The sequence below is a fragment of the Meles meles genome, chromosome 4 (genome assembly GCF_922984935.1).
Source record: "Meles meles chromosome 4, mMelMel3.1 paternal haplotype, whole genome shotgun sequence".
NCBI lineage: Eukaryota > Metazoa > Chordata > Mammalia > Carnivora > Mustelidae > Meles > Meles meles.
In genome coordinates this window covers 30,823,775-30,965,223 of record NC_060069.1, presented here as the reverse complement: position 1 = coordinate 30,965,223, position 141,449 = coordinate 30,823,775, and the positions used below count along the sequence as shown (strand labels likewise).

General features: G+C 46.5%; 4 protein-coding genes across 12 annotated transcripts; 2 read left to right on the top strand and 2 right to left on the bottom strand.

Moving 5' to 3' along the window:
* Positions 1–33,733: 33,733 nt before the first annotated feature.
* Positions 33,734–79,819, top strand: WDR48 (WD repeat domain 48). Of its 3 annotated transcripts, XM_046002370.1 has the most exons (21): positions 33,742–33,801; positions 36,723–36,778; positions 47,647–47,787; positions 49,978–50,056; positions 50,891–50,973; positions 51,087–51,216; positions 51,288–51,401; positions 53,281–53,369; positions 53,762–53,863; positions 58,434–58,658; positions 60,342–60,416; positions 61,528–61,630; positions 62,671–62,768; positions 66,709–66,816; positions 67,144–67,240; positions 69,656–69,751; positions 72,013–72,118; positions 73,084–73,171; positions 75,526–75,602; positions 76,937–77,129; positions 77,787–79,819. In XM_046002370.1, the coding sequence occupies exons 1-21, from the start codon at positions 33,747–33,749 to the stop codon at positions 77,880–77,882; spliced, it is 2,211 nt and encodes a 736-aa protein (XP_045858326.1). In that variant the 5' UTR covers positions 33,742–33,746; the 3' UTR covers positions 77,883–79,819. The 3 variants fall into 3 exon arrangements, with proteins under 3 accessions (XP_045858325.1, XP_045858326.1, XP_045858324.1); XM_046002368.1 differs by lacking the exon at positions 51,288–51,401; XM_046002369.1 differs by lacking the exons at positions 36,723–36,778; positions 51,288–51,401 and having other exon boundaries at positions 33,734–33,801.
* Positions 79,820–90,690, bottom strand: GORASP1 (golgi reassembly stacking protein 1). 3 transcript variants are annotated; one of them, XM_046002373.1, is made up of 9 exons: positions 90,517–90,688; positions 86,797–86,877; positions 86,050–86,253; positions 84,553–84,639; positions 84,283–84,413; positions 83,763–84,030; positions 82,816–82,966; positions 82,209–82,358; positions 79,820–81,985 (listed from the first exon to the last, which is right to left on the bottom strand). In XM_046002373.1, exons 1-9 carry the CDS (start codon positions 90,577–90,579, stop codon positions 81,732–81,734), a joined length of 1,389 nt encoding a protein of 462 aa, XP_045858329.1. In that variant the 5' UTR covers positions 90,580–90,688; the 3' UTR covers positions 79,820–81,731. The 3 variants fall into 3 exon arrangements, with proteins under 3 accessions (XP_045858329.1, XP_045858330.1, XP_045858331.1); XM_046002374.1 differs by lacking the exon at positions 90,517–90,688 and having other exon boundaries at positions 86,801–86,877; XM_046002375.1 differs by lacking the exons at positions 86,050–86,253; positions 86,797–86,877 and having other exon boundaries at positions 90,517–90,690.
* Positions 90,691–90,712: 22 nt separating this feature from the next.
* TTC21A (tetratricopeptide repeat domain 21A) lies at positions 90,713–129,511 on the top strand. 5 transcript variants are annotated; one of them, XR_006818026.1, is made up of 30 exons: positions 90,713–90,903; positions 92,147–92,276; positions 93,045–93,155; positions 94,199–94,365; positions 95,692–95,814; positions 97,830–97,987; positions 101,575–101,659; positions 103,293–103,391; positions 104,358–104,550; positions 106,998–107,095; positions 107,255–107,455; positions 108,168–108,297; positions 109,985–110,142; positions 110,375–110,590; positions 114,418–114,656; positions 115,725–115,797; positions 115,901–116,011; positions 116,367–116,505; positions 116,674–116,777; positions 117,973–118,161; positions 119,270–119,380; positions 120,039–120,120; positions 120,984–121,134; positions 121,369–121,530; positions 121,680–121,860; positions 121,967–122,191; positions 122,670–122,790; positions 122,907–122,984; positions 123,099–123,181; positions 123,775–124,631. XR_006818026.1 is itself a non-coding variant. In XM_046002366.1 (30 exons), exons 1-29 carry the CDS (start codon positions 90,877–90,879, stop codon positions 123,174–123,176), a joined length of 3,930 nt encoding a protein of 1,309 aa, XP_045858322.1. In that variant the 5' UTR covers positions 90,713–90,876; the 3' UTR covers positions 123,177–123,181; positions 123,775–124,631. The 5 variants fall into 5 exon arrangements, 4 of the variants coding, with proteins under 4 accessions (XP_045858322.1, XP_045858320.1, XP_045858323.1 ...); XM_046002366.1 differs by having other exon boundaries at positions 122,907–122,974; XM_046002364.1 differs by lacking the exons at positions 123,099–123,181; positions 123,775–124,631 and adding an exon at positions 129,083–129,511 and having other exon boundaries at positions 122,907–122,974.
* On the bottom strand, positions 126,387–138,291 carry CSRNP1 (cysteine and serine rich nuclear protein 1). The gene is made up of 5 exons (XM_046002371.1): positions 138,137–138,291; positions 131,712–131,965; positions 129,519–129,778; positions 128,678–128,992; positions 126,387–128,594 (listed from the first exon to the last, which is right to left on the bottom strand). The coding sequence occupies exons 2-5, from the start codon at positions 131,923–131,925 to the stop codon at positions 127,614–127,616; spliced, it is 1,770 nt and encodes a 589-aa protein (XP_045858327.1). The 5' UTR covers positions 131,926–131,965; positions 138,137–138,291; the 3' UTR covers positions 126,387–127,613.
* Between the last annotated feature and the right edge of the window lie 3,158 nt (positions 138,292–141,449).

Genomic DNA, 141,449 nt, shown 5'->3' with positions numbered 1-141,449 from the left:
ATCAGCCTGGTGTGGGCTTTGAACTTGAGACCTTATCTTTGAGAAAACTGAAGCATTCAGAAGAGAATTCCCCAAAATCCTACAATTATATCTGTTCACCTATTGGTATCTGCATCCATATTCATTGCCTGCCTTCCTGTAGCAAATTGCAAAAAACGGCCACAAATGCTTCCCTTTCCTGAATCCATATCATTGCAATGTCATTGTGCAGCTTCTTTTATCAGGAAGTAGAATCTATTTCTCTTAACTTTTGAATCTGGGCTTGGCCATATGGCTTGCTTTAGCCAGAAGGGCATTAGTCGATGTGATGCAAATATAGGCTTGAGAAATATTTGCGTATTGGGGTTTGCCTTCCCTTGCTGATCTTGGAAATCTGAGACTACCATGTGAACAAATTCAAGTAAGCCTCCCGGCAGAGTGGTAGCCATGTGGAAAACAACCGAGGCACTCCAGTTGACAGCCAACTGCCAGATATATGAGTGGCACATGAGTGCCGAACAATGACCCAACTTCTAGCCAAGCTACCAGTGGACCCACAGCAAGCCCAGGAAAGATCAGTCAAGCTAGCCCAGACAAAAAGAACCACTCCACTGATTTGCTAATCCACTAAGCTTCGGGGTGGTTTGCTATGCTACAAAATCTAACCAATTAACAGGTAATCCCTGTTACCTTGGGTGAAATCTCCATGACCTTGTAAAACCAGGCCCTCTACTAGTACCATCTGTCTCATCACCTCTTGTAAATTTAGAGACATATTGTCATCATTTCTCTCTTCTCTTTTCTGCATCAAAAATGTTTCCCACCTTAAGGAATCATTCCTACCAGCTTACAAACATGCTATTTCCCCCATACTAAAAAATAAATCAAAACCTTCTCTTGACCCCACTTCCCCTCCAAATTTCTGCCCCAATTCTCTACTTCCTTTTCACTCTAAGCCTCCACAAAATGGTTGTCTATTCTTGCTGTCTCCAGTTCTTTTCTTCCTGTCCCCTCTGAATCCCATTCTAACCAGGCTTTTGCCTTTATCCCTATAACAAAACTTCTCAACTCAAGGTCACCTCTGAAGCCCGCGCTGTTAAACCTGATGACTGGTTTTCAGCCATTTAGTAACATAGGACACAGCTGACCATTCTCTCCTTTTATTTTTTTTTTTTTTTTTTTTTTTTTAAAGATTTTATTTATTTATTTGACAGAGAGAGAGATCACAAGTAGGCAGAGAGGGAGGCAGAGAGAGAGGAAAGCAGGCTGCTTGCTGAGCAGAGAGCCCGATGTGGGGCTCGATCCCAGGATCCTGGGATCATGACCTGAGCTGAAGACAGAGGCTTTAACCCTCTGAGCCACCCAGGCGCCCCCATTCTCTCCTTTTATATATACTTTCTTCCCTTGGTTTCTAGGTGACCTGGTTCTCCTCTGGCAGCTCCTTCTGAGTCTTCAATTTGAGGTCCTCCTAGTCTTCCCAACACCTTTACATGTTAGTGCCTGGGAAATCCATCTTGGGCCCCTTCTCTTCTTGACTACCCCTGGTGACCTCATCTATCAACGTGACTTTAACTATCATCTATCTATTGATAACGATAGAGAGTTGTTTATATCTCCAGTTTATATCTCTAGCCTATGCCACTCTCCTAATCTCTAAGCTTTTTTTTTCAACTGCCTATTTAATATCTCCACTGGGATGTTAAACTTAACATATCCAAAACTAAACTGCTAAGATTTTCTCACGCTTGAACCATAGCCTTCCCCACCAGCTGATGGAAACTCAATCCTTCCAGTAACTAAGAAACTTAGAATCATCCTTTGTTTCTCTCGCATCACATATCCAATGTATCGGATAAATGTTGGGTCTGCCTTCAAAGCCAACCAGATCTGGACATTTTCTTTGCCTCGATGTCAATTTAAGTAACCATCAGCACCCGCTTCCCTTACTGCAAGGACCTCCTAACTGACCTCCCCACTTTCACCCTTGTCACGCAATTTAAAAAAGAGATACACTGGGGTACCTGTGTGGCTCAATTGGTTAAGTGTCAGCTTCAGCACAGGTCATGATCCCAGGGTCCTGGGATCGGGCCCTAGACAGGACTCCCTGCTCAGTGGGGAGTCTGCTTCTCCCTCTCCCTCTGCTGCTCCCACTGCTTGTGTGTGCTCACACGCTCTCGCTCTCTCTCTGTCAAATAAGTAAATAAAATCTTCCCAAAAAATAAAATTAAAAAAGAGATACACTAAATATCTATAAATTAGGGATGAGTGGAAGGATTTTCATAAAATCCCCTCTGAAAAGGGAACGATTCTTAGCTTTAACAACCTCCTACTATAGCAGGGGAATTCTCTGTTTTGTAAACATGGATTTTCCCCCTCCCACAGAATTGACTCATTTAATAAATATTTTATTTACATGTACCACTTTTTAAGAAATGTAACTACAGCATTAAAGGAAGGAAAAACAGCCTGTTACATCAGCAGCTGAATTTCTCACAAAGCCCAGAGAGCAACTTCTATGAGCCAGATCAACATCTTCATGATTCTAGTCTATGATAACTGATGCAGTCATCATAGGAACACCTCACTCCTCTTGGGGGAAGGAGCTAGGCCAGTGATCTGGAACCAGATCTGTAATTTCCACTAACCAACAAAGGGCACATCTAAAATGTTCTCATGCCTAGTGGGCTCTATAAGCTCTTGCAGGGTAAAATTAAGAAATTCTCCAGGGAAAAAGAATTGGTCCTGGCAAAAGTTCACTTTAAGCAAATCCACTTAAATAGGAAGAAACATTTTACATCAAACAACAGGGGAGTATAGATTAGAGGTTAATCTCAAAAAGAACTAAAAATTATGATAGTAAATTTATTTTATATTTAGCCACATTTTGATTATAACTCAACTATGGACTAATTCTTTGAACAGAAAAATGAATCAAATCATGTTTGGGGCATACTTTTTTCTGAAAGAAGAAATTATTAAGATAGCAAAATATGGCATCCATCACATTTCATTGGATCTTCACAGTGAAGTTTTAAAGAAAGTAAATTTTGCAAAATAGTCAAGGGCTTTATCACTTTTTACCACTTTACTCTTAATTTTTGAATTTCTATTCATCCCTTTCTGAAGTCTCCATTATGCCATCATCATTGTTGATTTTCTCTTTTTCAGTTGTGACCAGATAAACTCTGCCAGACCCTCATTTCTTGGAGGCTTCAGTAATAATAATTACTGAATCAGTCCTCCACCAACACTTCCATTATCTTAGTGAAGTCTTTTGCAAGACTGGCAATTTCACTTTGCAATTGTTTGACATAGTAATAATCACAGTGAAAACATCCGACATTAATGCTGGGTGGGAGTAGATGTCAGTGTTAAGCCAGAGGGAGATGTGAAGGGGGACTGGCTTTATAAGGATTTGTTTGTTAGTGAACATTTCATGTTGGGAGGACCTTTGCTTCCCAACATGTAATTATGGGTACTCCAATAATAAACACTCTGATAATGCTGTTTCCTTTGCACTCAAAACCAGGAATTAGCACTGCAGTTTCTGGGTGAAAGGACTCCAGTGGGAGAAATGTGAGGAGTCCACTGGGGGTAAAGGTGGTCGTTTAGAACCTAAATGATGCTGGCCGAGGTCCCTCCAGGGTCTAGCTTCCAGACCCAGTGTGTTCCAGCCCTGGGGCTGTGGTCAACAACTACAGTTAAAATCCGGGGGCAAGGGAACGGGGCACAAAAATATCTTTGTGAACACTGCCACCTACTGAAAGTAAGCTGTATTTCCAATTTGACTGTTGTGGACACTATAAAGGACTCTAGGGGGCAAAGTATTGCGGTCTATGCCTTACATAGATTAGCTGAGGTCTGGCAAAGCTTAAAACCCCTTCCTCCTAATGGGAGTCTGTTGAGAGATTCTGTGTTTGTGTCTGGTTTGATATGGACTGGGTTGGATCTGGCTATACAAGTCTTCAAGGCTTGTATAGTAATAGGGAAATTCATTCTTGGAATATGGCTCATTCTTTCATACCTGACTTCGCACATGTTCTTTATACCACTGGACGACTCAGCAAACTGTCCTCCTTCAAGATCAAGTTCAAACGTTTCCTCTGCAAAGACTTTCTCAACTCTTCCAAAGTTGTTCTCCCTTTCCTCTGGGCTTCAAACAAGTTTTACTCAGTTCTGTTACAACACTTACCCCATGTAACCTAATTAGATAATCCACCTCCTCCTCTACACTCAAGTTTTTGAGAACAGCTGTCATGATTTAATTTTATTAGCATGCATTCTACTACCTAGCACATTGAAGACACTCACTTAACATTTATTAAATGGATAAATAAATACCGTGATCATATCAAAGAGTCCAAGGTTACATCAGCCTCCTGAACTCGGTATTTTTAAATGAGGTAAAATTCACAAAACATAAAATTCAGTACTTAAGTCATTTTGAAGTATACAATCAATGGTTTTTAGTATATTCAGAAGGTTGCATACTAGGTATAGCCATCCTATGGGTATGAAGTGGTAACATACTGTGATTTTGATTCGCATTTCTTTAATGACTAATGATGTTAAGCATCTTTTCATGTGCTTGTTGACTATTTGCACGTTAGGGCTCAGGATATATCACCCCGAATTCTGTCATTTGGCGTACTGATTATTTTGAATTAAACTGGAGAAACAGCCAGTGCAAGACAGACACTCTGACCCACCTTTGCCCCTCTGAAAGCGGGAGATAAATCTCCCATGTAATAGGGACCCTCTCCCTATGCCAGAAGGGTAAGAAGTATCCTTATTGCTAGAAACTGGGAATTTAGTGTCAAAAGGGTGTATAAACAAACCTTGTTTCTTCTTCATCATTTAACTACCTTTAGTCCAAACCCCTTTGCTAGTCAATTCTTCAGAAATTTGTTATTTCTTTGTCTAAAAGGTATAAAATCTTCCTATTTTGTCACTTCTTTGAGTCTCATACCTTTATGGGGTTCTGGTACATTCATATGTAATTAAACTTGTTTTCTCCTATTAATCTTTTTATTATAGGGGGATCTCAGCCAAGAACCTGGAAGGGTCCAGAGAAAACTATTTTTCCTCGCCTACATGTATATCTTCTTAAAAGAAATGTCTATTGGGTTATCTCTTTTTTGTTCAGATGTAAGAATTCTTTCTAAGTTCTGGATATGAGGTCCTTATCAGATCTTATGATTTGAAAATATCTTCCCCATTCTGTGAGTTGCCTTTTCACTTTCTTGATAGTACCCTTTGATGTACAAAAGTTTTAATTTTGATGAAGTTCAATTTATCTAATTTTTCCTTTTGTTGCTTGTGTTTTGGGTGTCATATTTAAGAAACCATTACCTTACCCAAGGTCATGAAGGTTTATGCCGGTATTAGCTCCTAAGAGTTTTACAGTTTCAGTCCTTACATTTAGGTCTTCAATCCATTTTTTTTAAAGACTTTATTTATTTATTTGACAGACAGAGTTTACAAGGTCTTCAATCCATTTTGAGTTAATTTTTGTATATGGTATGAGTTAAGGGGTCCAACTTCATTCTTTAGCATGTGGCTATCCAGTTGTCCCAGTACCATTTTTTGAAAAGGTGTTTTCTTTCCTTCAATGAATCGTTTTGCATCCTTGTTAAAAATCAATTGACCAGAGATATGTGGGTTTATCTGTGAACTTTCAATTCTATTCCATTCATCTACCTAGTTATGCTAGTACCACAATATTTTTATTACTGTAGTTTATAGTAAGCTTTGAAATCTCTCCAAAGATTCTTAACCAATAGGGTATGAAGAAGTCTAACTGAGATACAAAGACTACGAAATCATGAACTTGTAAGTTTATTTTGTCCATAATATGCCCCATGGCCAGTGCTATAATAAAATCTCTTTACTCACAGATGTTTTGTATGAGTGGAATATGTTTATGAAGTAAAAAGAGAGCTGAGTTTCAGCACAAAGGCAAAAGATATCATGAAAACTTGGAAGGAAATGAGAGGTCTTTTAGTCTGTGAATGGATGAAAAAAACAACAGTATATCAAAAACCGAGTATTATTTAGTACTAAAAAGAAATGAGCTATCAAGACATGAAAAAAGACAGAGGAACCTCAAATGCACACTACTAAGTGAAATAAGACAATCTGAAAAGGCTAAACATGGTATTATTCCAACACTATGATGTTCTGGAAAACGCAAAACTATGAGGACAGTAAAAAGACCAGTGGTTGCCAGGGGTTAGGGGTGAAGGAGAAAATGAGTAAGTTCAGCACTGAAACTATGTGATGTGACACTGTAGTGGTGGCTTCGTGACATTATATATTCATTAAAACCCATAGAAGGTATAACATCAAGAGTGAACCCAAATGTTAACTCTGGACTTTGGGTGATAATGACGTCAGTATAGGTTCATCGACTGTAACAAACATACCACTCTGGTTTGGTATGTTGATAGTGGGAGAGGCTATGCATGTGTGGCAGCAGAAGGAATTTAGGGAATCTTTGTACCTTCCACTTAATTTTGCTATGAACATAAAATTGATCTAAAAAATAAAGTATATTTAAAACTTTAAAAAGATTTGGGGGGGTGGTTCTAGGTAGACTAACCATGTCTGCAACAGGCACCACCCTGAAATTAGGAAGACTGAGTATTTATTTGCTGAGTGCTAAGATGCCCAGTGCTCTTCCTCCACAGTGTTCCAGAACACTGGTAGCCAAACCTGTATATACTTTTGTGAGATTGTAATTTTTAATAGCAAATATATACATTTGGTCTTTGTCCCATTCCTGGCACAGAGTTCTTTTATCTTAAAAGATAAAGAGTGACAGGAACATCTTTTGCCATAATATTTGATCTTTTGTCCTTGGTTCCTAAAATAGCTCAAGAGTGATAAAGGTTTTGTCATTTGTAACAAGCCCCTTTCAACCACAGCTGAGTTAACATTAATGAAGTAATTTTTGTAAAGTCCCTAGATAGACTCAGGATGGGGGACTGGTTGCCAGGAGCACCAACCATGTGATTAGAGAGTTTGTACTAATAATCTCACCCTTTGACCTCCCAAAGAGGACAGGGACTATATTAAGTTAATCACTAAAGGCCAATGATTCAATCAGTTGAACCTACATAATGAAGCCTCCATAAAGACGTAGAAGGACAGGGTTCAGAGAGCTTCCAGGGTGTCACCAACCTGAAGGTCCTGGAAAGGTTTTGCACCTGGAGAGAGCATGGAAACTCCACACTTTTCCCCCCATACCTTGCCCTATGCCTCTCTCTCTCTCTCTCTTTAACATTTATTTATTTGTTTTATCAACATATAATGTATTATTTGCTTCAGGTACAGGTCTGTGAATCATCAGTCTTACACAATTCACAGGACTCACCATAGTACATACCTTCCCCAAAGTCCCTAACCCAGCCAGCCCATCCCCCAACCCACCCCCTCCCAGCAACCCTCAGTTTGTTTCCTGAGATTAAGAAGAGACTCTTATGGTTTGTCTCCCTCCCTGGTCCCATCTTGTTTCATTTTTGCCCTCCCCTCCCCCCACGACCCCACTCCCGCTATCCTGCCTCTCAAATTCCTCGTATCAGAGAGATCATATGATAATTGTCTTTCTCCGATTGACTTATTTCACTCAGCATAATACCCCCTACATCTCTTTTCTGACTGTATCCTTTTAATAAATGGATGATAGCAGGTAAACTTTCTTAAGTTCTGTGAAATGCCCTAGCAAACTAATCAAACATGAGGAAAGGATCGTAGGAACCTTCAATTCATAGCTTGTCAGAAGCACAGGTAACAGCCTGAACTTGTGACTGGTGTCCAAAATAGGGGAAGCCTGGTGGGAATGAACCCTCAACCTGTGAGACCTTATGCTGTCTCCAGGTAGATAGCATCAGAATTGAATTACATCATAGGATACCCAATCAGGTCCACCAGAGTGTTGAAGAAGAATTGCTTGATTTGGGAAAAAGTCCACACATTTTAGTGACCAAAATTGACAACAGTATAGGAAAAAAAAAAAAAAAAAGGAGTATCAAGCTTCCATAACAAAATACCAGTTTAGGTGGCTTATAAACAACATAAATTTATTTCTTACAGTTGTGGAAGCTAGAGATCAGAGTACCAGCATGGTTAGACTCTGGTGAGCACCCTCTTCCAGGTCACAGGCGTTTTAATGTATTCTCACATGGCAGAAGGAACAGCAAAGTTCTATTGGGCCTCTTTTATAAAGGTTTTAATCTCATTTATGAGAGCTCTGCCCTTGTGACCTAATCACCTCCCAAAGACCCTAGCTCCTAATACCATCACATGGGGCATTAAGAATTCAACATTTGAATTTGGGAGGACAAAGACATTCAGACTACAGTAAGGAGTATTTTTCTTTTACAACCTTCTAAGCGGAGATTGAAAGGGCCTTCTGTGGGGAATCTGACCAACACAGGAAAAAAGACCTAATGATACTGACATTAAAGTTTCCTTGACAAATGACCCAGCCAGATAATCCTCCAGTGAAGCCCACATTTGATATGGTCAATTGGGGAATTCCTGCTCTACCACTACATAACCAACCAAGAATATCAGGCATCTAGGGAGAATTTTTAACATGAAAGATGGAGACTAGCAAGCTTACTGATAAAGGCAAACTAGAGGAAACAGAGATTCTCCAAGGACAAGAAAACAGAAAAAAAAAAGTCATCACTATCCTCAGAATACTAGGAAAAGATGTTACAGGCATGGAACAAGATAAAGACACTATTTTTTTTCAAGGTGTTTTTTTTTTTTTTAATTCCAGTTAGTTAACACACAGTGTAATATTAGCTGCAGGTGTATGACACGGCAGTTCAACACTTCCATACATCACCCAGTGCTCATCATGACAAGTGCACTCCTTAATCCCTATCACCTTAATCCCCATCATTTGAAGCATTCCCCACCCACATGCCCTCTGGTAACCATCTATTTGTTCTCTATAGTTAAGAGTCTGTTCCTTGGGGGAGCACCTGGGTAGCTCAGTCAGTTAAGTGTCTGCCTTAGGCTCAGGTCATGATCCCAGGGTCCTGGGATTGAGCCCCATGTCGGGTTCCCAGCTCAGTGGAGAGTCTCCTTGAACCCCTCTCTCTGCTCCTTTCCCCCCACTTATGTGTGCACTCTCTCTCTCTCAAATAAATAAATAAAATCTTTTTTTTAAAAGGAGTCTGTTCCTTGATTTTCCTCTTCTCTCCATTTGTTTTGTTTCTCTATTTGTTTCCTCTTTTTCCATTTGTTTTGTTTCTTAAATTCCACATGAGTGAAATCATATGGTATTTCTCTTTCTCTGACCAACTTATTTCATTTAGTGTAATACCCTCTAGCTCCAACCACATCATTGCAAATGGCAAGATTTCACTCTTTTTGATGGCTGAGTAATATTCCATTGTATATACATACATACACACACACACACATACATACACACACCACATGTTCTTTATCCATTCATCAGTCAATGGACATTTTGGGCTCTTTCCATAATTTTGGTTATTGTAGATAATGCTGTTATGAACACCAGGAAGCATGAATCCTTTGAATTAGTATTTTTGTATAAAGACACTATTTTAAAAAGGAACTTTCAGAAGACTGTAATGCTATTACAAGAAATTATGAAAAATTCAAAAGGGGCACCTGGGTGGCTCAGTCGATTGGGCATCTGCCTTCGGCTCAGATCATGATCCTAGGGTCCTGGGATCGAGCCCCACTTTGGGCTTCCCTGCTCAGCAGAGAGCCTGCTTCTCCCTCTCTCTCTGCTGCTCCCCTACTTTGTGCTCTCTCTCTGTCAAATAAATAGATAAAATATTTAAATAAACAAATAAATAAAAATTCAATAGAAGAAATGGAAAATAAATCAGACACAGAAAAAAAGAGACCAGGAATCAGAGGACAAGCTCAGAAGGCCCAACATCTGAATAATAGTTCCAGAAAGAAAAAAGATTTAAGTGAGAAAATCATCAAAGCAGAGATTCAAGGAAATTTCACAGGACAGAAAGTAAAAGGAAAACTTTTTCCCTACTCAAAACATTTCTGACACCAAATGTGTAGGCTTTTTCCCCCACCAAGCTATTTTGACACTACCTACTTAGAGTTAGCACAGACCCTATGAGCTCAGGACTGAATCCCACAAGACTTCCCCCCAATTCAGCCACCAATCACAAGTCATAAGTCTGATTTGGTTACAGACTGGAGGTTCCTACAGCTCTCTCCTCAGGTTTGATAGTTTGCTATAATGGCTCACAGAACTTAGGGAAACACTTTACTCAATATCACCCATGTATTATAAAGCATATAAATAAACAGCCAGATGAAGAGGTACATAGGGCAAAGTCTGGAAGTGTCCCAAGCACAGGAGCTTCTGTTTCCATGAAGTCTGAGGGGCACCACCCTCCCAGCTTCACCAAACAAGGAGCTCTCCAAACCCTTTCATTTAGGGTTTTTATGGATGTTCCATTATGTGGACATGATTAATTAAATAATTGGCCAATGATGTTTAACTCAATTTCTAGTCCCTCCTTCCCTTCCCCCACTCCTGTCAGGAAGTGAAGCTAAAAATTCCAACCCTCTAATCACATGGTTACTTCCTCTGGTAACCAGCCTCCAACCTTCAAGAGTCACTTCCTTAACATAAACTCAGGTATGGTTGAAAGGGAGGTTTTATAATTAATAAAAGATTCTCCTCTCACTCCTACCAGGATTTCCTAACAGGAAATTCCAAGGGTTTTAAAAGCTTTATGCCAGGAATCAGAAATGAAGACAAAATATGTATTTTATTTCATCACAACATCACACAAAGAGATGCATTTCCAAATTGAAAGGACCCAGGAAATGCCAGCATAGTGGGCTCACACCAACACATAGCACTGTGAAATTTCAGAACACTGGGAACAAAGAGAAAACACTAAAAGTTCCCTGAGGGTAAAACACGAGGATCAGGAGTCACAGTGGCTTTTGATTTATCAATGGCAATATAGGCAGTTAAAAGACTATGGAGAATAACGCATTCAAAATAATGATGGAAAGATAATTTCCAAGTTATTATAAATTCAGCCAAATTCTCAATGTAGTATGAAGGTAGCATATTTTTGGATATGCAAGGTCTAGGAAAATGTGTTTCCCATGCATCATTTCAAAGAAAGCTATTGTGGGATATACTCCACCAAAACAAGAAAAGGAAGCCTTGGGATATATGAAACAAAGACCTGGTTACCTTTGGAGAGAAGTGAAGGCAGATCCCAGGATAACAGCTGAGCACTGGATGCAGAGGGAAACCAGGCCATATTGGAGCAGTCAGAAGGATCCAGAAACAATTCCATTTTAAAAGATTAAATTGTTGGAATACTTGTTGCATTTGAATATATGTAAACCAGTCATTCTCAAAGTGAAGTCCAGTGATCCTAGGAGGTCCTCAAGACCCTGTCAGGGAATTTGCAAGGTCAAACTATTTTCACAGTATGAGTATACAGTGTATACAGTGGAGTTTCCAGAGGCCACTTAACACACAACATATATATGACAGATTGAATGCAGAAGTACAAATGAGAAGCAGGCTGTCTACTAATAAGCCCAACATTAAAGAGACTTGAAAGTATATAAAGCAATACCTCTCTTTTTATTAAGTTTATTTTGTTTTGAAAAATATAGTTACATTTCATAAAAAGTGTTATGTTTCTATGAAATAGATTAATGTTTTTGAACGTATATATAAATATTTTTTCAGTGTATATTTATATATAAATATGGTTTCTAATATGGCACATGTCACTGGGTATGACCTATATTAATGAAAACTTTTTGGGATCCTCCATAATATTATGGGGATCCTGAGACTAAAAAGTTTGAGAATTGCTGATTTTCACAGCTATTAGAGTGTTTGAATTACACTAGTGTCAAGTAGACCTAAGCAAACAACCATAAAACTCTAGAGAAAAGAGATAATCAAACAGAAAAGGAAGGTATCCAGAGCATACCACATGGCTCAGCTGAGAAAAGCATTCACATGTAAACTGATATTGTCTAATCGAAAGTATGATGTAAGCATGTTAGGGGCTGGGGACAGGATCAGGGAGCTTAAAAAGGGGCAAAAAATAGCTAACTCTGTATCTCCCACAGCAGAAAATCAATAGATAATGGCATAATAAACTGGGGATTCTAAGTTTTTATTTGAGAGGTGGAAGATGGTAATATGCTGATTTTCAGCGGAAGAAGGGAACATAAGAGAATCACAGGAATGGGAATGCTGAGGCAGGTTAGGTGTGATCTGAAGACTAAACCACTGTTTGAGAACCACTAGTATATATAGCAAGCAACAAAGGTAAAGTCAAGAGAATGTTTTGTGGTTCTGCTCTGTCACTTATTCACCTAACCAAGGCACTTGGTCTCAATTTCCTGTTAAATTAGAGGGCTGCCCTTAACAGTCGCTAAGATTACAATGAAGTCTAAAAATTATTGTATGTTCTACCAAAAATATTCTGAACAGCAAAGGCAGGCCAGTCAGATTGATCTAGACAAGGAAACTCTTTTATCTTTAACACAGAAATAAAAACATTTTGGAGAAGAAAATAATATTTGATTTGATCTTTGAGAAATACAAATTAAATAATCTATAATTCTATTCATTGAATAAAATTAGCATTCTGGATACAGTTCCATTACATGCAAATGCCATGGTGTTTTTAATCTAGGCTCCTTGTCAACAGCTTCTCTGCTTTGTAAATTCTATTTAAGATTCTGTTTTCTCTTCCTGAACTCTATGTGGCTAGAAAAAAGGAATTATGCTTAAGTAATAAGTGATGATACTCACCTATTACTTTTGCTTATGTTCATTTCTATAGTTTCTACTGCAATTATGTTTCTTTACGGAGGATAGCTAAAAATGTACCTGCAGCAAGAGCTTGTAAGTGCAAGGTAAATGCTTGATTAGCTGCAATTAGGGGCTCATGAAAATAAATACCAGGTGATAGTTTGCACTTTTCATCAGTGTATTAACAGAGGTGAGAAGGGGTATACTTTTTTTCTTTTTAAAAATAACCAAATGAAGAAAAGTCATCAATAATGTTCACTTAAAGGAAACCACCTTTAATAGATTGTATCATTTGAGAACATAGTGTATTCCAGGGGGCACCTGGGTGGCTCAGTCGGTCAAGCGTCTTGACTGTTGATTTCAGTTCAGGTTACGATCGCAGGATGGTGAGATCGAGCCTGTGTTGGGCTCCACACTTAGTACAGAATCTGCTTGGGATTATCTCTCGCCTTCTCCCTCTGCCCCTTCCCTGATCACACATACACTAGTGCACACGTGCTCTTTCTCTCTAAATAATAAATAATTAAAATCTTTTTTTTAAATAATAGTGTTTTCCAACCCTTTTTCTTGGCAGATCTAGTAAACAGAGTGGTCCAGAGACAGATTTCAGTGGCACATTTTAGAAGTACACATACACTGTACATACAGAAAAGTTTGTACATGCCATAGTTGGTCTATGGAGGAGACCTGACCCCTGCCAGAGATGATGCCCAGAACAGAGGAAGAGGAAGAAATTTCCTGGCTTCCTCCATTATTTTCCTTTCTGGTTTCCAGTAGTGCTAAACCCAGCCAGAAGCCAATGGACATGAGGGTCTGGAAAGTGCAGCCGGAGGGGACAAGGGAATCAGAGAAGGGTCTGGGTGAGGCATAAACAAGAGCCACATCAGCACAGTCCACCCCTTTTGCTACTCAGCATTCATTCCCATCTTCCCACCCATACTTAACTCTCTAAAACAACTTCATGCTTCTACCTAACAAAACTGCAGCGTAAGTGCCTAGCATTAAGATTTTGATTTCTGAGGCATCCATTTTGGAAAGACACCCATCTTGAATATACATTTTGCCAGTTGTATAGAAACACTCAGATATGGAATTAGGAAAACAATCAGATGCGGAACTGAGCCATCACTACCCATGAAGTTTCCTCTTTCAGAAAGCCCTGGGTAACCTAGACAACTGAGCACTTGAATGCCCCACTTCTCCCTTCTCATGCCCTAATTCTCACTTTTAAATTTTAAATTAGCCAGTGAGGAGTGAACCCATGAAACCTGAGACACTCCACCCCTGGGCTCTAATAAAGGCAGAGCCCGAGGTCCTTTCTCTCTCTCCCTTTACCTTTGACCTCACTGTATGTCCCCCCAGCATGCTGTATATCCTCTAGGACTTGTGAGTAATAAATCATGTTCCTCAAATTTCTCTGATGGCTTCTTGCTGAAATGCATCCTGAAATCTTAATAAAAATCACAAGGGCTAATCTGGCCAAACACTGGCCCTGGTGGGGAAATGTCTGTGGGGGCTTGCTAAAAGTAATACAAGCCTGGACAAGTGCCTCAGGCATTCCTACCCAACAGCATCACTATGAATAGCCTGAGACCAACACAACAAAATGTCAGTCAGAAGATGTATCTTACAAATGAAGATGTTCTCACCCTTTCCCCAGCAAGGGGAAATATAATTCCATCTACCACATTGTCCATATCAAGTCTAGGATCTCCAAGTGATATGCAGCACTGACGGGTCTCAGTGTGACTCCTCATAACCTGGTTTCCATTTAATTAAATTATAAAGTTAAGCACTGCCAAAACTCTATGCAAAATGACAGAGAAAGAAAGGAGGTGTTGAATTACTCGTTAAAATACACATAATATAGCAGCCTTAGTTCTCAACTTCATAACTGATCATAAAGCCATTACAGATATTTATCATATCCTTCTCCATCTACCTACTCCATGTTACTCTTGACTTCATTCAGACCTTGGCTGCTTGGAATTCCTCTTGGTGAGGGGACACCAACCTGCATTCTTTACGGGCTTTAGTCCTTAATCATCCTGTCTTTTGGGGTTGCTATTAACCCTTTCCCCCACACTGACCTTTCCTATTGAACATGCAAGTATTAAGAAGCATCCCAATGAGGGGAACCTGGGTGGCTGAGTTGGTTAAGTGTCCAACACTTAGCTCAGGTCTTGATCTCATGTTGTGAGTTCAAGCCCTGTGTTGGGTTCCATACTGGGCCTGGATAGAAAGAAAGAAGAAAGAAGAAAGAAGAAAGAAGAAAGAAGAAAGAAGAAAGAAGAAAGAAGGAAGAAGGAAGAAGGAAGAAGGAAGAAGGAAGAAGGAAGAAGGAAGAAGAAGAAGAAGAAGAAGAAGAAGAAGAAGAAGAAGAAGAAGCAGCAGCAGCAGCAGCAGCAGCAGCAGCAGCATCCCAGTGAATCCCAATTCCAGACATAGTCTTATCTGTCTCCACTGTGTAGAAATACCTCCACATCAATGGAACCATTGTTGTGTATTCTAGTGGGATCATTCTACTTTTGGTAATTAAGACTTCCAGATGAGAAGAGCTAAGGTTACAGAAATGAGAAGCCAAACTTTTACAAGTGTGTTATTAGTTGTGAGAAGCTCCTCCCAAATAGTGTGCTCTTGTCATGAAAAAAAGGCAACATGTATTAACTGTTGGTCCAAATCATAACCCATAAAATAACACTCCAATTTGGTATGGTGCTGTCTCCAAGCTGGTACCATAACCAAGTCTTCAGCAGACCATTCCAATATTTTTGTAAGACTAGCTGCGTCTGGATTTTGAGACACATGATAAGACTAGTTGAATCTCTTTGCTGCATATGCTTCTGGTAAAATGAGTTCCTTGGTTGAAAGCAATGTTGAACGTAATACCTTGATGGTGAAAAGGAATGCCATAAGTCCATGGACAAGTGTGATTGCAGAAGCCAATGGACAGAGAGAAATAACCCATATTCAGAGAACAATCAGTGAGGACAAATTAGTTCCTACTTAATGATGGAAGGGCTCCAATGTAACTGACCTACCACACCGGGTGGGGCTGGCTGGTCCCTCAAGGGAATGACGCCATATGAGGTGTTCAGCACTGCTGTTAGCATATTGTGCACTCAACAGTACCAACAGCCAGATCAGTCGTAGTGTGAAAAGGTCCATGTTGTTAAACTAAGGTATGGTCTGCCTTTCTGATGTCATGGCCACTTTATTCATGGACCCTGAGTGAACAACAGGGTGGTTGACAAAAAGAACTCACTCATATCAACAGGATAGTTATCCACTTCATTGTTGTGAGGCTCCCTTAACATGGATGCCTTTTGGTTGGTATTTACATTGGATACAAATATGTTTATACTCTCTGCCTCTCCTTAATCAGGTTCCCCAAAACAGAGCCTGAGACAGAGGTTCATATATCTGTGATTTATTTTTCAAGCACTCTCAGGAGAATCTGATAAGGAAATGAGAGAAGCAGGGTAGGAAAGGGAAAAGAAATAAGCAAGAATGTGGTTTCAGGAGAAGTCTAGCTTCATTCTGATTCCACAGGGAGGTCTGGAGGGTAAACAATTACCACAGAACACGTCCCATCTTGAGCCAAGGGCTTTTACATTTCCACCATAGTCAGTCATTGACTATAGGCTGCCAGGACAAAGCAGCAGCATCATTCCCAGGCACCTCTGGGCAAATAACCTTGGTTGTGCAAAGATAATCCTCCTGAGAAAGCTGCAAGTATGAGGCATTGCCTGAGCATCCACTCAGCTCGAGAGATGCATACAAATTAAACATTAAAAGGATCCCATTTCAGGGCACCTGGCTGGCTCTGTTGGTAGAGCATGTGACTCTTCCTCTCTGGGTTGTGAGCTTGAACCCCACATTGAGCATGGAGCCTGCTTAAAAAAACAAATGATCCCATAACTAGTGGTCTTTATTCCCTTGTATAGATCCAGATTTCTATCTGGCATCATTTTCCTCCTGCCTGAAGGACATCCTTCAATATTTCCTGTTGTGTGTGATGCCATAGTGATTTAATTCTTTCAGACTTTGTTAAGTCTAACAACATCTTTCATCTATTTCACCTTCATTTTTGAAAGATATTCTTATTGGGTATAGAATCCTAATTTGACAGTGTTTTTTTTTTTCTTTTAGCACTTTAAAGATATTGCTCTATTATCTTCTCACTTGCATTGTTCCCTACAAGAAATATGAAATCATCCTCACTCTTGTTCCTCTATATATAGCATGCTATTTTTCTCTGGCTATTTTTAAGATGCTCTATTTATCACTGGTTTTAAGCAATTTGATTATGATGGGCCTCTATGTTTTCTTCATGCTTCTTATGCTTGAGTATTTGTGAGATTTCATATATATACATCTGTATGTAAGTATTTATACTTTCTATCAAGTTTGGGAAATTTTCTTTTTTTTCCTTTTTAGATTTATTTTTTTGACAGAGAGAGAGAGAGAGAGAACACAAGCAGGGGGAGTGGCAGAGGGAAAGAGAGAAGACCCCCCCATTGAGCAGAGATCCTGGTGTGGGGCTCCATCCCAGGACCCTGGAATCATGACCTGAGCTGAAGGCAGACATCCTTAACTGACTGAGCCATCCAAGGGCCCAAGTTTAGGAAATTTTCAATCATTATTTATTTAAATATTGTATCTCTCTTTCCTTCTCTCTCTGGAGACTCCAACTATACTTGCATTAGGCTGCTTGAAGTTGTCTTACAGTTCACTTATTAATTTTCATCTCTGAAAGCTCTGAGTGTATTTTAAACATCTTCCATGTCTCTACTTAACTTTTTGAATATATGTATATTGTCACGACATTTTTTGGTTTAAAGTAGGCTCCATGACCAGCATGGAGCCCACCATGGGCTTTGAACTCACAACCCTGAGATCAAGATCTGAGTGAGATCAAGAGTCAGACACTTAAATGACTGAGCCACCCAGGCTCCCTCATGGTTGTAACTTTTAATATCTTTGTCTGCTAACTCTTCTGTGTCCATTTTGTGTGGTTTCAACTGAATAATTTGTCTCCTTGTTATGGGTCATATTTCCTACTTCTTTGTGTTGCCTGGCAGTTATTTATTGGATAGAAGGTGTAAAATTTACTTGTCAGGAATGGACATTAGTGTTTGAATAAACATTCCTGAGCTTTGTTCTGGGACACTATTAAGTTACTTAAAAGTGCATTTATCCTTTTGGGTCTTGCTCTGATGATTTTCTAGGTGGGACTTCCACAGTGCTCATTCTAGGGCTAATTATTTTCCATTACAGAGGTAAGACACTTCTGTGTACTTTACCCAGTGCCCTGTGAATCTTGAGGTTTCCCAGTCTGGCTGGTGGGCAGGAACTATTCCTGGTTCTGTGTGAGCACTGTGCATTGCATTGTTACCTCTCATAATTTTGGTGCTGCTTTCCCTGTCCTCATGTTGTTTCCTATTTTTTTCTTTCTTTCTTTCTTTCTTTCTTTCTTTCTTTCTTTCTTTCCTTCTTTCTTTTTTTAAGATTTACTTATTTGAGAGAGAGAGAGAGAGAGAAAGAGTATGAGCAGGGGGCAGAGGCAGAGGGACAGGGACAAGCAGACTCTCCACTGAGCAGGGAGCCCAACACAGGGCTCAATCCCAGGATCCTGAGATTATGACCTGAACTGAAGTCAGTTGCTTAACCAACTGAGCCACCCAGGCACTCATCTCAAGTTGTTTCCTTACATGCATTCGCTGATCCATATTCTGCTGAATATTTGAGAGCACTCTACAGGTCTCTGGGTTTCTCTCCATTGCAGTTCTCTACTCTTTGGTAACCCATTCTGAGAACTCCAGCTTTCTTGTTCTCCTCCAGGCTTTCAGCTCCTCCTCAACTCATGGAGTCTGCTGGGCTCTGCCAGGGTTTCCCTTCCCCCACCAAGGCCTGGCAGGGCTCACCTCAAGGTGGGGCTCACCTTGTTTCTTGTCAGAAATCACTAGTCCTTTGTTGTTTGATATTGAGTGTCTTGAAAAATCCTGTTTTACATGTTTTGTCTGCTTTTTGGTTGCTCGGGGGGAAGGGTACTTCCAATTCCTGTTACTCCATATTGAGCTGAATTGGAAATCCATTCTATTGTTATTTTTATTAGTTCCTTACATTATCCAACTGGTTTATTCTTTTCCTAACCTTTTGAGCAGAATGTTTAATTCACATAATGTCACTCTTACTTATAACGATATTCCTTTTCATCACAGCTTTAACCAGAACTCATAAATTTGGCCATAGAGGGTTTTTCTTTTTAATTTTTTAATTAACATATAATGTATTATTGGCCCCAGGAGTATAGATCTGTGAATTGTCAGGCTGACACACTTCACAACACTCACCATACCACATACCCTCCCTAATGTCCATAACCCAACAACCCTCTTCCTACCCACCTCCCCTGGGCAACTTTCAGTTTGTTTTGTGAGATTAAGAGTTTCTTATGGTTTGTCTCCCTCCCGATCCCATCTTGTTTCATTTATTCCTTTCCTACCCTCCAAAGCCCCCACATTGCCTCTCAACTTCCTCATATCAGGGAGATCATATGATAATTGTCTTTCTCTGATTGACTTATTTTGCTAAGCATAATACTCCCTAGTTCCATCCACGTCATCACGAATGGCAAGATTTCATTTCTTTTGATGGCTGCATAGTATTCCATTGTGTATATATACCACACCTTCTTTATCCATTCATCTGTTGATGGACATCTAGGTTCTTTCCATAGTTTGGCTATTGTAGACATTGCTGCTATAAACATTCGGGTGCACGTGCCCCTTCGGATTACTACGTTTGTATCTTTAGGGTAAATACCCAGTAGTGCAATTGCTGGGTCATAGGGTAATTCTATTTTCAACATTTTGAGGAACCTCCATGCTGTTTTCCAGAGTGGTCGCACCAGCTTGCATTCCCACCAACAGTGTAGGAGGGTTCCCCTTTCTCCGCATCCTCGCCAGCATCTGTCATTTCCTGACTTGTTAATTTTAGCCATTCTGACTGGTGTGAGGTGATATCTCATTGTGGTTTTGATTTGTATTTCCCTGATGCCGAGTGATGTGGAGCAGTTTTTCATGTGTCTGTTGGCCATCTGGATGTCTTCTTTGCAGAAATGTCTGTTCATGTCCTCTGCCCATTTCTTGATTGGATTGTTTGTTCTTTGGGTGTTGAGTTTGCTAAGTTCCTTATAGATTTTGGATACTAGCCCTTTATCTGATATGTTGTTTGCAAATATCTTCTCCCATTCTGTCAGTTGTCTTTTAGTTTTGTTAACTGTTTCCTTTGCTGTGCAGAAGCTTTTGATCTTGATGAAGTCCCAATAGTTCATTTTTGCCCTTGCTTCTAGAAGGTTTTTCTTATTGGTGCTTTCATTTTCTCTATAGACAATTTTTTTAAATTCCCAAATGATGGGAGTATTTATTGTTGGATTATTATACCATTGTTTTTTCTAACACTAACTAGAATTTCTAATATTATTCTAACATAATTAACATTAACTAATGTAGTTTTCTCACATTGTGATTAAAGGCTGTGGGGATTTACCCCATAGTGGTTAGCATCTGCATTCTTGAGTCAAAGAGCTGAGTTTTAAATCCCTGCTCTGTCTTTCCTGGCTATATGACCTTGGGCAGAGAATTTAACCTAAGGCTCAATTTCTTCATTTGTAAAACTGAAGTAATAATCATACCTATCTCAGGTGGTTGTCCTGAGGGTTAAATTAAGACAATACATGTAAATCATTTAGCACATAGTAAATACTCAACAAATCTTAGTTAAAATTTCTATTTGGGGAAACTTTGGGGAATTTTTTGGTCAACTTTTGCTGTTCAATTGGCACTTGCAAGTAATGAAAAAGGGTATTCTCTGTACGTATAAAGTTCAATACAGTAATACACGCTCTTGATCCCAGCTCCATACCCCCTTGGTTCCCTCTGAGTTTGCCTGCAGCTGTAAGGGACAATGTGCTGACAGTCCCCTCAAAAACCTATACATCTCTTCTTCTCTGCTTGAAGATGACCAGCAATGTTTGGGACTTAAAACCCTCAGAGATAATTCTCAGCCAGTGAAGGAAAGAGGAAAGTGGATAAATATTACAGCCTTGCTGTCCCTGGAGAAGTCATATCTAAGACACATTCTATATGTTCTTCAAAGGATCTCCCAGAGGAACTGAGCTTCGGTTACCCACAAGTGAAACCTGCTCATAATGCATCCTGGACAGGGCTTTCTTCCTTCCTGGCTCACTGTCCCTGCCCTTATTCTTTTGCTTCCTGAGATTACCACCTAAATAATCTATCTGCACAAGACCTCACCTCAGAATCTGTTTTCTGGGGGAACACAGACTAACACAGATATATATTTATTAGATTATCCTAGTAATTGTACAGTTCCTATCCGCTAAGCATGGTTCTCAAATCTCATTTCATATTATAATCAACTGGAAATAAATACATCAAAATTTCTAGGTACTGTCAAATAAGAAACATCCAGATTTAGTAAGGAGAGACTACTGAAAAGAACTAACGCAAAGGGGTGAGTGGAACTGCTGCTGCAAGGAGAAACTCTGACATAAGATCTCGAAGGGTAGATGGGAGTTTTTCCTTATAGAGAAGAGTAAACAAAACTAGAAGGAACTAGGTGTGGAGAAGTGGGGTGAAAGAGTGAGCTAATGAAAGAGTAGATCACAGAATGTTTTCCCCTGAGCAGGAATTCTCTGCCTTTAGCACTCGTGGTTCTTGATCATGCTGCTTCAGAGAATGAAGAGGTAGACCAGAAGAGTGGTGGGCAGCAAAGCAAGTTTACTGAGTGATAGTACAAAGCTCCCGGAGAGGGACAGATCCAAGAGGGTTGCCCTCAGAGTTTCTAAGTTTAGGGGGTTTTATGAGCTGTTTTGTGGAACTATCTTAAGCAATCAGGGTGTGTTGTGTCATACCAAACAGTACTTTCATCATGTTATCTACCTATTAGGTTAACGTCAACGTGCTGAGGGGTCTTTTTTGCTGACACCTGGGAGCTTATGTCTTAACTGCCCCTTGCCTGTGATAGTGACAAATGTTTTGTGGGTAATTGTCTTATTCTAGGGCGTTTTGCAGAAGTCATTTCTGCGAAGGCTGCAAAGCAGAATGTCAGTGTGGTCCTGTCTAAGGTGCAAAACAGGATGTTAGTGCTGTTTTATTTTAGCTATCCTGACTCCATATTTTCTTGTTGGGGACCCTGGCCTGGACTACCTCACTGTCCAACTAACTCCTTAGAAGGTGAGATTGTTAAGAAGGAGTTATGTGTTGGTTCATGCTGGGGGCAGGTCAAAGTTCAGGGACTTGGAAGTAGGAGAGAATCTTAACCAAATTTGGTTAGCCAGCATTTTGTTCTGATTGGTCAGTAGAAACAAGAAGTTCAGCTAATCATTTATGAGGCCATGGGTGGGAACTTAGGGGGTCTGTGCCTAGTCTTGCCATAGGTAAATAAGGGGGCATATGTGAGTCTTACCTAAGTCATATGGGAAAGGATGGTTCTTTGAAGTAATTCTTTTCCAGAACACAAAAGGGGTGTGTGTGTGTGTGTGTGTGTGTGTGTGTGTGTGTGTGTGTGTATTTCTAAACTGTCACTATTTTTCAGGAGCTCAGGTAAAATTCAACACTGTCGGGATGGAGCTTAGACAACAATAGTTTCTAGAAGCATGACTCCCCAAGATAAGGTATAAATTACAATAAAAGACTTGAGAGACCCATCAACTAATCCAAATGTGTAGACCTTATTCAGGTCCTAATTCAAATAAAACTGTTTTTTTTTAAAATGACATTTATAAAACAATGAGAGATTTGAACACTGAATCCTTGATGAAGTTAAAGAACTGCTGTTTATTTTTCAGGTATGATAACGATATTGTGCTTATGTGTGGAGGCCAAGAAAATTAAGTCCATCCCACCTCAGTTTTAGCATTAGCACAAGTACAGCTATCTTAGCTTTGGCAGTCATCTCGGGCCCAAGGGCTGAACTTTCCCCTACTTTACTTTAGTTCCAAGGACCCCCACCCTGCTTTAGTAACAGGAATACCTAACCCCGTAAACACGTCCAGGAAAAACCGCTATACCTAACCCTGTAAACACTTCCAAGAAAGTACCGAACCCTGGAAACAGCACGGCAACCGCTAATCAGCTTACTGCAGAAAAGTCAGAAACTTCTCCTCCTCCCCCGACCAAGCCTCTTATAATGACCCATAAAAACCCCTGCCTTAACTAGCGTCGGGGTCCAAGTCCCTACTCTGCTTCGTCGGGTATACTTGGGCCCAAGCTTAAGCATGTCACCTCAGGGTCCAAGTCCTTACTCCAATGTGTGGGGTATACTGGGGCCCAAGCTTAAGCTTGTCAAATAAACCATGTGATTGCATCGGTGTTGGCTTCTTGGTGGTCTCTCAGATGCGAAAACTTGGACATAACATATGAATTTTTTATTTTAAAAAAGTGATGATGGTATTGTGGTTATGTTTTTAAAAGATTCCTTACATTTTAGAGCTCTCACTGGACAAAATGTTTATATATTAAAAGATATGATTTCTGGGATTGCTTTAGCATAGGAAGGGGGAAAGTGGGTAGAGAATTAGCTGGCCATGGGATTGCTTTAGCATAGAAGGGGGAAAGTGGGTAGAGAATTAGCTGGCCATGATTTGGTAAAATTGCCAGCCCTGAGGTGGTGCGTACCCTGGATTCATTAGGCCAGTCTGTTTACTTTTGCATAGGTTTGAAAAAAAAAAAAAAAAAAGCTTTTCTAAAGAAACCCCTTAATTATTCTTAATTTGCAATCCATGTTGAAAAACTGCTTTTCATAGCTTTATTTTTTGTCTGCTCAACAATCAAAACCTGAAAGAGGTTTGTTAAGTGTTCCCCTCCCCCAATTATTACATTTTTATCCATTTCTCCTTGTATTTCCTGTGATGCTGGATTTATAGATGTCATTGCTTTATCATTTGTCACATGGAGGTTTATGAAAGATTGCCTTGGAAAAATAATACATGCTCATGGCAAAAGTAAAAAAATATACATAGCAAGCAATATTTAAAAGAGTATAACGAAAAACAGATTTTTTCACCTCAAATTCCCAACTTTCAGCCCCTCTCCTGTGTGTCAGCCACAATTACCAACTTCTCTGTCTCCCCTGAAGAATGAAGATATATATATAGAACATATATATGATATATATTATATATATAATATATATACACATATGTACATATATATGTGTGTATACCTGAATATCTTTTTTTTAATATAATTGGGGCCCCAGTGTTTTACACTCTGTTAGACTCCTTCCATTTATCACTTAAATCTTGTACAGAAAATAGCTACAGTGGAAACTGTGCGCCTCAGCACACACTGCAGCCTAAATGAATCAGTTTCTGAGAGCTATTTTACAACTCTGTAAATTACAGATAACAATGCAAAGTAATTCCTGTCTGTCGACAAGCAAATCAATTCCGGCCAGGGCAGGGACAAGCTCCCCCACCAGTGGAAAAACCAGTTTTGCCCCCGTTTTGCTCATTTATTTCAACATTCCTTTACTCCACAGAAATTTGTCCTTCTTTGATTTCTCCTATGAGCCAGTAGTGACATCTGCCTTGTTCCTTCGTTACGAGCAAATTAAATCTGCAGCATGTGTTCATTTTATACCTGCATGAGAGTCTTTTTATTTTTTTTTTGAGAATTATTCTTTAATGGTGTTTAGCCAATTGGTTGAACATATAACTCATGGGATGTGTGGAAAACCCAACTTTATTTTTATCTCTCATTGTCCCTGTGTGAGTAACTGTATGTATCAGTAACTCATTTAATCTGTTCCAGTCATTTGCTTCAACAAGGCTTTGGTAAATATGCTTTTACTTCTGTTTTTAAGTCAAATTTAATTACACTTGTAGGATGATTTCCTAAAAGGACTAAATCACTCTCCGAAGAAATTATACCAATTTATTTTCCCACTAAGAGTGTATAAAAATGATGGTTTTTCATATTCTCTGACCACAGCACATTATCAAACCTTTAGATCTTTTCCAGTCTGGTAGGTGAAAAATGGAATCTTAACTTAAACATATATTTTTTTCATTATGGATTAGATTGGCATATTTTCATACAATATAAACTATCAGTTTTCTTTATCTGTAAGCTATTTATGTCCTTTGCCCATTTTTTTCTATTATTTTGATATTGTTAATAATAATAGATTGGCCCTCTGTCACGGGTGTTGCAAACATCTTTTCCTACAATGGAGCTGGGGCTACAGTGAAGAGACCGGGCTGGGCAAGCATAGTACAACTCAGAGGGTTTAGAACGTACCTGCCCCGCGTCTAGAAAGGCTATGTCTCTCAAACCTCCTGCCCTCCAGATGTGACCGAGTCCTCACCTTCTCATTCACAGTCCCTCAGCAATGAAAATCTAATTGAAATGCAAGAAAAAGGGTGCATTGAAAAGTCACCATGGAAACTGCCCCTCCCACAGCATTTACCATTCAAGGGCTTCTACAGGCATTCATGTAACAACAAATTAGCCAAGAAAGATTTCCAGACTCACAACCCTAATTTTGAATGCAGTTTGAAGGTGCTTAGAGGCAAGAAGAATGCCTGTGGTTTCCATAGGGAGATTACTAGGAAAAGAATTGTCTCCAGCTCCAGCTTCTGTGGAGGATAATTTGTTGAGACATTAGACTGTATTTTGTTTTTGCTGCAATTTTCCACCCTCCCCTACCTTCTGCTGATGGTTGCCAGTTCACAGTGCTTAGTGGGCCTTAAGCCTAAAGACTACTTCTGGTCTGCCTTTAGTGAAAGTCTGGACTCACTGAAGAGGTTAAACGAGGTGGGAAAGCATGTGCAGAGGAAAAATCCATTCTCTTTGGAGGGCAGAGAAGTCAATGAAATCAGGAGGACAGGTTCTGCTAGGGGCGACGACCTATGGCCACTGTTGAAAGCATCCAGGATGGTGATTGCAGGGGAGAAAATCTGCCACCCCAAAATGTGTCTCTTTGGCATGTGAATTATTTTTGGCTGATTTGTTTTTGAGAAACAAAATGCTCAGGAAGAAGCTTTGACTGTCCCCCTGACTGCCTAAAAGAATTTAGACAGAGGACCTGCTCCAGGAAGGGAGCATTCACCATAGATAACTACAGCATAATATGAATTGCGGTGGTAGACAGGGAGCAAGGTAGCAAAGTCTGTTTGCGTAAATTCCTCTCTATGTCCATTGTTTCTGGATGGTCCAGCAAATATCTGATTACCAAATGTTTATCTTTTTCATCTTCCTGTGATTTATCTTTCTTCCTCACGAAGTCCCAGTCCACCAATCCCTTCTCCTTAGCTCTAGATAAGCCTCAATTGCCTGACTGACTGTGGCTCTCATATCCTTATGAGACCACCTATGTATGTATATAACTAAATATGTATGTAACTAGGTATGTAACTAAATTTAATTTTTTTCCTGTTAATCTGCCTCATGTCAATTGAATTCAGCCAGCCAAAAGAACCTTGAAGGGTAAATGAAAATTTTTCCTCTGAACAGTGACAGAAATTGATCAAAGATGGCTAATGGCTAGTGATCTTAGGGAGGCAGGGACTGAGGCTCTGAGAATTCCAACTGTAACAAAAAAAATCCCAGTCCTGGTGCAGGAAAAGACCAGAGGCCTCGTCACTTTCAAATGGCACTGGGCATCTCAGCCCTAACCACCCTGGCCTGGGACTCTTGATGCTTCCTGTTACCTATGGGTTACTCCCAAAGTCTATGGGTGACTTATCATGGGTCAGGATGGCTAGGGAAATCTAAGCAATGACTGAGGTAGGCTTTACCATCATTTTGACTGGCTGAGGGTTCAAAATTATACTTCATATAATTTTAATAATCTCATATGATATTTACATACCAAAGTTTATAGAGTAATATTCATACTCAAAGTACTTTTTAGGACTAGCATTTTGGGAAGCTTCAGCCAGTCAGCTATGGTACAAAAGCCCCACCACAAAAAAAGTACATTTCTTTTTTTTTTTTTTAAATACATTTCTGATGTAGTTTTAATTTTGTTCTTCCACTTAGTAATTGCTTATAAATGCATAACTTTTGCTATATTTTCTTGAATTTTTCTAATCAGTTATGGCTTTTTTATAGGAACATAGATTTCCTAAAAAGGTACTTTGGTCATGACATTTTCACAGTAGGAAATCCATTCTAAGTTTCGATTTTGTCACCTTACAACCAGTGAAGGCCAAAATCAGGGATAATATTGATGGTTCTCTACTGCCCTCCAGTGGGAAGCTGGATGGAGGTGGTAACATTTTTGGAGTGAAAGAGACTGGTATGTATTTCTACATAGGCATGTAAAAATATAGATAGAAAGAAATAAAAAGAACCAAAGGCTATTTTTCTCCCAGTATGTTCAGAAATAAGTGAACTGTGGAATGATGAGTCATTTAGTACCATGCCTTCTAAGGCCACATTTAAACCCAAGGAGTTACTGACAAGACATAAAATAGCACACAGGTTTTTTTTTTTTGGTTTTTTTTTTTAGCACACAGTTTTTGATGTAAACATCTTAAACATTCTGAGTCTCTATATTTACTTATATAAAATTGATTTACTTATACATACTTATGCGGTTATGATGATGTACTCTTACAAATCAAACATTCTTCTTAGTAGAGAATCATTAAAGAGTTAAAGAAAATTTATACAGCTTCTCAATTTCTCCATGTTTCTGATTGATATCATGGCAGATTTACATTAACAAGTTTATTTAGCACATCTGTGTGAGGCTTAAAATTTGACACTTTTTAAATTATTTTTAAGGATTTTATTTCTTTCTTTGAGAGAGAGTGAGCACATTGGTGCGGGGGGGGGGGGGGGGGGGGGGTTGTGTAGCAAAGGAGGAGGGAGAAGCAGACTCCCTGCTGAGCAGGAAGCCTGAAGCGGGACTGGAGCCCAGGATCAGGAACCATGATCTGGGCTGAAGGCATAAACACTCAACTGAATGAACAGCCCAGGCACCCCAATCTGATACTTTTTAAAATTCATCTTTCAAATATCCAAATTAATGCATCAGGTACTACAAATAGTAGTAGTTGCAAACCAAGGCTCTATAGGGTTTTATGTTTGTAAATGAATTTTCAAAACTTATTAATTCATCTTAGACAATTAAAACAAAAAGCATGACAACACTTATGTCTCCTCCTGGTGATGGAAAATCTGGGGTATGGTACAAAGACATACATGGTTACCTTTACTTTGTTCAATAAATGGTTTGATCTTTGAGCCAGAAAACATGAATTTAAGCATGGACAACCTTCGTTTCACGGATCTTTTTCCAGGCTATTGAGAACAAGAGAGGAAGTAAGTCCAAAAGTTATGAAATTTCAAATTGGTCTGAAAACTTTAAAAGGTGATAGAGCCTACATTACATAAAACTTCTGAGACAATCTACCCTAGGAAAATATAGCACTCTGGCAATATTCCCTGAGCAAGATGATTATTAAAAATGATACCTAAAATATATTGAATATTTCCTGCATACCAGCTACTATGCTAAGATTATCTCATTTACCTTCATAAGAACCACAATATATGTGTAACTGGAAGGACCAACCTCCAGAGAAAGATTAAATAAGAACACATTTCATTTATTTGGAAGTAGAAGTCTTCTATAACTCTAATTTATATTTACTGCATTTTTATTTAATATGTGTGTGGATTTTTTTTTTTCAGAATTCTAAAGGCAAGTGTCTCCAAATCTAAGAACAATATAATAGGTGTCAAGCCTCCTTACTTTTTTTTTTTTTTTGCGTTCTTACATTTTGAATAAAGATGCCAATCTGCCCATGCAGGAAGTGCTATGAGACTGATGAAGGAATTCTGCCAGGATAAGCCTCCTGGCAGTTACACCAGAGAAGACAAAGAATGAAAGAGCGATTGCAGAGGCTGAGGGTGAGAATATCTTTGCAGAGCTAAGAAGAGGCTGTGACATTTCCTCTCCTTATGGAGGAGGGAGGATTGTACCAGTTATCTATTATTCTGTAACAAATCACCCCTAAAGGAAGGTACCTAAACAATAAGCACTTACTATCTCACATAGTTTCTATAGATCTGGAATTTGAGATCAGGTTAGCTGAATGTGCGGGCTCAGTCTCTCATGAAACTGCAGTTCAAGATGTCATCTCATTGAGCAAACTGAGGTCACATGCCTACACTCTCACTGTAAGAAGGCTAGAAAAAGTGAGTAACCGTCTTTCTCACTTTCTGTAAGCAGTGCTCATCACCACTGAGACACACTGTAGGTAATTCCCCAAACACAGAAAAAGAACTAAAATGGTGCACAGCAAAAAATAAAACCACCAAAAATGTCTAATTCAAAGTCATCCCTTTGGCTGCCTAAAACTGGTACAACCACTGCTTTCAATGCTTATACTTCAAAAAAACTTGCCACTGAAAATGTTGCAAATATCCTTCATCCAGTCAAAGATGCACTCACTCTATCACCCTCCAAGAAAGTCAGCCAACGTTTCATCAGTTACCACGTCCACCCATCCATTTCTAAGTCTAAAACCTCTAGTTGATATCTAATCCTTTGCAATTTATAGGCTGAATAATCAAGTTTATGAACAATAGCACATCCTAATACAATAGTGAAATAGAGGGCAAAGAAAGAAAATAAAAATTAAAACACATAAAAGCGCACATGATACTCATCAGGATAGGAGATACAAGTAAAGATGCCAGCTCTCATTTCTTCCCCTGGTGATGAGGACTGCACCATCCTTAGTGACTTCCTTTCTCCATCAGCCATTATGTGTTCCCTTTACCTTCAGTCGGTACCTTCATTGCTAAGGGATCTGTGTATTTGATAGAACTATCTGTTTAAAGGTGTAACTGCTGGGATGCCTGGGTGGCTCAGTGGGTTAAGCCTCTACCTTCAGCTCAGGTCATGATTTCAAGATCCTGGGATTGAGCCCCGCATCAGGCTCTCTGCTCAGCAGGAAGCTTACCCCGCACCCCCACCCCCGCCTGCCTCTACCTACTTGTGATCTCTCTGTCAAATAAATAAATAAAATCTTTTAAAATAAATAAATAATAAAGTATAACTGCAAACCTATTTCTGCTTGATGATCAGGGTGAATCACTCTAGCCAGTATCATAACCTTGTTCTTTTCCTTTTCCTTCTCTTGCCTATCCAATGACTCAAGACACACAAAATGGTTAGATAGCAGTCTTATCCCCAAATCAATGGAACCACTGCTCAGCATGTGTTGGAAGAATTCCTTTCTTTGGTAACAGACCTCTGAACCAGCAAAACCCAGAATCTCTGAGACTGGCAGTTAAGAAAAAATTAATAGCCCTTTGTTCCTAAATCCATTACTTTTGTATATGGAAGCCTGGTAGTTTTAAAATATATCCCCAAATTCTTTGACCGTTCTCCATTAAGAAAAGGAGTCTCTGGTTGCTGGAGGGGAGTGGGGGTAATGGGATGGGATAACCGAGTGATGGACAATGGGGAGGATATGCATTGTAATGAGCAGTGGGTATTATATAAGACTGATGAATCACAGTTCTGTACCCCCAAAGCAAATAATGCATTATATGTCAATTAACTCAATTTAAAGAAACTTTTTTAAAAAAAGAAAGAAAAGGAGTTTCCTTTGACATAACCATCCTTAGTAACTAAGTCCCAATGAACCAATGTGATTTTGAAGTGCCCCTGCTGGACTTCCATTGTTGGTTTAGAAAGGCATTACAGTTTCCATCTGGATTTCTCTCTCTGAGGATGTTTTGCCCTTGGAACCCAGCTACCACGTTGAGGAACCAAATAGCACCGTGAAAAGGCCACAAGTAGGTGTTCTGACTGCAGTCTAAGCATCAGTCCCCAGACACGTGAAAAAGTGAAACTTCAGATGATTTTAGCCCCCAATTTTTTGGCTGCCCCAGCTGGCACCAAGTGGACAGTAGAACAGAGATAAACTTTCCTCACTGCATCCTGCAGAAGTTATGGATTTGTAAGCAAAGTAAATGTTGCAGTTGTTTTAAACCACTAAGTTTTGGAGGTAGCTATACAACAATTGACAGCAAGGACATGAAGGAAAAGTCCTAAATATTGGACACCAGTTCAAAGCACATGCTGTAAAAAGGGTTATCTCCCAGAAGGCATCATAACTAAGTCTTCAGTAAGACGTGTGCTTCTTGGTGACAGACAATACAGTTAGACCAATGAACTCTATGGGCAATAGCACATTGCATCACTTCTTTCATTACAGAGTGAGTTTTTTGGTCAGAAGCTATATGGTGTCCAATGCAATGACTATGTACAAAACATTCAATAAATGCCCAGACGGTGGCACTGACAGCAGCACAGGAAGCAGGGAAGCAAATCTAAATCTAGAGTAAGCAACTTCGGAGAGGAAAATAACTATTCTATTTCGATGACTGGGTAGGGTCAAGGGAGTTGACTTGCCTCTGAGTGGCTGGCTGGTCCTCCTGGAGCTGGGCGTATCTCACCAACTCAGAATTGGTCAATGTTGCTGGCAACCTGAACACTCAACAGTGGTTTGGTGATCCTAGGCATAGCTCCAATCCTGCTTTCATTTCCATTTCATTCATGATTCCATTGAGCAAACACTGAGCCTGGAAAAGGAAAAGGAGGCTGAGTTTCCTCCATAAAGCAGTTCATTTCATCTATCTGATTCATAAGATTCATTCTGCTAGGTCCATTAGCATATCCCCTCCCAAATATTCCTTGTCACCTGTTCTCCGGTCTTGCTCTTTTCAATGTCCTTGACCACTGGGCAAAACAATTACCTTTATACTATGAATTATTACCCAAGGCCAACTCTCCTTTCAGGAAAAGTGAACTTCTGGACATACTGCTGGACACTCTGCACATTAAAAGGACTTCATGACTTCAGTGTTCTTCAGGTGCAAAGTGGGACCCCAACAATCTCACAAGGCATTTCTGACAGGTACCACCATATTGTCCAGAGCAACAAACCTGAGCAATGCCTGGCACATCATGGGTACTCAATGGACATTTGCTGAATCATTCTTCAAAAATGCAGATCATAACTAACTAAAACTAAACATTTGGAAGAAAAAAATATAGATCATTTCCCTCCCTCCTCTGTTTAAACTCCTTCAACAGCTTCCTATTGCTCTAAAAGACCCTGTTGGGTATAACCTCTGCCTTTTCCATCCTCAGAGTTCTCTGAGCTCTAAGCATTGGTCCTCAATTCTTGGGATATTCCATGCTCCCTCCCGCCACAAGACTTTTGCTTGGACTGTATCCTCTCCTTGTCAAGTTAACTCCATCCTCAGATCTTGACTCAAGGATTCTTTCCTGTCTTCTAACTATTTTTCTTCATTATAATTAACTCCGTATTTATTTACATGTCTAATTAATTCCTGTCTTACCCTGGGACTCTAAGAATGTCAGGATTATGAGTACTCACCACTGGATCTCAGCACCTAATATATTGCCTGGCACTTAACAGTGCTAAATAATATTTTGCTGAATGAACATATAAATAAATGAATGAATGTGTCTGTAATAAAATGCAGCATATGTAATTTATCTCCAAGTTATCACTGCCAGTTTTGCTTAAGAAGCTTTCTGTTATCAATTCCTACTCCTTGAATTCACATTTCTTTATTAAGGCATTTGTCTAGACAAAAACTTTCCTAAGCATTGTTCTATAATAGAATTACGCAATAGAAATATGTGAGCTACATATAACTTCAAATATACTATCAGTCACATTATAAGAACTGAAAAGAAATAATTTTACTGGGGCACCTGGATGGCTCAGTGGGTTAAAGCCTCTGCCTTTGGCTTAGGTCATGATCTCAGGGTCCTGGGATTGAGCCCTGCATCCGGCTCTCTGCTCAGCAAGAAGCCTGCTTCCCCCCCCACCCCCCACGCCTGCCTCTCTGCCTACTTGTGATCTCTGTCAAATAAATAAATAAAATCTTCAAAAAAAAAAAAAAAGAAAGAATTTTACTATTTTACTTAACCAGTATTTCCAAGACACCATTTCAATGTGAGATCGATATAAAAAAATTGATGGAATATTTTACATTCTTTTATTTATCCTGTCTTTGAAATTTGGTGGGTATTTTAGTTTCACTGTATCTTGGTTTGAACTAGCTTCATTTCAAGTGCTCAGAATGGGACAGTGCAGTTCTTTAGAACTCCCTTTCACAAGGAAGTCTGACCATCCTCAGCACCTAAATTCGTGCCAGGAAAGCGTCCTCAAGTCGAACTTTCATCTAGAAGATCTAACTGTTCCAGTATGAGATTATTTAAACCTGACACAAGGGTGAGCCCCAACTCCTTCAGGATTCATTAATTTAGAAAGGTGTCTCTAGGAACAATTTTAATGTCCATCTTCCTATAACATCTTTTTATGTCTAATTTAACTAGAAACTTTGTTCTTCCTTAAGCTATGGGCCACCTTCTTTGCCAACCTTTAATTTCTCCTCCTTCGAAGCCAATTTATAATTCTCCATTTTTAGGTTCTTCACGGCAAATATGTCCGTTCCCTTGGCTGCTGAGGAAAGTTGGGGCGGTGTAGGGGTGTCTGTCGAAACCTCCCATGTTCAGTACTCATTCTTTCGACGTCTTCGTTATGCCTGCTTGGACCTCTGGAGGTGGCCGCCCAGAGATTTGGGTTAAACCATGATTTGGGTTTAAGGCCCAGAGCTGGAGTGGATTGCTCCTTCGGTTCAAAAAGCAGCTCTCTGTCTGCTAACACTATACGCACGCAACGGTTTTTAGGTTTCTGAGCCACTGCCCAGAGCAACAAGCGGCATTAGGTAGCGCAAGACAAGGGCGACCTCGACTTCACCACCTGCCCTTGGCTAAAGAGGAAGGGGCGGGACATCCGCCCGGTCGGAGACACTTCCGGAAGTGACGTAGGAGTGTCAACATGCAAGATGGCGGCCCATCACCGGCAGAACACGGCAGGGCGGAGGAAAGTGCAGGTATGGGAGTTCCGCTCCTCGACCTCCTGGACGTGGCCTGCGGCCCCGAGCCCACCTGCAACAAGGAGATGCCTCGGGCCGCGGTCGTTCAGGGTAGCGGCTTGGGGTGAGCGGGACAGGGCGCGGCCGGTGGCGAGGGGTGGGGCCGCGGCGCTAACGGCTTGAGGAAGGGGCGGGGGGGCGGCTGACTGGGCCCTCCTGGGCCCAGTCCCGGGACCCTAGGGTGCGCGGTTTGGAGCTCGGGCCTCTCGGACTCCAGCTCTCTCGTAGGCTTGGGCTTGCTGGATCTGGAAGGGTTTGTTTCCCGCCCACCTGGCTCCCTCTTCCCTTGCTTTTCACCAAAACGCTCTGCCCTATCGCGTCTGAGCCGAGGCCTGCGGGCACTTCCTCGGCGGGCGGCTGCGGAATTGGCCTGTGCGGGGGCGTGGCGGGGGCAGCGGGGTGCAGATGGCCCTGAGGGGTTTCTGCGGAGGATTCTGCACTTGGGAGCCCTCTGCCTTTTTTTGTTTTTGTTTTTGCGGAAGCTTTGTCCCTTCTCAGGTGGAAACGACGTGGAAGTGTGCAGGTGTTAGTGGGAAATTACCATTTTTATTCATTTCTTCATTTTCATAGTGCATCCTCAAATCTTTTTTTTCCCGTTTCTAATGATTTATTATCCAGGGGTAAAGAGTTATCTGACCCTTTCGTGTGTTCTTTATGCCTTCGTGAATGCACTCTTATTTTGGGTACGATTAAGAGTTGCCGCTCTCAAAAGCCCTATGGCAAGTGTTTGCCTACGGTATATTGTGTATAGGAGTGAAGGTTTCTGCGCTTATTCATTAAACGTTTACTGAGCACTTAATTTAGTCCTAAAAATGTGCAAAGAATTGAGACAGTATGGAAATAAGTAATACCCAGGATCTCTTTATGAACTACGTTATATGTAGTTCTGCAGATTGAAAGCGATTGTTTAATAGGTAAACAGGACAAAGTGATCCTTTAGGAAGGTAACCCCGGCAGTCGCTGTAGGCCGTTGTCTTCTGGGCAGTTCACTTACTTGTTTTATTGGTCTCATTGATTCACTACAATGACCTGAGTATTCACTAGATGTCTCTGAGTGATGTCTCTGAATTGAGTGAAATTAATGAGAATCTAAAATAGCTTACCTTGTTAGGTGATTTTTAAGTGCATCAGTAACAGGATTTAAGTAACCCCAGCATCCAAGCTAGGTGGGTGAAAATGTGTGCTGTGGACTAAAATGTAACTCAAAATTGTCTTAATTGTGTTCTAGACGCTAGAGTGGTACACTTCTTAGGGTAGTGAGGAGAGTTAATCAGGCATCTCAGTTTCTTGCATTTAAATGTAAAAGGCCATTTGAACATACAAGATGAGGAAATATAAATTCGCCACGATGTGTATGGAAAAATTGAGTGTTTTAATAAGCTGAATGTGAGCCATCACATGCTGAATGAGGGAGATAATTCATTCTTTGCCGGTCATAATACAAAACTACAGTTTGGGGATCAGCACTTATTTTCTTGTTCTTGATAGGTCTAGCAATCAGATTGGTGAAATAACCTGAAACTATTTCCTATGAAGAGCTCAAAAGAAGGAAGATTAGCCTGCTGAAGAGAAGATTCAGTGAATCTTGTTAGTTGCTTTCAGAATTAGTCCCCAAGATATAGAACCAATGTGAGAAGCTACAGAGATTGTATCTCATTGTGAGGGAGAACTTTTGTTTTTGGCAGTGTTTTTCAAACTATTCTCTGAGCACTGTTGGCATGTGGGGCTGCATGATTCTTTATTCTTTACTGGGGGTGGGGGGAGGTTCTATGCATTATAAGTTGTTTTGCATCATCTTGGCTTCTATTAGATGTTAGCATCCCTCCAGTGTTGACAACCAAAATTAACTAAATACTTTGAAATGTTCCTGGGAGGTTGAAAACCAGTGTTCTATATCTCTTTGTGCATGTATACCCAATTTACTTGATTATTTTTTAACTCTGAACAAAATCATAGTATTTATTGTTCAGTGTCTTGCTGTTTGGCAAAATTTTAAATACACATTCCCATTGACCCAGCAATTCCAAGTCTAAAAAATTGTTTTACAAAAGTGCAAATGAGGGGCGGCTGGGTGGCTCAGTCGGTTAAGTGTCTGCTCAGGTCAGGATCCCAGGGTCCTGGGATTGAGCCCTGTCTCCTGGCTCCATGCTCAGGGGGAAATCTGCTTCTCTCCCTCCCTCTTTCCCTCCCTCCCTCCCTCCCTCCCTCCCTCCCTCTCTCTCCCAGTGCTCCTACCCTGGCTCATGTCTCTCTGGCTCTTAAATTAATTAATTAATTTTTAAAAATTTAAAAAGTTTAATTAAAAAAAACAGCTTTCTCTAGTTGTGCAAGAGTGTTTATTTTAGGAATGCTGTGATTGTGAAAAAATCTCAGTGTCCATCAGTAGTCACTTAGCAGATAAATACACTTACATAGTGGATTAATTTGCAGTTGTTAAAAAGATAAGCTTAACCATATTATTAAAAAGGAAAGATGTCCAGAAGTCAGAAAAACAAGTCAACATAGCATAGTCCCATTTCCACAAAGGAAATAATGTTTTTTAAACATCTGGAAGGCTATTAGCAGTGATTATCTCTATGTATTAGATTATGTGATTATGGGTAAGACAGGAAATGGGATATCTTTTATTTTAAAATATATATTAATATATATTTTTGAGCTTTTTAGAAAATTTTTGGTTTTAAAAATAAAATCTCTCCATTTTGGAAAAAGTGTATATGCCTATCTAAAGATATTTTGCTTCTTGGCTGTCTTGTAGCAAGAGGCAGTAGCCCTGAGTTTCATTATTAAATTGTAGACCGAAAAGAACCCTTGAGACTTATAGTACTGATAAATAACCAGTGGAGAGGGGTCCAAACATTACTGCTTATTAATTATAGACATAATGAAGAATGAACACATGTCCTACCATCTTCGACTTCTAAGCAGCCTGAAGGTGAGTATGAGGGGGAGGGGCGGATTTGTGATTGGCAGAAACTTGATCAGTCAGTCAAATGTATGAATTCAGATATATGATGCAGATTTTTTCCTGATAATCAAGGTATCAAGAAAGTATTTTCATTCCCTGGTGGTCCCTTACTGTTATTATTTTCTAACAACTAGAGTCTATTGGTTGACTCACACTCTTTCGCTCTCACTCTCCCACTTCCTCCCTCTCCCTCTCTCCCTCTCTTCTTCAACAATGGCCTCTTCCCTCATTTGCTTCAGAATTCTTAAAATGAGGTTGTCACTGCTCATCCTATTCAGGAGCAGCAACCATGCCCTAGTATCCAGTGATGTTTTAAGTATATATATACTTGGCCTTCCATAACAGGATTCTTTTCCTTGGAAATGACCCCAAATCCAACTTAACCAGGCTCACATAATAAAAGACATGTGTTGGCTCAGGTAAATGAAAAATCAAGAGGTAATGCTGGTTTCATGCAAATTTTGAACCAGCAGGTTCACTGTGACTCTAACCTAAGAAATGTTGTCAAGTCAGCTTTACCATTGGGCTGCTGCTGAGTTCTCTTCTATTCCCAAACTCCCAGCTCTAGGCCTTCACTCTGTTGGAGGGAGTTCGGGGGGCAGGAATGGGCTGTCCCATCCCAGTTCTCCTGTCCTTTCACGTTCAAGGCTACAGTCTCTTAAGTAGCTCCTGTAAATTTTCTTCTAGGATTTGCTTGCCTTGAGGAGAGGAAATGGGGAATGAATGGAGAGGCAGCCAACAAAGGTTTCTTCTATCAGTACTTACCTTTTTTCTCTGCCAAATATTTAGTTATTCGAGACCTATTCAGAACTCAGTGTGGGTCCTTATTTCTGATTCTGAGTCCCAGTTCTGGGTTGGTTGTTTAATCTTTGAGGCTTTTTTTTTTTAAAGGAAGTAAAGTGATGCCAAATCCTGACTTCTCAAGGAGAGACCTTTACAGATTAGCTGTATGTCCAAGATGAATTACTTTTTATGTAGGATGGGTAGTAGAACAAATTATAACAATGTGACATCCATTGGAACAGAGGTCAGTAAACTTTTTCTCTAAGGGTCAGATGGTAAGTATTTTAGGCCTTGCAGGCCATTTTACTGGATTGTAACTACTCAACTCTGCCATTATAATGTGAAAGCAGCCATAGACAATACCTAGATGAATGGATGTGACTGTGTTCCAATAAAACTTTGTTTACAGAAACAGGAGTTAGCCTGGAATAGGACCATGGGTAGTTTTTTACTAACCCCTGGAGGAGTTTTACTAACACCCCCTGACTAGAAGTCAAGCTAGAAGATGTCCTATTTTTATCTGCAAGAGTGCTTTTTAGAATAGTTTTTAAAATCTGCACTCTTGAAACTAGGTACAAGAAGGAAGTAATGGTCCACAGGATTGAACAGGGAAAACAAATGTGGGAATTACTGCTATCTGGCCAATTTTTCTTGGCCAAATTTAGTCTGATTTACCCCGATAGCTGGAAGTAGCCTTACACTAAAAAGCTGTGTGATTCCACTTATAGAATGTTATAGAACAGACAGAACTAATCTGTGTTGAAAAAAGTCAGATCAGGAATGGGGTGTAGAGGTTGGGAAGCAGAGGAAGAAACTTTAGGGTGGTGATAATGTACTTTATGTCTTGGTAGGGGTTTATATTAAACAGATCCATACATTTGTTAGAAGTATCAGTGTACACATAAGATTTCTACTTTTCATTATAAGTAAATTTTACCTTAAAGCCATTTTTTTTAAAAAGCCATAAATAAATAATGAACTTTAGATGATGATATACAAGTTGAAGTATTTAGGGGGAAGTGGTATTGATGTGCAACTTATTTTGAAAGGCATTGAAAGTAATAGATCAAGTGGTTGGATGGGTATGAGATAAAGCAAATACAGTGTTAATTGTAGAGCAGATGTGGGTATACAGACATTTGCCATGTAACTCTTTCAACTTTGAAATTTTTGTAATACAATGTTGGATGAAAATAAGCTTTAAAGGTTAAAAAATGGTTAGTGATAAGCAGTAGCAGGAGGGGGAAGTGAAATTTTAAGTGTGGTGGCCAGAAAAGGATTTGCTGAGAAGTTGACTCTTGAGTAATGATTTGAAGGAAATGAGATTGCCAGCTGGAAGAGCATTACAGTGAGAACATCAGATGTAAAAGTCCTGATTGGGAATGTACCTGGCTTGTTTGTGGAATGCTAATGAATCCTTTATGGCTAGTATGGAGTGAGTGAGGAAAGAGGAGCAGGAGATGAAATCAGGGAGGTAACTGCAAGCCAGATCTTTTAGAGCCTTATAGGTCATAGGAAGGGCTTTGGCTTTTTCTCTTGAATGAGATGGAAAGCAGTTGGTGAACTTGGAGCAGAGGAATATACACAATATATGTGTGTTTTAATAGGACCAGCCTGGCTGCTGTATTTAGAACAAACTGAAGATGAGCAAGGGCAGAGCAGGGGGACAGTAGCTATTTAAGAAATCCAGATAATAGTGCTCCGTGAAGGGTGGTGAGAAGTAGTTACATTTTGGAAGACTAGACTCGCCAACAGGATGTGAGATGAAACAAATTGAAGTAGTGCTGACACCAAGGTTTTTGGCCGGAGTGACTGAAAGAATGGAGTTGCCATTAATGCCCATCAGTGAGAGAGACTACAGGAAAAGCTAGTTTGGAGAGGACTGTTGGTTTGGACAATGCCACAATTAAGATGCCTGTTTTAGACATCCAAGTGGAGGTAAGTCAGGGCACACTGTTAGGGGGTAGGGGATGGAGCAAGCTGGGGAAATAGCCCAGAGTCCTCCTTTGTGGGGTAGGGGATGGAGCAAGCTGGGGAAATAGCCTAGAGTCCTCCTTTGTGAGCCTGAAATGCTAGTCTTTTAAGGTATTTATTTATTTATTTATTTGGCGGAGAGAGAACGCAAATAAGCAGGGGGACAGACAGGCAGAGGAAGAGGGAGAAGCGGGCTCCCTGCTGAGCAGGGGGCCCAATGGGGGCTTGATCCCAGGCTCAGTCCTACGACTCTAGGATCATGACCTGAGCCCAAGGCAGCTGCTTAACTGATTGAACCACCCAGGCACCCCAAGCCTGAAATGCTTTGAAGTATCCCTTGTTTGCTTAAAAAGTTTGTGAATTTTGTACTTATTCCATGATATAGCATATTTGTTTTAATATAAAAAATTGCCACTGTGATAGGCAGACTTCCCCCTGCCCCCCCAGCAAATGCCCATGCCCTGTTCCTTGGAAGTTGTGAATATGCTATATTGATAAAAAGAACTTCACAGATGTAATTAAGGTTACGGACCTTAATGGGGGGATTATCCTGGATTATCCCAGTAGACCCAATTTAATCATGTGAGCTCTTAAACGCAGAGTGTATTCTCACAGTGGACACAGAAGTCAAAGAGATTTGAGGCACTAGAGGGACCCTCTTTTATAGGAGAGGGCACACAGAAAGTAGGAGAATGACTGCACACATCCTATAGGAGCAAAGATGGACCCCTGGCTGATAGCCAGCAAGGAAACAGGACCTTCAGGCCTACAGCTTGAATGAGCTTGGAGGCCAACCCTCCTAGAGCCTCTGGGAAGGAACACAGACCCACCAGTCAACTCTTGTCCATATTGGCCTTGTGAGAGCAGAAGACCCACCCTAGCTCAGTATGGACTTCTGACCTTCAGAATTGTGAAATAATAAATGGGAGTTGTTTGAAGCCACTAAATTTGTGGTAATTTATTATGTCAGCAGCAGAAAACTAATCTGATTATCATGAAATTAAAATAATCAAGGATAGTTTTTCTCCTGATTGCCTCTACCCTCCTGCACATTACCAGTAATTCAGGGCTATTTAAACTTGAAATGCAGAGACAGATCACATGAAGTTTAGTGAATCGTCCCCATTATCTGATTCCTTTATTTTGGGTCCCAGAGAATTGTTGGAGAAATTAATCAAACAGTGCTTACTAAGCCAGTTACAAATACTTAAGAGTGTAACCTAACTGGATAATTGCTGCTGGGGCACTGCCATATTCTTCTCCTTGTTCGTGCTTTTACATGTTTCTTCTAAAATGCATAGCTCCTACCAAAGGTCTGGCTTCCCATCCCTTGTAGAGTTCTTAAAGTACCCTCTGCTCTTCCCCCTGCCCCCCCTTTTTAAGCAGATTAAAATGGTCAAATATGAATCTTCATCTCTGCATATGCCTGTACCCTTGACTGTCTAAATAAGGTTTTTCCAGGACTTTGCTCACTCATTCATTACTACCATCTCCAGCACCTTCTGCTTTTCTTTTTCTTCCTTCAAAGCTTACCTATATCTTGGGGTGGGATTGGGAGAGGTGGGGAGTGGCAGCAGATTTCACTTAACTTGCTATGACTTCTCTTATATTCTTTCCACACTAGAATGAAAGCTCTAGGGTCGCCTGGGTGGCTCATTTGGTTAAGGGTCTGCCTTCAGCTGAGGTCATGATCTCAGGGTCTTAGGATCAAGCCATGTGTCAGGCTCCCAGCTTAATTAGGAGGCTGCTTCTCCCTCTCCTTCTGCTCTTCCACCCTGCTCATGTGCACGCTCTCCCTGCCTCTCTGTCTCTCTCTCTCAAATAAAGAAATGTCTTAAAAAATAAATAAAAGATTGAAAGCTCCAGGAGGCTTTCTATGCTCACTCACAAAATCCTCAGTGTTTAGAATTGAGCCTGGACACTGGTGGATGCTTCATCAATATTTGTTGAAAGAACTGCATCCTGTTTTTCTTTTATCTACAGCCATTTATTTTATTTTATTTACTTATTTGAGAGAGAGAGTGAGAGAGAGGACACAGAGGGAGAGGGAAAAGCAGACTCCCCTGCCAAGCAGGGATCCCAGTGCGGGGCTCAATAACAAGGCCCTGGGATTATGACCTGAGTGGAAGGCAGATGCTTAACTGACTGAGCCTCCCAGGTGCTCCAATTTTTTTTCTTTAACAATAGGTTTTTAGGGGCACCTGGGTGACTCAGTCGGTTAAGTGTCTAGCTCTTGATTTCAGCTCAGGTCATAATCTGAGGGTTGTGAGATCAGGCCCCTCACTGGGCTCCGGGTTGGGTGTAGAGCCTGCTTGGGATTCTCTCTCTTCCTTTCCCTTTGCTCCTCCCCCCACCCTTGTGCTCTGTCTCTCAAAGAGTAAGTTCTTAATGTGATATGTCTTGGAATATACCAACATACACAGTTCATTTTCTTTTTTTTTTTTTGAGATTTTATTTATTTGAAAGAGAGTGCACATGAGAGACAACACAAGCAGGGGGTGCAGCAGAGGAAGAGGGAGAAGCAGGCCCCGTGGCTGAGCAGGGAGCCTGACATAGTGGTGGATCCCAGGACACTGGGATCAGGACCCGAGCCGAAGGCAGATGCCCAACCAACTGAGCCACCCAGGCGCCCCTCATTTTCATTATCTGATGACCACTTAGAATGGATAATTTATCTAGTCATTTCCTTTTTGAAGATATTATTGCTGTTCTGTCCATCATACTAAAATTTACTAAAAAAAAAAAAATTAACAGTTAAAAAATAATAAAGGAGGTCTTACAAAAGTAAACAGAAGGACAAAGATCCATAATATAGAATGCATAAAAGATGAAGGATCAGTTTGGAAGTTCCAACATCTGATCAATGGGGGTTTGAGAAGGAGCAGAGAAAACAGATTATTAGTGACTTCATACAAGAAAGTTTTCCAGAGCTGAAGTGCCACAAGCTTGTAGGTTGAAAGGGCTTTCTCAGTGCATGGCAAAATTGATAAAAGGACCAAAAAATAAATAAGTAAAGCAGCAAGAAAATAGAGAAGATCCTAAACACTTAGGAGTGAGGAGAGTGGGCAGGTGACAGTACAGGAAACAATGAAAATGAGATCACTTTAGAATGGAATGAAACAGAATGCCGTTGAATTCAGTAACAATGCTGGGTGCTGGATTGAAAGTTGGAGCCGGGGCTTCCAGAAGCAGAGGGGTTTTTCTACATGGGCTTCTTCACCCTGCCAAATCAAATGTAGAGGTAAAGACCTTTTTAGGCTTGTAAGGACTAAAATCACCTCCCATGCAGCTTTTCCTGTGTTAGTTTCTTAAGGTGCTGGGAACGGGCTTCAGCAAAACTGGGGAGTGAAGTCAGAAGGAAGGAGACATTGGAACTCAGGAAACAATGGCTTGAACCCAGCCTAGCCTAGAGGGCAGTAAAGGGAAGCATCCCAGGTGCCAGCTGTGCCAGCAGACAGAGAGGGCAAGTGGCCTGGGCCAGAGTGAGAGGATGTGCGTTTCTGAGAGATTTCTGGGTAAAGCGGGGTGATCTGGGCCTTTGCTCTAATACCTAACATGGTGCTGCAGTGACGGGGAGTTGAAGTTAAAGTAGAGGAAAGCACTGAGGAAGGGAAGAAAGGGAGAACACTAGGGAAAACAAAAAGCTAAGAAAGAAAATGTATTCTTTGTACAGTTCTTGGCCAGTCAGTAGACAGCAGTTACAAAGTTGAACAGTGTAGCTAGTGCTAGTGATGTATTCACCTGAAAATCGTGGTACATTTATATCATAAGAGTAGAGGGAGGAGTTACTTAGGGGAGTCGCTAGATCCCAGCCTGCTGTAGCCTGAATAAACAGATAATGTCTAAAATAGATAAGCCAGAAGGTTGTAGGATAAGCACAATATTTTGAGAAAGGGAGTAACTGCAGAAGCAACCAAGAGTTGAAATGAGTTACCCCAAGGGATTAAGACTGCGTATAGGGAGTCTTACCTAGACAACAGAGTTTTTCGTTAGAGTCTTTCAATACTACAGTATTTGATGTTCTGAATATAGGCAAGAATTACTTGGACAGAAATTAAATTATACATTCAAATAACTAATATGTGTCTGTCGTAAAACATTCATACCACACAAAAAAGGCACGAGTGACTGACAGTCACATAATTCCATCACTTGGGAGTAACTACTGATAGTTTTATGTATGTATATCCTTCCAAACTTATTGTTTTAAAATACACATTTAATATTCTGCAACATGTTTATAATATTTATTTTCACTCCTCTGTTGGACATACTTCACTTCAAAAAAACACATCATGGCTTTCTTCCCATGTTGGTTAGTCTGTGTCTGTGTCAACATTTTTAATGACTAAATAGCATTCTCTTTTATAAGGTGTGTGCCAAAATTTACCCAACTAGGATACTTCTAATTCTTTGCCATTTCTAATCACACATCTGTAGCAGAGACCCTTGAAGAGGTAAGCCTGGATTTGTTTTGCTAAGAATTACTTTCCACCTGGAATGAGGACCTGAAAATCATGTTGTTACTTTCTGACCATTTCCCACCGGACCAATCAGATAATCTGCCAGAAATTTGAACATTAAGATTCCTATGTGCAACATAGTCTCCACTATGAAATGTGCCTTGGAGCCCCAGAGAAGAAGAGATTGAGAGAGGTTGAAATTGACAGTGAAGCCATCTTGGTTCTGATGGCTTTCCAGTGTCTGATTCATGCAACAATATTTATTGTGTCTTTTATGTGCCAGACACTATAATGAGGTACAGTGATAGAAGGCACAAGGCTGACAAGTTCCTTAACCCTCTTGAAGCTTTTATTCTAAAGGAGAAGATATAACAAAAAAAGAGAAATACAGAGCGTGGTAAGAACCGTGCAAGAAATAAATAGACTAAGTGATGGGGGAAGGAGATCAGGGGATGCCTTTCAGAAGAGGTGACTTTTCTGCTAAGATCTGAAGGGCCAGGATGAGCCAGACCAGATAAAATCCGGGGGAGGGTATTCCTGGGGGGGCTTATAGAGATGAGGGATGTTCTTGGCACAGGGAACATTTCATACTGAAGCCCTGGTATGGGTGGGCTTGATGTGTTTGAGGAACAGAATAGAGTTTGGGGTGACTCTCATGAAAGAAGCCAAGGGGAGTGAGTTTGAAGTGAGTGTGAAGATGCAGGATAGATCCAAAGCATGTGAGGAGTTTGGACTCTAGTGCTGTGAAAAACCTTTGGAAGACTGCAGCAGAGAAGTGCCATGATTTTATTAAAAATGTCTCTTATGAGTCATGACAGTATTTCCTACCCTTGGGCTCTGATAGATATCCTTGTATCTTTATGTTAAATACCCTCTCTTTCTCTTTCTCTTTTTAATTTAAGCTGATTTGAGTAAATATCTATTACAGTTACTTGTACCCAAAAGACTAGGTCAAAAACAACAGTTTAGTCTTTGTGCATACAGCCCTGGCCCTTTTTGTTTCTTTATTTATGTGTTTGTTGGCATTTTCTTTTCTTTTGAAAAAGTATCCTCTTCATGATCTTTATTCTTCTGTCTGTTAGAGAGTTTGATGACTTCTTACTGTTTTGTATGGACTCATAGGTTCTCAAGAGTAAACGTTTATCTTTCATATTTATTTCATTATTTTCCCAGTTAGATGTTTGCCTTTTCACCTTGCTCATCTTATTTTTTTGCATTCAAGGTTTGGTTTGGTTTTGGTTTTTTCCCCCTAAGTAACAGCATTATTGAGATAAAATTTATGTGAACTCACCCTGTTGAAGTATAAGATCCAGAGCTCTTTTGTAAATTCAGTGTTGCGCATTGATCACCTAATTCAGAGCCTTTTGTCACCCGAGAAAGAAACCTTATATCCATTAGTATTCACCCCCATTTTCTCTCCTCCAAGTTCCTGGCAACCACTAATGCATTTTCTCTTTCTATAGATTTACCTGTTCTGGACATTTTGTGGAAATAGACTCCTAAAATAGGTGGCCTTTTGTAACTGGTCTCTTTAACTTAGTGTAATGTTTTTAGATTGTCAGTGTTGGAGCCTCTGTCAGTACTTCATTGCTTTTTATGGCTGCATAAGATTCCATTGCACAGATATACCACATTTTGTCTTTTTATCAGTTGGTGGGCATTTGAGTTGTTTCCACTTCTTGGCTGTTGTGAATAATGCTGCTGTGAGCAGTTGTGTATGTATGGAAGGTTTTGACTTGTGTTGATCAGAGCAGCATTGGTCTTTTTCTTTGAAAAGATTACCATTTCTTGTCATATCAGCAGAACCTTCTCTATGTAGAGATTATACATATTTGCCTGTCTTTTTAAAAGTATTTTTAATGGGGCGCCTAGATGGCTCAGTGGGTTAAAGCCTCTGCCTTCGGCTCAGGTCGTGATCCCGGGGTCCTAGGATTGAGCCCTGCATTGGGCTCTCTGCTCAGCGGGGAGCCTGCTTCCCTTCCTCTCTCTGCCTGCCTCTCTGCCTACTTGTGATCTCTGTCTGTCAAATAAATAAATAAAATCTTTAAAAAAATTAAAAAATAGAATTTTTATGATTAAATTGTTAAATTTCAATCTTTAGTTCATATGCAGATTCATTTTGGTTTAAGATTTAGAGAGAATCACTAGATGCTCCTAGACAATTTATTAAAGAGGTTATCATGCCTTCATTGATTTGAAACACTACATTTATATCAAAATTAAGAATTTGCAGTAGGAAAATGTGTCCAAATTTTGTTTTATTCTACTAATCCTTTTACTCCATTGTAATTCTCATAGCTTTTCCTTTTAAGATCTTTAAAGAATATTCTTTTGTTTTTAAAAAACGACTGGGTATTTTCTAGACAGTGTACTGTATGTGTTTTGTCAGCTTCTAGAAAGAAATATAGTAGGATTCTGACCAAAGTTGGGTTAAATTCACAAATTTAGGAAAGAATTAATGTTGAATCATCTTGTGCTATAATATGGCACATCTCCTTTACTCAAATTGTTCTTTTTTGTACCTTGTCTGTTGCTGTTGATTATGTATCTTCCTCACAAAATATGTTTTTTAGTACTTATTCTTGTTCTCATTGTAAGTCATCTCCCCCCCTCCCCAAGTTTTTTCTTAACTAGTTACTTTGTTACATTAGATACATTTGCCTTCAGGCGCCTGCCTAGGTGGCTCAGTGGATTAAGTTTCTCCCTTTGGCTCACATCATGATCCAGGGTCCTGGGATTGAGCCCCAAGTTGGGCTCCCTGCTCAGCCGAGGGTCTTCTTCTCCCTCTCCCTCTTCCCCTGCTTGTTCTTTCTTGCTCACTATCTCTGTCTCTCTCCAATGAATAAATAAAATCTTTAAAAAAAAAAAAAAGAAACATTGCGCTTTGGGCTGCCTTTTTCTTACTTACAATTGATTTTGGTTGATTCTCTTGGGTTTTCACATGGAGCAGGCAGGTTACTAACAGCAAAGTAGAGGAAAACACATTGAAGGAAATGTTTAGCATATTACAGGAACACAAAACTTCATTTTGTGTAGCAGGTCAGTTGAGGCCTTTTTGAGGAAGCATCATTTAAACACATGTAAAGACTGCAAACGAGTGGGGAGGAACAGCTTCCACAGAGGAACCAGTGAGTGCGATGGTCTGGAGGCACAGTGTGCCAGAATGGTGAGCAGAGTGTGCAAAGATGAGTGGCAGGAGAAGAGGCCAGTCAAGGAGTTCAGATCAAATCCTGAGTTAAGGAGAGTAAGTAGCTAAAGAGGTTTAGAGCAGAGGTGAGACACATTCTAGTTTACATTTGTAAAAAATGGCCCCACTGTTTTGTGGAAGATGGATTCAAGACAGGCAAGAGTAGGGAGCAGTCTAGTTAGGAAGCAGTTGTAGTAAGTTAGGTTTATACCTACTAGTCCTGGACTAGGCTATTATGAATGCCATTCTTCTCCACTTCTCAGCGTTTCAGTCTCTACAGAATAAAATGACATTTTTATAGGGTTGAAAAATAAGTTTTATATTGGAAAACATGGGATTTTGGATTTCACATTGGCTAGTACTAGGCTACGTTTTATTATTGCATGTCTTACAACTTCATAAAAAACAAATCTGGACGTATTTATCAGGTATCCTATGTTATTCGAGATGAAGTGGAGAAGTACAACAGAAATGGAGTCAATGCCCTGCAGCTGGATCCAGCACTGAACAGACTTTTCACGGCCGGTCGAGACTCAATCATAAGAATATGGAGTGTCAATCAGCACAAGGTAAGGCAGGGAGTGCGTTTTACATTTTAAATCTGTACTCAGTAAACATTAGTCTGTCTGATATGGCACCTTTCACAGTTTCACATTTAATCTCTGACCAGTGACTTATTTGGTACGCTGCAACCAGAATTCTGTAAGCCTCTGAGAAAAACCCCCTAGAGGAATATTCAAAACTGCTTTAGCTAAAGTGGGGACCCTGTAAACTAGGTACGTGATAAGAGCTCTCTGGTACAAAGGAACAAAGAGATTGGTCTGGTAGGAGGATTACTTTCAGCAATTTATTTTCCGGTTTTAAGTATGTTCCCCAAAAGGTTCTTGGCAGCCCTTTACAGTGCTTTAAAAAAAAGAAAAGAAAAAGTTGGATATGCTTTTTTTACATTTATAATTAATCTGGAACTTTTGATTTCTTTCTTTAAAAGTGATTAGGGTGCCAAAAAAATCCTTAGGGCGTTATTAGATAATAAAAGGTTGATATAAAAATACAAAGACAACATGGTCAACTTCTTCAGGAGATTTAAAGTCTGTTTTCTTCAACACGGAAAGGACTTAAATCTATGTAAAAAATAAATCCCCAGTCAAATGGAAAGGCACTCTTTTTGTATTTTCTTTGAAAGCCTGTATTGTGAATGACATAGGAAGGAAGATTCAGGGAAGGAGAAAGAGCATTTATTGAGCTCCTAGGCATGTACCAGATATACTCTGAGCCCTTTCCTCTCCAGTGCGGTTTTCTCACAACAACCCTTCAAGGCAGCTGATATGATTCATTTTCATAGATGAGAAAGACGGGCTCAGAGAAACCCATGGTTAAATAGCTAGTCAGTGACAGAATTAGATCCCAGTCTAACTTCAGAACCCTGGTGCTTGACCTTGTAGTTTTAAAAGGCTGTGTCTTTCTAACACGCTGTGGAAGTCTGATGTTCAGTCTGAAAAAGAGCCATTACTCTGCACAGTTGTTGAATAATGTTTCTTCAGGTGGATTTCAGTCCAGTGGGCTTTGAATTTTTTAGCCAGTGGAAATAGTGGAGGCCAAGTATCAGAAACTAAGAATACTGTGGCTTTGAAATACTTGTTGGAACTCACATTTGAATTGGAATGTCACTTTTCTAGGAATTGACAGTATTTCAAATACATTAAGGAAAATACTCACAAGAACTTAAGCCTGAGAGAATCTAGCAAGCTACCTATCCTGCCCTTAGAAATCTTTTTTCCAGTCTTCATTTCATGACAAGACTGAGTAGCATCATTTCTCAAATAAATCTGTAGAGAGCTGTTCTTTTCACCCTTGAAGAGTCTTGAACTTGCCTGTGTTCGGTATAGGATGTAACTAAATGCTTTAAAAGGCCTCTCCTGATAATTAAGCCAGGAGAGAAGAATGGAAGAATCTCAAGTTACTGAATTGATACAGTGGCACTTGGGCTTCCGGTTCTTCTCTGAACTGCTATAGATATCATGAGGAAAACATTTAATTCAGAAGGTAAAAACCTTAGTAGGAGTTGAAGAGCAAAAATGTTCATCTCCCTCTACAGTCATGCTGGGCTCCTCAATATTCTTGTCAGCCATGTCATCATTTCTGGTTCTGCTCTGAGCCATTGCCACCCCCAATCCAAATCCCTCCAGCCTGAAGATCTGCTCACGTCCTGTCCTTCCTAGGAAACCCCTGCCTGCAGCACTCTGTGTCATGCAGTGTCTCGCCCAGATCTTGTTGCCTTTGCTAACTTAAGGCGTAAGAATTAAGCATTTGTCCTAGAAACCTAGACTTTCTTCAGTAATGAAACTTCTGAAACAAAACTTCTGTTTACATCTGTTACATGGAAGCACCAAATGTTTGATGGAATTCTACCCTGAGGACACCTGGGTGGCTTAGTCAGTTAAACATGGGGACTGTTTGATTTGGGCTCAGATCATGATCTCAGGGTTGTGAGATCAAGCCCTGCACTGGGCTCTGCAGTGTGCAATGGAGCCTGCTTAAGACTCTCTCTCTGCCCCTCCCCATCCGCTAAGCTCAGTGTGCATTCTCTCTCTTAAGTAAATTCATTCATTCATTCTACTCTGAGTTCACTTGTCAGTTTTAAGACCTGAGAGCAATGTGTCACATTAATTGAAGAATGTAAACATATATATATAATTTGTAATAATTTCATCCTCTAAAGTAAACTAATGACTTTCTTACAATTTTTCTTTTAATTTTAGCAAGATCCATATATAGCATCTATGGAACACCATACCGATTGGGTAAACGACATTGTACTTTGTTGTAATGGGAAAACATGTAAGTACTTCTTTGGATTATTGGGCGTCTAGAAGTTTTTTATTCAATTTGATATGCTTTTCATTTTTTATGTACTTTTTTATTGAAGTTTGACATATATACAGAAAAACACACACACCTTGAGAACCCAGCTTAGTAAATTTGTAAGGTGAACACCCATGTCTGCATACAGATTACCAGAAGCCCCCTTGGACTGTCCTTTCAATCACTCCCTTATGCCCAAAGATAACTGCTTTCCTGTCTTCTGAGCACTGTAGATTAATTTTTCCTGCATTCGGATTATATATAAATAGACTGATAGCAATATGTATTCTTTTAGCCTTATTAATGTCTCTTTGTGTTCATATTATGGTACAATCCATTTCTTGGTTTTGCAGTCTGTGTTAGAGAAATTTTTCTCAATCAGATTAGTTGCTCCTTCAACTGGAACATTAAAAAAAAGTTTTCCCTGCCGAGTTTAAAAAATATTTGAGGGGCGCCTGGGTGGTTAAGCATCTGCCGTCAGCTCAGGTCATGATCCCAGGGTCCTGGGATTGAGCCCTGTGTCAGGATCCCTGCTCAGCAGAGAGTCTGCTTCTCCCTCTGTCCCTCCCCCTGTTCGTGCTCTCTGTCTCTCTCTCTCTCTCTCAAATAAAAATAAAATCTTAATAAATAAATAAGTAAATATTTGAGACAAAATACAGTAGGTTCTAGGAAGAGCTTTTTGGTGTGCGCACACACGCGCGCGTGTGTTTGTGTGTGTACACTGGTTTCCAAGTATGTTGCATTGTTATAAGTCTTTAAAATGGTGAAAAGTCTTACTACTCAGGTTTGTTTATTCTTTGCCTCTTCTAGTAATATCTGCTTCTTCTGATACGACAGTGAAAGTGTGGAATGCACATAAGGGTTTTTGCATGTCAACACTAAGGACACATAAGGTAAAACAACAAATGTAATTTTCAGTGTCTCTAGTATAATACTGAGATCTTGCTACTTTATGCGGCTCATTTCCTTACTGATCTAGTAGATCATTGTATGTGTTCTGTTACAGGATTATGTAAAGGCCTTAGCATATGCCAAGGATAAAGAACTGGTAGCTTCGGCTGGGTTGGACAGACAAATATTCCTTTGGGATGTGAATACTTTAACAGCACTGACTGCCTCAAATAACACTGTCACAAGTAAGGTGTTTGAAAAAAATGTCTTGAATTCAAGTTGACATAAAGAATGGTTTATGAAACGTCTTTGATAGGTTTACATCGAGACAGTGGTTCATATTTTGAGAATGCTTCTACCTACAGTGTTCTAGCCCCCAAGAGTACGCTTGAACAACAAGGAGCTAATTCCTCACTGCAGTCTAAAAATGGTAACTTCTTCAGGTGTAACCTGGTTATTTTTGTTATAAGTGCATGTCTTAGCTCCCAGGGTAAAGTGTATGTTCCTGCAGGACAAAGGAATCTGTCTTATCATCACTTTGTATCTCCCACAGCATTGCCTGACCCAAAGCTGCAGTCTCAGCAGATACCATTGATAGAGGTGGTGATTACTTGACAAAGTAGGCAGTTTCTGACTCTTGGAAGTATCACTATGTCTTATGAGCCCTTGAGTTGATGGAGTTGATGGCTGAGATGAAGAACACCCAAAGGAAAGAAAGAAACGGCCTCCAGTACCGATTTTGTGGGACCCTTTCAGAGCCGCTTTATGCAATCCAGCCGATTTCAGAAGAGTTCAGAGGGGCTGGGTGCCTCCAGAGGCAATTCATAGACATTCACAGCTGGTTAATAGCATGGGTTTCTCATCAGCTAAGAGATCTCAGATTACCAGATCAGACCCAAACAAGTCTAGATTTGAAACTCAGCCTCACAGCTGGCTCAACCTACTAGAGTCCTCAAGGCCAGGTGGCAGAACAGACACTTAAGAGCACTTTATTGGCTAACCCTGGCCTGCAAAGTCTGTGTTCAGGATCTGAGCTATCTAGATCCCTGCATATAGGTCCAATTTGTTGTGGCTGTGGAATTCTTACACTGACATAGCTAAAACAGTTGTAAGACAATCTAGGATGTGCCAGGAAAGGCATGTTAAGAGACTGATGTTTCTAATTTCTTGAATATTGTCCTGCCCTTTTCCCCTGGAAATATGCAAAACTCTAAACACTACCCTCCCTCTGTTCTCCTTGATTTTTCACCAGTGCATCATTGTAGTGATTCAGCACGTGGTCCCTGCTGGGGACTGTCATGACAGATCATTTAGTTTTCTCTAGATTGAGGGTCTGCCTCAAAGAGACAGTGACAAGAGGGAACGAAGCAAAAGAAGTCAGGATTGTCCCAAGGTCAGAGACCAGACTTAGGGTAACAGATTCTGCAGTAGGTACATCTTGCTTAGAATTGTTTAGAGAGGTTACCACACAGGTTGATTTATGATTACAGAAATCTGAGAGCTAATGTTTATTGAGTACTTACTACAGTAGTTTTCTAAATATGTGCTTATATTAACTGCTTCACTCTTAAGTCCTCAGTATGCTTGTTTACTTTTTATTGAAAATTAGGATCAAATTGTATAGACAGTTTTATATGCAACTTTTTTCACCTCAGTAAAACTTCATTCTGAATCAAAGAGTGTGAGCATGATTCTTGCTACACATTGCCTAATGTCCTTCCAAGAGTTGTACCAGACAAGTTGTACTTACCCCACAACTAATATATGAGAGTACCATTGTACTGTTTTTGAGAATTGTTAGCTCATTGAAAATCTGAATTGGTAGGTGAAAATAATGTTTTTTGTTTTGATTTGTGTTTCCTTGAAAATGGTGAGTTTGGACATATTTTTCGTATTTATTAGCATATGTGTATCTATGAAAATACATTACATATGTTGATAGTTTTTAAATAGCAGTGCAGTTCAATTTGGCAACTAATTATTGAGCACCATGCTCAAATCTAGAAAAGATGTAAATTTTGATAACAGGCTTGTTTAGAATGACCTCCATCATAGCTAGATTTCTTTTCCTTAGAGCACTCACAAAGATAAGATTTTCTTTTTTTTTTATTATTTATTTTCTCACCATAGCACATATTCTTCCCAATGTCCATCACCCAACCACCCCATCCTCCCCACTTCTCTCCCCTCCAGTAACCCTCAGTTAAGATAAGATTTTCTAAACCAAATAATTAAACTTAAAATTTTTGCTGACTAGCTGCCGAACAGCTGATGATTTTGTTAACATTTGCTTCGTTTATCCCTAATAGCTTCTTCTTTAAGTGGGAACAAAGATTCCATTTATAGCCTGGCAATGAATCAACTGGGAACAATCATTGTATCAGGGTCCACTGAGAAGGTAAGGGGGAGCTTAACGGGTATATTTTAACACTGGAAAACAAAGACACCAAAATAATTTGATCTGTGTAATTACTAAATACATAGACCATAGTTTTGCCTGGTGAGTGCTAAAGGAAGGGTTTTATTTGAACAAACAAAAATGTAACTATATAATTACTGTCGTGTGTGGTGATGGGGGCGGGGTAGATGGGTAGGGGAGGCCTATTTGTGTTTTGACATTAGAATGGCTTCCTCCTACTTGAGAAGACTGAGGGCCTCAGCTAGTGTTCTTTGGCAGAACAGTATTTCCTTCTCAGAATGTAATGGTTGTCATTTGACTTCTAAATCATTTATCATTGAAATTTGTTCATGGATATACACAGGTTTATAATATTTTGTTAAAATACACAGGTTTTAAGGGTATGGGATCCAAGAACGTGTGCAAAACTAATGAAGCTAAAAGGACACACCGACAATGTCAAAGCACTGCTGTTGAACAGAGATGGCACACAGGTACGTACATGCACATGCATGTTTACCTAAGGACCTTGTCCAGAATTCCGGGCACCAGAAATGTCCCCGCTTTCTTGCCTACGTTGATCTCAACCCAAAGCCACACATAAACTGTGGTGTACTTCTTTTAAAACCTTAAAATACTCAATTGTATATAATATAATTGTATATAATATAATCCACATTTTGAAATTATTCTGTTTGCATCACTTCTAAATAAAGGGGCCAAACAAAAAGTTCCTTCAGAATAATACTTATGTCAACAAGTATATGCAGTTATGATGTGTATAGGACAAAATAATTTAAAATGTTACTTTGTATAAAACAAAAGGAAGTTTTGGCATTGAATGCTTTGTGCTAGTGAATTAAGGAGAAATTTCCTGACAGTGGGTCTGACTTTGGGCAAATCCTGTCATTTGACTATAGATACAGTGTATAAGTTTAGTCACCTTTCGTAATACTTAAGAGTCAGCACTTCAAAGGAAAACATCTTGGTAGTGTTTGAACATGTACTGATACTCTAGTATTTTGTTGGGTACGTAATTCTGTTTGTTCTGTAGCAGTGGGAAAATGATCTTTCATCGACGTAGATGATAAAAACAAACACCGAGCCCCATTTTCAGTTAAGACCTAACACTACCCTGTACCCCTGCCTCCCCCAGCTATGTTTTCTCACGGGCCAGGGAGAAGCCCAGAGCTAACTGGAATTGATCGCGAGCAGGTTGGGAAAGGGAGAGTAGGGAGATGGTGCGATGAGAGGTGCCATCACTTCTGTGGAAATTACATCGTAGGAGCTGCCTCACACATGGACTAGAGAAACCTTTGTCTCCAGAGGTGAGAGAAAGGTTTGGAAAACTAGCCAAAACCAGGAACTCATCTTCAGAACCAGGCAAAGAGAGGCTTGAAGATGCCCATGGAGGTCTTTGGAAATGCAGAAGGATCTCAATGTTAATGTACTTTGTGGTGTGGCCTAGAGGAGAAAATTTCATGTTACTTGTCCTTAGTTTACTCATCTGCAAAGTAGGGACCGTAACATTTAGTTGTATGATTGTGAGAAGATTAGAAATAGCAAATATATTCTTGTCTATAGGCCATGGCATTTTCTAGCACTGTTGAGTTCCTTTCCAGCCCCATTTTCTTGAGAGTCTAAGAATGCCAGTTCGGTCAGCTCTTCACAGTTTGCAGTGTAACTCTTGGGCTACACCTGAGATGGCTGCCCCTGCCTTGTTCTGTGAGGTTCGTTCAGGATTTGACTGTGTCTTGTGGTCTTCGTGGGACTGAAATGGGACTGTAATGGGACTGTGGGCAACATGGTTTTCAGTAGGAGGCTGATAGGCTTGGCAGACTTTCTAAAGCTCCTCCTGCTGCTATACTCCTTGCCTTGTTTCCTATCTATATAGTCATGAATGTGCTTTTTAGGTAGCACGTATGGTTACAGATGCACTTCCATGTGAAGTCAGCTCCGCTTACTGTAAGCAGACCGGTGGAAATGCTGCCCTTGAGTGGTAGAGCACATAATTACGCAGATACCACCATCCTTGAGTGCCTCCTCCATCCATTTTCCTTCTTGGCAGCTAGAGGCAAAATGTAAACTTAACCACCAACTACACAACACACTTAGGGAATTGATCAGCAAAACAGCAATAACAACTACTTGTTCAGGTCAAAGGAGAAGAAAGAATCTTTTGACTACTGATTCTCAAACTCTTGTAATATACGAGAGAGAGAGATAGTTGCTGGGTGAGAGCACGTACCGCATCCCGCAGAGTTGCCCTGCAAGCTTCTAATGTAGAATCTCTGGTGGCATTGGGAGTCGGGGACTTGTGATGAGATATGCATAATAGGCCAGTGAATCCCATCGACATCCCCTTCATTTGTTGTGTTGTTTGTTTAGCAAATCTTACTGTTTGAGGACTGTCGCCACTGTAGTTGTTTTGAATGGTGCCAGTATTACTGGGCCAAGCCACCTGACATTTCTTCCCTTGTACTTGCTCAGGCAGTTGCTTGAGGAACTGGGACAGTCTTCTGTCTTGGTTTGAGTCAGTGGCATTCTTGTGTGTCCCTCACAGGGTTTTCCTATTATTGAAGTTTTGCCGAACCTAGTTTAAAGTCTAGGGGTGTTTAAGGGCCAAACCACTCCTTCCCCCAACTTACCTTGCCCACTTTGCTGCTGACCGTTGACAGTTACAATTGCATATACATTCCAGAAACACTTGTGTTGGTCAGCAGCAGCCTGGCCTCAATACACTGGTTCCCCTCGCACAAAACCGCACAAAAACCTGGTCAGGGCTGTAGATTCTGTGCCCCTAAGTCTGATGTAGTAGAACCATTCAGGTCCTTCTATCCTAGTCCCAAGAATTACTTCCTAGTGACAGGGTCTTCCCGTTTATCCAGTGGAAGGGTGGAGGTAGTGAGAAATGTTTGATGATTACTCTGGTTCCTGCAAGGTAGCAGGCACTAGAATTCCTATAAAATAGGCACATCCTTCAACCATACTACCAAATGCTGCAAAGAAATTGACCAGCATTGTACTTTATTTTCATTTTTTTAAAGATTTTATTTATTTGACAGAGAAAGAGACAGTGAGAGAGAGAACACAAGCAGGGCGAGTGAGGGAGGGAGAAGCAAGCTCCCCGCTGAGCAGGGAGCCTAATGCAGGGCTCAGTCCGAGGACCCTGGAATCATGACCTGAGCTGAAGGCAGACGGTTAACGACTGAGCCACCCAGGCGCCTCCAGCATTGTACTTTAAAAGTAATTGTTTTCTCCTTAGGGGCCTGCTTTTTAGTGGTCTTAGATTATAGTTGCCATCAGAGATTATTTTGTGTTCAGTATCAGAGTTGATACAGCTCTGTTCCCTCATCTGCTTTTAGCTGTACGTTTAGGTTTGGGACTTACCTCTTCTCTACTGCAAGTTGCCTGGGCTATTAGGACTTCAGCCTATCACCTTAGCTTTCCTTATCCTAAAGTTGTCAGACCTTACTCCCTGGAGATACATGGCCTATATCTGAGTGATTAAAGCTACACTAACACGGGCACCTGGTGGTGCAGTTGTTAAGGATCTGCCTTTGGCTCAGGTCATGATCCCAGAGTCCTGGGATCGAGCCCTGCATCCAGTCCTGCATCACCCCCCACATCTAGCCCCGCATCAGGCTCCCTGCTTGGCAAGAAGCCTGCTTCTCCCTCTCCCACTACCCCTGCTTGTGTTTCCTCTGTCAAATAAATATATAAATAAATTTTTAAAAATAAATAAAGCTACACTAACAGCTTTGCCACCTCAGAGTAGCAGTTCTTCTTGGACGGGGGAGCCCCTCCTTGCCCTCTCTCCATCAGATTGCTTGGGTCCTCCCACAGGTATGTCGGAGGTCTGCTTGTAACTTCCTCCAGACAGTTTCCTTGTTGGTTAGGCTCTTGGTTGCCTTGTCAACCAATTGGAGTAAGGATTTAAAACACTGATGCCCTGGCAATTTACGAGGGAGTCTCCTAGTGGGTGGTCATTTGATTAAACATGTCCAGAGTTCTAAAGGCCCCTTCCAGTCACAGGGCACGCCAATAAATCTTAATATTCTTGAAGGCCTCATCTATTCAGACACTTTTTAAGTCTCCAAGCTCACAACTATCTTCTCTTCTTTGAAGCTCTTTGCCTTCTTAATTTCTTACACCAGCACCAGCAGTTGCTTTTTCTTGACACCATTTTTCCCCCAAAGAAGCAAGTTTTTTTTCTCTTCTGCAAGTCACCACGGTAACTGGTGGTGAACCCCAGCATGCTGAATGTGAATGTGGTGTGGCCATTTCAGCCTCTTTCTATCAGAGTCACAGTGTGCTCAGCCCCACTTTGTGTGCCGGCACCTCCTATGTAGTTGATGCTCCTGAGCCTTCAGAAAGTGTCAGAATTGCTGATGTTAACTCTGAATGCTGAAGGTCCACATTTTATATTAATGTTGAACTTGAGGCTCAGCTGGGAAGTGTGCAAGGTCACAAAGAGTGAGTGATACGCCTGAAACTAGATTTTGCTTCTTATTAATGGAATTAGTGACTCTTATTAATGGAATGTCAGAGACCTGGCAGGCCATTAGGAATCCATTGCCGTGAGGGAGAGGTGAGACAGAGGTGTGACCTAGAGCTACAAAAGGCCTGTTGGCCTAGTGCAAAGGTTGTCAACCTTACTGTACCAGAATGACCTGGAGAGCCTATCAAAACACAGACTGATAGACCCTGCCAGAGTTTTTGCCTCATCAGGTTTAGAATCTGCCTCATTAGCTTTGGAATCAGTCCAGGAATCTGCATTTTTAACAAGTTCCCTGGGGATGCTGATTCTGCGTGTGGCCAAGTAGGAGAGGACAGAGGCAGTTTTGCTCAGAAGTTTCCTCTGCTTGAGCATGTACTGTTGCCTTAGGTCATTTCAGCCTGTGGTGCATGCTTATCAGAGGTCTTCATCAGAGGCAGAAATACAGGTTTTAGAAGTGGGTGTTTGACACTATAGAGTCAGGAGAGGCACCAAGTGCAGAGCACAGCAAAGCAGGAACTTTTCTGGCTGAAACTTATTCTAACTTCAACTTTCTCCGTTTTCAGTGCCTTTCTGGCAGTTCTGATGGGACCATTCGCCTTTGGTCCCTTGGCCAGCAGAGATGTATAGCAACGTATCGAGTCCATGATGAAGGTGTTTGGGCTCTGCAAGTCAATGATGCCTTCACACACGTGTATTCTGGAGGAAGGGACAGAAAAATTTACTGTACAGACCTAAGAAACCCTGACATTCGGGTACTAATTTGTGAAGAAAAAGCACCAGTTCTCAAGGTATGTCTGTATTTTAGTTTAGTGGTTAAGATTGTTACATGTACTAGCAATCTGGCAAAATCTGTATGAGAACCATGAATCAACTGTGGAGTTGTAAAAGCAGGTATTTTAATTTTTGTTAGTCACTTATACAGGAAATTGTGACTTCTTTGGTATCTCAGTGACATGTAGCTGTCCCACTGGCGAATCCTAGTGCGATTGGCCCACATTGCTCCTGAGCTCAGTTGGCCTTCCTAACCTGTCCTTAGTGGAGGGATGTGACAAGTTCAGGTATCCATGAGCAGACAACAGCAAAGCACAAGTATGTCCACTGCCCAAGAGGGAGGATGTGGAAGAGTTGCTCCAGAAGAGAGAACAAGCCAGTTCGTACTTCAAACCATGACTGCCTCAAAGTAGTCCTGATTGCTAATCAGTCAGGGTGAAAGGGTACTCCAGAAGCCGTCCACATTGACACCTGCTGAAAGTCAAGCCTGGACTGTCATCGTATGACAAGTTGCTCGGCTTCCCTGATAATCTCAGAACTACACATTAAAACCATAGTAAAGAGATTTCAGATTTAAAATGGAGGCATAAGGACAGCACTACTTCCTTTTCACAGAAGTCATCCAAAAACAAGAAAAGCAAGAAACAGAACTGCGGATACCCACGGAACTAAAAGACCCCTGAAACCCAGACCACAGTATAAAAGGAAGGGCTGAAAAAAAGGAATAGAGGTCGAATGAGAGCATTGAGGCGGTGTTTGTGGCCTAGGAGTGCACACATCCTGGCTGAGTATAGCTCTTCAACATAGGTGTTGCCCCCCGGAGGACAAAACCTGTAATCTAGGGAAGCAAGGGAGTTGAGGCTGAAATCAAGAGCCTGTGCAGGAAGCAGGCTGCTGGGGGCGGACAGCAGGGAGAAGAGTCACTGTGTGTGACTCTTGCAGCTGCCAGGATCTCTTGGCTGTGGAGGAAAAGGTGCAAGAACTTAGTGGTGCCATAACTGTGTATTAGAAGAAACATCTCTTTGAACTGAAGAGGATTCCTACTTGCTAGGAGTCCACCTGTCCCACTACTCCCAACCTTCAGTTTCCTGGCCCAGGAAGAATAGTGGATGACTGACCATAGAGTGATTTCATGTGCATGCTATCTACATGCATGGGTGTAGGGACATATTTCTGTGTGTTCTGTTTTAAAAATACAGAAGGTACACATTACACAGATATACTGTTCTTAGGTGAGGGAGGTGAATTATGTGGGTACTTGTCACTCTTGCTATGTTAGAATTTTTTTTGCTACAAACATTTTCAAAGAGGAAAAAGAGACCTACTTCCTTGTTCCTAGAAAAAAAAAATACAAAACACAAGAGTAACTAAAACAAAATTATGGTAAGTCACCCTTTTGACATTACCCATTTGGATCCCCTAATTATTTAATTTAAAATTACGCTGAAACTTTCAGCCACTGTTTTTGGTGAAAAGTCACCCCTATTATACTTGTAAAGGCCATTTTTCCTTTAGCAGAGACACTCCCTCATTATTCTGTGCAACCCTAGCTTTTGCCGCCTGCCACGGTGCAGTCATCGTACAGTCAGCATACAAACATGGAATGGAGGAGTTGATATTTAATAATAATAGGTAGCTAGTCCCAGCAGCTCAGGAGAGTCTGCATTCCACAGAGCAGTGTTTTTGTGCTTTGTTTTCAGATGGAGCTTGATAGATCAGCTGATCCCCCTCCTGCAATCTGGGTTGCCACAACTAAGTCTACAGTAAATAAATGGGTAAGGGAACCATCGTATCCCTGACAGAGGTTTGTAAACATGTGGTTTGTTATCGCAGAACTGCCAGATACCAGTAGCAAATGCTCGAGATGAACCTGATGCTCGGCATGCTTTTGAACAGTGGCAAAAATCTGAAAGCCTCTGTGAGTGCTCTGAAAGATTGACCTAAAATTAAGATAATAGTCCAGATGAAGCTTCTGACTTCTTTGTCGGGAGCCAAGATAGATATTTGATGTGCCTAGAGTCGGCGCTGTTGCCTGATAAAACCAGGAAATGTTAGTACAGCATCTGAGCTCACAAAACTGCCTTTGAAAACAGGCAGCCCAGGTCCAGGTTTTCTCCACTATCTGCAAGTTTGCTTTCCACCATTACGATTACCCATTGTCTCTAACCAAAAGAAATCAGAAGAGAATTTTTGCTTTTATACAATGGTGATTGCTTCTTTGTCTTTATACCATCTTGTCTTATAAAAGACTTCATATGAGCGCTTAACTTTTGGATAGCAAGGAATACCTGTACCAACATGGCAGGGACACTTGTTATGTTTCTGTTCTTCAAGTGTAAGAGAAAAATAGAAAAATTGTGCTTTCAAATTCATTCCTTTTTTCCTCATAGCATGAAGAGCAGGGATAGAAATAGAGGATAACCAAAGAGGTCATTATTAAAAGTGCTTTTAATTCTTAAATGTTCATTAAAGAAGATTTAAGTTTTCTTGCTTACCCGACTATATGTGGACAACAAAAGAGATAGAGTGTTTCCATTTGTTTCTGTTTATACACTACTCAAGTGGCCTTTCTCAGCTTTCTCAGTACTTGTAAAAAATGTTATATATCTTATCTAAATTTCATTGTCCCAATGTGAGAGCAACATAACTTTACCTGGAAGAATGCCCATTTTTCCTTCCAAAAAGACAATATTAATATTCCTATCTTAATCCTTGGTGTGTTTCTTGAAGTCATGGTAGATAATTACACGTTATGATTAAGTATTTTTTGGTTGATGTTACTGTTTTGGTTTTTCTCATTTGTCCTTTGTTTTTCTTGCCACTTTAAACAGATTGGCAAAGCTTAGAAAGCATAAAATGATTAAAAAATGAATTTTGTTCCTTTAGACCTTGAAGGGAATTCATAATTTTAGAGCCTCTGGAGATTATGACAATGACTGTACAAATCCTATAACACCACTTTGTACGCAGCCTGACCAGGTTATTAAAGGTGAGTAAGGAAGGTGGAAGGTATTATATCTTTTACCGAGGCTAATTATAGTTATTAAGAGTTTGACAAAAATAAAGGAGGCGACCTTCCTTTCAGTGTAATTCTGATGTCAATAGAAGACACGGTGTATTGGTTTATTTTTAATAGAAGAAAAATATTCTTTAAATGCTAGTGACTTTAAAAAGCAGACTTTCTTGAGGTAATCTTTTTGCCCAGCATCAGAATAGTCGTGGTCTGGGGCAGGCTAAAAACCACTTTGTGAAATACAGAGGGTTAAATGTTATCTTTTGGCACAAGTCAGATCCGGTCCCCGACTTCTCTGTGCTTCAGCTGGAAGTGGCAGCTCTGACTTGAAACACCCGAGTGAGGAGTAGAACGCTGAACAGGTGTTCATCACAGTTCCGTGTCCATGCTGATCCCTCTAGAATCACATGTGCATGCAGGAGGCAGAGTTAGAGATGGGACTGATCCAGACACCTGCTGTTAATCGCTTGAACTTTTCCCAGTGGTTAAAACTGTTTGCCCTTAACAGTTTTCCACTGGGAGCCCCTCGAAGGAGGGAGTTTTTTCATCTATAATCTGTTTTTTAAACTCAGACAGTTTTGGGGGCCCCTGAGTGGCTCAGTGGGTTAAGCCTCTGCCTTCAGCTCAGGTCATGGTCCCAGGGTCCTGGGATTGAGCCCTGCATCGGGCTTTCTGCTCAGCAGGGAGCCTGCTTCTCCCTCTCTCTCTGCCTATTGCTCTGCCTACTTTTGATCTCGCTCTCTCTGTCAAATAAATAAATAAAATCTTTAAAAAAATAAAATAAAACCAGACAATTTTTCTTAGGTTCGCCTTAAACAGCCATATATATATATATATATATATATATATATATATATATATATATAAATAAAACTGTATGTGTATCTTTTGACTCACCTTCTCCTTTCTGGTGGATTGTATGATTTCTGTTGTTACATGCCAATGAGTAATTACTGCCATATGGTGAATTTAAACAGGGAATTATTTTCCTAATTGTGTCGTTTTTTTTCCTTTAGGGGGTGCGAGTATTATTCAGTGTCACATTCTTAATGATAAGAGACATATATTAACCAAAGATACCAATAATAATGTGGCATATTGGGATGTATTGAAGGTGAGTAACTTTTTGTATTAAATATAGTTTATTGGGTCATGTATCCCCTTTATTTTTTGTTATAAAATACATATATGAAATAACCAAATTAATAAGTACATAATTAAGATTAGACTGAAATAATACTTTTTTTGGGGGGGGTGGATACTTTTCTATACAAGTATTTAGATGAGACCGTAGTTTATCTTTTTTTTTTTTTTTTTTTGAGGCCATAGTTTATCTTAAAAGCACCTAAAATTTTAAGTGGAACCATTTCTGCTATATTATATGCTGCCTTACCTTAAATATATCACATTTCCTTATCCTTGACATTATTGACATTTTGGGCCGAGTAAGTCTTTGTTGAAGAGGCCGGGATAGAGTGGGATCTGTCCTGTGCATGATAGGGTGTTTAGCACCATCCTCAGCTGCTACCCAGCAGGTGCCAGTAACCACCTTCCCTTCTACTGCAGCTTCAGTTGTGATAGCCAAAACTCTCTCCAGACATTGCTAAATGTTTAGGGGGAGGAAGGAAGAAGCAGCATACAAAGTCACCCCAGGATGAGACTCCTTAACAGTGCACAAAGTAAGTTTAGCCATTTCTTAGGATTTATAGACATCACTGTGAGTGTCACTTACAACTCTGGGTCATGTTACGATGACCCTGTGGGATAGTTAGATGTTTTAAACCATTCAGCCACATTCTAAGTAGCACTAAAGAATTTATAGGCAGGGCGCCTGGGTGGCTCAGTCAGTTACGAATCTGCTTTGGGGTCTACGGCCATACCACCCTGAACGCGCCCGATCTCGTCTGATCTCGGAAGCTAAGCAGGGTCGGGCCTGGTTAGTACTTGGATGGGAAGAATCTGCTTTGGGCTCAGGTCATGCTCCCAGGGTTCACATCAGGCTCACTGCTCAGTAAGGAGCCTGCTTCTCCCTCTCTTCCCTGCTCGTGCTCTCTCTTGCTCTCTCTGTCTCTCTCAAATAAATAAAATCTTTTAAAAAAATTTATAGGCAGGTTGAAGAGTTTGCTTTTCTTGGTGGTGATAGTATATTTGTTCAACACCTATTTCCTGAATTGAATGAATTTATGTGCAGAGAACTGTGTTGAGAGTCAGATAACAGAAAGTCTGTACCGTGATCCCCTCTGGTAGGGACAAGGGTAGGGAAATGGGAAGGCTTACAGATAAAAACACGAAATTACAGGGTAGTTTATGGACAGGGGCAATTACTCACAACTAGAGAAATCAGGCGAGCGTCTTCGTGGTGGAGAAATCATTTGAAGAAGGTCTTAAAGAACTCCAGCAGATGACTAATGGTAAGGCATTTTAGGAAGAGGAAGTGAGTGACAAAGGCACAGGAGGGAAGGTGGTGCTCATTCAGTGACTTTGACTTTTGTGTAATTGGAGACTAGAGGGAATGTTGGGGGGAAGCAGTAGGGGTGTAGGGGTGAAAGATGCCGTTCAAGTAATTTCCCAGAGAGTCTTAAATACAGGCCCCATGGTTGGCCTTCTTTGCTGTTCCCTGAAGAATCTAAATCTAAGATTGTACTGGAGTGGGAAGAATCCCATGCCCAGAGCAACAGTGGTCTGTGCGATGGGGAAGAAGCTGGAAGGCCATGTCTTCAGCATAATGACTTGGGGATCTAAAGGAAGAGACAGATGTTGGATACATGATAAGGAAGAATTGAAAAGCTCTGGGGTTTTGGTTCGGCTCCTGGTTAGAAGAAATGTCTGGATCTAAAGAATAAAATAAACAACTTGCTTTCTGAGAAGAAGGGAACTGTCTGAATAGAAACCTTGGCCTGCCTGACACTTTCCCTCCCCATGGGCATGGGTGTGGGAAGTCACATAATGAAGCAGTTGCCTGGTGAGCATGGTTGCTGGGTGAGAGGCTTTAGTAGATGAGTGGAAAATGAAATTGCAGCAGACCCCAAAAGTCCAACTGGTTTTTCTTAGGATAGAGATACACTTCTCAGGACCAAAGACTCGTGTTTGTTTCTCCTGTGGAGACTGGGAGGGTCCAGAGCAGACCTGAGGACCTGGTCAGCAGGAACTTGGCTACTCTCCCACTGACATGGCCTTCATTCTGGCCCGTGGCTGGGCTTCCCCTCATGCTGTCCAGCACCTGATGCTCTCCAGAAAATAACAAAATCTAATTGGGCCAAGCTACTCTTTCATGGTGGGCTGACTGATTTTCTGCCTGTGGATCTGATGTTCTTTTTCTCGGGCAGATTAGCCAAAGCCTTGGTAGAGTCCTGCTGTCTGAATGGGAGGTAGCTCTGCTTAGATGGGGCACTGACCTGGCATGTTCCATAATTGGCGTTTTTTGTGTCTCCAGCAGCTTTCAGTACCCAGACACTAGGCCCTGAAGTGTCAAGATCAAGTGACTGGGAGTGATGGACATGACATTAAACAGAAGTAGGGAGTCAGAAGTATTTAGAAATATAAGCTCAGAGTGAGAGAGTTGCATTCTAGTCTTGGTTCTGCTAGCTACTAGCCAAGTGATCTCTGGAACATGCTGAACCTCTCTAAACCTCTGTCTTTATTCCTAAAATGTGGGTGGCACCTATTTCTTGGTGAAGTTAAGGAGATGTTTCAGAAGTATTTATCATAGTGCCTGGCGCATAATAGTTAAGAGGCTGTTACACTAATGCAGGTGAGAGATCAGATATTTATCTGGACTAGGATGGAAAAAAACAGAATCATGAGGAAGGTATTGAGACCTGTGGATAAGGGGGAGCTTGAATAAAAGGGAGTATAAACAAAGTAGCAGAGTGAGTCCCAGGTTCCTGGGTCAGATAGTTTGGTAAATGGAAGTGATGGGCTGGGGGAGGCGATATAAGAGGGAAAATGGATTGTTGGGAAAGGGAGAACATGATGAACAAGACAGTGAGTTTGAGTTTATGTAAAATGTCTAGATAGATAGGTCCTCACACACCAGTGAAAGAGCCAGGCCAGTCAGCGGCTGGTGGATTATAACTGAAGCAATGGGAGCATCAGAGTTTCCAAGGGATACATCAGTGCTGAAGAGAGAAGAAACTAACCATCACCCTTTAGGGAACTGTTAGAAAAGAGCAAACCACAGAGGTATATAATAAAAAGGGGTTGGAAAACCAAGAGCTAATGGCAGGTCAAGAACTAAGCAAGCATTTCCCGAAAGGGCTTGTGGTTAGCTGGCCTACGGAGAGTTTATGTCCAATTTGGAATGTAATGTGCCTGGGATTTAACCAGTAGGAAGGATGGTGTTGTGGCAGGGGGGGTTGGGGGACAGCAGTCTTGAGGGAGTCATAAGAGCCCTGATAGAGTGGATTGTGGAGTGATTGGGAGGTAGTGGAGCAATTGTGGATGAAATTTGACTTTGGGGAGGTGGGAAGGAAGAGGATAGACGGATGGGAGGGTCAAGCAAAGGTTTTGTTTTGGTGTTCTTAGGTATTTTTGAGATGGGAGTAATGGGAGTGCATTTGCTGCTTACGGGGAAAAGCTGGAAGAGACATGAGAGGGTAGATTCTCCAAGAAGTGAGGGGATCTGGAGCACAGCAACAAGGGACACTTTTTCCTTCACAGTGGGAAGAACAGTAGTACTGAGTTAAGGGGATTTTGTCAAGGCTTCTCTAATTTGGAGGAGTGGAGGTTTGTGAGGGAGGTGACAAGGCTAAACAGGAGGAGGGTGAGATTTAACCGGGGTGTTGTAGGGAACTAATTTTGGAAACAGAAGAAACCCCAGGTAGCAGCAGTGGTGAGGCTGCAGACCGTACATTTATGGTGGGAATATTGGCAAGGATTTGAGAGGCTGGCATGCCCTGTGTATTATCCATGTGGATGTTGATGTTGTCCAGGATGTTTTTAGACTCTATTTTTTTTAGACAGGTGTGAAAATGTGTAAAATTTGGAATACCGAAGTCAGAATCGGTTCAACACTTAATATTGATAATTATTATACTTTCTTTTTTGCTGTGTAGGCATGTAAAGTTGAAGACCTGGGCAAAGTGGATTTTGAAGATGAAATTAAGAAAAGATTTAAGATGGTATATGTGCCAAATTGGTTCTCAGTAGACTTAAAAACAGGGGTAAGTTAGCAGCTGATATTTGTACAATTGAGGATAGTTGAAAGTTTCTGATACAGCTAAAAATTAGGTTTATTAGTTACAGAGTTATATGTGTTTAAGTGTGGAGACAGTAAATTTCTCATGTTAATACTTACAAAATGCAGTTTAAAAATGCCTTATGGTATCTCAGTAAATTAAATTGTAGTTGGAGTGAATCACATGAAACATTTTCGTTCTAAATCTGCGGCTTAGCTCCTTAGTCAAATAATACAGATAAATAGGGCCTTAGAGACTTATTTGGAGAATGTATTGGAATGGAATGCCACTTACAGTTTTTTCTTTTGACAGATGTTGACTATTACTTTGGATGAGAGTGATTGTTTTGCTGCTTGGGTTTCTGCAAAGGATGCTGGCTTCAGCAGCCCTGATGGGTCAGATCCAAAATGTGAGTTTAACTGTCCTTTCTTTCCTCCTTTCAAAAGAGAAGGTGGATCTGTGCTGAGTTGGGTTTTCTTTTTGTTGTTTTGATTTTTTTTTTTTTTTGCTATCTGCTCTTTTATTTTTTTAACAATATTTGAGGTTTTTTTAAATCATATTCTCTCTTGAAAATGGAAAATACTATTCTATTTTAAATGTTGTGGGCGGTCTTGGTTTTTCTCACAATCTGTGGTTTAGCTTTAACAATTAAAACACTCAATGCACTCTCTCTCTACCCTTAAACCTTTCTGGAAATCTGATAGGGTAGGAAAAGTGAAGCTGGGAAACAATTCTGTTGTTTTCCTTTTTTTTTCTTTTTAATTGAGATATAATTGACATAACATTAGGTTCAGTTTCACATGTACAACATGATTCAGTATTTTTATATACTACAAAATGACCACAAGTCCAGTTAATACTCATCATCACAGTACAAAATCACACATTTTTCCCCTTGTGATGAGAACTTTAGAGATCTACTCTCTTAGCCACTTTGAAATATGCATTACAGTATTATTAGCTGTAGTCACCATGTTGTACACTGTACCCCTGTGACTTTATTCATGTTATAACTGGATGTTTGTACCTTTTGACTCTCTCCACTTCCCTACCCCCTGCCTCTGGCAACCACCAATCTGTTCTCTGTATCTAAGAGTTGGGGGTTTTTTTTGTTTTTTGTTTGTTTGTTTGTTTGTTTGTTTTAAGATTCTACATATAAGTGAGATCATACGGTATTTGTCTTCCTCTGTCTAACTTATTCCACATAGCCTTCAGGGTCCACCTAAGTTACTGCAAATAGCAGGATTTTGTTCTTTTTTATGGATGAATAACATTCCATTGTACATAAATACCACGTTTTTTCTTTATACATTTATCCATTGGTGAACATTGGTTCTTTCAATATCTTGGCTATTGTAAATGCAGCTGCAGTGAACATGGGAGGTCCATATATCTTTTCAGGTTAGTATTTTCATTTCTTTGGAAACACCCAGAAATGGAATTGCTAGGTAATATGGCAGTTCTATTTTTAAATTTTTTGAGGAACCCTTGTACTGTTTGCCACAGTGGCTGCACCAATTTACATTCCCACCTCCAGTGCACGAGGGTTCCCTTTTCTCCACATTTTCATGAGCACTTGTTATTTTTTATCTTTTTGATAATAGCTGTTCTAGCATGTGAGATGATAGCTTGTGGTTTTGATTTGCATTTACCTGATAGTGACACAGGTATTTTTTCTTATACTTTTGGCCATCTGTATGTCTTCTTTGGAAAAATGTCTATTCAGATCTTCTACCCATTTTTTTTGAAAATTTTATATTTATTTATTTTATATTTATTTATTTTTTTAAAGATTTATTTATTAGAGAGAAAGAGAGAGAAAATGAATAGTGGGGAGGGGCAAAGAGACAGAGAAGAGAGGAGAAGCAAACTCCCTGCTGAGCAGGAAGTGTGATGCAGGGTTCCATCCCACACCTGAGCCGAAGGCAGATGCTTAACCGACTGAGCCACCCACGCACCCTTGGAAGATTTTATTTTTAAATAATGTCTACATTCAACATGGGGCTCAAACTCACAATTCTAAAATGAAGTCACATGTTCCACTGACTGAGTGAGCTAGGCGCCCCTTTCTGCCCGTTTTTTCATTGGATTGCTTGTTTTTTTTGCTGTTGAGTTGTTATGAAGTCCTTATATACTTAGGATATTAACCCCTTATCAGATACATGATTTGCAAATATTTTCTCCCATTCTGTAAGTTGTCTTTTCATTTTGTTGATGTTTCTTTTGCTGTGCAGGAGCTTTTTATTTCGATGTAGTCCTACTGACTGACTTTTGCTTTAGGTGTCAGATCCAAGCAGTCACCAAGCTCAAGGAGTTTATTTGCCTATGTTTTCTTCTAGAAGTTTTACGGTTTCAGGTCTGACATTCAAGTGTTTAATCTATTTTGAGTTAATTTTTGTGTACTGTGAGAAGAGACTCATGAGAATCTATTATATTTTGTTGATTATATCTTTGGTTGGTATTCTCCTACGGATGTAGCATGTGGGCATACCTGATGTATATAAATACAATTTTAATGACTCTATATGGAAATAGTTCTTAAAGAGTAATTCCTGTTTTTATTTGTTCATTTTTAATGAATGTCTATATCTGAATAACCAGATAGAATGTCTATTTGCTCCATGTTATTATTTCTTTAAACATTCTAAGATAATTTTAATAGATGCAAATCTTTCAAATCTTGCTTTTAAACACCATTGGCATTGGATTTAGAATTTAATATCAGAATATGTGGAAGTATAGTTTTTATTCCTTTTCCTCTGTTTTTAGGCTAAAACTAATAACTGTTTCTCATTTCTTTTCATCTTAATTAACTCTTTTGCAGTGAACTTAGGAGGACTTTTACTCCAGGCACTGCTAGAATATTGGCCTAGAACGCATGTGAATCCAATGGATGAAGAAGAAAATGAAGTAAACCATGGTTCGTGTTTTTGTATCAGGATAATTGATTTAAAATTACTCAGAAGTTTAGGATACTTGGAGTGTTTGTTATTCCAAGAATGTTTAAGAAACTTTAAGAAGCATTTGCTAAGTCATGACATAATAAATAACTTGGGATGTGCCCAGTTTATCACCCTCCTTTCCACATATCAAAGGACAGTCTTAACTGAGATTCCAAGAACACTTTCACTCACTGATGCTGCTCAGGAGGGGTTAAAAAAAGCCCTACATACTCAAATGACCTTTGCCTTTAAAAGCAAGTAGCTTGGCAGCCTTCTTCCAAAGGTATTTCTCAGAGTAGCTGTGGCCCTGCTGGACTTATCTCCAGAGACAGCTAATGAGCTGCATCGAAAGCCATTTTGGTCCTTATCTCGTCATGGTTCATGTTGGCCTGAAACACAGACATTACTGAGTCTGATGATCTACCTGATCCTGTCTCTAAACGTTTCAGAAGGTGAAATTCCAACTCCGAAGTGTCAGGATCAGTGAACAAGTACGTGTAAGAATTAGTGTCACGGAGGACAGTGTAAAGCTGTGTGTGCCACAGGCAGTGGCAGCAGCTTGCTCTGGGCAGCAGAGAACGTGTTTTGAATTTACAAATTTGTTTCAGTTTGATTGAAGAAAGGGAAGAAAAAGAACTTAAACTTTCACAGCTCATATGTTACAGCCAGTCAAAGAGTCTTTGAGTCCCACCTACCAAGCACTGCCTCTGCTGAATATGAACGAATCTCTGAGTTCTCTGAAGATTCTGCGGAAGATGGCCCACTTGTGGCGGTCAGCAGTGATGAGGACCTCCTGGTAGAGATTCATTCTGGCCGACCAACTCATCCGACATGATTTTTGGAGTTAAAATCTCTTGTGCAAGGATGGCATGCTTCCTTTCAAGCCATTCTTCTGTTGTCCCTGTCAGAGAGGGCACTGACCCCACCCATGGTGACTTTTCTTTTATGTCACCTGGCCCACTCCCGTCCCCATCAGATGTACAGTGAGCTTTGAGCCAGAGAAGCTCAGTGGAAAAGGCTTTCCACAGAAGCTTGAAAAGGCTAAGTTTTCATGTGGACTCTGCTGTTTATCAGCTGTGTCGCTGTGGGCATGTCATTTCCAGTTCTTGGCTCATCCCTCTCCATCTGCAACATGACAGACAGGGTGCCCTTAGAGGCCCACTAAAGAGACAATAAAGGTAAAAAACCAGAAGTACAGTCAGCAGCCCTGGCATCCAGGGTTTGGTTTTGGGAGTAAGGAAAAGTTAGAGGAAACCCCAGATCATCCTTAAAATCAAACTGCTATAGTAAAGGCAGAGCATGCCGCCCCGCCCCCCCCACCCCCGCCCACCTTTCAGACAGAAGGCTCCTTGTTGTGCCTGTGTGGTCGTTGCTATACCAGCACCACAACCAGTGGACTCTCAAGAGTCGTGTACATTCTACTCGGTGAGCAGCTCAGGTGTTCAGACGCCTGTAGTGGTTTGCAGGCAGGGGTCAGCAGAGATAATTGGGCATGAACTGCATCCTTTAGGGACTGACATTGTGGTAGGACAGAGAGCTCCTCAGAGTAGACGGAACATGGTAAAGTCAGAGGGAAGATTGGTTGTTTCTCCAAGAGAGGATCTGAAAGTGCTGTAGGCTCAGAGGGTGAGGTTGCTTCCAGACTCACCAGGGATGCCTTTAGGGACAAGGTGGAACTGGGGGTCGGCTGTGCTTGTCAAAAGATTACAGAGAAAGCGAGTGAAATGAATCCACAGAGAATAATAAAAAAAAGGTGTTGACTTCACTGAGGATTTTATTTTTCACCAGTACCTCTACCATTAAGCATAAATTTTTTTTCTGGGCCAAGAAATTTTTCTGAGCTTGGTGTTCCACACATGCACACACACACGTGTGCACACATGTGCACATGCACACACCTACACAAAAGCATATTGCTATTTATAAACAGGCTGTTCTACCCTTTCCTGTGGCTGAAGTAGAGTTCTCCTTGTTTCAAGTCTCAAATATTAATCTTTTCTGTTAAAATTCTCTAAAATTATAGTCATTTCCCATAAAGTACATTACAAGTTGCTTTACTTCTTATTCTTTGTAGAAATTTAACTTTGATTTTTTTTTGACCTTTATCTGACCCTGCTGACTCATCAGACTTTTAGCTTTAAAAACTTGGCAATGTTTGAAGCTTGTAGAAACAAAATGTTTAGAATCTGTGTTTTTAGCACTAGTTCTGGATACTGATGTCATCTGCATCTTTTCCTAGTAAATGGGGAGCAGGAGAACCGAGTACAGAAGGGAAATGGATATTTTCAAGTGCCCCCCCACACCCCTGTGATCTTCGGTGAAGCTGGAGGACGCACACTGTTCAGGTATGAGTGTGGAGGGCTGGAGACCTGCCTAAGAAATCATCCCCTTTGCTAAGAAGTAGTGATTCAAACGTGGTAACTTGTTCTAGGAGTATAAGGGGTTCAGAAGCTTTTCCATCTCCATGAGATAGTTAAGTGTCTGATGCTCTTGGACCACGTTCTAATTGAGAACTGAGCCTCTTGTGTTAAAATGAGGTCGATACTTTGCTTTAAGGCAGCTTCTGTGGTGGTTTCTACAGGAAGCTGTCACTTTCTCTCACTTAGCCTCCATGACTGTCGGGGTCAGGAAATCCCCAGAAGTCCCTGCTCATAGAATAGCATCAGAGAAGGTAACTTCCCTCAGGCTGTGCGATTGATACAAGATGGGCTGGGCTGCTCCTGAGAACCATTGTGCTCAATGGTGCCCAACTTGAGAAGCGAGGCAATATTTCATGAGGCCATGCTGGGAAGCTGGACTGGCTTCACCTCAAGTGGCCAGCCAGGCCCTGCTGGAATCACAGGGGAGAGCTCAGTAGAGTCTTCTGTAGAGCCAAAAGTAAGAAAAATGCAGGCCAGAATTCTCTTGCCCTAAGCTCAGAATTCTCTTGCTTTCCAGTGGTTTCCTAAGAGTGTGATGACCAAAACAGTCCTGATCCCCATGATGTGTGGAGGCCTGTGCTATGCACTGCAGCCCTGGCAGGGGATGTTTCTTGAGTATTTTGCCTGCAGCCAGCATTCCTATCATCACCCGAGAACTCAGAGAAGCAGCTCTAGTATATGTGTGGCCTCAAGGATGCGGGGGCCTGAGTGTTAGCACCTGCTGCCCCCCTTAGCCGAGTGAGCCATGCTGCCTGGCTGCACTTCATTGCCTCAGCTGTCAAGTGGGGCTCATCCTGAATGGACGCTAGGGTCCCTCCCTCTAATGTTTGTTGACAGTGGTTTGTCATTTGTGCTGCTGTGTCACTGACTACCTGACGGGTTATGTTTAGGCTGCTCTGCCGAGACTCCGGGGGTGAGACTGAGTCGATGCTTCTTAATGAGACAGTGCCACAATGGGTAATTGACATCACTGTGGATGTAAGTGTCCTCCACTCCTGCTTTGCCCTTTTGTTCTGTCCAAATTCGAAGGAGATTAAGAGCAGCTTTAGACTGTACAGTCTTATGTTAGTAAAAACTAGGCTGCCAAGGGGAACCCTCCTCAGCTTCCCTGCAGTCCCAGAAGTACTGGACTGGAAGTACTGGTAGAAGTACTGGTAATTAGTTATGTACTGTTTATATCCTTGTTGGATTCAGTTATAACCATAATATGTGCTCATTAAAGAAAATAAATGAATCAAGTGAAATGCCCATCTCTTTCCCAGTCATTCCTCTCTTCCACTCATTCCTGTCCTTCTCTCTGGAGGGGATAAGTAGTCGTAGTTCAGGCCATAACCTTCAGGACCTTTTTCTGTGCATACACAAGCAGATACTACTGAGGTGTGTGTGCATGCACCTATGTGTGTGTACACATACACAAACACACACAGTTCATTATTTTGCACAAAATCTGTTATACATACTGTTCTGCAACTTGGTTTGGTTTGGTTTTTCACTTAAAAATGTATCTTGGACATCTTTTCATGTCTGTACATGTAGGTCATTCATTCCTCTTTAATGACTACATAGTATGTCTTTGTATAAATGTATCATAATTTATTTAACTGGTCCCCTATTGATGGACATTAAGGTGTTTCCAATGTTTTCTATTACGAGCAATGCTTCAGTAAACATCCTTGTACATGTATCTTTGTGTACTTTTTAAGATAAATTTCTAGAAGTGGAATTGCTGGATCAAAGGGTATGCACGTTTTCAATTTTGATAAATAACTGCCAAATTGCCCCCCACAAAAGCTCTAGCAGCGTACGCTCTCACCAACACTATGAGTGCCTGTTTTCCACACTCACCGACACTGGTTACTTTTCAGTCTTTGCTAAAAGATGGCAAATATTTCATTGTTTTAATGTGGGGTGTTGTTTTTTCACATGTAGTGAAGTTAGGCATCTTTTCATACTGGCCATTTGTATTTCTTCTGTGAGAGTACTCATTTTTCTATTGGGTGATTTGTTTCTTACTGATTTGTAGGACTTCATCCTATTAAATATTAACCCTTCTACTATTACATGTGTCTCTCAACCAAAGTTTTACTTTGTTCGTGGCTGGTGTCTTTTGCCGGGTAAAAAGTTAAAATTTTTTGTAATTAGATTGATCTTTTATGGCTCTGAGTTTCATGTCTTGCTTTAATATTTCCTGTCCAAAGGAGCAAAAATGTATTTCTCCTCTGGTACATCTGTGATCATTGTGTATGTCTAGATCTGTAACCTATTAGAATTTATTCTGTTTTGTATGAAGTAGGATGCTAACTTCTCCAGATGGTTAGCAGCTGTGCCAAAACAATTTTTTGGAGTGATCTATCCTTTTCCTACTAATTTGAAATGCTATCTTTATCATATACTAAATTTCTGTATACACATGGGTCTGTTTCTACACTATCTTATGTGCTGTTGACCTGTTTTATATATTCCTAAAGCCATATGAAAAGAGATTTAATCTCTATAGAACTTTCAGAAAATTTGTTTTCTGTCCCAGATACACCTCCAAGAACTTAAAGCCAGGGTGACACCTGATGGATATTCTGTGCTCTTCTCTAAGTTCAAGCTTCCCATAAACCACAGCCTCCTTTGAGTGTGAAAGTCACCTGGGATACATTGCTGACTTTAAGCCTGTGGCTTATTCCTGAGAGGAGAGACATCCAGACAGGATATGACATGGAGGCTCGGAGGGAATTAATACCCAGAGAAAAGATGACCAGTTAATTTTATTCTTTATCTAAGTATGTGGTTTACTTCATGATAGTCATCTTGGTGGTTGGCTGAAGTTTCCACTCTTGCTTAAAACCTCAGACCTGAGGTCAGAAGGAAAGAAAATGGGAGGACCTGAGTGACCTTTTCAGTTGGACGGTGGGTCTCACCAGGCCACAGTATACAGTAGAATGTTGTGGGTTTCTCTCAAGACACTGAACTTTTTGTTTGGGCCCTTAGGTATCAGCCCCAGTGTTTAAGTGTGGAATTGAGATTTTTATTTTGAGAGGTTTAAGAGTTAAAGCTTGTTTCCCTTTAATACCTTGAATTGTTATTTGAGAAGAGCCATTCTACAGCATCATAATGCCACTGACATATCATTTGTCTCATATCTTTTATTACAAAACTAAACATGATACTTTCCTGATACGTTTTCACTAAGGCTGACTTGGATAATTTGATAGCTTACTATACATTTCATAGAAAGTCAGTTTTAATTGCAAAATAACTTGCAAATCATGTTTTTCTGTTGACATCATTTTCATTCATTGAGCAAAATGATCATACCTTTCTTTTTACTTTCAATATTTCAGAAAAATATGCCCAAATTCAACAAAATTCCTTTCTACCTCCAACCTCATGCATCTTCGGGAGCAAAAACCTTAAAAAAGTAAGTAAATGCAGTGTTACATGATGCCTTGATCTCATTAATGGCCAGCACTTTCTTCTTTATGATTTCTTTCATAGTAAAGGATATCTAAAGCAGGTTTTGTGATTCTGAAAGCTTATATACAGTTGAGCGTTTACCAAATATCTCCTGTGGTAGGCCACAGATGTTCAGAAGTATAAAACTTGGTTTTTTTCTCTTGCCACAGCATAGTTTAGGGCACAATGTGTGTATAAAAACTGCTTTTATAGATACTTAGGGAGTCATGGGAGTAGGGGAAAGAAATGAATCGTGGGCTGGAGCTTCCAGAAAGTCTTCTTGAAAGACATGGAATTTGAGCTGGACATGTAAGAAATGGATAGAATTTCAAAAGAGAAGTATTCCACATCCAGGAAATGGTTTGAGGATATATAAGTGGGAGCATACACAGGATCCTGAAAATTAGCAAGGACCGGTGTAGCTGCAGCAGAGACTCTACGACTGGGAAAGGAAATTTGAGGTCTCGTGGACATGTATCTGAGCAAGTAAAATCTGTTAGGGGCGTTTCCAGACATACACAAATAAGAGATCAGGGACATGAACCCCCGTTATCCCCTCAAACAGCTCCAGGGTCATCAACACATGCCTAAGCATTTTCCTTCACCTCTGCCTCTCCCTCTGACCCCGCTACACACACATACACACCCCACATTATTTTAAAGCAAGTCCCAGACAGCATTTCAACCAGATTTAATGACTGAAGGTCAAGATGGCTTTCAGACTTTGAGCCCGAGCTACTTGGGTAGGCCATTTTGAACTGACATCAGTGATACAAGAGAAATAGGTTTGGGGGTGAGGAAATTGATGAATCTGGTTGGGGACACGTAGAGTTTGAGGTGCCCATGGGACGTCCTGGAGATACCCAGCCAGCTGTTGGGCTTGTGGCCTAGAGTTGAGGCAGGAGGTCTTGGCTATAGGGCCAGGAGCCACAGGAGAAATGAGTACCTGGGGAATGGGAGCCTGGTAAACACGGGGGGCTGCCTTCCCTCCCAGGAGCATTTAGTTTGCCCATCCTCTAGGATCGTCTTTAAGGGAATAAAACCCAGCAGGCTGTTCTTGACATATATGTAAGTTTTAAGAACATGTATTTAATCTCACTTACATGTAATCTGTGTCTTTGGGAGACACAATGGAAATGTGTTGGCAATTCTAAAACTGGATTAAGGCAATGACCTAAACATTCTTCTTGATTTGCTTCCATGCTATGTTTTATCTTTATCCAATGTGAACACCAGAAAATATTTAAGAGATAACATCCAGTGATTCCTGATGGCACAGTCTACCCTTGCTTCTTACAGAGACAGACTCTCTGCTAGTGACATGCTCCAGGTCCGGAAAGTAATGGAACACGTTTATGAGAAAATCATCAACTTGGATAATGAGTCGCAAACCACTAGCTCTTCTAATAATGAAAAACCAGGAGAACAGGAAAAAGAAGAGGATATTGCTGTTTTGGCAGAGGAGAAAATTGAACTTTTGTGCCAGGACCAGGTGAGTGCACTTGAGGACCATAGCTCCATTTTGTCCAGTGTCGATGCTTAGAAAGTTACATGTGGTGTCATTATGGTTCCCACGTCTGTTACCTTTGGGGGTACTTCTGCTTTTAGGGAGGCTCTAAGGAGTGCTGGGTCTCTCCTACCTATTGGTGAGACCCTTTCTGGAGGGGCTCTGCAGCCCACCCTAAAGTTCCTAAATACCCCAGGGAGATTCTCGGGAAAAGGACATAGAGGTTGAAATGCACACACAAAGGGTGAATGTGCTGGTGGCTTTTTTTTTTCCTGACAAGAAAACGACACACGATGACCTTGATTGACAGAGCCGTGTCGGCCGTGTTGGTTTAAGATTTGAAGCAGAGGTGGGTAGAGCCTGGGGGGCACTGTTTTAAATAAAGGTGCACTCGAGGCATCTCCTCAGGGGAACGGCTGAAGTTGGGATCTCCAGCCTAGCTGCCCAAGCCGCTCGTCTCTCACTGCCCAGATTCGTGTCTGGGTGCATGGGAGCTCTGTCAGCAAGAGCCGGCCACCAGGGGCAGGCGAGGGGAGGATGAGCTGGATCACCTGGTGAGAGTCCCTGAGTTTACAATAAAGGTCTTGGATATTACAAAATAGAGGCTTTGACATTTATTATTACTTATTTTTGGCCGTTCAGGTTTTAGATCCAAACATGGACCTCCGAACAGTGAAGCACTTCATATGGAAGAGTGGTGGCGACCTCACCCTCCATTACCGTCAAAAGTCCACGTGAGGGGTAGGCCAGCGCTCCTGGGTATTCATTTACTGACCTTCCTCCTTGGCCCCGAGAGTAGTCCTAGGAAGCCCACCGAGCCCCAGCGGGAGCACGACTTCTAACAGCCGATTTGGTATGGACCGAGATTCTCTTTCAGTTGAAGTGACTAATTGCGGTGTAAAATAGAAACCAGTCTCCATGTGTAGATTAAGCTGTCCCCAGGGAGGCAGAGTGCGCGAGCAGAAAACCCCACAGGCACACTGTGTCCTGTGAGATGTACAGAGGACGGACGACAGGCCAACACAGACTGGGCTTCCTCCTTTCGTTTCGAAGGACCTTATCTTCGTCTGTTAGCACTTGTAGAGACACATAGGTAGAGCCACATCTGTCACTGTGTTTCCACTTCCAACCCACATGCTCTGTAGCTTTTGTAAGAGAGTACATTCCATTCCTGCAGCACCTAGGAAGGCTTTTTCCAAGTTGGTCATTAAAAACAAGTTGTTCTCACATTTAAGACAGTTATTTTTAATAGGAATTTGCTGTTATACAATTCCAGAGCCAGCCCATTTCATAATAAATTATCTTTGTTGGGCTTGTTTTAATATTGCATCTCAGATGCATTCTTTAGGAAGACCTGCAGAACTCTGGGTGCTGTCCCGTAGCACTTGGACCGCCAGACTGGAGTATGCCCAGCAGCGTCCAGGGCTGCTGCACCCCAACAGTGCCCCCGGCTGTGCGGCAGCCACGGGCAGGTGCCATGCCTTCCTGCTCCTCCGGGTCCAGCTTTGTTAAGGGCCCAAGCTACGTGACACCACAGGTTCGCGCTCTGGGTGAGCAGCGCAACACCATCGGAACTTAAGACCATGAGGAGAAAAGAAAAGGAAAAAAAAAAAACCACACAGAGATACTCATCATTTAAATGCTACCTAAAATTTCTGGTGTCAGAGAAGGAAGGGTATCCTAGTGAGTTAATTTGATATTCCCCTCCTGGAAGTACACGTACTTGTTTTCACCAGAGTTTTATATGCAGGTTTTTGTTGTGGTACCTGTATCCAGAGTTCTTTTCGTTGTTCTTTCTAACAATCTGAAGCTTTCATAGAATCATTTGAGTCTTGTACAGAATATAACTTATTGGGGATAAACACTTCAACTTTTGGCAGAAGAAAATACTTTGGATTCTCCCCAAGGTCATTTGTATTCAGAATAGAATAGTGGTCCAGCCCCGTACAACTACGGAAGACAAGCCTCCTGTATGAAGCCAGAAGCACAAGTGCCTTCAGAGGGCAGTTTATTCTAGTCCAGTTGCCTCCCCAGCTCCCGTGCGGTCTGTCCCCACAACAGCGGGGACTGGGGAGGGGCCGGAAAGGGTTGTTTTCTACATCTTGACAGGTTCAGCGGGAAGCAGCTGATGGGCCTAGGTCCAGACCTTTCTATTTGAGATATTCTTACCTGCACAACTGTAGAGACAGGGTTCCCTCACTGCTGGGAAAGTGGACAGGTCACTGCCTCCAGCACTTTGAAGAAGTGAGCAAAGACATGCCACGTTTCCAATGAGTCTTTCTCCCTTACACAGAGAGCAACCGGCTTCTTTTTTAAAAAAATCCTTTCTATCTGTTGGATACAACAGTGTGCTTTTGGTGCACATTTTTTAGCAATAGTTGTGAATTAAAGGTAAAAACAAACCCCACAACTCACTTATCAGCCCTCTGCTGTGTTTACAGGAGGGGCCCTTGGGGTAAAGGAATAGGTTTCACTGGGCCATTTGGCTCCATGTGCCGAGACTTGAGGGGCGGCTGCACTCCCTTCCTGTCACAGATCTGACCCTCAGCATGCTTCTACTTTTTTCCTTCCAGTCAAACCAGTAACAGTTTCCAGAAAATCTGACAGTCTGCAATGCCAAAAGGGTAAAAATCTGTATTTCACAGTTGTATAGAATAAAAGCTTTAGTTACAATATTTCAAAGTGTAGTACACCTTTATTTCTTTCACTTGTCATTTCCCTTCATAGCAGATTACAGAGAAACTTCTGGTTCCATGTTTACCCTGACAGTCATCAACATCCGTACCCATTTTATCCCCCTGGTCAGGGCGAGGAGTATGTGAAAGAGAGAGAGGGAAGAGCCAGAATCCTAGGGTGAGGGGGATGTCAGGCCAGACTACCAGGCTGCAGTTCAGGGAAGCTGGCCTCCAAACTGTCCTGTAGTGATTCTCTTCTACTTCCTAGATTCCTACAGGCGGACACGGCTCCCAGAAAATCTCAGAACCCAGCTCCAGACCTGGCTTTGGACACACCACCTCCCTGTTCGGCAGACGTATCAGCTGCCATGACAGGCTTGATGAGGGCTTGCTTCAAATGCAGTCACAGTGCTAGAAATTTGAAGAGTTTGCTCACTGGGGGCCCTCCCTGCATATACTTTGTCTATGCCTCCCCCCGAGTAGACAGTCCTTATCGGATGGACCTAACAGAACCCTGAATGCACTGTTAAGTGCCCACATTACAGATCAAGCAGCAAACGTGGGACTTTCAACTGGGTAGCAGGTAGAAGACAAGGCCAGAGGCAGCTTTTGTAGCAATTAGCAAGATGTGGGCAGGTGAGGGACTTAAGGGGATGAGGAGCTGTCCCTGCATGGAGCCCTCCTCTTCCTGCAGCAACCAGGTGAAGCACAAGATCTCACCTAGTCTTAGCCACTCTGGGCACCAGGGCTGGAGGGAACAGCCTCCCATACTATGGGTAAGAACAGAATGGCCTTTACCCACCGTTGTCCAGGCCCCTCGTTCTCCCTTAGGGTGGGAGCTATGTTAAAGAAGTCCAGTCAGGACTGGCTTTGAGTCTGCTTAGGTTGGTGAATTTAAATTAGCAATTTGTATTCTCCACTGGGGCAGCCTGGATGCCTTGTATATTTAGAAGAGATGTTTGTATAAGTTTGGGAGCTGACAGGAGTCACCACTAGGGATACTGGGTCTGTGGGGGTGTGGCCCTGGGGAAGAAGAGACACCATGGTCCACGAACAAGTGAGTCTCTGCTGACGGGCCTAGAATTTCCAACCCTCCTCCCCCAGGAGAGATGGACCCGTTCACTGCTTCTCTCCTCCAGCTGTGACTGGCAGATGTCAGTCAGCCTGAGCTAGCTATGCAGTGTAGCAGAGATGAGGATACGAGACTTCTAGAAGAGACAGTAACTGGGGCCTCAGGGGTCCCCAAGGCGTGGGGCTGCCTTCTAGTACATATGGGGCTAGCTGAGCTGTGCAAGAAGAATCAAGGCAAGCCCTAGCAAATCGTAGGCAAATACTCCAGACCTATCCCTTCCTCCTCCACTCCACCCTTCAATCCTCCTTCCTCCTTCACACCTGACCCTGTGTGGACCCTGCTGCTGCCTGGGCAGCCATAGTGACCAGAGCAGGAGCAAGCCCTGCACGTAAGGGTACACTACAATGTGGCCTAAAGATGCTCTTGCCCATGGTCTCCTCCTACCCACTGAGGCGCTCTGCCCCACCCAAGCAGCAGAGTAGTCCTTTTCCTCCCCTACCCCAGCTCCTGCAAAACTTAATCTGGGTGCTGCTCCCAGCTCCCTGCCACCCCAAAAGGACTTGTCTGAGACTCTCAAACAAGTGCTCGACTGCCCAAAGCCAGTACCACCAGGCAGAATCAATGCTGGAAGGTCATCTCTTGGACAACGGCAGGGGCTACGGGCACACACGAGCTCTCGGGCTGCAGAAGTCCCTGCACATCTGGAAGCCACTGCCTAGGAAGCTGCACACACTGGGCTGGGATCAGGCAAGGGGCTGGGCTGCATAGTGTGGCCTAAGCGGCTTCCCCCCATCTCAGCCTCACAAAATGCCATCAGGGACCCGGACACAGCCTAGGGCGTTATTCAGGGGTGGAGAGTAGGGCCTGGCTGCCTGCCCCCTCAGCCTCCGCCCCGAACTCTGGGCTCTCTGTGCTTGCCGGCTGGTCCTCAGTCTGCGCTTCGAGCAGCTCAGCAGACAGGCCGTCTTCCGGTGAGGCTGCCGAGATGAGGCTGTCGGGAAGAGTTAGCTGAGGCAGGTGGTCTAGTTGTGCCTGGGTGCCTGGGCTGTCCGGGAAGGAGACCTCAAACTCTGATCCGGACCATGTGGCCTCACCTGAAAAATATAGGGAGGGGCTGAGAAGGCCTAGGGCAGCCCCCACTGACCCCCGACTCCCTCCTCAGACATTGATGGGGAATGGGAGCTATAGTGTCCAGAGGCTTTCGCGTGGCTGTATTTCACCCAGAAGCCAGCCTCCCAGCCAGCTGAGAAACTCAGGGCAACCTTGCCAACGACTGGGGTCCTTCCCAGAAAGCTTGCACAGGTGTGGACCACTCACCACCACGCTCGTGAGAACCGCTGCTGGAGACGTCCTCAGGGCCAGAGACTGAGAGAGCCGTGGACGTCAGCTCTGTGGCAGAGGGCAGGCCGGGCCAGACACTGGCATTGCTGCTGTCCAAGAGGGAGATACCGGACACGTCCAGGAAGCCTAGGAGACGGATGCAAGTCTTCGCCAGCACAAAACCCGGATGACCGGAAGGCCCATACCCTGGGCCTCAGGCCCCTGTTCCTGGAGCGCCTGGCCCAGCCTGAAACTGTAATCTCAGCCCATAAGGGTGCCCCCGCCCAACCCCAAAGTGGTGCCCACTGCCTGCTGCTGAGGAAAGAAAAGGACTAGCACAGAGGCAGAGGGCCCAGACCCTGCTCTGTCCCCGCTATGCTGCATGACCTCAAGCAGGCCGTTTCCCTTCTGTGGACGGCAGTCCCCCCACCGGCACACTGGACAGGCTCATCTGCGACCCTCTTGGCATCTGTGAGCTAGGAGGCGTCCGTGGGTCTGAGAAAGGTTTAGGCACTGCCCTGGAAGCCCCGCCCCAAAGCTGGGGCCCACTGCAGCACTGGGGATTGCAGGCCCCTCCGCCTCCTCTCTGGGGCCCACTCACTACCTGGGTCCATGACACGCTGCACTGGAGGTGGAGGTTGAAGAGGCGTCTCCATGGGATGTGGAAATCCCCCAAGGTCTGGAGCACCACGGCTGGGACTCCCAGGCTCAGAAAACTGTCCCTCCGAGAAGGAGCCGGGTGCCTGCAGCAGGGCCTGTGGGGGCCAGGGAAGAAGGAGGGAGCACAGTAGAGGCAGGTGGGACAGAGGAGTCCAACCTAAGCCCCAGCCCACACTGGCCACAGAAGCACTGCTCTGCCTGATGGAGCAAAGAGCCGTGGTGTCCTGCCCTTACCCACAGGGGATCTACAGTCGGGTACAGGAGGCCCGCCTGGCCTCTCCGGCAGTGCTGACAAGGAGGGAGCGCCCTTCCCGGTCTGCTGAGGAGCCCTGAGCACCCACCTGGCTGGGCCCCTCCAGTGATCCACCTGAAGAGGAACCCTTGGCTGAATTCCAGCATGCCTAGAGAGCCGTCCTCACATGCGCCCCAGTACAGAACCTAGGCAACAGCCCAGTGCCTGAAGGTACTCAGTGACTTTCCCACAGGCATGAAGGCATGTCTGGCATTCCTCTACAGATCTGGCCAAATAACCAGCCCAGCTGGGGCTCTGGATGCCCAGCCTCTGGCCCAGCCTGACCCCCGACTCCTCAAGACACAGTACGAGGCTCTGTGCCTGAGCCTGTGTGTCCCACTCAGGAAATGAAAACAACTAGTGCCTTGCCATGACCCTCACCTCCAGACCTAAGTGTCAGGAGAACTAAAGTGGGCTTCACTGTCCCAGGATTGGACCACCTGCTTTCACTGGTTCCAGAAGCAAGAAAGGGCCCCCCAAGGGCTCCACAAATGGGCCCCAGGTGACAGCAGCCTTGGGTCCTCATTTCCCAGGTGGCAGGCCCCCTTGCCCATACGAAGCCCCCCACTTCCTCTCATTGGCAGATGCTCCCCATGTACCTCCATGTAGTCATCCTGCCTGGAGCCTGTCTCCAGGCCTGAAGAGGCAGGAAAATCCTGAGGGGTGGGTCCAGGTGGCAGGGCATCAGGAGGCGGGGCGTCAGGAGGCGGGGCGTCAGGTGGCAGGGCACCAGGTGGCGGGGCACCAGATGGCGAGACGTCAGGTGGAAGGGTGTCAGGTGGCGGGGCGTCAGGTGGCTTCCTGTGGTGGCTGGGAGGCTGGGTTGGGATCCGGTGCAGATACCCGTAGCCAATACCACACCCCAGACTGCCAAAGTCCAGAAACATTCAATCCAGGGGGTTGTCCCATAGCCCTTCCTAGGTCTGCCAACCCCACCCACTCCTAGCCATGAGGGGCAGCAAGGGTGCCTCCTGGACCAGTGGTCATCCTCAGGATCCCTGGACCCTGGGCCCAACCTCCATCCCCCACCATGGGATTCTGGGCGTCCATGTCCAGCTGCCAGGTCCAGCCGGCGCTCTGCTGGGCCCCTGCCCCACCACCCTCCGCCTGAGGAAGTACCTGCCCTCTCCACCCCACGCTGCGTTGGGAGTTACAGTCACCTCCCGGCAGGAATCGGACTCGGAGTTGTAAACCATCAGCTTCAGGGGCTTCCCCTCGTGGGACTCGATGAGCGTAAAGAAGTCCTCGGACTACGACAAAACCAGCACCTGAGCCCCACTCCCCACACTGAATTGGGAGGCCTCGACTAAACGAGGCTCCCCTCATGGACAGCACCCATCTCGGCACCCTATCCGGGGGCCTGGGGAGAGCAAACCAAATGCTGCTCACCTCCTGGAGGATCTGGTCTGAGCCAACCACATAGTCCGTGTATGGGCGCAGGCCAGCAAGGGAGGCAGGTGAAGAGGGTTCCACGTCCTGGGGAAAGAGAAATCACCAGCTATATGTCTTACTTCTCGAGCTGGGGATGGAGGGGGGTGGGCGGGGAGGATGGAGGGGCTCCCTTTCCAGGTACTGAGCAGGACACTTGTCCTCAGGCTCCAGGGCTAGGACAAGCCCAGAATCTCCTACTCCATCCTTCATTTCCTGACCTTCCCAAGGTGCACAGCCGGCCGGCAGAGGGCAGCACCACGGCACCGCTCACAACCCTGAGCTCTGGAATCTCCTGTGGGTTAAATCCTGACTCAGCCAACCTCTAGCCTGTAACTGTGGACAACTACTTAACCCCCTAGCATCAGTTTCCCCACGATTAAAAGCAGGATATGCAGTCCTTCCTCATAGGGTTGCCGAAACGATTAAAAATAGAATACAGGTGGGGCACCGGGGTGGCTCAGTGGGTTAAAGCCTCTGCCTTCAGCTCAGGTCATGAACCCTGGGTCCTGGGATCAAGCCCCGCATCTGGCTTTCTGCTCAGCAGGGAGCCTGCTTCCTCCTCTCTCTCTACCTGTCTCTCTGCCTATTTGTGACCTCTGTCTATCAAGTAAATAAATAAAATCTTTAAAAAAAAAGAGAGAATACCTAAAGAATGAAAATGACAGTTGGCCCACAGGAAGTGCCCAATTGCTGTGCTGTTACTGGGTGCAGGCATATGGCTGAGACCCCTGTGGAGGGGCTGGAGGCTGGGCAGTGAGCAGAACTGGGTACAAGGATCATTTCCTCCCTTGGGAAACTCTACCACTCCTAGCTCCAGGTCTCCCAGAGCAATGCAAAGCGGTTTGCTTCATCACCCCATTGTACTGGTTGATAAACTGAGGAAGGCTAAAAGGTTGAGAAGTCTCCCATGAGAACTCAGTGAGCAACAGAGAAGGCTAGAAATCAAATCAGTCCGTTTCCAGCTCAGGGCACCCTCCTTCCACCAAGCCTTGGCACCAAGATTTCAAGATTGTACGCGCCGTCATGTGTGCGTGCGTGTGTGTGTGTGTGTGTGTGTGTGTGTGTGTACAGACACAGCAACATCTGTTGACAACTCAGTCACTGAGATTCAGGAAGACCCCAGGCCCGAGGCCCAATGGGGCTCTGAGGGGACCTGCCGGAAACGACTAGATCCCGGTAGGCCATAGAGTCTACCAGAAAAGACCCCATCTATAAAGACCAGCAGCAGCAGCCTTCTGACAGTGTAAGCGCCCCCCAGTTGGTGGTACCCCACCTCTCAAAATAGGAAACCAAGGTCTGGAGGGTGAGAAGGGTGCCGCAGGTCGCCTGGCTACTGAGTAGGGTACACAGTTCTAGGGATGAGGAGCGGCCCTCAGGAGCCCTGTCCGGGAAGCAGGTCGCTGGCCCCACCCAGATGCCTCCACACCCAACCCTTGCCCCCCTCCCCCCACTCACCAGCACGTGCCACACGTGCTCGCTGGCCCTGCGGAAGCTGCAGAAGCGCACGCTGGCCCCCAGCAGGCCCTGGCCGCCCCACATGTTGCTGGGCACCACCTCCACCTCGCGCACCTTCATGGTCTTCATGTTGAATACCTCCAGCTTCACGGGCTTCTCCACATTGGCCTTCAGCAGGGCCTTCAGCGTGTCATTCTCCTTGTTCTGCGGGGGCAGAGGGGCTGACGCCAACCCCCCTGCGCCCCACCCCCCACCCCCCAGGTTGGGACCTCTCAGACAAGGCTGGGTCCAACGTGGGGAAGGGCCCAGGAGGCCAGGTGCCGCAGCAGGGTCTAGTGCGGGCATGGGCCAGGGCAGGGGCAGGGCCTGAGACCACTGCAACCCCCCACCACCCCTAAGCACCACGAAACCTGCCTCTCTCAGAACCCCTGGAAAAGACAACAGAGTGAGCAAAGAGCCTGCTTGGTCCAGAGCACTGCAGGGCTCCCCTCCCTGACAGGTCCCTTCACACCTTGACACCTCTCGTGCCCTGAGAGGCAGGCCCTTTACACCTTGTGGCCAGCTCCAAGAGCCCCAGAAAGCTCAGGAGTTGGGCGCTGGGCAGTGTACCAGTAAAGCTGAGTACAGGCCTAGAAGGAGGAGAGGTGAGCTGGGCCTCCCTCCAGAAGAAAAGGGAGGAGCAGAGTGGGGCCTGCTGTGGGACAGGGGACACACACACACAGCAGCTGTAGCATGGGGGAGCCTCACCAGCCTTGAGTGCCCGATGGTGATGATGAAATCAAAGTAGGGTTCCAGGCCAGCCTGCTGGGCTGGGGAGTTCTCCTGCACCTGTCCCACAGCAGAGGCCACAGTCACAGCAGGCACCAGCCTCGTGACTCTCCGAGAAGCCCCCCACCCACGTCCGCAATTTCCGAGACCATCCACCACCACTTTCGGTGTCACAGCAAGAACCCGGGCCCTGCACAAACTGTTCTAGGCAGGCGACCGGTGAGCACTGTCAAGGTAACTCCACCCTCTGGCTACCTTCCTGGGCAAGATTGTCCTCTTTTGGGAAATGGCTCTTGTTGGGTCATGACCCACACATTTTACTTCCAGAGATGCCTCACAGGAGAGCCCAGGGCAGCCCTGGGAGCTTCTAGGAGGCCACACAGACACAGGGCACCACAGGCCTGTGGGGAAGCTCGGGCCACTGGGAAGCCGGCAGGTTTACCAGAAAGGTTTAGATGTGGACAGGAAGGGAGGGCCCCAGAACAGACGGAACCAGAAAGACAGAGAGGGCGGGCAGCCTGTGGCCAGATCCAGAGCGCAGACCCTGTGGTGACAGATCCAAGCTCAGCTGGGCAGGTGCGGGACCTACTGAGGAGTGCAGCTGAGGGAAGAAGGCCCAAGGGACAGGGGATGTGCCTGAGCTGGGAGTCCTGTTAAGAGGGAGTCCCAGAAGCAGGGATGAATCCCAGCCTCACAGCCTAGTCTCCCCTTCAGTGTGGAACGGCTCCTCCTCCCTCCCAGGAGCTCCCTCCGCCTCCAGCCTTGTATTCTGGAACTCACTGCTGTCTCCAAAAACACAGCAACCAAGCCTCCCAGCTGGGGTAAAAATCCATCTCAAAGGCCTCATTTACAGAGCCTAGCTCAAACAATACAGCCTTTATCCCCAGGGCTGGACCCTGCAGTGGGCCCCACACCCTCAGGCCTTTGGCTGTGAGCGCTTGATGTCCCGCTGGCCAGGCATCAGCCCCAAGGTCATGTGGCTTCAGGTTCCGGATGCATCCGCCATGGGAAGGCCCTGGGGCTTCTGCCACCCACCAGCCCCTATAGTCTTGGATTCCCCAAGCTGAAAGAGAGCTTGGGATCCAGGGTAATTCAGCCCTGGAATTAGAACGCCCTTCTAGCTGGGTCACCACCCACTGAGGCCCTGCTTGCCATCCCCAGGAGCTTGCCATGGCTTCCAGTGACAGTGAGCCCAGAAACCAACTCCAGTCCCAGCTGGCCTGCAGCAGGGGAGCCCTGAGCCCTGCCCCTCTCCCTCCATGGGAAAGCTGGGCCAAGGTGTCTTTTGAAAGCCACGGGACAGTTACTCAGGGACAGCTTATGTGGAGGTAGTCCTCCTCCCCAGCTCAGGACCTCATCCATGCCACTCCTGCCTCCCCCTGCTCCTGAGGCCAGTGCCACCCAGCCGCCAGCCCACTCCCCTCCTCAGTTACTCCTTGTCAGCTGCCCTCCATCATTACTGAGATCCAGAGGCTCAGGCCTCCAGTCCCCAGGCCCTCCTCTCGCCACCCTCTGCCGTGACCTTGTCTTCTGGCTGTACTCCACTGCCCTTGCCCCCCACCTTGCAATCACCCACTAGGGCTTTGGAGCAGAGCTAATCTGCATGGCTTGCCACTACACCCCCGCTCCCGCCAGAAGGGCTGTCCCCTGTCCGGCTCTCCTTTGGGGGCTCCCAACACTCCCCACCTCGCAGCCCCTTGATGCTTGCTGGTTTCCCACCACCTTTCACTGTGTTCCCCATCAGGGAATCTAATGTAATTAAAGGGACAGCAGCTGACACTTGCTGAGGACTGGCTCCGTGCCAGGGGACCGTGCCACCTGCCCTACCTTGTGTTTAACTCTTTTACTAGCACTGACTTCCCCAGGAGGAAGAGCACTCCATTATTCAGAAATCTGACTCCAGGAAGTTCAACCCAGAGCCTGGACAGGGAACAACCATTTCCTGGGGGGCCCTCCAGGCCTCTAATCTCACTGAGGGCAGGGACTTCTCCAACGTGCCTGGTGCACAGTAAGAACACCAGTATTTACAGAAGGCAACAGACGTGTTCTTCCGTTTTTAAAAAAATGTAAGTAGGTAAGATCACACTTCCACGGAAAACATCCCCCATTCCACGGGGCAGGAGAAAATCCTGATCTTCAGGACATGACAGGCCCTGCATAGTCTGGTCTCTTCCTTTAGCACTTGTCCTCCTCACATGGGCCACCCCATCTCTGGACACCAACCTCATCTCCTGCTTTCTCAACCCAACCGTCCCAGAATACTCTGCCCCTAAGTATCTGTACTGTCCACTCCTTCTCTCCCAGGTGTCTTCCTGACCCCTCTATCCAAAACAGCACCCACTCATCCTCTGTATGCTCGTCCTCTACTTTCTTCTTCTCCTCACACTGCTCACCGCCTGTCATCTATTTGTTTCGTCTGTCTCCCTCCTCTCTGTGCCAGCAACGAAGGATAAGCTCCATGAGAAGAGGGACGGTGTCTGTTCTGTCCACTGCTTTATCTCTGGCACCCAGAACGTGCTCAAAAATACCTGTCTTTGTGGATGGAAGACCTCCAATCTCTTGACCTCTCCACTCAGCCCCTCTCCCACATTCCCACCACTGCCCCACCTCTCCCCTCTCGCCAAGTCCTCAATTTCTTTGCTTTCCATCAACCTGCTGGAAGATTCTCCTGATGGGAGGCGTTCCGCTGTCCACTTTTCTGTCAGGTGCCTCACTGTGATGCCGACCAGAGAAAGCCCACTGCCAAACACGGGCCTGTCAACTCTGGGTTCTGAAGCCAAGCTGGCTTGACTTTTAGGAATCCCCTTCTTTCACCCTCCCCTCTTGTGGTTAACAGAGCTTCAGACACCCCTCAGCAGCCAGGTACCAAACTGACCAGCTTGCCTGCCTACATTCAGCTCTGCAATCCATCCAGGGTGCCCCCGGAGAAGCACGAGGTCCTTCCCGGCTGTGCTGTGGGTTCGGAGACCCTCCTGCCCCTCTCACCTCCGTTTCAGCACCTCCTTCTCCACAGTACACATCGCCACCCCAGCTCTCCATCTGGCTGCGGGCCCTCTCCTCACCTTCAGACTCTAGGAACCCCGCTCCTTCTCCACTTTGTCCAGAACAGCTTGTCCAGACTCGTCCCTACCCCTCTGCCAACGCTCGCCCCCTGCATTCTGCAGCAGTCTCCGGGCTCTCCCGCTGCGACTCTCCCTGGCTGGTTGGGACTGCTCCTCCAGCCCGGAACTGAAGGCCCGTCGGCGAGATACGCGCCGGCAGGCCCCGTGGCAGTCGGCGTCCACTGGCCATCCTGACGGGGAGCTAGGGTCTTGGCCTTGCTGGCTCTCTCCCCAGGCCCAGCAAGGAGGCGATCACAAACATGACCCGGGTGCACAAGTGCGTCCCGGCTGGACCCGGTGCAATCTTCACCTGGAAGAAGTGCCATTCCGGGCGGCCGGACCGGACCAGGAAACGCTCCCGCTTCCTGCACGACTGGCACTCGGGGCCGGCGCCGGGCAGACCCGGCCGCAGACGGGCCGGGGGCCAGAGAGCCTCGGCGCCGCCTCCCGCAGGCGGCTCCCACCGGGAAGGAGGCACACACCGGCCGCTCGGGGGGCCGGGACGCTGCCGCTGCCGCCCTCGAGCCGGCGATCAGACGGCCCCTCGCGTCCGTGCGGGCGCCCCGCCAAGGTCACCCGCGCCGCGGGGGCGACTCACCCCGTGCAGATGGAAGCCCTCGGCGCCACCCGCGGGCTGCTCGGCGCTGGCGCCCAGACCCATAGCTGCGGCCCGGCGGCGGCGCCCGTGTCCCGTACCGCTGTGCCCACCCCGAAGCGCGACCCGGCGCCACCAGCGCGCACTCGCCCTCTCGGCGCTCGATTGCTAGCGCCTTGTCACGTGGACGCCTGCCTCTCTCTCCCCTGACTCTGACGTTCTTAGCAACCGGCCCTTACCTCCGTTTCCAGGGACGCGCGCCTCCAACTTCCGGTCGCGAGAGGCTTGCCGGGGACCCTGACTCCGGAATCCAGCTCGGGGCGGACCCACCAGACCCGGACTCGGAGGCGCGGGAGCCTGGAAATGAGCAGCGATGACTCCTCTCTTATGGTACGTGGCCCGAGTGCGGCCAAGCCGCTCCCTCCGGACTCTCCGCCTCCGGCCCCGAGACCCCCGCGCCCCGCTGCTCTCCTGTCACCTCTCCGACCGCCCCTGCTGTCCCCTTTACCCGCCTTTCGCCGTCCCCCGCCGGCCGCTTAACGAAGGGTCTGGCCCCCTCTGCTTCACTGTTCGTGGCCAGTGCATCTTTCTCCTCTTGTGTTCTCTGTGCACTCTGAGCTCCAAATCAACATTCCCACCCTGTCTTGTCCTAGAGCTCCCCCCAACCAACGTAACCAAAACCCATCTCTTTCATTTTGCCATCATCTCCCCCTCCCCTGCTGCTGCTTCTGCGTCCCCCACCTCAGTAGAGGACACCACTGTTTGATCCTACAGCCTTCAGTCTTCCACATTCCCATCTCAGGTCCTGCCTATCAGCAGGAAATGTAAGCCCCTACAAATCTCCTGGCAGAACCCTAAACTTTGTACCTCCTAGTCTGGGATAACCGCTCCCCAGACATCTGAAACATTAACCTCCCCCGCCCCCTCCCCACACACACCAGCTCTCTCCTCACCAGCAGTCCCCACACCACCACCACCACTCACACACACACATCTGAACACATCCCTCCTCCTGCTTTAAAACCATTCCAACTGCTTCCTATTACCCTGAGGATGATGTCTGGGCTCTTTCATATGGCCCACAAGACTGTTCACAACCCAACCACATCTCCCCAACTCCAGCACCCACAAACCTTAGGGGAAGTGAGACTTCACTTTGAAATCTCAGCCCCTATTACTGAATGACCTTTGTCAAGCCATCATCTCCATAGGTTTCAGCTTCTTTAACTGTGAGGGATATGGAGGGCATAATGCATAAGATAATGGGTGTAAAGCCCTTGATACAGTTCCCAACAAGTGTTTAACCCAGAGTACTTACAGCTCTAACTGGTGGTGTACCCATTCTTATGATCGGCCCTCTCTCTTTCCCCTTATCCCTTTCCTAAGACAAAGTCTAAATTGAGTCCTCCATCGTATTTGACCCAGAATATGGTGATCATTCCCGAATACATCCAAGCTCCTTCCTGGGAAACTGCAATGGAGCTACTCCTGGGACTAGTGAACAAAATGAGACCTTAATGTTCTCTTCCCCGCCTTCCTTTCGCAGAGTGGAGGAGGAGCAAGGAATAGGGGAGAAAGTGGGTGAGATCAGAGAAGGGACTGGGGCTGTTGCCCCTGTGTCTTCCTTCCACAGGCTGGGATCATTTACTATAGCCGGGAACAGTACTTCCGTCACGTGCAGCAGGCCGCAGCCTCGGGCCTGGAAAAATTCAGCAATGACCCTGTCCTACAGTTCTTTAAAATCTACGGGATCCTCAGGGAAGGTAAGGACTTGCCAGCATTGGCCTCCTGACCTCAGGCACTAGCCCAGCCCTGACACTCTGGGTCCACCTGGAATGCCTCCTTACACCCCAGCCTCGTGGCCATGGGAAGAGTCTTATACTCAGTGGCTAGGTTCCAGGTTAATCTACATGTGGCTGTGTAATACGTATCTAGTTGACGTTTGAAACATCGGAGAGCTCACCACCCTTGCTCTGCCCCTCGGTTTCCCTATCTGGAAAACGAGTGGGTGGGGAGACATGACTGCACGTGTATTGGATAAATCCTGGACTTGGAACCTGGGAGCTGGTAGTGCAAGAAAAGGAGGAAGCGGGAGGTATGGGTACAGGCAAGTATGGTGCCAGAGCAGGGGGGAGGAGTGATCCTCAAGCAGGTGCTGACTCACTGAGGCCAGGGGCTGGCCCAGCTGCCCACGGCCAACTTCACTGGACACGGACGGATAAGTGGAATCTGTGGCTCTGCCCTGAGATCCTTCTTCAGAACTGAGCCCGCCAGCCCCAAATCTTGGCCTCACAGGTGCCCCTGCAAGTACTCACAGGTGCATCCTCCAGCCCCAGGCAGCCTGGACCCTGGTGTCAGCAGCCCCTTCGTAGGCCTTGGGCCACTGGGGATGTTTGGACCTGTTGGCCTAATGATTCTGGGTGAAGCCAGGTGGTGCTAAATCTTGAGTCAGCTCTGACAAGGGCTCCCATGTGTCTGCTACAGAGCCTCCTGCCCTCTGGGGACGTAATCACATGGGCTCTCCTTTACAGAGCACATCCAGGATGCCATTAGCAACCTGGAGAGCATCCGGAATCATCCAGACGTGTCCTTGTGCTCCATCATGGCCCTCATGTATGCTCACAAGTGCTGTGAAACCATTGGTGAGTGCAGCCATGCCCTGCAAGACCTGGCCCCCCGGGGAAGACGGCCCCACTCCAGAGCTATAGCCACCCAAGGGCCTGCCACCGGAGGTCGGTGCACCAGTGACAGCACATGCTATTGGCCAGTGAGGAGTGGCTTCTGTTCCCTCCCCTCGGAGGCCTCAAGGAAGAGCCTGTGCCCAAGTCCTGCTGAGTGGGAGCTACAGGCAAAGAGCATGACAGTTGGAGGGGTCCTCCTTTCAGAGCCCAGGAGTTGGGAAGACACCCTGCTTTCCGTGCCCCAGACCTTGTGGAGACAAATCAAGTCAATATAAATAATTCCACCCATGGGGTGCCTGAGTGGCTCAGTCCTTCAGTGTCTGCCTTCAGCTCGGGTCATAGTTCCAGGGTCCTAGGATCCAGCCCTGCATTGGGCTCCCGGCTCGGTGGGAAACCTGCTTCTTCCTCTCCCTCTCCTGCTCCCCCTGCTGTGTTCTCTCTGTCTGTCAAATAAGTAAATAAAATCTTTAAAAAAGTAAAAATAGGGCGCCTAGGTGGCTCAGTGGGTTAAAGCCTCTGCCTTCTGCTCAGGTCATGATCCCAGGGTCCTAAGATCGAGTCCCACATCGGGCTCTCTGCTCAGCGGGAGCCTGCTTCCCTTCCTCTCTCTCTCTCTGCCTGCCTCTCTGCCTACTTGTGATCTCTCTGTGTCAAACAAATAAAATCTTTAAAAATAAATAAATAAATAAACATTAAAATTAAATAATTAAATGATTCCACCCTTAATGTCCACCTCTCTAGAGTCAGGGAAAGATTCCAAGACGCTGCCAACAACTATTTCCCCTCAGGATGGACTGTGGGCCTGAGGTACGGGATTCACTTTGGTCTGTCTGCTCCGCAAACTGCTGGGCACAGGGGAGACAAGAGAAAGCTCAGACTGCAAACCCAAGTACAGGCGTGGGCGGCTGCTGCAGTTTCCAGGCCCCAGGGCCCTCAGGGCCTCCTGCAGGACCAGGCAGCCCTCCTCCCACTGACTCGCCCCCTTCCTCCTCTCGGATTCACAGACCGAGAAGCCATTCAGGAGCTCGAGAGCAGCCTGAAGGAAATCCGCAAGACAGCCAGCGCAACGGCCATGTACTACGCCGGCCTCTTCCTCTGGCTCATGGGGCGCCACGACAAGGCCAGGGAGTACGTTGACCGCACCCTGAAGCTCTCCAGCAGCTCCAGAGAGGTACCTGCCACAGGGGACAGCAGCAGCAGAAAGCAGCATCTCAACACATCCCAGTGGGGTGGCCGTTACTCCTACGGAGCACCCTGGGGCTGGGAAAGGGCTGCATCGGGGCCCAACAAGATCCCAGATCTCACAGGACCCCCCACCCACACTGTCTCGGGCTTTAGCTGAGTACGTGCTGTCTAGAGTCTAGTCTGCAGACAGTCGTTCCAGGGCCTGGACTTTATATTTTTTAAGTCTTGAATTAGTTGCCAACATTTTGAAATCAAAAGATTTTGACGGAAAAGCCCAGATTTCCGGGTTCTTTGGGAAAGCCAGATGAGCTGGTTACGACAGGCGTCTACCTTCCCTCCTTGCCGTGGTCTGCTGGGTATCAGTGGTGGCCCACCCAGGAGAGTCTCACACTCGGTGGATTGTGACTGTTGCTACAGTTCAAAGCCTTAGTCCCGGCTCAGTCTAGCTGCCACCTCAGCGGGGAGTGACCTCACCCCCCAGGGGGTGAAAATTGGTTCCCCGAGGAGGGGGTGAAAAAAATCTTGCTGTTTATGTACAAAACACAGATTTACACACTGCATAGACAGATAGTATATCTGTGAGATTAAAATACTTGGAGGGAGAGGAAATGATTAAGGGAAAATATCTAAAAAGTCTCCTTAGGAGGGGAACTATGGGAAAGAGTTGAGAAACACTGGTTTTGGGCATAACACTTCAGGGCAATGTCCAAGAGACCCCCGGCCTCACCTCCCAGGCCTGGCCACCCCTCTGCCAGCAGAGGCTGGGTGAAGACTAGAGCAGAACCCTTGAGCTCAGAATGGCTCCTGCTCATCCTCCAAGAAGACATTCCTGCCTCCCACACAGTCCAGGCGCTGTGCTGGGCTAAGGCGTGGAGAGAGGAGGAGAGGCCATGCCCAGTGGCCCGTGGTGGCCTCCTGACCCCAGTGTAGAGTAAACAGGCAATGAGAAGACAGGTGAGAGCATGTCAGTAGGGGCAGCAGATCTGTGGGGGTACCAGAGAAGGCCCACTCTTAGCCTGGAAGGTCATAGAAGGCCTCTGAGAGGAGGGTCCTCCTAGGCTGAGTTTGAGAGACTCGTGGTAGTTAATCAGGTGAAGGGGTTTGGTTGGGAGCGCTGCAGGGACAGCGAAGTGAAGTCCCAGCAGTGGGAGGGAGCAGGGCTGCACTGGGGTCTGCAAGTAGCTGTGCCTGGGGTGGGGGGGGGTTCGGGGTACAGAATGACAGGGGTGGGACATGAGGCTGGAGAGCAGGCTGGGTTCTGAGAGGCTCTGCAGGACCAAGGACTTCATCTTCTGTCTTGTTCTGATCCCAGGGCTATGTGCTCCGAGGCTGGGTGGACCTCACCTCAGACAAGCCCCATGCCATGAAGAAATCCATCAAGTATCTGGAACAAGGAATGCAGGACAGCAAAGATGTGCTGGGGCTGATGGGAAAGGTGGGCAGTGGAGGGAGGGGCCTGGGCCTGCCTGGGCCACTGGAGCCAGGGAGCCTCTGTCTCCCGGCTTCACCTGGCCCATGAGGAGCAGGACCCGGAGAGGATCAGGGTCACACAACAGCCCAGGGCCCACTTGGTTCTCACAATCCTGCCTGCTCAGTCTGAGTCCCTGTCTCATTCTGCATGGAGTCTGCTCTGGGTCCGTCCTTTTTTCTCTGCTTCTTTCTGTCACGCTTTCTCTTCTGACCTATTAAGTTCAGTGGGTCAAAAGAGAAGGGAGATGGGTGTTTTGTGTTTTCTTTTTTTTTTTTTTTTTTAAGATTTTATTTATTTATTTGACAGAGAGAGAGAATGAGCACAAGCAGGGGGAATAGCAGGCAGAGGGAGAAGGGAGAAGGAGGCTCCCCGCTAAGCAGGGAGCCCAATGCGGGGCTCAATCCCAGGACCCTGGGATCATGACCCGAGCCGAAGGCAGATGCTTAACTGACTGAGCCACTCAGGCACCCGTTTTGTGTTTTCTGATCTCAATTTAAATTAAGTTCCTTTTTTCTTATGTAACCCCCACTGAATCAATCCATGAAGGAAAAGCTAGCCCTCTGATTCTCTTCTCTTAGTATATAGCTTCTTAGAAAATGAATATGTACTCGTTAAAAAAACAGAAGGCTAAAAAAGTCAAAAGATGACATCCTTCACACTCCCCCTCCAAAAAGCTCGCATGGACATTGAGGACCTTGGTGTCTTCCAGTCTTCTTTACTCTGCCTGTGGTTCAGAGGGTGCCCTAGAAGGGCTTTCTGGGAAGCAGAAGCCAAGGAGAGCCTCGTGCAGCAGTTTTATCTGGAATGCCCTTGGGACCAGCACCTGTGGGAAAAGGGACAGAAGCAAGACTGGATGGCAGGAGAAATTGAGCTGTGGCACAGCCCAAGAAAAGGCCTCAGCCAACTTGGGGTTCTAGAACTGGGGTGGCCTATCCGTGACCTCCTCCCTGGCCATGTGCCAGGTGGGGGCTGCCCCTGCAGATGGGCGTGACCTGGCACAAGGCTGCTGCCTTTAGCCATGGGCGACCCCAGCGGGTAGGCCCCCCAGAGAGCTATCAGCCTCCAGCTCTTCTGGTCCTGAAGGTGATCCCACTGAGCGCCCTCCCCGGGGTGGGAGATAGTGTTGTTATTTAATTTAATTGTAATCATAAGGCATCCTATCACTCAGGTTCCTTTTCTTCATGTAGGATTTTGTCATAAGCCACTGTCATTTTGAACAGCTCCTTCAAGCCAATCCCCTGTTGTATGGCCCTCATAAGATTTGCCAACCCAGATTATTTCCAGTTTACACTTATAAACTGAGTGCTGCAGTGAGCACATGTATGCATAAATCTATCCAGAACAATCCTCCTCTTGTTCTTAATAACTCTTGAAGGCAGGTTGCTGAAGGTCTAATGTAAGCTGTCCCTGTCAGAGTCGTTTCAAGTCCTTTGGGAGTATTGCTCTCTGCCCTTCAAGCACCTGGGGCATGACTCACTCAGGAGAACCTGGGGGCTGGCACTGGCCTGCAGAGGCCAGAACCCCAGCCCAGTGGGCCTCAGCGGAGAAAAGCTGCCGCAGCCCCCTAACAAGGGTTTTACCTGCAAGCCGGAACTCTGGGCCCGAGTGAGCAGTTTTCAGCAATAAGCTTCAAGAAAGTGAATGGCAAATGAGTGAGCCCAGCACCCTCAGGTCTCCCACTAAGGGCGGCCTGCACATGGCCTTGCCATCTCCCACACTTGCTAGGCCTCCCCGTCTCCCTAAGAGCCCTTGCCTTGCCTGTCCAGGAACCCAAGCCTGCTGTGGACTTTGATCTGTGACTCTGAGGGATGACTCCTTCCCCCACACCTGACCCAGGGGGCCTTGGAAGGATTCCTTGGCCCAGCTGAGGGGACTTGCATGCCCTGTGTCAGGTTCTGCTCCTGTTTGGTAGAGAACCAGACACCCCCAACCTCCCTCCGCAGGAACTTACGGAGGCTTTTCTCCTGGGCTTCCAACAGGCGACCTACTTCATGTTGCAGCAGAACTACTCGGGGGCACTGGAGGTGGTGAACCAGATCACTGTCACCTCGGGGAGCTTCCTGCCTGCCCTGGTCCTAAAAATGCGGCTGTTCTTGGCTCGGCAGGACTGGGAGCAGACAGTCGAAATGGGACACAGGTGAGCAGCGGTCGTGAGCCGACACCACCACACCCATGTACCCATGTACCGCTGCTTTCCCTTTTTTTTTTTTTTTTTTTTGGCAAGCCGAGGGTGCTGATACGTTCCCATCTTACAAGCTGGGGAGATGGGAGACACCGTGAATTTGATAGAACAAAACGTAAAAGTAAATATTGTCAAGAGAAGAGGTATGAATAGTGATGTGATCATTGGGAGGAGGGAGCACAGGGAGGCTGTGGCCTCTGATGGATAAAGAAATGGGCATATCTGAGATAAAAGCACATTGTTGGGGCCCCTGGGTGGCTCAGTGGGTTGAAGCCTTTGCCTTCGGCTCGCTTCATGATCTCAGGGTCCTGGGATCGAGCCCCGCATTGGGTTTTCTGCTCAGCAGGGAGCCTGCTTTCCCCTCTCTCTCTGCCTGCCTCTCTGCCTACTTGTGATCTCTGTCAAATAAATAAATAAAATCTTAAAAAAAAAAAAAAAGCACATTGTTTAGGAGACAGGTGGAGGGAATGACCTAAGGAACCCAAAGCAACCAAGGTTACGGGGCGACAAGCAGTTGCCTCTAAAGAATGGGGGCAGGAGCGTATAAAGGGACTGTTGCATTATTTAATTGTTTTAAACCATGGGTATGATATACTGTAATAAAAACTTCAGGGGCAAGATCATTGGTGACCAGGAGAAGCCTTTCAGCTGAGGCCAGGTGCATCGGCCAGACAGTAAGAGCTGGGGAGTTCCTGGGGCTTGCAGAAGCCAGACACCAAGTTGGGGTGACCTTAGAGTACTGTTATTGTCGATAGAAATAAAGACCACTTGGGGAGGGATGTCTGATGGAAGGTTTTCTGAGGATGGAATTTTCTAGATAATTGAAGCTTGTCTCTAAACTCTAACACTTGAACTACTTTTATTAAGTGATTCTAAAATGTATGCTACTAATTTTCTTCCTAAAAAGAGTTCACAGACTTTTTTTTTTTTTTGAGTGACCTTAGGGCATCACTCTGAATTGTTACTAAATTGTAGTACCATACAGCATAGTTCAAAACCAAAAGGAAACACAAGCAGACCTCCTTTCCCATGGAGGGATGGTAATTCCTCTGATGATCATCCCTGGAATTTGCATCCCAGAGAGAGGTTCCTGGTAGCAAATGAACATGATTCGGGCCTGCTCAGCCCACAAGGGCCCCCTCGTGCAGTGCCTGTGTGGATCTTGGCTTCTCTATCCCACAGTTGACACCTGGCCAGTGTCCTTGACAGGAGCTGGGTCAAGAGCTTGCTTTGGAGGCTTGGCCTTCAGCCAGCAGGATCCTGGGAGCACCTGGATGAAGGCCACAACCGTGGTGTGTGCAGTCTCCCTTGGCCAAGGTCCTGCTGCCCTGCCCACGGGGAACAGTGTTGAGTGCCAATGGGCTGAGTCCCATACCCAACTCGTTCCCTTCTGGAGGTTTCCCCAGCTAGTGGTGTTCATAGAACTCCCCCATTGTTTTTTATTTTAAAAAAAAAAAAGTTTTTAAATGTTTTTTAAAGCTTGTTTATTTACTTATTTATTTAAGCAACCTCTATGCCCCTCTACGTGGGGCTTGAACTCATAACCCCGAGATCAGGAGTTGCATTCTCTACTGACTGAGCCAGCCAGGCACCCACCACCATTGTGGGGTTTTTTTTTTCTTGTTTTTTAAAAGATTTTATTTATTTATTTGACACAGGGAGAAAGAGAAAGAGAGAGAGCACAAACGGGGAGCAGCAGGCAGAGGGAGAGGAGAAGCAGGCCCCCTACTGAGCAAGGAACCCAATTCGGGGCTTGGTCCCAGGACTCTGGGATCATGATCTGAGCCAATGGCAGACACCCAACCAACTCAGCCACCCAGGGGCCCGACACCATTGTGTTTTAAATCTTTGCTCCCTCTAGATGTGTTTCTCTTTCTATCCCTAACATTATTTATTTTTCCCTTCCCTCTTATTTTTCTTCATCTACATTAATTTGTTTCTTTTATTCGTCTTTTTAAAGACCCAGCTTTGAGTTTTGTTGGTGGTGTCTATCACATCTCTGTTTCTACTCTGTTAATGTCTGCTCTTTATGATTTATGGGCCTGTTCTGCTCTGGTTTTCTAACTCTTGAATCAGATGCCTGGCTCATCCATTCTCAATTTTCTTTTAGAATATAAGTGTTTATTTTTTTTTCAAGTTGGGAGAATATGAGTGTTTAAGTCTGTAGATGTCCCTCAAGGTACCATTTTAGCAGTATCTACACATTTGGATTTGATATATTCAGTATCGTTTGGCTCTAAGAATTTTATAATATCCATTCTGATTCCTCCTTAGTTCATAAGTTATTTAAAAGTTTGGTTTTTTTCCCCAAATGTATTTGGTTCCCAGTACCTTCAAAGTCACTATAAAGGGTTAGAACCGTTTGAATGCTGACTGCCTAATCAATCCTGTTGGAATTTTGGGTGTTAATCAGAGTAATCCTCAAGGAAACACAGGGCCATCCCTGACCAGGCTGAAAAACAGGAAGTTTCCTACAAAGAAACAGAATATTGAACACCCCATAGTATGTATGACCAGAAACTGTATCTTCACAGTGACACATGATGGAAAGCAAGCGTCCTTTTTTATCATACAGTTGCAGATAATCCCCCAAGCACCTCTCCACCACTCTGGGACCCTAGGACCACAGTACCATGATCATGTATGTGAGAGTTGGAATATGAATAGACTTACGTCACAAATTGCCCCAGATACATGACTTAAATGACATGAGCAGTTATTCCTCTCTCAGGTAAAAATCTGGGTGGTTGTCTGGGGCTGGGACAGCAGCTTAACTCTGTAGGGTCCGAGTTCCCTTCTGTCTTGCTGTTCTACCATTCCTAGGATGTGGCTCCCATGAGAAGGAAAGAGAAGAAAGAGAAGGTGGGCAGAAGATACAGCGGGATGTCACCTGGGGCACTTGTGCTCACACCCTATTGGCCAGAACTTAATCACAGGGCCACCACTGAGCTGCAGGGGAAGCTGGGAGATGTAGTCTTTATTCTGGGTAGCCGGGACCTCAGCCAGATTAGGGAGTTCCATTATTAAAAGGAGAAAGGGGGACACCTGCGTGGCTCATTGGGTTAAAGCCTCTGCCTTTGGCTCAGGTCATGATCCCAAGGTCCTGGGATCCAGCCCCACATTGGGCTCTCTGCTCAGCGGGGAGTCTGCTTCCCACCCCCGCCTACTTGTGATCTCTCTGTCAAATAAATAAATAAAATCTTTAAAAAAATAAAAAATAGGGTGCTTGGGTGGCTCAGTTGGTTAAGCAACTGCCTTTGGCTCAGGTCATGGTCCCAGAGTCCTGGGATCAAGTCCCACATCGGGCTCCCAGCTCTATGAGGAGTCTGTTTCTCCCCCTGACCTCCCCTCTCATGCTCTCTCTCTCTCTCTCTCTCTCTCTCTCTCAAAATAAATAAATAAAAATAAAAATAAATTAAAAAATAAAAAATAAAAGGAGAAAGGGAGAGTGGATATTTCCAGACAATCCTGAGTGGCAGCTGCACCGTGCTAGCCTGGCCTATGAATACTCCCAGTTCATGTGGCTCCTCTTCCTATTTCAGAATTCTAGAAAATGATGAGTATAATATCGATGCCTGCCAAATCCTAGCGGTGCATGAGCTTGCAAGAGAAGGAAACATGACCACAGTAAGTTCTTTCAAGACTCAGGAGTTGGGCTTTGGGACAAGCCCAGCCTGGGGGGAGGCACTTTGAAAACCCCCATCCCCAGCGCCCTGGAGTGTGCTCCCTGGATCTCGGCTCCCTCACCTACTCCTGCAAGGAGGTCAGGGAGTCTGCTCTGGCTTGCTCTTTGGGCAGGCAGTGAGCTTGACTCTGGTTTCGCCCTGAACCTGGGCAGGTTCACCTGGAGAAGCCCTGGGCTCCTCATTTGTAAACTGGAGATAATTCCAACCACTTTGTGAGGTTGGTAGAAGGACTAAGTGGGATGACATGTGGGAGAACTTGGAACAGTGCCTGATTTCGGGAAATGACAGTTTTTTAAGGAGTGGACTGGAACGGCTCAGGTATTGGCCAGGTAGAACCTAGCCCCAGATTTGCTCCTAAGCCCTATAGTTTTTCCAAAGAAACCCAGAACAGTCTTCGAGCACAATCAGACACACCTGGTTTTCTAACTCTTGAAAACCTCATGAAAACTTCAATGCCCAGACAAGTTTTTATTTTCAAGAAGAGTTTGTGTTTCCAGCCATAACATTGCCTTTTTGAATAATTGTGTTGCCTCTGTAAAGGGTGGCAAATCAGGAGTCTGTAAGGGTTTCATGAGGGGAGGAGGAAGCTTCTGGTTCCTTCTGCACAGTTCTGAGTCTCTGGGTTTTGTGGGGTGGGGTGAGAAAGAGGGTACAGTCCATATTTGGGAGGAACCCTCCAATGCCATCTCTGGGTAGGAACAGGAGAATGGGGCCTGTCCTCAGCTCTGTGCATCCCCAGAGCGCTGGGCAGTCTTCCTGGGGCCTGGCCTGAGGGTTAATCCCGGGGGCGGAATTAGCATTAATGCCTGTCCTTGACCCCCCACCTCAGCCCCTGGGATTTACCCCTCTACCCAGGCCTGGCTGCTCAGTGCTAACCTTGCTTGTATCTACTGAGCAGAGTAGTCCTACCCCATCCTGGGTTTCCCTTCTGGCACTTCTTTGCAAAACTCCCCACTCCTGGGTAGGGAAAGGACAGAGGCATCCACTGGAAAGAACACAGGCTTTGGAGTCAGTCACCCAGTTGGCTGAGTGACCTCTGGCAAATTCCCTAACTTTTCTGACCCTCTGTTGGCTAGACTGGAAAGTTCAGAGAGTTCTAGTGACTTTCAGGGTCATGGGGAGGATTCATTGGAGTGAGGGAGCGGCACGGTGTGGAGACTCCCGTCAACACGGAATACAGGCTCAGGGCCAGGGACCCACCACAGCCATCTGCTCTTAGAGCCAGCCCAGCTGGCCGGTGCGCTGCCGGCCTGGGGGGCTGCCGTGTGGGCACCATGACAGCTGGCTCTGGCTCTGGCTGGGGGGATCTGAAAGGGCAACTTCTCTTCACAGATCCATGAACAAAGGGGCGGTGCCAGCTCTTGGCTGAGCAAGGCTCCCGAAAGATCCACCTACCGACCGGGGCTTTAAAATAATACCGGGCTCACCCCAGCCCAGTTGAATCCATGTCTCTGGGGCTAGCTCCTGGGGGTGGGAATTTCTCCCAGGGGATGCTAACGTGCAGCAGGGTTGAAAGCTCTGCCCAACTCCCATTTTCTACTTTTCCTTTGCCTTGTCTGTTTTGTCTCCCACAGGCTACCAACCATGTTAGAAATCTGATTAAGGCACTGGAGACAAGGGAGCCTCAAAATCCAAGCCTCCATCTTAAAAAGATTCTTGTGATTAGCAGGCTGGTAAGAAGGTTCTTTCCAGGTTTTTTGAATCATGCTTCTTGCCGTGTTCCTAAGGGGAGCGCTGTGCCCCCTGGAAGCTGCCTGGGTACCCTGTCCTCCCCTCTCTGGCTAAAACTTGGCTTCTCGGGCTGGTGGCCCGTACCCAGTGGCCCCTAACTGCCTCTGGCCAATGGCTGTATCATGTAGGCTCTGTATCTGGGCCCAGATGTGGCTCAGAGACACTGTAAAGATGAGCGCGATGGCATCTGGAAGTGCTTTTAGAGTAGGAGGTCCCTTATTTGGGGGAAGAGGGAAGTATTATGGCTGTTACATAGCAGAGCCATGCCTGGCCGTGGCTCAGGGTCCCGGGACACCCGACTGCCATATTGTCTCTATGAAAGTGTCCTGGAAAGGCAGGCCTCCCTGTACCCCTCTGACCAGATCAGGTGCAAAAAGACCAGATTGCCAAAAAATCTGCCTCTGTCAGACCCTTCAGCCCAAAGCAAGATTAACTAGAAGGAATCACTGCAAAACCTGAGGTAGCTCCAGGACCTTGGGAACCAGAACCGTGGGGTCAAGTGCCACGGGGACACCATCTTTCCCACAGAGACACAGATCTGTGTCTGATGCTCTCTGCTCATTCTGCACATCAGGCAGGGAACATGGCTGCTCACAGCCTTCCGGGCAACTTCCCATATCAACGGGACACAAGAGCTTCTGTCACCCAGCTTCTTGGTGACTTAGACCAATTACTGTGGCAAGACAGGAGATGGGCCATTTGGAGGGCCCTGTGCCTGGAGGCAAGTTCCACAGATGTGGCCAGGGTGAGGTTCTTTGGAAGCTGGACAACCACACAGACCCAACTGTGGGTCGCATGCAGCCCTTGGGCTCTCCTGAGCAGCTGAAACATGCCCGTCTCTGATGTGGCCTTGTTCAGACAGGCTGCACTGACTGGTTTCCCTAATCCCGTGTGTCCATTCCTCACAGTGTGGGAAACGCCAGGCGATTCTCCGGCTGGTGTGCCCCTTCATGGAGCGTGCATTCGTGGCCACACCCTCCCATGCCCATGTGGCCACAGAGCTGGGCTACCTCTTCATCCTGCACGACCAAGTGAGGGAGGCGTCTCAGTGGTACTCGGAGGCCTTGAAACTGGACCGGAGCAGTGTGGCTGCCTTAACAGGTCTCTGCAGGCTGGGCAGGGTGGCGGCATGGGGGCACAGAAGGCAGGGAGCAGGGTAGCATCCATGGATCCAGAGGAGAGATGCTGGGAAGCCTTCTCTCTAGAGGGTGTGTGAGAGTTTGGGGGTACATTGTAGGACAGGGGCACCTTTCTGTGACATATAAACAGATAAACACATACTCCAACAGAGGCAGAGATGGGCCACCTTAAGAAATAAGTAGACCCATTATTCCCCCCAGAGAGCTCCAGGAAATTCAGAAATTAAACAAAAACAAAAACAAAAAAGAAAGCCAAGCTCAGAGTCATTGGAGGCTGAGAGCAAAATAGGCCATGGGGCAGTGGGGCAGTCAGTGAGATAATGAGATAACATACTGGAGGATTGGTGACAACAGGAGAATGCAATCGAGGAGGCCCTTAAGGGGGGTGGGGCGGGGCAGGAGGTAGCGGGTGGGAGCCCCTGATGCTTCCCACCACCATCAGAGACATAAAGAACAAAAAGACTTGCTGCTCTACACAAAGGCCACATCCCCTGACATTCCCCCACGTGGTTCAGTCCTTCCCCACTTCCTCATTCAGGGGAGACCCTCAGCCAGTCAGCCGGGAGGGAAGTCCACCGGCCTGAATGGCCATCCCACACACCAGCCTGGGCCAGTCCTGTCAGGTGTGTGCTGGAGTCACCCTCTCATCTGACCTGTCTCGGAAAATCAGTGACCTTAACAATTTGGGAAATGTGCCTTAGCTGCTAATACTCATCAGTCTAGTCCAGTTGTAAATTTTTGCTAACACTTTGAAAGAGGGGCCAGGTGGGACATGCAAAGCCACAGCCCTCTGGGGAGTAAAATTAAAGCCAGTTATAGAAAAAGATTTCCCCCTCCCCCACTAAAACACCTCTCATGTTTGCAAAGGCTTTATGTACGGTCAGTACATAAAGAACAGGCTACTGTGAAAAAGGGTATAGGGAACAAAAAAGCTACCGAAAATTAAAAATATGACTGCAAAGTACAGAATTCCATAGATGAGCCAAATGGTGAGATGGATAGTAGTGAAAACCAAGATGGTATAATTAGGAGGACAATCAGGAATAAATACACTGAGAGGACCAGAAAGTACCTATAAAGGAGGAATAGTAAGAATAGATGGATTTGGCTTCCCAAATCTAAAACACATTAGGAAACAATAGTACTTAAGTCAGCTTGGGGTCAGTGCTGGAATAAAGAGGCAGATAAATGGCACAGAAACAGTTCCTGAGAATAAGGTGACATTTCAAACCAACGCAGTGGTAGGTTTCAACAAACCATGGCCGAACGTCTGGCTATCCAGCATGAAAAAAGTAAAGGGAAGTTCCTATCTCACACCATACTCAAAAATAAACTCCAGTTTATTGGCTCAGTTGGTAGAGCACGTGACTCTGGGTCTCGAGGTTGTGAGTTCGAGCCCCACGTTGCAGGGAGGGGGTGGTGTGTAGAGATTACTTAAAAAATAAGCTCCAGATGAATTAGATATTTAAACCTAAAAATTCAGTTGGACTTGTCTTCCCTGGGGGAAACTCAGAGGCTGGAAGGGAAAATATGTAAAAGTTTGAAACTAATGGATGGCAAAAGACACTGAAGAGGTAAATGGCAAACTAATGGAAAATGTTGGCTACAAAGGATTAATCATCTTAATATATAAAAAGAAAACAACCCTGAAAGAAAAACAGGCTAAAGCTACTATGTACAGGATATTCATAGTAGAAAAGAAAAAGGCCATTCAATATATAAAATATATATAAATATTCCTTTTCCCTAGCAATGAAAAAAAAGTGAATTCAAATGAATTACTGTTCACTCTTTAGACTGGCAAAAAGTAAAGCATATCTGCGAGGTTGTGCAGAAAAGACACTTTCAAGTTCTTGGCTGTAATATTCATTGAAATGTCTCTGGAGGACAAGTTGGCCTTACCTGTTAACATTTTAGATATACATGCCCTTTGACCCATCAGCTCAACTTCAGGAATTAGAACATGGGAATATGTTTACTGAGACCTTGCAACATTTAAGCGTCAAAAGCAAACTAAATATGAGATGAGGTGTCCTTCAGTGGGACGCAGTCAAATGCAGTATGGAATCCACAGGGGCATGTTATGTTGCCATTAGAGAGAAGGGGGTGGACGTGTATGCACGGACGTGTATCACGTAGATGTGAACACATTGCTAACAAATGAATGCTTAGAAAGATGGTCAAAGGACTAGACTGCAAATTGTTAAGGGCGGTTACCTGTGGGGAGAGATCTGCTTCAAGCTAGCGTGTGAACTAGGGATGTTTTTCCATATTGCCTCATGCTTTGACTTCTCTATCCTGAGCATGCATCACCCTGCCTTCCGCTGTCGCATCTGTGCCCCTTGGCCTGCTGGCCTGCTGGCTCCGTGTCAGTGCTGGCTGCTCATGCTCGTTCTATCCCGGGTCCAGGGATCATCTGGTGCCAGATCCTGGACGGCCACCTGGAAGAGGCAGAGCACCAGCTGGAATTCCTGAAGGAGGTGCAGCAGTCCCTCGGGAAGTCTGAGGTCAGAGCCTTCTGGGGCGCATGGGTTCCTCCAGCATTGGGTCGCCCCCACCCCAGTTTCCGGTATCCAGCACCCCACGTGGCCTGGACTCCTGCTTCACCCTCGCCTACCCACTGCCCAGCTGGCGTTGGTGCCAAGAACTACACCTGCCTCCCACAGGTGCTGCTTTTCCTACTGGCCCTCCTGGCATCCCGAAAGCACAAGGGAGAGCAGGAAGCCACTGCCCTCCTGAAGGAGGTCGCAGAGCTGCACTTCTCCAGCATGCAGGGCCTCCCCCTAGGCTCTGAGTACTTCGAAAGACTGGACCCCTTCTTCCTGGTCTGCCTCGCCAAGGAGTACTTGTTCTTCTGCCCCAAGCAGGTTAGTGGAAGTCCTGTCCTCATGGTGGGGGTCAGGAGCGTTGGTATGGACAGAGGCAGGGACATCACCTGGCTGGCTACCAGGCTGCAGTGTGCTCTTGTGGCTGGGGAACCCCTTCTCCTCTGAACAAACTTGAACATGTAGCATGTGAACCACTTGAGAGTTGTTCCAGTGCAGATTCTGATGGGTGCGGAGTGGGGGGAGGGAGTCTGCCTCTGGAAAGAGCTCCCAGATGATGCCTGTGCTGCTGATTGTCCAAGACCACCCATGGAGGGGCAGGGCACACTGGACTGTGCCCCTGCCTTTATCCTAGAGAATAACCAGGCTCCTTTCTCCAGCAGTCTTCTAAGAAGTCTATTAGCCTTTACTTGTTTGTCTGCTTTACTCGTTGGCCTGTTTTCCCAGCTAGCCAGGATTCCCTGGGGGCAAGGATCGTGTCGCCCCCAATGCCATGTCATGAGTTGTCCTGCAAATATTTATCAAGTGCACTAGCCACGTGCCAGATACCAGGTTAGGTACTGGGGACATGAGAGCGAGCAGAGCCAAGTCCCCCGCTCTCCAGAGCTTGTGCTCTAGTCCTGGATGGCACAGAGTGCCATAATAAACACCTGGAATGAGGTAAAATTCCTTCACCGAAATAGTGCTGTCTGAGAGCTTTAGGTGTCTGGCTGGCACGGGGCCAACCGTACAGCCAGGCCCCGTGTTCCTCCAGCCCCGGCCACCAGGCCAGATTGTGTCTCCGCTCCTTAAACAAGTCGCCATGATCCTGACTCCTGTAATCAAAGCAGCGCCAGCGCTGATTGACCCCCTGTATGTGATGGCTCAGGTCAAGTACCTCTCAGGTGAGTCCCCGCCTCCACACACGTATATACACACACATACATACACAAACATACACACACACACACCCTCACTAGGCCTGCCCGCATCTCTGGCCTCCAGCCCCCTGAAACCAGCCTGATGTCCCTGGCCAGCAGGGGTCTCTCCCACCCGGCCTACTGTTGGTGGCTTCTGAGCTCTGGGCCAGGTCATCGTCCCTGAACTTCCATTATACACCCTGGGCCTCGCTCATGCTGGGCTCCGTGAGTCCTCCAAATAGGCAGAAATTCCCTCATGAGGTTTGCATTCTAGTAAGGGGAAATCGACTGTAAACAGAGTAACAAAGCACACTTGTTTGTTAGGACTTAGTAAAGCCATGGGGAAAACTAAAGCAGAGGAGGGGAGGCGGGGCGGCAGCATTGCAGGTTTTTTAAAGGTGGTCCCGAGGGCCTCATGGGGAGGTGAGACCCTGTAGTCTTAGGGCTTTCAGAGTCTCAGGGTGGTCAGAGCAATATCCTTCCAGCATCTTCCATCTCAAGGCCCAGGCTCTGGAGAGAAAGAGGGGGAAAAGGGAGAAGCCTTCCTGGGAGACTTATTGTCCTCTCTGAGTACTCTCCCCTGGCAGCCTTGTAACCCTGTCTTCCTGGAAGACAAGCTGATCTCTGGTGTGCTGGGGGCTTCCGAAGAATCCCAAATGCCAAGGCATGGATCGGCCTCCGGCACTGCCTTGCATGGGTCAGGCTGCACAGAGCGCTCCCCCACCTTCCTCCTCCGGCTTCCCAGTGTTTCTCTGGGTTCTGGGCTTACCCACAGTTTCAGGGGCTCCTGGGTACGAGGCAAGGGCAGGAGCACGCCCCCAGGGATGCTGGCAGCTGCCAATAAGCAGGTTTAGGGCCAAAGCCAGGTCTCCAGCTGCTTCAGTTGCCATAGTGACATTTTCACACTTCTGCAGCACACAAAGAAGGAGCAGGGAGTCCATGCAGGTGCTCCCCACCCGCCAGGTTATGGACCCTGAGCAGGAGCTGTTGAGAGATGCAGAGGAATGCAGGACCCTCCTACCAGCTCAGTGTACCCCACTATTGGGCTTCCCACTGGGGCTGCAGGGAGACCCCGTACCACCTAGTGCTAGATCAGAGCTCAGGCTCAGGAACCAGTGGTCCTGGAGTTCAATGCTGACTTGGTTCCTTGTAAGCTGAGTGACTTAATCATCACTGGGTCCCAGACCTACAGCTCAAAGACACCAATAATACTGCCAATCTCACAGGGCTGGGCAAATATGAAACCCCCTTTCTAAAGATGCTTTGCGTGTGTTGGCCATAGTGCAGGTGTTTTGTAAGTCGGGGCTGCTATAGTTACCGTTATTGTTAGGTTTCACTCTGCTCTGAGGTGTGGGAATCAAGACTTAAGTGTTCCCTGGAGCTTCCACACAGAGCAGTGACGTGACTTAGCAGTCTCCCTGAGGGCTGCAGAGAGAGAGAGGAGGGGGTCACACCATGGTTCAAGTTTCCTGGCTATTGTCTGGGTCAAAGCACGAACTGTAGTTCTGATTTTAAGATGAGAACGCCGAGTGAAACAGGGTAGACCCGGGTCAAATGGCCAACTTGGGTATTTCCGGGTAATGGGACTTAGAAACTTCATTCTGCCTTTACATCCTGGGCCCTGGGAGTCCACTGGGTGCCCTGGATGTAGAGGTCTGTTTCTCATTTCTAGGAGAGTTAGAGAATGCCCAGAGCACCCTGCAGCGCTGCCTGGAGCTGGACCCTACCTCCGTGGATGCCCACCTCCTCATGTCCCACATCTACCTGGCACAGGGCAATTTCGCCATGTGTTCCCACTGCTTAGAGCTAGGCGTCAGCCACAACTTCCAGGTGGGGTCCTCTGTGCCCAGCTGCCTGCTCAGCACCCCTCAGCCCACCCAGCTGCAGCCCCCTACTTGCCCTGGGAGGGTAGCCTCAGGCACTCCCTACAGCCTGCAGACCCTTCTGCTGGCCAAAGGCAGGGGCAGGCTCAGTGGGCTTCTGGAGCTTTCTGCAGGCTGTGTACTGTGAGTCACAGCAGCAGTAGCGCGCTGGAGCCCTGTGCTCCTCTCTGCTCCTCTAGGTCCGAGACCACCCCCTCTACCACTACATCAAGGCCAGGGCCCTCAACAAGTCTGGGAATTATCCAGAAGCCATAAAGACCCTGAAAATGATCATAAAATTGCCAACTCGGAAGACAGAAGAAGGCAAGAAGTTCCGCGGGCCCTCCGTACAGCCCAGTGAGCGGGTGTCCATCTTACTGGAACTGGCAGATGCCCTCCGGATGAATGGGGAGCTGGTAAGAAATGCCATGCTCTCTTCCCTTGGGACTGAGGCCTTTGGAGGTCCAGGGTCATCAACCCAGGCTCTCTGACTCTGGCTGGTGGTTATTTGTGCTATTATTTGAGCCTTTATTCATTTGGGAGCACATCATACCCCTGCCTAAAGGGTTCTATGGCTCCAACTGCCCTCAAGGTAAAGCCCAAACCCATTGAGTCCTGCCCGATCTGTCCCCTGCCTACCACACTGTCCCTGTGAGGACATGCAGGCAGAACAGAGAGGCCCATGAGGACAGCTGCAGCTAGCTATGCAGAGGGAACCAGGTAGAGTGCCCATGGATGCCATCATCACACCACAACCTTTATGAACTCTGTCCCCTTGGAGTTTTGTGGTATACAACATGGTCAACTGTATGAGGCAGCCCTGGGGCCTTAAGGGGCTGGCTAGGCAAAGGCGGGGAGCACCTTAGCATCCTATGCAGTTGTAAAGGAGCAGCAGAGAACAGAGAGATGGGTGGTGGGAGGGGGGAAGCTGCCTCCAATGCTCCCTTGGCCCCACTGACCTCACTCACCTGCCCACTCTCCAGAAAGGGGTTTGTCGGCAGAGCTTCAAGACCATTTCTGCGATCCCCCAGTACCGGGGCATCTGGCCTCCTGTGATGACCCTGCCATTGAGAAGGAAAAGCCCATGAGGCCCTTTATCCTTAAAGTTAAAAATTGCCTTTGGAGCAAAGATGGGGATGCAGAAGCTTGTTTGTGCTTCCCTCCTTTAAATCTGCCAAAGGGATACAAGAATTGCAAGTGGAGAAGGAATCTCCATCTATAATGAAATTAGGGGAGTGCCACATCCTGAAAAATCTGATTCAGCTGGTCATTGATTTGGCTAGAGACTGAGGGCCAGCTATATGTCAGGTGCCATGTGGGGGCTAGGGATAGAAGAGAGCAGCTAGCAAGGGCCCCGTCCTTTCAGAACTTTACATCCGTGGGGGAGAGAGAAAGAAGGGTGCCTGAGGTCCCTGCATTTGCTTGAAACTTTCTGAACCAGACATGTGGCCAGCCAGGAAAAGCAGGGGCATTCTGCTTTTGGAAGGGGAGGACCACAAGACAAGAACTCTCTGCTAAAATGCCTCCTTCCTTCTCTCTGTCCAGACTCCTTTCTAGGAGACATGGGCCAGAGGAAAGTAAGGAGGGAAATGACCAGAAAATCAGTTCTGCCACTTGCTTTGCTAGGATCTGTAGACTGAGGCCTTCCCTGTGAGCCAGGGGTTCCATCCTGACCCCAGCTTCTCACAAAGTCTACCCCACAAGGGAGGACCCACAGGAAGCTCAAAGGAAATGGGCTTCTAGGGCAGTTGTGCTAGGCCCTCTCCCTCTCCAGCCTTGCTAATAAGAAAAGGGAATGAGAATGGCATTTGAGAATGAGCAGCGATCAGAAGGGGTCCAACATGGTGGTTATAGGAAAGGAAGGAGGCAAGCGAGGGAGGAAAAAAGAAGAGGAGGGAAGAAGGGAGGAAAAGTAAGAAGGAGGGAAGGGAAGGATGGGAGGGAATGAAGGAGGGCAGGAAGGAAGGAGAGAAGGACAGAAGGGAAGAAACAGGAGAGGGGAAACAAAATCACAAGCCAAAGACAAGTGAGGGTTACACTTTGGGAGAAAGTATTACACAAAATAGAAGAAATATTAAAAAAAAATTTTTTTGTGGACTCAATGAAAATAAAAAGAACATGGACTCTTGTAAAAACCAGCTCAAAGCAGAGCACCAGAGATCCACAAAGGGGTTCAGCTAGCCAAGCTACAGGAAGCAGTAATCTCATTAGTCCCCCGAGAAAAAAAAGAAAACGGCTGAACCCTTGCTGAGGCTCTCTGATGGGAGAAAGGGTTGAGAAAATCACTGAAGTGATTTGAGAGGATGGCAGATAAGAAAGAAAGAGGCAGATAACCAGCCAATGCAAAATCACTGTTTCTGCAGAAGGGAGATGAAATGGAACAAGGGAAACATCAGAGAGGTACTGGGAGAACGATTCCTTTAGGGAAGACATGAATCAGTGACCCGGAAAGGCACTCTGTGCTGGAGAAATAGCAGTAAAATATTAAGACCAAGAAATATCCTAATAGTAATACCCTAATGAAGTTACGAGAATCAAGGATTCACAATGTCATTGAAGGTTCTGACAATCATCTGGGAAGGCAGCATATTACCCGCTGTAAGAAAAAAGAAATCAACTTGGCCTCAGACTTTTCCTCAACTATACTAAATTCAGGGAGACAACAGAACAATACTTATAAAATGTTGAAGGGGTTGGGATGTCCCCCAGGATGTGGATGTCTTTCATATGTGAAAGCAATAAAGGATTCTCTAAAAAATTGAATAACTCCAGAATTATGGTGTTAATTAAAACTTTTTGAAAAACCTACTTGTTGATATAATCCAGACAACCAAAACACAAAATAAATGAAGTTTTTACAAGTGGGAAAAATATGAACTGTAAAAGGACGCATAGAACTTATCTAAATAAATCTAAATATAATTACATTGAAATAATTACAGTCATTTTGACTCAAAGCCAGCATAATAGCTAAGTTCTTGAAATAAAAGTTATTAAAGTCAAAATAATAATAGTATCCCATAAAAAATTCAGGGAGGAGGATGTGAAGAGAAGGAGTTACTGTATGCGATTTTTTTCCATCTTTATAGAGTGCGAAATGAAATATTTTCACAAAATGTTTCTTGATAGAACGATAACTCTTGGTAGAATTTAAAAGAGAATATTTATACCACATTTTTTAAGAGTTATGAAGAAAGGAAAGCAGAACCACATGTAAGGCAGAAATGAAGCTGAACACAGCAGCATATAAAAATGAAAACAACAACAAAAAATATGAAAACAAAACAAGTTGACAGAAAACCTAAGAACGTATCTGTGATAATAAAATTGTAAATGAAATAAATGTGCTTATTAAATAAAAGAGGCATTGGAGTGGTTTAAACAAGTAAACAGAAGGAACCCTTACTATCTATATTTCAAAAACCCAAGGATCCAGAATGAGAGTAAAAACATGGTACAAACATATGAAGCAAACAAAAAGAAAGCAGAGATTGAGGAAGAAATGTCTGGTAAGACTGAAGTCAAGTCAAAAAGCACCAAAGTAAGGAAAGAGAGGCACTTTGTTAAAGTAATCAAGGGTATAAATATAAGGAAGAAATAATTCAAATAGACTTTTATGTACCAAATACCGTAACATTAAAATACTTTTGGGGCACCTGGGTGGTTCAGTCCTTTAAGTGTCTGCCTTCAGCTCAGGTCATGAACTCAGGGTCTTGGGATAGAGTACTATGGGGTGGGGCTGGGGGCTCCCTGCTCAACGGGGAGTCTGCTTCTCCCTCTGCACCCTCCATTCCTGCGTGAACGTGTGCACGTGCATGCGCTCTCTCAAATAAATAAAAATAAAACATACCTTTGACCAAAAGCAGGAAAATTCAAGATGTGTCCTAGGTCTCCAAAAGGAAGGAATTGCCAACAGACATTGACATGCTAAGGAACAGGCTGGTTCTTACAGTTGTGGGTTTCTGTACCCCCAGGTCTCTGAGCACCTTCCCCCTGCCATCCCCCAGGAACAGTAGTTTTGGACACTGAAGGGCCGTCTCTCCTTTCTGCCACTGGAACCTCTCTGCAGGTGGATGTGAGCCATCCTCCCCTTGGCTTCCGTATAGCAGGACGCTCCCAGCTGTCTCTGTTTCCTTTCTCTCCAGTTAGGAGTGGGAAGAGGGATCACTTAAGTCTCCTCCAAGAGGTTTCAAGTGTGGTGGGCGACAGCTAACAGAGCGTCTTTTGGGTTCCCATGTCCCAGCATGAGGCCACTAAGGTCATGCAGGACGCCATCAATGAGTTCAGCGGCACACCAGAGGAGATCCGCGTCACCATCGCCAACGTGGACTTGGCGCTGAGCAAGGGGAATGTGGACATGGCACTGAGCATGCTGAGGAACATCACGCCCAAGCAGCCCTGCTACACAGAAGCCAAGGAGAAGATGGCCAACATCTACCTGCAGACCCGCAAAGACACCCGCCTCTACATTGGCTGCTACCGGTAAGCTCCAGGAGGCAGCACCCTGACAGCCGCGTTTCCGGTGGTGTTTTAGGGAGTGTTTCCTCCAGATTGTGTTTCTTCCACCTGGGTCTCCAGTGCACGTCCTCCAAGTGTGTTAGATGCCAAGTACAGAATTTCCTGTGGGTCAGAATTTGAGTGTGCTGAGTCAGTCAGGCCGGCTCATTGCTGAGATCTGAAGACCCGGATCCAAATCTGTCTTGCTTGGCTGCCCTGTATGGCCCCACATTCTGGCGGGAACCACGGGAATGCGCTTCTGCCCCGGCCCTGTCTCTGCCTGTCCCTGAAGAAATGTCCAGTGACTTGATGTGGCCAATGAGAGGTGCAGGAGGGTGGAGAGCTGGGGTTAGAAGCCCTATATGATTTGACAGTGGGGGCATAAAAGTACCTTCCTAGCCCCTCCCTCAAGCAAAATTCTGCCTAAGCAATCCAGCTGGGAGGCAGTGCTGGGGGGGTGGGGATGAGGGAGGCGAAGCCAGGAGCAGTGAGAAACCAATAAACAGTGGAGTAAAATGGTCACATGGAGTTTTAGAAAGAGCAGGATAGGGGTGCCTGGGTGGCTCAGTTATTAAGGGTCTGCCTTTGACTCAGGCCATGATCCTAGGGTCCTGGGATCGAGCCCCACATTGGGCTCCCCACTAGGCTGGAAGCCTGCTTCTCCCTCTCCCACTTCCCCTGCTTGTGTTCCCTCTCTCGCTGTGTCTCTCTCTGTCAAATGAGTAAATAAAATCTTTAAAAAAAAAAAAAGAAAAAGAAAGAAAGAAAGAAAGAAAGAGCAGGATGCCTGCTTATGCAGAGGGGTCTGGGAGGGGAGCGGGGGTTGGGAGTGGAGGCCAGAGGAATGGGTGGAAGTTCTGGCATGGTCCAGAAAACAGATGAGGAGAGCCTAGACTAAGGTGGCTAGCGTGCACAGTGGGCTTTCAATGAGTATTGGGTGATGAGTGAATGGATAAATGAATGAATGAATGGATTAGTGGGAAAGAAAAGGAGATGGATTCAGAAACATGAAAGATGCACAGGTCTGAGCTAAGTTTTTGTTTGCTTTTGGAGGGAGCTGTGTGAACATCTGCCTGGTCCCCACACCAGCCTGCTATTGGGTGATGCTTTCATGAACATTCAGGAGGTGAGTGAAAGCTTCATGGCCTTGCCATATGGCCCTCTGATCTCATGTCTCCAGTGGGAGAGAAGAGACACAGAGAGAGACCTCTGGATACTTTCCCCACCAGCCTGAGAAGGCCTTGGAGGTTTATGACGAGGCCTATAGAAAGAACCCACACGATGCATCCCTCGTCAGCAGGATTGGGCAAGCCTATGTGAAAACCCACCAGTACACTAAGGTCAGGCTAGGTTGGGGTGGGGAGGTAGGGGTGGGGTTGGGGGAGACAGCCCAGCAGGGAAGAGGGAGGAGGATGCATGGGTAGGGGGTTCAGGATGGGAGGGATGTGGCTGCATTTCCACCCTAGTTCCCTGCTGAATGGGGTACCAAGGCGAGAATTCAGAAACCAGCCACCGTTTATCGCCCCCCTCCACATACACCCACCCAGCTTGAGCCCTCTGCAGCTGGGAGGGCCTTTCCATCTCAGGCTTCTGTGTTCTGCGGGGACACACAGTAGTAGTCACTGAGGGGAACCCGGTGTGAGGCACTCAAGGGTAGAACCAAACCCAACGCCAGTATTTCCCATTTGCCCTAAGGCAATTAATTATTATGAGGCTGCCCAGAAGATCAGTGGACAGGACTTTCTGTGCTGTGATCTGGCTGAGCTGCTCCTGAAGTTAAAGAAATTCAACAAGGCAGAGAAAGTTCTGAAACAAGCACTGGAACATGACTCGGGTGAGGCCATGTCCGAAAGTCTCTCCCCCAGCATACTGTGCCCCCCACCGCCCCTCACACTCTCTTCTCCTGCAGAATGATGCAGGGGTCCTGAACCCAGTCCCCTCCCTCCCCCATCCCTGGCTTCCCAGGGACCAGAGAACACTGATTTGAGTTTCCATTTTGCAGTCAAGGATATCCCATCCATGATGAACGATGTCAAGTGCTTGCTTTTGCTGGCAAAGGTTTATAAGAGTCATAAAAAAGAAGACGTGATGGGAACTTTGAACGAGGTAATTGACAACAGACAACAGACTCAAGCAAGCTCTTTATCTGCCATTTCCTGATGGGAGCTATAAAAGGAAGGCTGGTCTAGAAGGCTTGAGGGCTGGCCCTCAAAAGAGGACCTAGGTTACACCTCAGGCCTCTGCCTTCCATTTATCCCCACACCTGTACTCTTCATTGATGGTGCCCCAAAGTGCCTGAAGGCTGGCTGGGCTAGGCTGGAGAAGGCAGGGAGGAGGAAGTGCCCTCATCCTCAAGGATGCTAGAGGTGATAATACTGGACAACGCCAGGAGCTCCCAGTCACTGAATGCTCTGTGGTGGGTGCTATACTAGGCTTTTTGCTTTCTTATTAATTCTCACGGTAGCCTTTGAGATACAGCACCAGGACGTTCCTGCTTCACAGATGAGGCTCCAAGAGGTTAAGGAGTATGCTCGGAGTCTCACTGCTAGTAAGTGGTGGAGGTGAGGTTGGAACCAGGTCTGACCTGATCCAAACAAAGGTCTTTCCCCACCCAGCTGCCTGGATGGGACACTTCCTGGCCATTCCTGCCATATCTTCCTCCCTCGTTCCAGCAAAGGCATGGTCTGCCACTTGGGGGAAGGGGTGCATTCTGCGGGTGTAGGAGCAGAGCCCACTCTCTGACTGCTTGAGATGGTTTATGCCCTTGTTTCCCACCAGATTCCCACTCTCTTTTGGCTCTTAGAAATCCCAAAGCTTGACCCTGGTGTCTTCAATCTGTCTTCTTCCGATGCTCCCTGGTTACTCACTTGATCATTTTATGTCCTGTGGGTATTTGTGAAGACTGCCTCAGAGTCCCCGCTGGGCAGTATTCAGAGCAAACGCATCTGTCAAAACCCAGCCCGCTCTGAGCACCCGCTCTGGGCTTGTGCCAGCACAGATTAGACAAGGAGGCAGCAGGGTGTGATGGAAACAGGTAAACAAGGACAGTACACTAGAGTGTTTTGTTTGGGTGCCTTTGCTTCTACTCCCGCCCCCAAGGCAGAGCCAGTTTGCCTCCGGAGTACTCAACCAGTGGCCTTGCCTTTCCAGAGTGACCCAGATCTGTTCAAGGGCACTTGAGATGCCCTTTCTGATAATATGCTGACACAGAAACCAGAGAGTGGAGACCGGTTTTGAATTGGCCTGAGATCCAGCACATCAGGCTCTGAGTCTCTGATCCTGACTTTACTGGTCTCCCCAGGCCATGGACCTCCAGTCTCGGATACTGAAGCGTGTTCCACTGGAGCAACCAGAAATGCTCCCCTCCCAGAAGCAACTGGCAGCCTCCATCTGTGTCCAGTTTGGGGAGCACTACCTGGCAGAGAAGGAGTTTGCCAAGGCAGTGCGGTCTTATAAGGATGCCCTCTTCTACTCGCCCGTTGACAATAAGGTGGGGTCTTCAAAGCCAGAGCCTGCCCCTTCTCTTGGGCCATGATGCCTTGCAGAGTTTCCTGCCTAGGGGCAGAGGCTAGGTCCTTTCTTGTACCTCCCTGAGGACCTGAGGTATAAGGGCCCTGAGACCCCTGGTGTGGGGAGCCTGCTCTAGCTGACCCTGGGGCCCTCGAACCAAATCTGGGAAGCCTCACTTTGGACAGCCACTTGTGGGAGGTGGAGTGGGAAAGATGCTGCCAAAAGTCATGTTAGTCTGGCATTTCTGGGTCCCCCTTGGAGGTGGTGAGACAGTGAGAGCTGTGGCTGCCTGGGGTCTTTGGGCACAAACTCAGTCTAAGCTTCCAAGGAGGTTTAGGGTCATGAAGGTGGTGTGGCTTTCCAGAGACAATGGTGGGTGGAGTCCATACAAGGAGAACGGAGAAAAAGCTTAGTGGCCCAGCCATTCATTCATTTAACAATCATTTGGGGCACCTGGGCAGCTCAGTAAAGCATCCGCCTTTGGCTCAGGTTGTGATCACAGGGTCCTGGGATCGAGTCCCACAGGCTCTCTGCTCAGTGGGAGACTGCTTCTCCCTCTCCCTCTGCCTGTTGCTCTGCCTGCTTGTGCTCTCTCTCTTTCTCTTTCTGTCAAATAAATAAATAAATAAAATATTTAAAAACAACAACAACAACAAAACATGCACTCGTTTAACAAATGTCTCAAATGTGCCAGGGACAGTGCTAGAGGCCTGGGAGATGGTGGGCCCAGACCTATCCCTGCCCAGAGACTGCCTCAGGGAGGGGGCACAGATGAGTACATTTGCAGTTCCAATGCTACACGATATGTGCCTGCATGTGGGTCTGCACACCGTGGGAACTCAGAAGATAGGCACTTGCTCTGCGTCTGGGGCACGGAAGGCAGCCCAGAGATGGTTAGGTCAGAGCCAGAGCTGGAGGAGAGGTACAAGTTATACTTAGTTAGTAAAACACATGGTATGATTGGAGAACTGGTAAAGGAAAAGAGGAGGGCCAAAGACCTAACAGAAATGGGTGATGAGAGCGGGAGACATCAGCCTTGGAGTTTCCCCTTGATGCTCACTGGTCCGTTTTGTCTGGTCTTGTCGCAGGTGGTGCTGGAGCTGGCGCGGCTCTTCCTGCTGCAGGGACAGCTGGACCTGTGTGAGCAGCACTGTGCCACCCTCCTACAGTCTGAGGAGCACCACGAGACCGCCTCTGTGGTAGGAGCCCCCAACCCCAAACCTTCTGCATGCCCTCCCCAGGCTCCCTGTGACTCGGAGGGCTGCTTCCCAGCCCTAGAACTCAGTCGCCTGGCTGCCCCGCCCACAAGGGCTGCCAGGCAGAGGGGATGAGGTGCGGGGCCGCTGCCCTTCACCTGGTAGAGGTGGCAGCAGGGACCACGTCAGTCTCCTGGGCCCATCCAGGGGAAGGTGGGAGGGGGAACCACACCTATAGTTGGTGAAGGCAAGGGTGGGACAGGTTCCTGGGTTTAAAGAAGAGTGTGGGAAAAACCCTCTCCTGTCTGACTTCTCTCCTCCCTAACACCTAGACAGCTGCCAGGGCCACCCCGTAGAAGAGGGGAGCCCTCATTCCGCCCCCGCTGCCTGCAGCTGGCAGTTCTCAGACACGGGCGGAGAGGCTAGTTCTGTTGCAGCCTGTCAAAGGGTCCTTCTGGTATCCAGCCCTGGGCTTTTCTTCCCATTTACGTCCTCTTCCCCCAACCCCAGGCAGGCCTTCCTTCTGGGCTCCTCCTGTGGCCGCTTCTCCCAGTGCCTAGAGAAGCTTCCCCTGGAAGTGCTTTCTCACCTGCCCTGCTTATCCCCACCCCTGGCCAGCCTACCCACCAGGGAACTCCGGGCACTGTGTGTTTTCTGACAGATGATGGCTGACCTGATGTTTAGAAAACAGAAATATGAAGCTGCTGTCGATCTCTACCACCAAGTCCTGGAGAAAGCGCCAGGTAACTGCCTGCGTTACGACTGGCTACATCAGTTTCCACCCTGCAAAGACTGTTCTCCCTTGAGAAGGGTGGGCCCTCTCCCCTCCTTCCTGACCAGGCAGAGGAAGCCCCTTCCTCTCTGATTGTTCCCAGAGCGGCAGGAAACTGATAAAGCTCTGATGGAACATGCTGGCCCTTCCCGAGTCCAAGGGGCCAGTTCCTGGTCTCAGGCAGGACAGCACTTGGCACCGGACCCAGGAGAGCCTCTATCCCCACATCGTAGTCATTGGACTGGATGTGGCCCCCTTCTGAGGTCACAGCACCTGGAGGTGACTCGAAATTCTCCCTTATGGGTAGCTACATTTCTCCCTCATTGCAGTATCAAACCACACTCTTGCTGGGGTAGGGACCATACCTGATGCTCAGACTAGAGCCCCTGGAGGCCCAAAACCAGCTCTGCCTAGAAGCCCAGCCGAGGGCAGCTATTAGGAGTGCGGATCCTGGAGCCAGATGGCCTATGTCTAACTCAAGCTCTTCCACTTACCAGCTGTGTAACCTTTGGCAGATAACTTCTTTGTGTCTCAGTTTCCTCATCTGTGAAATGGGAAACATTGGTACCCCGTTGTATAGTTAATATATAGGCAAATTGCTTCATGCCAGATACTGTACAAGTGTTAGCTATTAGTACTAATTTTCAGTGTGATGATGAGAATTCTCTCGACTGTGGAGACCAGTGGAGACATTGAGGCTGCTGGGATGCCCCGGCTCAGCCCAAACCAGGCAGTGTCTGCTGGTCCCCTCCCTTCTCCATGCTATCTGGCAGCACCCAAACGGATGTAGCTAGTGGTTATCACAGCCTGGAGATTTCTGCTTTCTTATTTCAGACAATTTTTTGGTACTGAATAAACTAATTGATCTGCTGTGGAGAAGTGGCAGACTTGAAGATGCCCCTGCCTTCTTTGAATTGGCCGAGAGGATGTCCAGCCGCATTCCTTTGGAGCCAGGCTTCAACCACTGCCGAGGCATGTACTGCTGGTGAGTTGGGGGGGTGGGGGGAGGGGGGGTGTCGGTCCTCACGATCTCCTGCAGGGGGTCTTCCTAGCAGACACGCGGGGCTTCTGCAGAAATTCAGCGTGCAGATCAGGGTGCGGAGAGAGCAGCGATCCAGCCCTACTATGCACAGACCCAGGGAGTGGTCCCTGCAAGTTCCTGCCCTCCCTGGCCCTCAGTTTCCCTCTGGTTCTTGGGTATTTCTCTTCTCCGCCACAGGCACATAGGGCAACCCAACGAAGCACTGAAGTTCCTAAACAAAGCGCGCAAGGACAGCTCTTGGGGCCAGAGTGCTACCTACTACATGGTGCAGATCTGCCTGAACCCAGACAACGAGATCGTGGGCGCAGAGGCTTTTGAGAACCTGGTGGCTGAGAGCAAGTAGGGGCCCGGCTGACCTGGGGGCGGGGGCGCAGGGGCAGGACCCCGGGAAAGGAGGGTAGAGCCTCGCTAGCGGCAGGGTCCAGGCCAAGTGAGGGCCCCACAGGTTCCGGGGTTCCGGTGTCCAATGGCCGCAGCTCCACCGACAGGAAGGGCTCGGAGCAGCATGGTGTGCGCACCGCGGAGAAGCTGCTGCGTGAGTTCTACCCGCACTCGGCCCGGGGCCAGACCCAGCTGCGACTGCTGCAGAATCTCTGCCTGCTGGCCACCAGGGAGAAGGCCAACGTGGAGGCGGCGCTGGGCACCTTCATCGAGATGGCGCAGGCCGAGGTGGGCCGGCGCGCGAGACGGGCGGCGCGTGGGGCGAGGCTGGGGGCCCAGCGCACTTACGCCCACTTACCCACCCCCTAACACCACCCCCCCGCCCCGTGCGCAGAAGGAGAGCGTCCCTGCCCTGCTGGCCATGGCACAGGCCTACGCGCTGCTGAAGCAGGTCCCGAAGGCGCGCACGCAGCTGAAGCGTCTGGCCAAAGCCCCGTGGGCGCTGGATGAGGCCGAGGACCTGGAGAAGAGCTGGCTCCTACTGGCGGACCTGTACTGCCAGGGCGGCAAGTTCGACCTGGCGTCGGAGCTGCTGCGGCGCTGCGTACAGTACAACAAGGCAGGGGGCGCGCCGCCATCTGGGGGAGTGGGGACGCCAGGTGGAGGCAGGGCGCAAGGGGCGCGTGGGCGTCGGGGGCAGAGGAGGTGCGGGTTAGAACCTGATGAGAAGAGGCTGGACAAAAGAGGGCACATGCACGCTAAGCAAGATGGGAACGGAACCGGGGGCGGGAGTGGGGAGGGGTACCCGGCTAGGTAAGAGGAGGCGGGCAGGGTGGGGAAGCCAAGAGAGATGGGAAGGGCTTGAGGGGTGTGGGGGTCAGAGCTGGAGGGCTGTGGGGGAAGGGGTCATGCCAAAGTCGGGGTAATGTAGAGGGGGCACACAGTCTGCCCCTCGCAAAGGTGGGAGATGCTACTGGAGACCCTGAGAGGTTAGAGTTAATGCAGCTCACCACCATCCTTCCCCCCCCACCCCACCCAAACCCTCCTCCCTCGCGGGTTGTACCCTATGCTGGGACCCGGTGTGGCTTTCCCTGCAGTCCTGCTGCAAGGCCTATGAGTACATGGGCTTCATCATGGAGAAGGAGCAGTCCTACAAAGACGCAGCCACCAACTACGAGCTGGCCTGGAAGTACAGTCATCACGCCAACCCTGGCATTGGTAAGGCAAGCAGCCAAAGTGCATGTGGGTGACCTGGGCACTGGGCAGGAGGACCGTCACCCTGGCTCTTGGGTGGTTAGGGTGCCACTGTCTGTGTTCCCTGTGCCCCTGGACAGGCTTCAAACTCGCTTTCAACTACTTGAAGGACAAGAGATTTGTGGAGGCCATTGAAGTCTGCCACCATGTAAGCCATTGTAAGCCCCTGGGATACATTACAGGTGGGGTGGGGGGCTGGTGCTGTGGCCTGGTCCTGGTGCAGAGATGTACACCCCTGCCTGATGCTCTACCCCTTTCTTCCTCTGTCCCAGGTTCTCAGAGAGCATCCTAATTACCCCCAAATCAGAGAAGAAATTTTGGAAAAGGCCCAAGGGTCTCTGAGGCCCTAGCTGTGGTCAGTGGGAGCCAGGGTGGGTGGAAGCCATCAAGCTACAGAAGTTTCTTGGAGGGGTTGGGAAGTGGGGCAGGGGAGAAGAGATTCAGAAAATGACATATTCTTGCCCATTTCTCTATTGTGTGTGGTTTATTTGAATCATGCCTCATCTGGTCTAAGGGCATCCCAAAGCTTTGTGTTTTTAAGGCACAAAAGGCACTTTTGCTCTGAGGAGGAGAGGGATCCACCAGCCTAACTTATGCTGGGCTCACTGGGCACCTTCTGTTGGGCTCCATTTTTATTCCAGACTCTGTGAGGGAGCAGAGGGGAAAAAAGAGGTGGTTTGGGGAAAAAAAAACAAAAACAAAAACAAAACTTCCTACAGCTATTTTCATATTATTATGTCAGTTTATAAATGCCTCCCCTCTCCTATCTGGTCTTCGGACCCCCAGAGCTCAAGTTGCAACTCCCCACAGCATCCTGCCCGGCTGGGGCACAGACAGGACGACCAGCTCAGAAGGTCCCACAGCTGAGGCTGTGTGAGGGAGGCCATCATCCCATAGGCTGTGGAGGCCCTTGGCTCACTCTGTCCATACATTCTGTCTCCTCCCCAGGTCCTCCGCTGGCCTCTGCTGCTCCTCACTGGTTTGGGACAAACCCGATTACCATGACTGGCACAGCCCAAGAAAAAAATAGCTCTCACTTCAGATTTTCTAAAAGACACTGACCAACAGATATATCCTCCAGAAACCTTTTTCACACCTCAGAGGACAAAAGCAATGGTCTCTATTTAGAGGAATTATGTTACTTGTAACTGGCAAGAGGGTGGCAGAGGTCACTTTTGCTGCAGCTCCCAACATCTCTCTCCTTGTTTTTCATGATGCCAGTAACAGGCCCAGTTTGGCCTCAGAGAGAAGGAACTCTCTGGTCACAGGACTGTGACCTTCCTGAGAGCTACTGCTCTATGGACTTCAGTGTCCCCCTCTGTGGTAGGAAACTAGATGAGATGTGCCTGTCCCCAAACCATGATACAAACCCCTGCCAATGATATACAGCAAATAGTTTACAGTTTAATAACCATGTGTTTAAAAATCATTGTTACATAATAGAGAAATAACTAGCATGACAAAGTCATGAATTCATGAGTGCTGTTACTCAGAATGGTTCTAACTTTTAAGCACATCGATATAATTGATATAAAGCAAAATACTTAGTATGAGTAGAATGCAGCAAAATTTTCAAGAGAAGTTGTCCAGTGATGACAGTTTGGGAACTGGACAGGTAGGGGTCGCGTTTAGAACAGACAGAATTGTCCTTGGTGGTGGCTGAGCCTTGTCTTTGTAACACCCCACTGACCACATGTATGGCCTCTTGATCTGAGTCAGTGATCTGGAATGCTTTCCCCAGGTTACTACCATTCTTCCTATGGGAAACCAGTCCCCTTTATTAGCATCTGCTTTACAATCTGGTTTCTTGGGGCGGGTTGTTGAGAGACAGGTTTGTCTGTATGGAGAATGATGCTGTAAAGGATTGTACATTAATCACATTTTTATTACTGTAAAACCTAAATGGTCTTCATTTATCTTAAAAAAGAAAAAAAAAAGGCCAGGAAGTGATCTTGTTGCCCTACATTGGGAGGGGGTAGGTTCAGTCCTGCCATAGGCTATGTCCACGGTTTATGAGCCTGTGGGGGCTTCCAGTCAGGGAACTGGAGCGGCCAGGAGCTGCTGTCCAGACCCCCAGGCTAATCAGAGCAGGGCCTCGGAGCCCTTGGAGAGACCCAGACTTGGAATCATGCGTGCTGAAGCAAACTCTACAAGAGAGTTCTCAGCTGAGGACCAGCAGCAGGGAGACAGAGCAATGGAATGTACCAGGATACTCTACCAGGAGAAACCTAAGACCTGGCTGTCTCTGGCTAAGCTGCTTACAGGGACAGGCTACCCATCACAGGTCAGGCACCAAGCTATGGATCCTCTCCTGACCATTGATGATGAGGCCATGTCCATGCATTTTCAGAAGTAAGAGACAGATACCCAAAGAGTGGCAGAACTGGCAGAGAAAGAGAGGATAAAACATAGAGATAGTGGCAGAAACATGAAAACAATAGGGAAGTCAAAAACATGCCCCAGGTACTGTCCTAAGTGCTGCGTATATGCGAACTGAATGAGCTTTTGAGACAACTGTGTTATTTGCACAGTATTGAGGATACCAAGACCCAGTGGTGGTAGATAGGCAGTGATTTGCCTAAGTCACCTTGCTAGGTAGGAGAGCTGGGATTTGAACCTGGTACTCTGGGTCTGTGCTCTTACCCAATAAGCCACAGAGATAAAGTAAGGAGAGCCCAGCACAGACCAAAAGGCAGAGAATCAGAGCCACATCTGGTCTCCTTACTTGGTCCTCCCTTCCAGCACTTTGTATACATCTTTATTCCTAAGGGAGAAGCTGAACTTGCTCCTCAGGCCCTAGGCTGGGAGTCCCCAGGGCAGGGTGCGGCCTGCTCCTTTGGCCTGCTGGGGACAGGTCAGACAGGTCTGGCTGGTCCAAATGGTTGAGGTCCTGCAGCAGGGCCTCAGCTGCTCAGCCTAAGAGGACTCTACCAGCGACATCCCACTGTCTGCCCTTAACTGGGGGTGGGGAGGGGGGGCTACATATTATATGATTCTAGGGATGGAAATGTCCAGGAGAGACAAATCCACAGAGGCAGAGAGCAGACTCCTTGCCAGGGGCTGGGGAAAGAGAGAAATGAGGGGTGACTGCTGATGGGTAAGGGGTTTCTTTTGGGGGCAATGAAAACATTCTAGAATTCAAGAGTAGTGACTGGGGCACAACTCTGTGCAAATACTGAAAATCACTGAACTGTACACTTTGAAAGAGTGAACGTTCTCTAGGCCAGGCCCCAAGCTCAGTGAGACCAGTGTTAAACAGCTGAGCAGAGAGCCGTCTCATAGGACTATACTGCCTCAGCTCACCACCACCCTGGGAGACCACTGGAGAGAGATGGGCTAGTGGGAAGGGAAAACTGCTCTGCCTGGCAACCTCCCAGTGGGCTTCCTGTCTCCAAGGTGAGAGGCTTGCATGGGAGGAGGCCCACTGAGTTGTGGCCCTCACTCCTACCCCAACATAGCCTGAGTTCACACCATCCTGCGGGGACCCCTCTCCCTCCCCCCACACTACCTCCCAAGGGTATACCACCCCCATCTCCCAGTCCCACAAACACAGACCACAGTTTAAAAATAGAGCCTCTTTATTGGTACCTGTAAGCTCAGGTACAAGGTGTTCCCACAAGCACACAGGCTGGCAAGGCCTCCTGGGCAAGGCGGCAGGCCCAGAGCCCGGGCTTCTTGGCACAGACATAGAGAAAAATGAATAAATTATAGTTCTGACACTCAAGGACGATACAGAAATTAGGATGCAAAACTCAACATCAGCAAACAAAGGGCATAAAAGCCGAAAGGGCCACTCCTCACCCAAGCCAACTGGCTTTAGGGCATGGACAGGTGGCTGGGGCTGACATGCAGTGCCCAGAAAGCCCTGAGATAGTCGTCAGGAGCGTGCTGTGGCCCCGAGGCTAGTCCCTCGCCCCCTCTGGGCTTCCTGCTTCCCTTCTACATTAGTGGGCCCAGAATAAAGCCTGTGGCCTTTGGGGAGGAAGACCATGAGGCAGAGGACAGGAAGCAGTGGGGGCTGTGTGGAGGCAGAAGCAGGTTTTGGTCACGGTTGGCCTGGCCAGCCCAGCGCAGCCCAGCCCAACCCCCTACCTAGAGGCTGTCCCCAGCCACTTGCCTCTCATGACCAGGCTGCTGCTGCAGTAGACCATCGGCACCCAATCCACACCTGGTTTGTACCAAAGCCCAGGCAGGGTAGGGGATGCACGACAAGGCAGAAGGGGCTCGCAGGGTTCTGTGCCCTACCCCAACTCCAGCACTGCCCACCGGCCAGAGGGGAGAAGCCTATGCCTTCTAGTCTCCAAATAAATTATGGAAATAAATTACAGTCTTCACAGTCCAGAAAATATAGCCACCCGTGGGTCTGGGGCTCAGGGTGGCAGGAGAAGCCATTAGAAGTGGCAGATTTCAGCCCTGTCTTGTTCAGGATAGGGAACGTCACACGAGACCGGAAAGGGGTCTGCGAAGCTCCAGGGGAGCCGTATTTCCTCCTGTTCCTGGCACACACCATGGAAAGTGGAAGAAGAGACTGTGTGGGTTCGGGGGGGGGGGGGTGTGTGGTGGTGGGGCCAGGTGGCTGACAGGGAAAAGCCCCCTCCCTGCCCTCTCTTCAGCACAGAAGAAGTTACAAAAATAAATAAGTCAATCCAGAGTGTTGCACAAAACTCAGGAGTGCCCGTATGGATGAGCCAGCCAACGGGAAAACCCTTAACATACAGACCTCAGGGAGCCCCCAAATAACAAAGCAGCAACAGGGCTCTTGGGACCATGAAAAGGTCCCCTGGTCCTTACACAAGCACAGGCTCCACCAGGGGCGCTGGGGCCGGGTCCTCAAACAACTGGCTGTCCATGAAGGGTGCCGGGGCCTCAGTGGCGGAGTCCGCCAAGCCCACAAGGGACTCCAGGAAGCAAGCGCCGGTGTCCCCTGCTGGAGAATAGGCAGGCAGGGGGAAGAAGGGGGCCTCCGGGTTGTCCAGGCTGTCAGACACCTTCCGGGAGGTGTAGTGAGGCCCCAGACTATAGTCTGGCAGGGCCTGGAGCAGCTCGAAGGAGTCGCAGGAAGACAAGCTGAGGTCCACAGAGTTGCTCTGGCCAGCATCTGAGCTGGGCAGCACTGAGGCACCAGGGAAGCTGCCTTCTCCCAACCCTTCAAGGCCACTGTTCAGGAAGAAGCTGGCATCCAGGTTGGCGTTTTCATCCAGGATGCCTGACGTGAGGCTAGAGCTGGAATAGCTGTGGGTCCAGCTGGCCAGGCCACCGGGCTCACCAGTACCAAAGATATCAGCTGGGTGGAAGCAGCTGAGGTTGTCCAGGCTCCCCACCCCCCCTTCCTCTTCCTCCTCCTCCTCCCCTCCCAGGTCAGAGTCACTGAGACTCAGGACCCGGGCCAGGCTGTCATCATCCATGTCCGGCTGGAAGCCAGGGCCAGGCAGGGCTGGGTGGGTGGTGCCGCTCGGGGCCTCGCTGGTGCCGGAAGCCGTGGAGGAGTCAGTCATGTCGCTGCTACAGCTGTTGTCTCCCAGCTCGCTGCTCACAGGGGGCTTGGCCAGCGGGAAAGCGGGGGCCAGGACCTGCTCACCAGGGCTGGCTGGGCTGTCCTGGCTGGGATCCTCCAGCTCCCCCAGGCTCTCGGCCCCCTGCTCCAGCTGCAGGCGGGTGAGGGTGTGGAGGAAATGGGTCTGCACGCGGGCCTGATTAAATTCTACACGGCCCTTGGGGTTCTCGCAGCCCTCCCTGCAGCAGCCGCAGGGGAATGCAGTGTGGTCCATCTGCAGAGAGAGCAGAGCATGAGTGAGGATCCTGCGGAGCCCAGAGAAACCCCCGAGCTCAGGTTCCCCTTCCCAGCCCGTACCTGGCACTTGATGCCCGCCAGACTGCAGCTGCAGGTCTCGGGGTCACAGACCCGATCACAACGACAGCCACAGTCCTCTCGGGACTGGCGCAGAGCCTGCAGCTCCCGCTTCTCCTCGCGATCAATCCTCCGCACACCAGCAGCCCGCAGCAGAGCCCGCCGTCGCCGGGCTGGGTAGGGCTGTAGGAACGTCATCTCCTCCAACCGGCCACCTGCCACGGCCACGGCCAAGTCCTCTTCCACAGAGGCATCATCAATGGCGTCCACTGTGAGTGGCAGGCTAGCCTCCGTCTCAGGCACCCCGGTCTCTGCAAGCTGTACCACAGCAGAGAAGGAGGATGTGAGAGACAAGACAGGGGTCTTGGCCCCCACCACCACCAGTCACTGGACAAATGTTCCCCACAGGCTTATTCTGGGCTGAGCACCATGGATACCACAGTGAATGTGAATGCCAACAACACTGCCCTCGGGGCACTGGCAAAGAGAGTTCCTGTTCCTGTCATTTCCGCAGTTCCTGGACAAGCCCCCAGCCTCCCTCCACAGCCAGCCCGACACCCCCACCCCCATGTCACATCAACTTCCCATCCCTCACATGGCAAGGTCAGACAGCTTCAGGCACCATGCCCCCAGCCACTACAGCCAACACAGGTCCTTCCACACCCTACTCTGTCTGCAGATCATTTAGGTAACAGGCCCTGATGGAGCAATACTGGCCCCAGAGGGCTCTTTCCCTAAATACATAATGAGCATACTGGCTCCCACCCTGGAAGCCCCTCCCCTCTAAGGCTAGGACTTCAGAAGCCAGCCAAGGGCCCCTGTGATGGAGAGGGGTCTCCCCTACCTTCCACCGGAGCGCCTCCAGCTTCTCCTCCTTCAAGCGTAGGCGCAGCTTCTCACGCCGTGCCCGGGCTTGCTCCTGGGCGAACTCAGCCAAGGAAAAGCGGTGGCAGGCACTGTGGCGAGGGGCCATACCCAGAGTGCAGCCACCACGGCTGGGCACACTGGTGAAGCCCTGGCACCGTGGAAAGTAGAAGACGGTGATGCCATCAAAGGCGACACGGCCTGGCCGCTTCCGGGGAGCCCGCTTCAGGATGGACAGGGCTGGAAGGCACAGAAGGAAGGGACAGGACATTAGTTCTCTGTGAGGCTCAGCAAACCTCCAGAAAGACGGTACTGAATGACCTTTCCTCTCACATCCTGCTTTGACCTCCCACCCCAAGAAAAAAAGAAATGGATCTGAATTTAGGAACTAGCCTGGCTGGGATTAGAGCTGATAAAATTGAATGCCCCTCCTAGGTCAACATGGGCTTACTATTACTTACCAGTCCAAATGAGACTGTGAGATTAAACACCTCTGTCATCTTTATTAGTCATTTATAGTTTCCTTAGGTAGTTTTCTATAGTTTTTTTATTGATTTGTAGGAGCTCTTTATATATGATATTAAAGACACTGATCATCTGTCTAAGCTATCTGCAAATACTTGTCTTTTATTTTTGTTCAAGGCATTTTACAAAATAACTTCTAAGGCCATGTAATTAAAAAGATATTGACCAGGACGCCTGGGTGGCTCAGTTGGTTGGACAACTGCCTTCGGCTCAGGTCATGATCCCAGAGTCCCGGGATCGAGTCCCACATCGGGCTCCCAGCTCCACGGGGAGTCTGCTTCTCTCTCTGACCTTCTCCTCGCTCATGCTCTCTCTCTCACTGTCTCTCTCTCAAATAAATAAAATCTTAAAAAAAAAAAAATATATTGACCTTTTCCTTAGTTTCTTGCATTTTGCAACAGGAACTGCCTTCCTAAGTTACGGATTGTATACTGATTAGTAAGATATTTGGTATATTCTATACAAATATTGGTATACTATTGCTTTTAATTGAACCATAAGTAGTGCCTTAGAACAGCTGAATGAATACTGGCAACTGCATGTATTTCAACTTACTATTTTGCCTGTCCCAATCCAATACATAGAATTCTTATTCTCTCTGCAAACTGAACTGGGTAGCACTTACTGAACAATGGTAACTACTAGTGCTGACAGCATCCTCATCTTGTCCCTTAGTGGGACGGCTTCCAGTATGTTCTCACTGACAGGAATGCCAGCTTCGGGGCTGAGACACAGATTTTTAATCATTTAAGGTAGACCTCACTTATTACTATTTTACCAAGGGCCTTATCTAGAAGGAACATGACATTTTATCAAGTGTTTTTCAGCATCCACAGTGGCTCTCTTATTTTTCTTCCTCTGACATAGTCACTGGGTAAACTCTAAGACTGGATTTTATAAATATTAAACCATTCTTATATTGCCAGAATAAATCCAGTTTAGTCAACATGCTGTTAGGTTTTATGTGCTAAAAATCACTCTTTTTCTATGTACAATACACAGATACATATACTAGTACATAAACAAAGACATCATACCCAGGGATTAAAATGTCACTGCAGTAATAATTAGGAAAAATGTGTCTAAAAAGGTTCCCTGGGGTTGGGGGCAGCAATAATGGAAAACAAAATCGAGGAATACTGCATTGGGGCTCTTTGTCATTTTGAAATCAGAATGATGCCAGCTTGAAAAGTAACTGGGGATGAAACCTTTCCACTATGTTCAGGCAAAGCCAAACGGCATTTTGACAGGAGAGGGACCGGCCTGACAGGCCCCACCGTAGAGTGTGGGGCGTGGGACTCTAGTGGTTCAGTTGGTAGGACAGGGTGTGCAAGCTGGAGAAACGAAACTGGAACGTAAGGGAGGAACTGGAGCCAGAGGGCCCCAGGGCGACTCTGAGGAGCTCCGTCCTGACCTGCAGGACTTCTAAGCAGGGACTCCTGAGGTCGAAGTTGAATCGAGCTGGGCCCAGGTGCCTCTGGACAGTGGGCATTCCCCAGTGACCACTGCATTATGGGAAGTGGCCAAGGTGGAGAGCCAAAGCTATTGGGACACGACCTCCAGAGGCCAGAATGGCTTTGTCAGGGGCCTCCCAATTTCATCTTCAGGAAGGGAGGGGTGTGGTGGTTCCCAGGAGAGGGGGACTCACGGGGGAAACTCCGGGGGCCACAGAAGTCACGGTCAGGCAAAGGCAACTGATCCCAGGGGCCCTCCTCATCAGAATCCCAGGCGGGGGAGACTGACGAGCTTGGAGAGCAGGAGAGAGAATGATGGCCCGAGGAGGACAAAGAGGAGGAGGATGAGCAGAGTGAGGAGTCATCCTCATCCAGCTGGTCGAACTTCCTCTTCAGTGGCCCAGTCATGGTGGGGCAGGGGGTACTCTGGGGTCCGCACACTGACAGCCTGGAATGCAAAGGAGAAACCTCTGGGTGGCAGGCCTGCAGACAGGCGGCGGCTGCTCAGTCTCGATCAACTCCCCCTTACCCTCCAAGGTGTCCTAGGCCTCCCCCTTGGCTCTGCATGCAGGGGGACGGCTTCAAGAGGCTTCCTGCCGCAGGCAGAGTACAGAGGTCCAAACCCTCCTCCTGGCACTTGCAGATTCCCACCATCTCTGCCCAAAATCCTTCCCAGGACACCAGTGGGAACCTTCCCCACTACCTCCTACAACCCACCTACACACATGCATTCACCAGACCAACAGATGGACCAACAGACCTCAGCCGGGCCTCGTTCATTCCCCGACAGGAATCCTGGGGGCTGACTCACTGGCTGGGTGATTCACGCGGCTCGCATCTGTGTGCCTTTGTGTGTGTGAGGCCGTCTGCCACAGCCTGCACAGCCCTGTACGGTGGCTCTCCTTCCCCCTCCCTCCTCCACCACCACCCCCAAACACCCCCCCAGATATACCACCCCATGCGTGGGCGCGTGCGCACACACACACACTCTGTCTCTCTCCTTCTGTCTCTGGGGCCAGGCTGACCAGGGCACTCCGGGAAACAGGCTGCCTTCCACACTGGCCCCGATTTCCAGACACAGGACTTTCCGGAGCCCCTCCTCTCCCGTGACAGAGCCACTCAGACTTTCCCTCAGAAACCCCCGCCCCACAGAAGTCCCCTGCTTCCAGGCCTGGCTGTGCTTTATGTGTCTCTAACAACTCCTGTTTGATCTTAAAAATGCATCTACATCTTGCCTCAACTCCAACATCTAGCTCTGTTTGTTTGAATTAACTTCCTATGGAAAATTATTTTTTTCCTCTCAAAACACACACACACACACACACACACACACACACACACACACACACAAAACAACAACTCTTAGTGAAACTGACCAATCAAGATGACATCCCACTGTCTCCTGTTTGTAGCTTGGTGACTTGGGGGTACCTTAGGACACAGCTTACTGTGTCTCCCCTTTAAGGGTCTCAGCCCTTGGAGCAGGGCAACCGGAGCCTCCCACAGCCTGGCTGGCCTCGGCTAAGGGGAGTGGAATCGGGGCTCCCACCCCTAAATGCCTTCGCTATCCCTGGGAATCCCCAAAGGACTCAGTCCTAAGGGCTGAGCTACCTTGTCTCTCTGTGTCCTACAGGGCTCAGGCCTGGGCCCCAGGAGGTCACCAGGAGGAAGGGGAAACGGTGCAGAGGCCCTAGTGCTGGGGAACCCCTCCCCCACTGCCATCACAGGAAATGAGAACAGGAAAAACCAACCAGAAAGCTGGCGATCTCCTCTCCTCAGGTGTCCTTTCTAAACCTTGTCCTCCTTTGTCCCCCTTTGCCAAGCCTAGGACAGAGTCTCTGGATCCTAGAGCTAGATAGTAGGTGCGAGGTCAGTAGACTTACTGGATAAAATTCATCCTGAGCACAGCCTCTCCCCACATACAAGAGAGAAGCAAGAGAAACTCCCCTCCTTGCTAACCCTTCACACTGGGCCAGGGGAAGAGAACGCACAGGTGCTTCCGGGGACTTCTCAGCGGGTAGTTTCTCAGGCTTGGCCCCCCCCGCAACCCCCCCAAAACCACAAACAAAAACAACCCAGCTCCCAGCTGACCTGCAGGCTCTCCTAGGAGTTGGGGGAACTCATGACCCAGAGCCAGGCGCACACACACATACCCTGCCCCTACCAGCCCTGTGGGGAGACCCCATCATCCTCTCCCAAACTCCAGATGCTGTCCATAGGGTGCTGAATGCCTCATCATACGCCCAAGCCCAAGGCCCACCCACCGCCAAAACCAAATGCCCACTTTGTATCTCTGCCTGGCTGTCCCTAAGAAACATAAAATTCCATAGGCCCCAAATCGAACCTCTTGTCTCTGTTCCCCACCCCCAACCTGTGCCATCTGTTCCTCTTCCTGTGTTCCCTATCTTAGTAACGGCACTGCCACCCACCCAGTTACTCAAGCCAGAAACCTGCAGCCATCCTCAACAACTCCTTCCTCCCTCTCCCTCTGGCCACATCCAAGCCCCCAGTCCTGCAAGCACACAGTAGCTCACTTAACGCACACAAGGCTAGGCAGAGACAGTGGGGACTGGGGAGGCCATCAGCATAGCATTAAGAACCTTGGCTCCAGAACCAGACTGCCTGCACGGGAACCCTGGTTTGGCTATTACTTGGCTGCGTGACCCCGGTCAAGGTCCTTAAGCTCTCAGTGTCTCCAATTCTTTGTCTTAAAACCTCACAGGGTTGGGAGGTTTACAAGAATCAATACATGTCAAGTTCTTAGGACAGTGGTAAGTGCTGAGTGAACATGGCATTCTACACTGTGGGAAAAAGGAGCTCCTGGATACAACATGTGAATCTCAATGATGTCATGCGGAATGAGAGAAGCCAGATGTAAGAATACATGTGAATGAAGTTTAAGGAAACGCAAACCCAATCAGTGAGGTGTTTGATATGCACTGGGAGCCTGGGGACTTCACACTGCTGGGTGAGTGGGTTTCTTGAAATGTTCTGTGTTACCTGGCTGGTGGTTCCACAAATGTCTAAAACTAAAAATTCATCTAGCTGTACACATAGAATTCATATGCTTTATGCATTTCATGTATGGCTCCTTCAATTTTAAGTTTATTACCTTATGTCTCTGTCCCCACTGCTACTGTCAACGTCCCCTGCCTCTGCTTCTGCTATCCCCCTGCAGCCAGAGTGATCTTCCTAAAGATCTCTGCTTGCCATCCTCATGCTTAGGAAAGCTGGGCCTTAGGATCAAGCCTAGAATTCCGGGAGAGGCTGAAGCAGGCCTGGCTGCTGCCTCCCCCTTTCCCTCACTATATTCCAGCTGAACTTGCAGTTCCCCTAATTGCCATGACCTGCCCGCCTCCTGGCCTTTGCACAAGCTGGAACCCAGCCTACTCTCCTTTAACAGTCATTTCCAAGATGGCCTCCCTGAAACCCCTATTTCTCACTCTTCACTACATGCCTCTCTGGGCTCCCACGGGCTCTGGGAATCCCCTACCCCCACCCTTCTCTCAAAGCCTTGCTGTGGCCTCACTGTCTTTCCCTCACACCAGGCAGAGGGCCTCTCTGCCTGGCCATCCCTGTACCCAAGCTTAGAGCAGAGTCTGGCACAGAGAAGGCACCTAAGGACCAGCAGAGGTGGACCTCAGTGCGACTTCCTGATCCTGTCAGTTAGTCTGGGGGTACACACGTGCAGACCAGAGATCTGCCTTTACTGGAGCCACAGGAGGGGGTGGCTCTGAGGGTAGGAAGCTCAGGCTGCCGTCAGATGCCAACACAGGCATCTCAGGAGACACCCTGTTCCCCAGAAGTAAACAAATAGATACCAAGCAAGCAGATTTAAGCCAGACACCCTGGCTCTGCCTAAGGCATGTCTACAGAATGGGAATTTAAGGTGAAGGTGTTATAAATGTCAGGAAAAACAGGGACACAGGGAAGCTACAGCCATGCTGCAGGTTCTAGTGGTGAACCCCAGCAGGATCTGCAGACCTAGAGCATAATGAGAACTAGCTCTTCCCTGATACTCCTCTGGGGTGGAGGGAGAAGGAGCAGCCCTTGGGTCTTGTGCTTCTCTGTCCCACCTGGGAATCCAGAGGCCAAGAAGCAGAGATGAGAAAAAGCCTCAGCCAGAGAGAAGGACAGGCCAAGTCAGAAAAAGGAATGAAAGATAGTGAAAGACTCCAAGAAAAGTGTCAGACAGTGAGTCAGAGGAGTGGGGAGGGGCCCTCAGCAGCTACCCAGGAATCAAAATCCCAACCATGGCTCAGTTCCCAGGGTGAACACGGCCCCCTCCTAGGGTCCTGGAGGAAGGAAAAGCAATTCCCAAGAGTTGGCTCGGACAGAAATGCCACACACACCCCAGAGGAGCCCCAGAGACAAGCCCTGAATCAAAGAGAGCGAGGCTTCTTCCGGGATCTGCCTGGGCCCTGAGATCAGGCCACCGTCCTGTCACCACACACAGGAGTGGGACAGCTAGGATGAAGGGGTGAGACTTCCCCACTCGACTACTCCCAACCGTCTACACACTCAGACCATACTGTGAATCCCAGGAAGGTCCCCTCACCCCGGGGCACCAGGCAAACAAAGGCTCTCTGGTGGCCAGGGGAATATCTCAAGGCCTCTGGGAAATCACATCGACTCCTTTCTGCAGCTCAGCAGTCCTCCTGTCCCAGCTCCCCACCAGAGCTGATACTGGGGAGAGAGCACCTTCAGCTGCCTCCATCCTCCTCCGGGAATCTGAAGAATGTGTCCTTTAACCTCAGATCCCCAGGCCCTGGTCAAGCCAGCTCCCCCCAGCACCTGGGGTCACATGACTCCAGACTCTCAGGAACTACTTCCTGGGACAAGGAAAAGACACCTCTGAGTACCTCTGGCCCCCACTGGCATTGGCTAGAAAAACACTCTGGGCAGCAGCAGAGAGAGGGCAGACAGGAAGCCTTAGCCTACCCCTTCCCCCCATCTCTCAGAAAGTGATCCTGGGGGAGGGCACAGTTCCTCAGCCTTGGCCTCCAAGGCCTGACACTGGGTAGGTGCCAAATGTTTGCTGCCTACAGGAGGCCAACTGCTCCTGCAGAAGGGAAATTGCACCTGACAGCAACTGCTTCCTCCAGCTAAGCAAGGCCTCCTTCATTCTCATTCATTCAACAAATATGGAGCTCTCACGGCATGCCAAGCACTGTGTCAGGCACTTGGGCCGACAGGGAACAAGACCCACACTAGGGTTGCACTCTTGCAGCTTTGAATTTAGGAACAAGGAGTATAGTTACAAAACTTTGGTGAGTGCTGGGATGGCAGGTGGGAGGGGTGGGAAAGGACGGGGAAAGCTGAGGGTAAAAAGAATCTCTAGGAGGAAAAGAGGTAGAAAGTTCCAGAGGGGCACAGCAGGAGAAAGCTAGCCAGAATGGTGAGGGGGAGGGGCGTCCTGGGACAGGTTTCGAGAGCCAGGGCTGACAGGGCAGGCTTTAGCCTGAGGGCCCTGGAAGCCACAGAAGGGTTTAAGTAGGGAGTGACAATACCAGATTTGCATTTTAAAAAGATGGCTCAGTCCCGGACCAGAGGGGGGGGTGTGACTAGTTGGCCCCGGGCCAGGGTTAGGTGAGTGATGACAGGACAGGGAAGGCAAAGGAGAAAGGGGACTAGACTTGCGGACTTCCGGATGAGACAGAGGAGGGTGCTGATGTCAAGGACTGGGGGGCGAGCGGAGGAGGCCTGCTCCAGAGGGCTGTGAGACATCTGAGTGGAGGTGTGGGGTGGGCAGTGGAGCCGGGGAGGGCTCCTCGGTGTCAGGAGTGTGGGCTCTGTGTGTGACTGTGCCAGAGAGCTGGGGTGACTAAGTGTGTGAGGGCTGCTGTGGTGGGGACATTCAAGGGTGCGAGTCTGTGGAAGGGCCCCCAGGGAGGGGAAACTGAGGACCGGGAGGAAGTACGTGCTGGAGAGGGGAGAAGTGCGTGGGAGAGAGCCTACGTGTGCCCGCGGGTGTCCGGTGGGGCTGCTGCGCCCGTGACTCACAGCGGCGGCCTCTGCGTGTGACGGTGACTGACAAACAGGTGAGCGTACGACACAATCCCTCCTCCCTCCCTCCCTCCTGCCGGGGTCCGTGACTCACGAAGCCTCACTCCTCCTCGATCTTCCCTCCACTCCCTCCCTGACCCCCGCCGGCCGGGGGCGCCAGGCACGCGCCGCAGCCCGCCCCCGGTGAGGGGGGGAGCCCGAGGAGGAAGGCGACAAATGTCACCTGCTCCGGCCACGCGAGGAACTTCTGAAAAGTTCTCTGGCAACTGGGTCAAAAGGAAACTCCTGTGGACGCGCACACCCCGTCACCCCGCCACCAGCGCCAATCTCCGCTCGGCCGCCACCCGCACCGGGCTCGGGGCGCCGCGACTTCTCGGGGGTACCGGCGGCGGCGCGGGGGAGGGGAGCGGAAAACCTGCCACTCTCTCCTCTCCGCCTCCCCTCCCCGGACGCCGGCCGGCCGCGCGCAGTCAGGGGCCGAGCCGGGCCGTCCCCGCCCCGGCGCCAGGGATTGAGGAGCAAGTGGCAGGGGCCGGAGGGGCGCAGCCCCCCGCGCGGGACGCCCCCTCCCCAAGGTCCCGGCCAGCCGGGCCCGCAGCCCCTCGGCGCTCACCTGCGATCCGGGAGCTCGCCCGGGACACCGACGCGATCCGCGTCCCGGCCGGGTACGGCCCCCGCGCCGCGACCCCGTGTGCGCTCGGCCGGGCAGCCGTCTGCCCAGCCGCCCCTCTGGCTCTGCGCGTCCGGCAGCGGCGGCGGCGGCGGGAGACTGGCTGCGCCCGGCCCCGCCCGCCGCTCCGCCCTCCTCGTCAGTGGAAAACTCCGGGGCTCGCAGCGCTGACGCACGCCCGGCCTCCCGCCAGGCCGCCCGGCAGCCCCGCCCCGGAGGCGCCACCTCCCCCCGCCCCGAGCCCGGCGAAGCGGCCCGCGGGGCCTCCCTGCGGACTCTGACCCCGCGCGGGCGCCGGGACCAACCTGCGCCCTCAGTCGCCCTCGCCCGTCCCCCTCCCACAGGTTCTTGAAGTCGCCGACGCTCCCAACCGGCAGAGCGGGGTCGAAGAGATCCCCCACCTCGCAACACGGCCCCCGTTCGCGGATGGGTAGACTGAGGCCCGGAGCAGAGCGGAGCGTCCGGAAGGCCACCCGGCGACGGTGGCAGAGCCGAGGCCTCCTCTAGGCTTTCACCCCCACCCTGCCCGAGGCAGTTGCTGTCATCCAATCTAAACGTCCTTCCTCAGCGCCCTCCTTACCACCCACCCCCAGATCCGCCTGAAAAATAAACTGTGACTGGAGAGGAACCTGGGCAGGGAGAAAGGGGGACCGGGGGGCGGGGGGAGGTCATCTGTGGGCCTGACCTTCACCTCTGCCCATTGGTCAGAGACCCTGCAGAAGCCCTGAGCTGGGAGTTCCTGGAAACAGCTCCCCCCTACCCACTCCCTCCCTATACCTCCTAAAAAAAAAAGAGAGAGAGAGAGAGCGCGCGCGCGCGAGACAGAGAGATGTCTTCCAAGCCAGACACCCTGGCCACTCAAAATGGCCCACTGCCTTCTCTACTCCGGCCAAGGCCTTTCCTGACTAGGGGCCAGCTCTCCCTGATTACTGCACAGGGGAAAGTGTGTGCATGCCCCGGCAGCGATCCCTGGCCAGGAGACCATCCTCTGCCCTTCTCCCCAACCTCAGATCAGACCTTACCCAGCACACATGTCCCTTGAGCGTTTCTACCTTCACGCTTTTGCTACACAGCGTTCCTCTCGCCTGGAATGCCTGTCTACCTTCTCGCTGCTTACCAGAATCTCATCGCCTTTAAGGTCTCAACTTGCGCTGCCTCCTCCAGGGAGCCTTCGTGGGAGCTTGACCCTCCCCCTCCCAGTCCTGCTCCCGCTGCATTCTGGGTTTTTCTCTGACTGTCCTAGATGAATGCTCTCACTGACTAGCCCAACCCTCAGGATTCCTTTCTACCTTCCCCCAGGTGGGGGGTGGGGGTGACCTCTCCAGCATGGATGGCTCTGGGCTGGAGATGATGGTGAGGGCCCCTGAGCCACAGGTGCTTATGTAGAGCCAACCAGAAGGGGTCTGCCTGCCCTTCACCTTTCCAGGGAAGAAAAATAGGAGGAAAGCAGGTTGGAGGAAGCTACAGCTCTTGCCCTTGCTGTATGTATGGAGTGTGTATGTCTGGGGGACCTGTAGGGACAGGTATCTGGCAGCTGGAGCCAAGCTTCCAGTGACTTCCCAGTGTCCTCAAATGAAGTCTCAACTCTTTGGGGCCTACAAAGCCCAAATAATCTGGCCCTTGCCCACCTTTGCAGCCTTACCACGCTCTCCTTATGCTCCCAACCCCCACTCCCCTGTTCCATTTCAGTGTCTGTAATAGGTATACGTGTCTTTTTATTTATACCCTATACATGTAATATTGGTACAGCTGTATGTAGCTTTAAATTACTTGTGAGGTATTCTGTTCTAAAACTCATTAAGTTTCTTCCAGCCTTCTCTCTGCACTCCCACCCACACCTCTTGATAACCACTCCAGTCCCTTGGCCAAGGCTCGTTTTGGGGGCTGTGTCCTCCTCATCCTGATTCAGACTTCCCAGGATGCTCATCTCCAGCCTGTACTTACCTCACACTCAGTTGGGTGGTTTACTTGTGCATTTCCTTGCGTTGTCTGGGAGTGGTGGGAAGGCAGGGGCTGTGTCTGACTCTCCTCCGTGCTTGGTAAGAACCTGTTGAATACATTAAGTATACTTAGTAAATGTGTACAGGGAGCTGGGGCTCTAGGAGTGTGCCGGGCTGGAAGTGGAGATGGAAGGGTCATCAGCATACAGCGGTACACTGAAGCCACGGGTGTGGCTAAGACAGCTCAAGAGGGAGTTTAAAGGCTCCAGAGCTGGGTGTTGTTAGAGGTGACTCAGCCCTTAGGGCTATGATGGCAGGTGGCCACCCACCCACCACCACCCCCTCAGATATTCAGCCCTGTCCTCCCTGTAACTGCTGGTTGCAGACCGTTTTGGTTCCAAGGAATCCTTTCTTCTACTGCTGCCTCCTTCCTGCCTCAAATCCTCGGGTCAGGTCCCCAGGAGGAGGGAGGTTCTATGACTTAGAGTGCAGTGAAGTTCTAGTTGTCTCCTCTCTCTCTCTGGACTTCACTCTTCCAATGTGTAAAATGGAGGCATTGGACCAGAGAACCCCACCAACTTCAACATTCCTTGAGTTACTTTCTAGAAGTCACTGCCTGCTGATCATCTGGGCAGGATTGAGCACGGGAGTTAATGCGGGTGTCTCAGGCTGCCTAGGTTTGCATTCTGCTGGCCAGTGTGCTGGGAAAACTAGATGGGACAGAGACCAGGGCAGGGAGTTGGCAAGGGCTGGAGTCGGGGCTTAGAGCAGCGAGCCCAATGGTTGGTGGGGTTTGGGGGGCAGGAAGGGAAGGAGAGAAAAAGAGAAAATATAGGAGAATAAAAATAATCAAATAAGTGATGTGTTTTCTCCAGCAAAGTGTCTCCCTGTTCTGGGATGGGCTTACCAGATGTTCCCCAGATGTTGTTGGTGATGGGAAACATCTCCCTCTGGGATCCCGACTAAGCTCTTCCTGTTCATGGGGAAATGAAGGGTCTGTTCCAAGGCAAGGAGGGTGGGGTCTGGAGCAGCATCCATCTGTGACTATGGCACATACATAGGCAGAGACACACCCACAAACCCTCAGGGAATTTCTGAATACTTAACAAGAGTCCAGAAAATTTCTCAAACATTCAGCATCCCTGGACCACCCATTTTAGGTAAATAAAACTATTACCAGTTTTAAATAAATATTTTTCAAACTTAAAAAGGAATGATCCCATCTGAAAAACTAAAATTAAAAGAGGAATGCCAAATGTGGAAGATTGAGAATTAACCAGATCGGTCATGCATTTTTGGTGGGTGAGTTGATGCAA

Bases quoted from the DNA above. Each gene is read 5' to 3' on its own strand.
- TTC21A (XM_046002364.1), top strand. From the start codon at position 90,877: ATGAGCAGCGATGACTCCTCTCTTATG. The intron at 95,815-97,829 runs GTGGGCAGTGGA...GGCTTCCAACAG, and splicing joins TGCTGGGGCTGATGGGAAAG to GCGACCTACTTCATGTTGCA. The intron at 119,381-120,038 runs GTAGGAGCCCCC...GTTTTCTGACAG, and splicing joins ACCACGAGACCGCCTCTGTG to ATGATGGCTGACCTGATGTT.
- CSRNP1 (XM_046002371.1), bottom strand. From the start codon at position 131,925: ATGACTGGGCCACTGAAGAGGAAGTTCGACCAGCTGGATGAGGATGAC. The intron at 129,779-131,711 runs GTGAGTCCCCCT...TGTGCCTTCCAG, and splicing joins TGGCCCCCGGAGTTTCCCCC to CCCTGTCCATCCTGAAGCGG. The intron at 128,595-128,677 runs GTACGGGCTGGG...CTCTCTCTGCAG, and splicing joins TGGCGGGCATCAAGTGCCAG to ATGGACCACACTGCATTCCC.
- GORASP1 (XM_046002373.1), bottom strand. From the start codon at position 90,579: ATGGGTCTGGGCGCCAGCGCCGAGCAGCCCGCGGGTGGCGCCGAGGGC. The intron at 86,254-86,796 runs GTGAGGCTCCCC...CTGCCCCCGCAG, and splicing joins CCATCGGGCACTCAAGGCTG to AACAAGGAGAATGACACGCT. The intron at 81,986-82,208 runs GTGAGTGGTCCA...TATATTTTTCAG, and splicing joins CGGTTCTCACGAGCGTGGTG to GTGAGGCCACATGGTCCGGA.
- WDR48 (XM_046002370.1), top strand. From the start codon at position 33,747: ATGCAAGATGGCGGCCCATCACCGGCAGAACACGGCAGGGCGGAGGAA. The intron at 36,779-47,646 runs GTGAGTATGAGG...CGTATTTATCAG, and splicing joins GACTTCTAAGCAGCCTGAAG to GTATCCTATGTTATTCGAGA. The intron at 67,241-69,655 runs GTGAGTTTAACT...ACTCTTTTGCAG, and splicing joins TGATGGGTCAGATCCAAAAT to TGAACTTAGGAGGACTTTTA.